Source organism: Rhinolophus hipposideros (genome assembly GCF_964194185.1).
Source record: "Rhinolophus hipposideros genome assembly, chromosome: 23".
NCBI classification, from domain to species: Eukaryota; Metazoa; Chordata; class Mammalia; order Chiroptera; family Rhinolophidae; genus Rhinolophus; species Rhinolophus hipposideros.
In genome coordinates, this window is record NC_138069.1 from 31,713,508 (window position 1) to 31,857,686 (window position 144,179).

The window sequence follows — 144,179 nt, forward strand, 5'->3', positions numbered from 1 at the left end:
GGATTCCTTTATTATACTTTTAATGTTCATGGAATCAGAAATGAGAACCCCTCTTTCATTTATGGTATGGGAAATGTATCTTCTGTCCTTTGTCCTTATTAGTTTGGTAAAAGGTTTATCCATTTCATTGATCATTTCAAAGTACCAGCCTTTGGTTTCATTTATTTTCTCTATTGTTTTCTTTTTTGATTTTATTGATTTCAGCATTAGTTTTTAATATCCCTTTTCTTCTATTTGCTTCAGGGTTAATTTTTTGTTTGTTTGTTTTTTGGTGTTCTAAGGTAAAGATTTAGATTATTGACTTCAGATCTTTCCTCTTTTCTGACATATGCATTTTGAGCTATAAATTTCCCTCTCAGAATTGCTTTCACTGCATTCTGCAACTTTAGATTAGTTGTATTTTTATTTTCATTTAGTTCAAAATACTGTGTTTCCCCGAAAATAAGACCTAACCGGAAAATAAGCCCTAGAATGATTTTTCAGGATGACGTCCCCTGAACATAAGCCCTAATGCATCTTTTGGAGCAAAATTAATATAAGACCCAGTTTTATTTTCGGGGAAACATGGTATGTATATTTTTTTCATTTCTCTTGGGAAGTCTTCTCTGACCCATGTGTTATTTAGTAGCATGTTGTTTAATTTCCAAACATTTGGGGGATTTTCCAGTTTTTTTAAAAATTAGTTTCCAGTTTAATTTCATTTTGGTCTGAGGACATACTTTATATGATACTATCTTTATAATCTGTTAATGTGTGTTGCATGGTCTGGTATTTTGATGAATATTCGTGGCAGTTAGAGAAGAAATACCTACCCAATTCTCTAGCCTCCCATTGGTTCTCATTTCCAGGCCTCCTCACCCCCTCCTATGTATATACAGCTTAGGAGGTGTGAGAAGCCAAGGAGGGTGCCTTTCCCAGCTCCTTCCCTGTTTCCTTCTCTCTGTGGCCAGTCCTCAACTCCAGCTCACATTCTCTGCTTGATGAGACCACTACTTACTACTTGAAACCTAATTTTCTGTACCACATTTTAGAATAGTGATTGACTAATAATAATAATAACGGAGGTGGGGGCTGTTGGTTGCTGACCCCTGTTTTACCACATGCTCTCAGGGTAAAAGACAAATTAAAAGTGGAGTTAACTCCTTTGCTTCCCTTCTCATAATAATCTTACCGGCCATCCAGAATATACACAAAGCAAACAAGTGATATTTTAAAATATCCTATTCAGCTCTTATAGTCTTTTGTTTTAACTGTGAGGTGGTCTGATGACAGCTACTCCATCTTTGTCAGAACCAGTCATCTTCTCTTCTTATTTCCACACAAATTTTATTGTTCAATTATTTTAAAAAGTATCACTGATATTATGATGCTAAATTGCCTCCACCACCTCAAAAGGCGATGTGAGACATAAAGCTTGAGGCAGTTGGAATGAAGGCAAATAAATAAATGGGGTGGGGGTAATCTTTATATATTGTTTGGCTTGGACCAAAGAAGGTATATTGTATTTCTGTCCCAAAAGTGAATGTGAATAGGAACTGTTTTTGCTTTTAGGCTTTTTAATTTGGTTAGAGTCGTTTCTCATTTGATTAAAACAAACTTTAGATATACTCTGATCCGAGAAATATATAAATATCTTAGAGCAATATCTAAATAATTTGGAGCTTGCTTGAAGTATAAAATTCTCAGAAGTATTTCCCATTCCATTAACATGTTTAATTAAGAGGTACTCAATTGATAGAGGCTGTTACATTCTCCTGATCTTTTTGTGTAAAAGACTCTGTATTTAAGAATACATAAAAAAGATGCCTTCTGAGAGTTTTGTGTTCTAGGACTTAAAAACTTGAGAAGAAAAAATACTTAATTGAGTTCTTAATTTAAAACTCAAATATCTTAGGATAAAAATTATTTTTCTTCAGAAGGGCATTTTCCAAACCCAAAGAAAAGAGATGCTGTGATACTTTTTCCTAAGTATCTAGAAAATATGGGGAATAAAACCCACAAAACTTGAGATAATACTTATGTTTCAAGGTCATTAAGGCATTTTGAATTCTGATTTAATTCAGCTCACATCCTTCTCTTGACTCTCAAGTGATGTTTGTGGATGTTAAAATAAAGCCAAGTCATTTGTATTTACCAGATTTGCATTTGTAAAATCACAAACCTATTGTAAGTAAATGTCCTTGATTTATCATTTACTTCCAGTGAACTCAATCCAATATGAAATAAAGAACACTAAATTAGTACAGACATTCCCTGGAGTAACTGCCTGAGGTATATTCATGCAGAAGAATGCTTTGAAATATTTCCAAAATATGGGTGATTAAATTGCCTCTGAGAAGAACGTATATAAAATCTCTCTAAGTATAGTGTCAACTCCTTATTTGTCACATAACTGCATTTCCCATTCTAAATATAAACTCTGACATGTAGAATTAAAGATTAAAGGACATCAAGGACAATTTTATTTGACTTTGGTTGCAACCGATGACCTATGGACAGATGAATTCACTTAGCTCTAGAGGAACCCCACAGATCCCTATTACAAATTCTAAGAGTCACCATGCAATGGAGTACTGAATACAATGTCAAACACTTACTATATGTGTTACTGTTTTAACTTTCCCGAAAGCTTATAAAGTGTTATCTCCATTTTGTAGCCAATGAAACTGAGAGCCAAGATGGTTAAGTGATCTGTTACAACTCTGAGAACTAGTCATTGTGAAGGCAATGTTTATCCCCAGTTTCTCTGGATCCAAAGCTAAGGATCTCAATGCCTCTGCCATTTTGCCTCCAAGCTAATATGACAGTTATGCAAACTTAGTTCAATAGGTTTTTTCACTAGCCAATCACATTATAAGCTTAGAAAGCATGAGACCTAAACTACCTCAAAGTAGTGTTCATTTTCCTTATTTTATTCACTCATCTGTTAACTCATTTAACAAATATTTATTGAATGCATTTCCTTGGACATTAGACATGTAAAACAAAACAGAGAAAGGCATTGCCTTGTGGTAATCACATTCTAATGAAGAAGACTGATAGTAAGCATAATAAAGACTAAAAATAAGTAATTTCCAATAGTGATAAATTCTATTAAAATTATTAAATACAACAGACATGGAATTAAATTTAGCTTGGGTAGTCAAGCGAGACCCTTTTTTTGCAGAATTAACATTGGAATTGATAAAACACATAACTCACTCTCAACATTTTGAAGCCTGAATTTCATACCTGTCAAGGCTTGAGTTTGGTTAATTCAAATTCAAATTTGCTCTCCATTTCTTTACTGTGGCTTCAGAGGAAGAGTTACTGAGCTCCTCAGATGGAGCTGCATCTTTCTATTGCTAATGTTCTTCTTTTTAATCATAGTTATTGCTTTATAGTAAGAACTTTTTTTTTTTTTTTGAAAAGAATAATTGGCTCTGGGATAGTATAACTTCAAAGAAAATGATTTTTTTTTCTTTTCCATTTCTTGTTCCTTACCATTTCAAAGGGCCCGTTCTCCCACTGTTAGTGTTGTTGAACATGGTTCTAATAGTGAGAGAGAAATGATCTGCTTAGTGGAAGGGGCGTGTGAAGTCGTGACATGGTTGTGAGTTTTTCTCCACTAATATGTTAGGATGAGCATTAGTCATCCAGGAGAATGGCAGAAATGTAGTCAGAATATTCAAGAGTCATTGGGGCACTATTGTTTAGTTGGTTTTCCTGAATTGAATAACTAACCACAGCTTATATGAACCAAACACTTCCCTAATGTTTACCTTATAATATGACAAAAAGAAATACAGGCTAAAATTTAAAAAAATAAAAAATATAAGAACACCATGAAATCCCTTTCACCATAATAACACACTATTATATTTATTGCATGATCACTTTACTAAGGTAACCTCTGAGTTAAATTTTTATTTGTAATGTTTCCCTATAGCATCTGCTAGCATCCAATAAAAACTCTGTATGGAAAAGAAGTTAGAAATGTGCCTTCCACTGGGGAAAATGGATTACTGATGAAAAGGGTTTTAAGAATATTGTTTGTTTGGAGGACAAGATATCCAACGCCTATTAAAACTCTGAAATAGTACTGCAAATGGTAATTGCATATTGTTTTGCTAATGCCAAGCTATGATTAAAAGAATATTTATATTCTTATTACCAGAAAGGTACAGTACATTTTTTATTTTGCTTCCCTTTAATTGAAGTGACATAATCTCTAAAGGCGAGAGTGGAGCCATCTGCTCTCTTTGCTTCCTTTAATTATTTTGTGTTAACTTCGAGAAGGTGTTATTGGAGATTTAGTGAAAAGAATTTCACTTCACTGGAGCTTAGACCTTATTGTGTAAGCATAGCCAAAGGTGAATTTTCTGTGGCTTGTGCATATGATTTGAAATAGCTATATTTCCAAAACAAAGTTCAAACTCTGTAGAAACAAGAGGTGACAGGTGCCACATACAATGCATGATTGTTGAAGGCAAGATTTGGTAACCAGAATTAATTTTCTGTTAACTCCTTTATCATGTCTGAATAATCATTACATCTCCCTCAGTTTTTGTTCCACAGATGTTCCATCCTCTGTTTCTCTAGCACCTTCTTTGTAAGGGCCATTAGAGATGGTTATTTGAAGAATAAATGTTTCCTGTTTTCTCCCATTTGCTGTCTCTTTGTAATGGTGTTAGTGATACTTTCTTCTCTAAGAGCCAGCTAAGAATCAAGCGTGATTTAATTTGCCTACCAAGTAATTTCAGTTCATTTATTCAATTACCTGAGATCCCCAGAATATTTCAATGTCCCATCAGCATTTATATGAAAATTCACCTTTGTTTCCCATGCCCCTCTCATCCCACAACACATGCATAAACATTGGAATGTTTCCAGTGGGGAACAGGTAAAGCACATAGCTTGATGTCCATAATCTAACAATTTGCTCAGGATTATCTATATATAGTCCTGAACATGTATCCCTCTGCCTCATAAAAAAAAGAAATATATATATGCACACATTCACAGATGGTGCTAAAGGTGAGACACTGTGAATCTCAACCCTGTATATATAGTGATGAATTCAGGTATTTACTTAAATAGTTTATTAGTGTGGGAAACAACGTTTTATTTTTCTGTGACTTCCAGTTATGGGACATTATGAATTTTCTTATTATTTAAATAAACTGAAATCAATACTTTCCGTAAACTTGCCACCCAAAACTAGCCTGATACTATAGCTCAAACACTATCAATGACAATGTAAATCACTGCAATGTGTTTTTGGATAATTGTTAGCATGTAACTTTAAATACTTTAAAATATACACCTTTTTTGACCTAACTATACTACAAACACCAGATATCAATCCCATGGAATCACAAAATCATATATATATATATATATATATATATACACACACACACACACACACACATATATATACATATATATGTATATATATACACATATATCATATATATGTGTATGTATGTATATATCATATATATACATACACATGTATACATTAATCATATATATGTATATGTATAAATATTCATTGTAATTTTACTTGTAAGTTACAAGGGTTTTTTTATTGCTTTTGTCTGAATGGCCCATGAGGGTGGTTGTGTAAATACTCACTTGCCCATTTTCCATCAATCAAATGAGGTCTTTCACCTGTACCAACTAGCATTAGGCAGAATGCATTGCATATACAACATTACATGGTATAGAATAACAAGATGGACCTATAAGTCTTTCAACAAGGAAAGATTATGTTGTATTTTGCTATGTTCTATGAACCTCTTAGAGTAAATCCTCTTTATGTAAATGAGGGAAATAGAGATGCTAAGAAAGGTAATGACTCACATAACACCTGCAGGTCTTTGGTTACACCACTAAGAAATTATGACTTGAGAGTCAGCATATTTTAGACTCCTTCTTCAACCACTAACTGTGTATATAGAAAATTTTGAAAACATATAGCAAATATGTATAAATTGAAACGTTGCTTAAGTAGACCTAGAATATAAAAATATTTTTAAATAAGAATTTATTTAGATTAGGATTAAGAATAATACCTATCATTTAGTAAAACACTCAATACGTGAAAGGAAGAAAAGGGGAAAGAAGGAAAGAAGGGAGGGAAGGAGGGACAGAGGAAGGATTACGCTTAATATACATTATTATAAAGTATACCAACATAATTGAATCACCAATTCATTTAAGAACATATCTATAGCTAAAAAGAGTTAAGAAAACTTTGCAAGTATCATCTTTTAAAGGTCATTTTAAATATATTTGAATGAAGAGGTGTTTAAAGCAAAAACAAAGAAATACCAATAGATTGTGATTTTCCTATGCTAGGTATACATGTTGGTTAACCTTGCATTTTCATTTCTCATTTTGTGTCTTTTGAGTTTTAGGGCATGCTTAGGGAGCAATAATAGCATACATCTCAATCATTATATAGTATACAATACATTCAAAAGTTATACATATATCATGGGAAGTTAGCTCCCTTGCACTCACAACTATTTATGTATGAATATTTTCTGAGGAATGTGTGTTGATGAATGTAAATGTTTTTTAAATGAGGGAATAAGGATTATGCACTTAATCACCGATTAGAAACTATAAAGATTATGTACTTCATCATGGCTTAGAGACTATAAAAGGGTAATCTTCATACTCCTTTAAAAGAATCATAAGTAGATACTATCAAATGTCTGTTGTGGTACTAGAATACATTGCTGGTAGGAGTGTAACTTTGAAAAATAACTTAGTAAATACCTGATACAGTTGAATTTACATATGTCTCCAGGCGCAACAATTACATTCCTAAGTACATGCCCTATATGGTCTCAATCCTTGTATACGTGTACCAGAAGAAACCTTGAAGAATGTTTGTAAAAAGAATAGTTTGTAATAATAATAATAGTTTGTAAAAATAATATCAATAAGAAGTGAATTATCCAAATAATCACCAACACTAGAAAAGGTAAATAATTCATGCTATATTAATTCAATAGACTATAGCAGAGAAAACAATTGTATCATAGATACATAAAACAATAGGATGATTCCTAAGATTTAAATTAAGTGCAAAGCAAAGAAGAATATACAGAATTTTCACATTAAGATATATTTGAAATGAAACAGACACATTTTAGGGATAGAAACATATACAGCAAAAGAAAAACAAAGAAACAAGAAATTCAATATAGTGGCTATTCTGAGGATGTAGAAAAGGAGCTGAGAAGAGAAGGAACTGGGTACACTGGGAACTTCAGGCTAAGGATAATAAGCTTTAAATTAAACTGAATGATGTGCCCACAGGGGATTACTGTATCTTTATCCTTTACATATATTTTATCAATATTCTTTTGTATCTACTAAATATTTCATTTAACGAATGATAGAAAATTGTGTAATATTTGCTTTAAAAAATAGGAACTTATTTGTATTATAAAAAACTGAAACTCCAATTAACATGCTAAAAGAGACAGAACAAAACAAACTACCACCTGTGATCCCTGGCATTAGCAGCTATCATTACCTATTTGCATAACGTGGTTGAGGTGAAGACTCAAACGTTGCGTATCTCTGGATCTTATCTCTGGCACATACGGCATTAAAGAAATAACTGGTAAGAACTAGAATTGCTATAATTTTGACTCTCACAGCAGCCAGGTTCTTAGCCAACTTTAAGTCTGCATTTTGTTTGGGGAAGGCGTTGTGTGTGCGTGTGCATGTGCACACGCTCAGACATGCACAACAGATATGCAAGGCACTGAAAACTGAAACCAGATCAACATTTCCATTCATTTGAGCAACAATTGTTCCTTTCAGGAGCTGTGAAATATGTTTGATGAATTGAATGGAACCTGGCTGATGATATATCACTATTACTACATTGCAAATTGTCCATCACGAGGGAAATCAAGGCTACCTCAGAAAGAGTTGTGGGACGTAGAAAGTAGTCAAGTCAACTCACACACGTTTCCCTTTCTGTAGTACAGGTCAAATATTTGCCTGAGGCCCACCCCTCTTCTTGAGCACCCCATGACTAGCCGAAGCTGGACGTTTAACCAATGCTCACTTTAACTACCACAAAGTCGATTCCAACTAACACAAGTTCTGCAAAATATGTTTTCACGGGCAAATCAGTTGGGGAAATAATCTGTCAAAGATAATAAATTTCTTTACTACAGAACATTTTTGATGAGGTAAACCAATAACCTGCATCTTGATGTTCCTGTAAGTAGGAGACATTGCACACGTTGTTCCACAGATTCATTTGATTATGTTGTTTTTTCCTCTTTGGAGGATGGTCTTATGAGATTAGTGATGTGTAGCAGACTGAGAAATGCTGCTAAAATTTACTCTATTAGAATCCATTATGGGGTTGGCAAAGTGGGCAGAGAAGCAAACTGACTATGCATATACTCTAAAGTGAAACTGAGTGAAACCGAAGTGAAACTGATTATACGTATACTCGAAAAATATTATAAAAAATATTTTATAAAACCACACTTCTTTATCTTTTAATATCTTAAGGTTCAATTAAGGGCTTCCTTTGCCTTAACTTTTTCCTGTTCATCCTGTCCTAACTCCCCCCCCCAATCTAGACTAGAAATTCATTAATTAAAATCAACCTGGCCTCTAGACTTAAAAATAAAAAAAAAATAAAAACAGAAATCTTTGGTTAGAGTCACCTTCTCTTTAATGAGGCCGAAGATTTTTCACTTTAAAATAGAAATGTGTCGCACTCAAGCTTCTCTGCAAATATCATATGACCCACATCCTATTTGGTTGTTTTTAGATTCTTAGTTCTCATAAAAGGATAAGACCAAAAGGTGAGAAAATCAGGTGGATGTTCTAAATGGAATGGAATAAAACACTATTTTACAGTCCATATAGAACTATGCTTTATTTAAGTGTGAAATTGAGATAAAAAAAAAAAAAAGAAAGAAAGAAAGAAGGAAGGAAACTTGTCATGCTGTTCTTATTACCTTATGGGTTTTCAGAACTTTTCAAAGTTATTTCACACCCAGCAATTTCCTCTGCAACTTACATCAAGGCCATGTATCTATAGGATTACCATTGTTGTTTCTATGTAATGATCAGAAATGTGTAAGACAGCACTTTTAGATAACTTGCATAAAGTCACAGGAGATAGTGTGACATTCATAAAATGAGAGGGTTGGATTAAATGTACATTAAGAGCAGATTCTCGATTTAACACCATTGATTCTATACTGCAATACTGTTCTTTCTAGTCAGTCACACTATATTCCAGTAACATCAAGGAAATATGGCACCAGTGACTACAACCAAGGCCATGTCTCAGGAAGAGTCCTCCTACTTGATACTAAGCACATGTGCCACCGTGATTTCTTTCTAAGTCAAGCCATTCATCTTTGGATCAAATGTGATAGTATATGCTGACTGACCTGGGGTTCATTTGTGCCCTATCTGCCTGGGCATGGGTAGATGGATAGCATAACCCCTTGGTCTACAAGAGATGGAATCCTGTCGGCTACTAATGCATAAAACAAACTAGCATTCAGATGCCGGAAAGATCAAATAAATTAAACAAACAAAAAAAGGCGAATAATAGAATACCTGGTTTCATTATTCATGGTCTATTGATTGGATAAGATTTACAATTTTGCAGAGCTGGAAAACTATCACTCAGAATGATCCCTTTGTATTTTGTCCACCATCAGTCCAAGTTTGAAGTCTATGAAGTCACCAGAAAATGAAGTTTGGTGGTAATGTCAGCTAGTGGGTGGGTGAACAACTGGCAATTATATTTGATAATGACTCTCAGCACTTCCACATTGGTTATTTGTGCAAACGAGCAAAGGATAATCAGGTGTTGAGATTAAAATATCAGCCAAAATGTAGAAGCATAGAGGGGAAGGATACATCCCCATTCCTCACCATGTGCTGAGACTGCACTGCAGAATGAGAATTTGAAGCAAATCTTGGATTGTAATACACACTTCTTAAAAAGATTAAGTGGCCACTGGCATTACTAAACTGTGGGATGGTAAATTCCAATGTTTCTATATGTTTATGTGTTACCTAAGCCTTTAAAACATTTCTTAGAGAATACCCTGATGATTATTCACATTATATACAACAGGAAACCATACCTCAGACAGGTTAAGTAAACTGAGATTTAAAAACTGAAAAGGGCAAATCCAGAGTTCTAATTCAAATGTTTCTGATTCCAGCACCCAGTATCTTAAGCACTAAGGCATGTGTCCCTTCGGAAGCATCACTCAATGTAGAAGAGGTGTTTCCTGGAACCCTGAAAAATATCGCTGTGATGCCTGCTATGTGGAAAACCAGTTTTGTATCACTCCAGCATCTACTGCACCATGAGGGATGAGTTTATCCATATGCAGATGTGAAATTCAGGATCCTGGGATTCTTTTCTACCTGTGAGATCTGAGGTAAGTCACATACCCTTGTCAGAACTCAGTTTCCCCATATATAATAGGAAGGTTGGAGCAGATGATCTTTAAGATCCCTTTCATATTAAACCCTGTTCAAAATCCCGTCAGAATTTTCTCTTTAAGCCTAAAATTTTAAAACTCTTTAAATACATGATTCTTTTAAAAATGGGATCACACTATAAATTAATAACAGACAGTAAGACTTTTCAATCTAAATTTTATAGATCTACCTTATTCATTTTAAATCTTGTATGGTATTCCATAGAACTCCATGGTATTCCATAATGCACTAAGTTTATTTAGTTATATATCTGTGTATTATAAAATCATAAATTGCACACCTTCCTAATTCTATTTACTTATATAGCAAAATATCATCAACATTTTCCATACCATTTAATTTTTTAATATAATCTTAATGAATTATATATATATATATATATTTCCCTGTTTTTAAGATTATCTTACCTCTTTCATCAAATGTAGATTGTGCAATTTCTATTTTCCTGTTACTTAACCTGTGTCTCAACAAAAATTAATATTTTAACTTCTGAAAAAAACCAACAGAGTATGGCATTTTACTGAAGAATAAGTCAAAGTTGTCGCTATATTTAATTATGTATTCATAAACTAAGTATAAATTTATGAAAACATAATTCATAAAAAAGCAGTCCCTTTAAGTAGCTACATGTCACATAGGCGTTTGAATTTTCCAGGAATTTTTCATTCATTTAAAGGTTGAGTCCTAGAGTCTAAAACAAAATGATAAATGATCAAATGGGTCCTCCTCAGGCAGCTGGAGATGACAAGGTTAATATCATCTGAAGGGAAATGAAAAATGTTTGAAAGCATGAATTTTTATGTTAGAAAAGAACATTTTGTTTTTCATTTTTCTCTGTTCATACTAAAAGCTTTATGCTAGCCTAGTTGAAATGACTAAAATAGCAATAAAACTTATAATCACTGCTTACATTTCTTTATACTTAAAGTATACAAAGTACTTTTTAAAAAGTAACCGAAATGAAACAGTTGTCAGTTCGGTAATTACCTGGGTAGAATCAAGATTCCAAGAAAGAAATAAAAGAATACTCTCTGAAAGGAAGAGTAGGAGTTTGAGAATGTCACCAATTCAATGGTTCAGACCAAGTTCTGTCATTAAACTAAACTCGTAGCCAACCTGAACTCCCTAATTGGATCCTGTGCCCCATACTTTGCAATAACAAGCACTCCTTTTTTTCTGCATCCCCAGTATCATATCTGATAAGTGCCATACTGCTGCATTGAATAAGTAAATGTCAGGACTCATTAAAAGGAAATCATACTTTGAAGACTGGATTGAACAAACAGGAAACAATCTCATATAGTGCAGAGTATTCAGTAAGATGAGCTGAAACTAATACTTTACAGTGACAATCTTTACCTTTGTGTTAAACTACAAATTGAAACTGTGTTCATGGGGGGTGGAGTTGGAGAAGATGAGGCCTAGCAGTCAGAAAAATCTGCATTTCCCATCCTGGCTCTGTTCTCAATCATCTGGGTAACTGGACCAGTCATTAAACCTCTCTGAGCTGAAATTCTCTTTTTTGTACAAAGAGGACCTCTGGTCGAATATTCTCTCAAGTGAATATCAGGTCTAACATTATGTTTTTCACTGAGTAATTAATTTGACATTCATGTAAATGTAGGGAGAGGAACAAAAGTATTAAAGTATCTAATTTCACAAGTATGACATTTTACTCAAGAATAAATCAAAGTTGTCCCTAGATTTAATTATGTATTCATAAATTAAGTATAAATTTATGAAAACATAATTCATAAAAAACAGTCCCTTTAAGTAGCTACATGTCACATAAGAGTTTGAATTTTCCAGGAATTTTTCAATGAACTATGAGAAATACCAACTCCACCCAAACAGCCATGTGTAATATCTTAGAATGTCAACAAATACTTCACCATCTTAAACCACTCTTCCAAAATGTACATATAGCATCTTGAAAGAAAACACCAGGCTGCCTTCCTCATGATTTTGTGTGGGGCTTGAGGACAAAAATCATGGCTCATTCATTCTTATATTCCCAGTACCCAGCACAGAGTCTGACACCTTAGTCAGTAATTAGCAGTATTTGTTCAATGAATGAATTGATAAACTGACTGGAAAACATACGGGGATGACTACTATTTTGGAGATTAACTTCCAAAGAATTTTCTATTAGAAATAGGATTCAAGCAAGTAGGAATAAACTACAAATAAGTGAAGTAAATAGTTGCCTTACTAATGTGAATTGAGGAGTTAACGACAAAGGAATTCTTTGTCAAGTCTACTGTCATAATGTTGGCTACCCATCATCACCATCCATCTCCAGAACTCATTTAATCTTGTAAAACTGAAACTTTATACCCACTAAATGATAACTTTCCATACCTCTCTCACCACTGTCCCTAAGCAATCACCCCACCACCTGTCTCTATAATTTTGACTTCTCTAAGTATCTCACACAATTGAAAGTATGCAGTGATTGTGTTTTTGTTGACTGGCTTATTTCACTTAGTATAATGTCCTCAAATTTCATCCATGTTTTTGCACATGTGAGAATTTCATGCCTTCATTCCTTTTAAGGCATTGCATGGTGTGTACTACATTTTGCTTACCCATTAATGGATGCTTGGGTTACTTTCACTTTTTAATTATTGTAAATTCTTTCCCTCATGTTAAGGCCCAGATTGGGAGTTCAAGAGAACCACTCAAAGAGAATGACATGAGTTCCATGGAGAATGTGGGGGACATAAGGATGTACACCAGGCTCAGAATTGTAACAGTCTAAAGGCAAGAGGCTATGACTAGAGCTTCCTGGTAACAGGAAGAGACTGGGTGCATAGGAAACATTGTGCACTTTCAGAGCTCTGTGTTCACCATGAGTCAGATGTAGCCCCCAGGAACGGGTTGGCTGTGGGCCATCTTGAAAGAATCCACATAAAGGACTTCTGATCAATACAAAGACACTGAGATCTGCATCGGGATACAAGAAACTGAGAGAGGTCGTCAAGAGGTCGTCACCACCACTCAGAGACACTGTCCACACCAGAAAACTTTTTCTGGTCACCTTTAGTGGGATCTCTTAGGAACTGTCAAAAGTGCCTCACAAGAGACAGTACTTACGTATCTAAGGTCCTGACCCCGAATTATAATGTACCAGACAAGTGGTATCAGTTTTCCTCCCAACCCTTGTTAAATAGCAGCTAGAGGGTATGTACGTGTGTGTGTTTGCATGTGTGTGTGTGGAGGTGTTTCTGTGTTAGCACCAGAATGAAGGAAGGTATGCCAAGAAAAAGCAGAAATGTCAGTTAGTTTCCCCCTTCCCTTTTCAGGTTTCTTATCCTGAGGTAAATTTTTTCTGTGCCACAGGAATGTTTTACATTGCAAAGTGTTTAGAGTTTTATGCTAAGTTGAATTGCACATGTTAATACTTGGTGAATATCTATTCATTTATTAGCTGACAGTGCCAGAAAAGCTGTGAGCTATGCCTGGGATTTCACGTGGGAGAAAGAAGAATGAGTCCATAGAGAGACTTGAAATGAATTTTTGTGAGAAAGGTCTTATAAGAATCAAGGTCTTAGACACACTGAATTGTTCGTTCTGGGAGACGCCTACGTGAAGGGGTCACTTGGCACTGGAGTTTTGTTTATGAAACACATAAGTGTGTTGGGAAAGGGCTGACTTTCTATTCCAGTAAAAGTGAGACTGGTAGAAAATCAAATCACAAAATTATAATCTCTTCAAAGGCAAGGAATATGTTTGATGCAACTTTGTTTAAATGATGTCTACATTGAGGCCTGGGAATTATTAGGTACTAATATATTTTGATGGCTGTTTTTTTAAATAATAGAAGAATGCATCATCATCATAATAGGTAATATTTTTAAATACTTAATATGGTCCTGAAATGTAAATTGTTTACATATATTAATTCATTTAATCCATACAGCTCTATGAGTTCAATATTATTATCAGGCCATACACTGATGAGAGAAATGTAAGCATCTTTATCAGCTATGACCCAGATATGATAGTAAAATTTCTGATAAGACTTACAAAGTGGATCAGTTTTGGTGCTGAAACCTCACTTTTTGACAAAGGCAGTAGAATGTTTTTTATATATTTTCCACAAAGTATAAAGAAGCTATGTTTTCTTTTAAGTGTTAGTTTGAGGTGCTGATATCAGTATTTATTCATCAGTATTTATTCCTCAATAAAATGGTTTGATGATTTTACACTGAAAGTCTTCCTACAGTTTGCTAGATCCATATTATATTTTCTAAGTTTTCACATTTGTTTTTTGCTGATGAAAACTGTGTCAAATAAATTGTGACAACTGCAATAATGATTTTATATATATTTGTGTTTTACCACAGTTAATTTTTTTAAAAAAATGAAATTAATCATTTAAGAATTGGTTTACCTTTCGACTGAATCACAAAAAAGGGAATTAATTTAAATATATTCCAGGAATATCATAAATGATCACTATAAGCATTTGCTATCATTTTCATTTGTCTTTATATTGCCCTGCAGTTTAAAAATCCTCTTTTATGGGTACTTGAAGGGATACTGAGGTCAATAGAGGGAGGGGATTCATACTATAATAGTTCCAGGCCTGTCTGTACTAACAGTCCCATCCACTAACATCGTCACATGAAATGACACTCCAAAGTCTAAAAGAAAGTCCCTGAGAGGCACATCATTAGCAATGAGACACATTAGGCTGGGAAAAGTCTGCTTCACCATGTCACGACTGCCTAGAACAACTGAGAATCATTACAAGATAGTTCACAATATTAATCAAGTTCTTATATCATCTGCTATATGAGTCAATGTTGAGAATACGATTTTCAGACCTTAGTTTTGACATAAAAAAAAAAAAAGAAAACAACTATACTCAGTGATTTCGGAAGAATGGCCAACATGGGACCCATGCACTGTTACTGCAAATGTGAACTAACCCAATGTTCTCTGGAAGATGTTTTATAAGATTCAAATATTCAGCAAACATATTAAGTGTCAGGCCCCCTTCTAGGGGCTGGGGAAAGTGCACAGGATAGGCAAGTAAAAGCCCTATTGTCATGGAGAACTGATGCTCTTTCATGTTGGCAGGAGCATGACAAGAGAATGAAAATGGAAGTGGAGATGCCCTTTGAGGTCCAGACTTCAGAACTCACACAGCTGTACATTCTACTGGACAAACAAAATCCTAAGGCCAGCCCCAATTCAAGCATGGAGAGACTCCCCGTCTAACTCTCGCTCATCTAGGATCTTGAGCAATGAGGTACTTTGACTCGCCCTTGAAATATAAGAGAGATTGAAATAACTAAGCCAAACTTTTCTTCAGTTTATTTTAATATGTAATAACATGGACATTGATCAGTTTAATGTCATGCTGTAATTAAAGGAGCTAACTTATTTGAAAGAGCTACAGAGAACTTTTCCCACCTTACTCACAAGGAAATGCTACTTGAATTATAGGTCCTTGAAGGCTAGAACTGAAAAGATCCATGATCACCTGTTTCATCCATCATTGTATTGATGAAAAAATAAGACCTAGAGAAATGTAGTAATTTCTCCAAAGGCACAGAGTTAATGACAAAGCGAAGATTTCTGACTCAGGCCCATATGCTCTTTTTTTACATCATGTCTCCTCTAAAGTTTTAGTATAGCTGATGATTAAGGGAGTAAGTTAATAACTGTGTTATTTACCACCACAATCATGTTATTGAGAAACTATTTACAATCATGCTTAAGAGTTCAGTTTCTTATATCAGATTGCCTGCGTTTAAAATCTTCCCTGCCATATACTATACAACGAACCCTCTGGATTATTTTAAGCAAGTAATTTAACCTCCCTAAACTTTAATCTTCCCACGTATAAAAACCTTTGTTTTAATAGCACCTGTTCTGTAGATTTTTTAATGAGGAACCAGTAAGACCTGTCACAGCACTGTGACTGTCACAGATTATGCTTATTGATGAGGATATTTATCAATAGAATTTTTATTAAGGTAAAATTAACATACAGTGAAATGTTCATACCATAAGTATATAATGTCATAAGTTTTATCAGTGTATAAGACTGTGTAATAACTTTCCTAATCAACATACAGAATATTTAATTCATCCTAGAAATGTCTCTTGTGCCTCAACCATCACAGGCAACCACTGTTCTGATTTTAATCACATAGATTTATTTTGCTGCCCTTGACAATCATATAAATGGTATCACCATGCAGTGTGTACTGGCTTTTGCCTAGCTTCTTTTGCTTAACATAATATTTTTTAAGATTCAACCAAGTTGTTGAAAGTGTGCATTTATGTATTTGTATATTACATATTTATATGTATGTATATATCTATATGAATAAATTATTTATAAGATTATTGTTGAATAATAATATGTTTTTCCATTTTCTAAATATACCCTGGAATTTGATTATCCACTTTCCCACTGATGATATTTAGATTGTTTCAAATTTGAATAACTCTTCTACAGAATTCTGTACAGGACTCTTTTGGGGGTATATATTTTTCTTTTTCTTTGATAATTATCTTGAAGTAGAACCAGCTGGTCATATGGTAAGTGAATGTTTAACATTGTAAGAAACTGCTAAAATGTCTTTCAAATAGTTTTTCCATTCTACATTCTCACCAGAAAAACGTATGAATTTTACTCTGTACCCTCAAAAAAATTTGGTATTGTCAGTTGTGTTCATTTTAGACATTATAGTGCATATAAAAAGATATCATCATAGTTTTAATTCACATTTCTTTAATGAATGCTAATGATGAGAAACTTGTGCTTATTAGATTCACATATAATTTTTGGATAATCTGTTTAAGTATTTTGACCACTTTTATTGAGTTGTTTGCATTTTCATGATTAAGATGTGGGATTTCTTTGTGTATACTGGATATAAGACATTTGTTTGATACTTTCATTGTGAATATTTTTTTTCTTCATGTGACTTGCCTTTTCATTTTTTTAGTAGAGTTTTTGATTAACAGAAGTTTCTGACTTTTATAAGTCCAATTTATTAATGTTATATTTTATCCCTAATACTTTTTATGCCTTTTCTAAGAAAGTTTCGCCTACCACAATGTCCTTAAGATATTCTGTTTCCTTCTTAAAATTCATAATTTTAGCTTTTACATGTGATATGAAATAAGAGGCAAAGGTTGGCTTTAGAAATAATTTACCCATTTGTTCCAACATCATTAGTTTAAAACAGTAATCTTTCCCCTTTGAAATGACTCACCTTTATTGAAAGGTAAATGGAAATATATATGTAGGACTCTTTAATTTATTCTTTTTTTCTAGCTCCAAAGCCAGAAACTTAGCTCATTGATTTTAACCTTTCTTCTTTTCAAGGTACTAGTTGCACATTTTCCTATAAGTACTGCTTTAGCTCCACAAAACAAATTTTAATATGCTGTATTTCCTTTTCTGTCTGTTCTGAAACTTTCTGTGTGGCTATGTCTTTGATCCACGTATTATTTAGAACTAAATTGTTTAATTTTCAGATTTGGGGGATTTTTCTATCTATTTTATATTATTGATTTCTGATTAAATTATGTTGTGGTCAGAGAATAAACACTGTAAGTTTTCAAAATTCTGAAATTTCTTGAGGCTTACTTGAGGAACAGTTAATAGGAATGTACATTTTGTACTTTGCAATTATTGGGTATAACATTCTACAAATGTTAAGTCAGAGAAATTTTAATATCTTCAACTACGATTGTGGGATTTGTCTATGTCTCCTGTTCTGTCAATTTTTGTTTCTATTTCTCTTGAGGTTCCATTGTTAGTTCTATTATTACTCTTCCATTTGTGTCTTCTTTCAGTCACCACTTTGCTCTCTGTGTCCTGTTTGTCCCATTATTTTACCCTTCAGTTCTGTATTTTCTGCTTTCGTTTGCATTTATGGAATGGTTTTACTATTTGATTTTAATTTCTGTAATGATTTTTAGTTATACATTGTATATGATTTTTAGGGTGCTTTAAGACTTGCCATATTCAACTTTAACTCATTAAACTCTATTTACAGTTGCTGTTATATCATTTCATAAAATACACAAGAAACTGCAACAGTGTAATTTTATTTAACTTCAACTCTGGAATTCTTTGGGCTATTATTGACATATATTTCATACATATATGTGTTCTAAATTTCAAAGTACACTGTCATAATTTTTGCATTTAAAAAGTGGGTGTCTTTTAAAGGAATAAAAATTACACACACACACACATACACGTATATATTTTGTTTTCTCACATATTAACCATTTTCAGCGCTCTTCACTCATTGTAGATCTTGGTTTCCATCTGGTATCACTTTCCAGCAGCCTGAAGAATTTTGTTTAGTATTATTTTTATCTCAGCCCTGCTGGTGACAAATTCTCTCAGCCTTCATTTATTTAAAAATGTCTTTGCTTTCATTTTTGAAGACTACTTACTGGATATAGAATTCTATGTGTATTTTTTTTTCCCCAGCTCTTTAAAGATGTCATCCACTGTTTCCTGGCACCAATTGTTTTAATAAGTCAACCATCATTGCAATATTAGCTTCTAGCAATTGTAATGTCTCATTTTACTCTGTATGCTTTCAAAATTTTTGTTTCATCTTTAGTTTTCAGATGTGTGACTATAAAGTTTTCATTGTGTTTATTCTGTGTGAGGTCCACTGAGTTTCAAAATTTTTCCCAAAGTTGTTAAAAAATATGTAATATTTTGGGGAAAATTTTTGGCCATTATTACTTTAAATACGGTTCTTCTTTATACACTACTTTATCAGGAGGCTTAATATTGTGTCACTGTTTCCAGTAACTCTTTTAATTTTTTTCAATATTTTCCTGCATGATTTTTACATTGGATAATTTTTGTTAATTTGTCTTCAAGTTTACTGATCTTTTGTTATTGCTATTCTACAATTGCCAATCTGCTATTAAAGCCCATGCACAAATTTTGCCTTTCAGGCATTCAAATGTTCAGTTCTGGAATTTTCTGTTTTGTTTTTTTGAAAATAGTTTTCATTTCTCTATGGAGACTCCATACTGTACACTTACTGACCACATAAACATGATGACCATTTTTTCCTTTAAGCCCTTGAATTATTTAAAACAATTAATGGAATGTCTTTATTTGGTAATTGCATCTCAGGTTTTATTCATTTATATTGACTGTTATTTTTTAATATGTGTCCTATATGCTGCACTTTGTATATCTCATAATTTTTTTACCATGTATCAGATATCTCATAATTATCAACATTCTGATTTTTAAAACTCCTCTGAAAGTTGATTTTTATTCTAAAAGGAGTTAAATCATTGACAAATCACCTTAATCTTGTGCAGGATTAAGGTTTAAACTGCTTTCAGGTTAGTTTCAGTTTTGCCCTTAGGCTTACAGCAAATCCTTAGTTCTAAAACAGAGAAGGGTTTCATGGTCCTCCTAGGGTTTTAAAGGAAAGTCTGAAGTGCTTATCAGGACTCCAACTTGATGGGATTCAAATTTCAAATTCAGTATCTCCTTCAGTTAGTGGCAGCTGAAATACTGGCTCAGCTTTTTCAGTCTTTCAGTTGTTGCTTTCTTCTGAGGCTTCTTGGTCTTTTCCTCTCTTTCCACTCAAAAACAAACATTTGAAGGAAGTTTGCATATGAATATGGTATCTTACCTCTTTGTTGTTCCTTTGTTTCTATGATTTCACTCTCAATTTCAGCTGCTCTGGGAGCAAGCACCACATTCTCCTCTAAAACCTCAAATCAATGAGATGTTCCCTTTTGCTAATTCTAGCCATCCTGCATTTATGGGTTTGAGGTTTTTCCTAGGATGTGGGACTTTTCATGCTAAAATCAGGTAAGTTCCAGGCAAACAGGGAAAATGTTGGTCATCTTTAAGTGTTCTTATGGGAAAATCCACATAATATTAGATCTCATTCAAATCTTAATCACTCTGTGTACCTTTGGTAACTTTTTAGTACTTCACATAGTTATTTAATGTTCTGTCCATCAATTATAATTGTTATCTGTAGAATGGTTAGCTTACTTCATAATTGCCAAACCAGAATCTAAGTAATATTATTTTAATTTCCCAAATGATAAGAGATCTGGTATCAACAACCAAACTAGTGAAAGTTTTGACCTCATAATTCACTTCTGGGTATTGTAAAAACAACAACAATAATAATAGTAATACAGTGTCAAATTAAAACTAAAACTTTTTTTTCTGAGAAAAATATCCTGCTAAACAATTCTCCAATAAATTGACAATGGCTTGTTTGGATAAAAGAATATAAATGATAGTTTTTTTTCTTTCAACTTTTTCATATTTTAGAAATTTTAATATAAATATATATTATTCACAATGAAAATGTAAACATCATCTTTATCAAATAGTGGTATTTAAATGTGTTACAAATATATCTTTTTTAAAATGGGTAAGAATAAATAAAAGATGATTACATAAGAAACTACTAGATTAGGTCTCTTACAAGTAACAGTGAATATAATATGTGTTGCTAAGTCTTAGAAAATATATTAAATTACTTTTTTCAGAGAGCAGCCACCAGGTGGGAAAAATCCACAGGGGCAAACCGAAGCTTACCAGCCAGGAGTAGCACAGTAGAAATTGTACTCAGATACTATAACTAATAAAATTTCCTTTATGGATTCTCTTAATATTCTGGGAGGTATTTCATTATTGAAACAGATTATAACCCACAGGAATCATTATGATAACTGATAAGGGATCAGTATATGAGTTATTACTTTCTGAATATGATAGTATTCATTCTCACAGTTTCAATGTTTGTCACTAAACACCAGGAAAAAAAGGCTTACTTTGGAAAATTGTAAATGTTCTAGATGACAGAAGATACAATTGTCACATAGATTTTTTTACATGGTAGGAAACAATATTTGCAACCAAACAGCCTGCATATCTGTTTGCCTTGGCCTCCTTTGTGTTTTAAAAATTAGGACATTTCTCATAATTTTCTTTCCATTTCCTCTAGAAACTCTGACTAAAACAGAACAGAGGCAACGCATTCAAATAGGGCACATATGGTCAGTCCAGTGTGTGTGGTTTCCACCACTTTACTGATTGACAACCAGCCCATTTCTTTCATTTATCTCACTTGTTTGGTTTTCATAGGCATTTGAGTATGTAAACTTTAGCCTACAAAAATATGACCGAATAGCTTCACTAAAAACAATTACACAGCTATAAACAACTTAGGTTTTGGGTTTTTTTGTTTTTCTTTTTTTGTAAAAAAAAAAAAAAAAAATGTAAATATAAGAGGAGCCAAAGTTCCTCACAGTGCAGCAAAGAACAAGAAAATTACAAAAAAGGGGGTTTACATTTGGACGTTCTCCTATTCAGTCAAAACAGAAAGAAGTCAGTTGACTGCAAGTTTTAATTTGATTTTTTCCTAAGGCCATAAAATAACGAAGGTAGAGTTCCAAAAGCATGTAGGTTTCCAGGTGTGTCAGGCCTTTTTTCCTTGCTAGTCAGAGTGTGTCTCCTCACCCTATGTCATTACAGAAGTAACAAGTAATTCTCTCTGCTATCCTTGAGTATATTTTAGGGTTGAAGGTAGAGTGTGGACCCCAAACATCTTGTCTCCTGGACTCCTTATTCATGTTTCCTACCTGTGAGACTCAGTTCTTATAGAAAAGGCACTGGCTTTGATATGACCTATTGCTATGTTCCAGAAGGGGTCCAGTTGGTTCTCTTCACCTGTACCTCTACCTGAATATCTTTGCTATGGTCTCAACTAGACCTTGAAACTCTCCTCCACATTCTTCTCCCTGATCAGTGAATGGGGTTTTCTCTGTGGTGGATGAACCAGGTTGGCATAGCGAGATATCTCCCATGCATCAGTATCCATGGTAACATTCTAGGCAAGAAGGAAGCATGCTCACACCAATTCATCCCAGAAATTTTCAGGATTGTCACGAAGCAGAACAACAACATAAAAATGTCAATACCACACAGCAAATAGAACTCCCTTTATAGTGTTAAATGTTCTCTGGATCCCCTCTTTTTGTCCAACTTCACTTCAAAAAGCATCCTTCTATTTTGTGGTCTATAGTCTATACTCATGCAGCTATCTTCATACAATTCTGTTCTTTAGCCTTCAAGTAGTTTGTGTCTACATTTTCACTGGGATAGAGAGCAGAAAAGGGAGGAGTGAATTCTGGGGAGCACAGGACTTCTCCATGTCCTTTAATTCTATCATTTTTCTTTTTCCTTCAGTCAAATAGAAAATCCATCAAATCTGCTTTCAAATGGGATGATTTACAGAGAAACACACATGCCTCCCCCACTCTCGGCTTCTCCTCCCCACCTCATGTAATCATGATTTCCAAGACTGCAGTTTTAAATAAGGTTTCTTGGCAGATCTGAGGAGACATACCTTCTGTCATTGGTAATATAGTTTATGGGCTTGCTAAAACATCTCTTGTCTCCTCGAAAGCCAGTCGTTGCACACTTGTGTGTGCAGTGAAGGGTTAAAGAGCGATGGAAAGACACCACGCATGTGTTAATTCATGCTGCAGCAGCGAGCATCACTTCCACTTTGACCTCATCGTTAATCTGCATGATAGTTGATCACACAGAGATTCTCGTGATTTTTCTTTTACACACACACACACACACACACACACACACACACACCTGCCCCCTCTAAAAAAAAATCAAAATAAAGCAAGCAAACAAAGCCACCACGATGGACCCAGGAGAGTGTGTGTGAGTGTGAGGGGCACGAGTATGTGTAGAGTGTGCCCGCCTTTCTCCCTTATTTGCCTCTGTGTGTCTCTCTCTGTACCCTCCCCCTGCCTCAGTTATATTATTCCCCCAGACTTGGAAGCCGCTCCTTGAGCTGACGCTTTGATGGTATCTGCAAGCATTTGTGCTGATCTTATTTCTGCCCCCTGAATATTAATTCCCGAAGCTGATAGCACTACATCTCCCCAGTGACGGGACCTACTAGAGGCAGGTGGGGGGAGCCACCATCAGATCATAAGCATAATAATAATACAAAGGGGAGGGATTCTTCTGCAACCAAGAGGCGAGAGGAGGAAAAAAAAAAGGCGATGAGTTCGCCAAATATATGGAGCACAGGAAGCTCAGTCTACTCGACTCCTGTATTTTCACAGAAAATGACGGTGTGGATCCTGCTCTTGCTGTCGCTCTACCCAGGGTAAGATGTGCTGTTTTCGGCTTCGTTTTGTTCCGGAGAGGAGGGGGAAGGAGTGGGGATGTGGCACTACGTAGACCACCCAGATTTAAAACACTCTTCTAGGATTTGGGGCTTTATAATTTAGGGGGATGTGAATATGTGGGGAGGAAGGAAAGAGGAAGGTCACTTTCATTTATTTATTAATTTATTGGATTTATTTGTTTTGCTTTAAAGTGGAAAAGCTAGCGTCATAAAGACTTTGCTTCTGGGGAGTAGCATTTTGATATTACTGCACAGTGATGTCTAGGTGGGCTGTGGTGATAAATGCAGGCGTTTTAGGCCATGTTGGAGCTGTTTTGGGTGGGGGTCTGGAGGAGAAAACTGCAAATGAGGCACTGGCACAAACCCCGGAGATGTGCGGATTTTTTTTGGCGGGGGAGGGGTTCTGTTCCTGTACATCAAAGTATTGCTTGCTCCTGCTCTTCCGCATTCTTAAGATCAATCAGCCAGGTTTTCTATCCAGCCCCATTGACCTAGCAGCAGTCTCTCAGATGGGCAAACATAGTTCAGCACCAGGGACAGCAATCCTGCTTGGGGCCAAATGCAAAAAGGCTTGTCTAACCAGAGGACATCTCTAAATTTACACAGGACATCCATGTAGTGCAGACAGAAGGCCGGCGGAGCCAAGGAGCAGTAATGACATCAGGGGACCCTGCTCTAATTGTCCCTACCCTCTTCTGGAGATTGGAGAGGGACTTTTGGGCATGGGCTAGAGAACCTAGTTTATAAATATATGGAAGAATATATGTCTGCAATAGAGCTGGCCTTGCTGCAGTGTTGAAAAATATGCTGAACCAGGGGAATGTGATGACAAAATTGTGAAGTATGCCTTGATGCCCTAGAGCCTTGCTGCACTAAATAGAAAAGATGGGAAGGGGTTGAGGATGGGGTCCCCCAAACCCCGAACAGGTGTGTACTCTGAAGTGTTTGCACCTAAATTTTCTTGAACTTTCTTGCACCAAAAGTATCAAAGGAATATCAACAGAACTACATATAGTTTACCATTTATCTGCTCACCTACATAGCTCTCCCCACCCAACACACATACCTCAGGATTTCCAGCAAGGACAGAGGCAGGATAGAGGAAGGCTATTTACATTACTTGCACTCTTCTATACTGTCATTTTGAAATAAGGCCCTATGTTTAGGGTAATTCTAAATTCCACCACCCCCCCCCTAAAAAAAAAAAGGAAAGAAGAACTAGCTGTAGAATATATTAAGCCATTGCTCTAAGGTTTTTGTGGAATTGACACTCTTATGTAGTAGTTGTAACAAAGGGAGATAAAAGTGATGGGGGTTAAACGGTGACTGTATTTTATTAAAAATATCTAGTTAACTTCTCTGATCCTTCATTCCCTAGGGGGGTAATAGTGAATGAAGATCACTGATAAAGAGACCAAGGCAAACTAAGGAGTGGAAGCTTCTCTCTGGAGTTTCTAAGCAGAGAGAGGGTCTGCTTAATTCTTCCAGTACTTTTCATACTTTCCTCCTTTACTATACAAATTTAGGGCATTTTCATTTAGACTGTAAGATTAAGTAGCTTTCTCAGAAGAGGAGAGGGTCTTTTACTAGAGATGGTTTATGAAGAAGTACGTTTTAGTGGAATTCTGGAAATACAATTTTCTATTCAAAGTTTGCACGCATATTTTTCTGCCTAATGTGTGCAGCTCTTAATTTGTTTCAGAGATTGGAGAGTTGATATTAATAGTTGCTCATGGACAGAGATTATTACGCTCATATACCTACCATTTATGCAACCTGTGGATTGAAATCTAGACAAGACATACAGAAATACGTTTTTTGGTCCTACTCACACCCATCTTAGTAAACGATTTTATAACTAAATAGATGAGAGCACTCTTATGCATTTTATCTATAATGGTCTTATTTTAACGAAAACTGTGTACTTTTATTATTATTCATAATAGTATCCTATTTAAGATGTTTTATTTTTGGCAACAGTCTCACATTTTCTTTTCCAATATCATACAAAATTAAAACTAGAAGTACGTTTTAGTTTCCCATTCTTAGCATAGTAGCCTAGATGAGCATTTCAAATAGCTCTAAATAAAGGGACTGATGTGTCACTTAAACTCTCCAATAAGAGGCTTTTTCACATTTTCTCAGTAATGATAGAGAATCGAGTCATTGCAGTTTGGTGCAGAGAATGTGATCAGAGTTTCAGTTTGCTGCAATCCCATAAAAAAGCCATTTGAATGGCTGAATAAGGCTAGATGTAAATAGAAGCTTTGATCTGAAGCTGATTGTAAAGAAGGACCATAAGTGACTGGAAAAATGTGGGTTGCTACAAGACAATTTGAAAGGGGCCTTTTGGGTAAATAGTGTCAATAGAACCACCTGGAAAGTTGAGGGGAAATTTCAAAGAAATTTAATTCACTTTTTCATTTATATAACTCCCAAGAATAAGTTTTTCCCTCTCATTAAATTGACTAAATTCATTAGTTTGTGTTTACACAAAAGTAAAACAGGGAGGAATGCAAAGATATTAAGAGCTAATATCTCTCATTATATGTGAATAGTTAATTTCTGAAACTCAAAATTATGTAAACTGTCACATATTTTGTACACAGTGCTGTCACAAGCATCACCTGGAGAACTTGTTAAAATGGAGATTCCTGGACCAGACACTGCAAGATTCAGAATCATTCATTGTCCGGGGTAGAGCCCAGGAATATTCATTTTCAACAAGTACCCTAGATTGCACATTGAAGAGAAGTGGTATATGCATTGCTAATTTCCAAAAGTTTATTCATCATTTTTAACGTTTATCAATGCTTTGACTATTAATATTTTTATTCAATGAAGCAGAATGAGTCACCTACAGAATTTTTATTTTGTATGTAAATCATTGAGTGTGTCACACAAACCATAAAGGGTGAGGAGCAGCTATAAAGAATTTTAATAAACCCACCTTAGGAGAAAACATTGGTTGGAAAATAAACAGAGACCTCTGTCATTAAAGGTATGTATGCACGAGTACATAATTATATTTATAAACTATATACACTCCATGTACAAATATTCATACATACAGGTCTTAAAATAAATTTCCTAATTTTATGAACTCTTTTGATGTAACTAAATTTCATCTCAGAGTAAAAATACCTTAAGAAAAAGAAAGAAACTGGGAAACAACAAAAAAATTATTTAGAGTAAATAGGAATAAGTGCTAGAAGATGTTTAATTTTGTTCTTAGAATAAAATTAAGATTTTATAGTATATGTAGAAAGAATTATTTTTCAAGGATAGACTGAGTAGAAGTGAATTGGATTAAACTTGATAATTTAACCCTTATTCTGAAATTCTAGCACTTGATTTTTAAAAACAAAATTGAGTTAAAGATTTGCAAAAATATTCTGTTCTTAACTGTTGCCCAAACAAAAATATTTCAAATGACTTTTCTTATGAGCTGCTAATTTTTTTTTAATCCCATAACTAATTTTTTTAGTGTTTAACTTTAACAGACTATGACCATGCATATTGAGGGATATTTTTATTCTTAACTATAAACATATTTCTTTACAGAATTAATCTTTACAAATAAGCTGGTTATTTTCTTTCTTTCCTAATGTTCCACCTAGTATTATCGAGAAATAAATATTTTTTCAGCATATTTAATTGCTTAATTGTACACATAACATTTCAAACTTTACCCTGATGCAAACATCTACCTGAAAAAAAAGAAAAGAAATACGTATCACCAAGTATTTCCCAGAATTCAGTTGCCCACCACCTTCCAGACAAAACATCTGGATTGTAGACAGGAATTTAAAAATTGGCTTTTAATGTAAATAACTAGTTACATAAATGTCTCTGATCTCTTAGACTCAGTTTAGAATAGGTAATCTTGAAATAATTAAATTACAGAATATTTACTCATAGAGGTCTCTGTTCTACACATTTTAAAAAGTGCTTTGTGCAACAATTTCTGCTCAATTTGAAATAGACTTAAGACTGACATTAGTGACGTTATCTTTGTTGTAAATATTATATTAAAAAGTCATTTCTACCTCTCACTGTCACGATTTCCTTGGCATTCCAAGACAGTCTTTCCACAATTTAAGTAGAAGTAGGTTTTACTGGAATGACAGACACTTTTGAAGGGGAGCAGAATTTGCCATCACAAAATATGCTTCTTTGGCATAAAGATTATGGCTGATCATTTTTAAGAGCAGACACAAGAGAAGCTCTGAAAACCAGTAGAAGTTACCCTTACGTAGGAGACATTTACATTTATAAGGGAAACCTCTATTTGCAAAGGTATTTCCCTCCCTGTTCCAGGAAGGGAAGGATGATTAAATCTAGAAACATATCACTGGAGAAGGCAGGGATTTAAATCTGCATAATAACCATCTTCAGTTTATTGTGCTTTGCCTGATAACCTCCTATGCTGTGCTCCCCTTACCCCTATCATCTTTTCTCTGTAGCTGGAAATGGTATTTAAGGTGGTGGCTGGGGCCCTTCTCGGAAGTTACTCAGTTTTCCTGAGTATCTCCGAGTATGCAGAAGGTATACGTACTATTAAATTTATGTTTGCTTTTCTCCTGTTAATCTGTCTAAGGCTATCTATCCTTAGACACCCTTAGTGCAAAATGAAAAGTATAGTCACCCTTTTTCTTTCTAAAGGTAAGAAAATAATTGGATTGTTTCGAGATGTAAAAGGCCTCTTCAGTTTGCTTTACTGGGAGGGTTATTTACTATTCATTTCTTTCTTATTCTAGGGAATAAATACCCTTTAAAAGGAAATAAAAAGCTTCTTTTAAGTTACACATTAGGGTAAAAATGAAATTTAACTTCAAATCATATCAATCCCTATAGTATTATGAGTGCAAAATATGGTAATAATTCTGTATCATTATAAAACTCATTGTATAACTCTGTAGATAAAGTGCCATGTAAATGCTAAATAAGTAGCACTGATATTACACTCTCCACCCATTCATAAAACCATATGAATACAAATAACATTATCGTGGGGAGAACAAGGAATGATTTTTAAGAAAAGATCCTTTGTAATCATTGAAACCCTGCCATGAGCTCAAGTTTAGTTGTAGAACCAACGTTTATGTAATGAGACAAATATATACTAAGTTCTGCAATTATTTGGATATGTTTCAATAAAATGGCCCAAACAAACTGAATATAACTTGTCAATATAATCTTCGGAGGAAGGAATAAATGACTGACTCTTACTTATATTCTTTTTGGCAGGTTATCAGTCCCTTCTTATAAATTTCTTTTGAAAACACATTTGAAGTACATAATTGAGGAAAACAACTCTAGATACAAAAAGTATCTTGGTATATATAGTATTTCAGCTAGCTCAGTGCTAGGAACTGAATATATAATTATGAGGCAGCAGAAGCCACTATGTCTGCCATCATGGAGTTAGAAATCTCATGGGGTAGCAATTATCAAAGAGGTGCACAAAAAAGTATTAAATTTTAACTCAGGTAAATGCTATACAAGAAAGTCACATGAGAGATTATAATCGCTCTCTAGCATGGTGAAAGCATAGGGCAGAAAAACTGAGATCAACAAATAAGCTAAAACTAATTAATCTACGATTATCTATTTGGTTAGTTTTAATATTCCAACTTTCTTTTCTTGGTCATAATAATTTTTGCTGGATTTGTTGCCTTCAATTGGGGAGGTTTTCATGTGAAAATGAAGGGTATTTTTTTGAGGAAGAAAAATTTGGAGAAGACATTTTTTTTAATGTTCTGAAAACCATTTTTTTTGTTTTTGTTTTTTATTTTTTTTGAAAACTATTTTTGTTTGCTATTTAAAAAATTAGCTACATAATAAATGATCAAATTAAATAAAGAACATGGTTATGTTAAAATATGACGCTATTTTAACATAGACTAAATTTACAAGTCAATAGCCAATTGATGCCATTTTTTTCTCCACTTATGGCCTATCCTATAGGTTTTCAAGTTATATGCATAAAAATGATCTATTTCCCCACCATCACCTGCACCTGATTAATGTTCATATTCTCTGAGTCTTTGTCAATCCAATATAAGTAGTCAAATACAGTGAGATAGTGAATAAAAAAAGACCTCCTTAAATATACATACCAGTTGTCAGCTTCAATTAATTTCACAAATACTAAAGCATGAAAACCTGGATATAATAAGATCAAGAAATACAGTGAAAATTTTGGAGCTTTTTTTAATTAAATGCAAAATGATTGGTGTAGGGCCTATTAAAAAAGTACAGAACGAGATTTTAGTGCCTCGGTGATTTTTAATATTGATACATTATAATCTTTGTATGGATGACAGTATGGACGCTAGTAATTGTATGTTAATAAATTACTAACTGCTTTTTAAATCTATTTTATCTACTTTTTTCCAGTATCCCCCTTCATCTAGTTCCTTTCAAATAACCATCATTCTAAAAGCAAGGTGTACATACTATCCACATGTACATATACACAAATCTGCAACTTCTAGATGTTTAATTAAAAACTCTAGGTCTTCTGGTTTTGCTTTATTATGTTTTATTTATTATTGACTTGTAGAAGTATTTTATGAGTTTTAACTAAATATCCTTTTTCAGATATATGTAGTGAAAATATATTTCTTTACAGTTTTTTGGTTTGGTTATATGGATGGATGGATAGATAGATAGACACAAAACATTTAATAATAAAGTTTGCCATTTTTTCCATTATGGTTAGTGCTTTTTTTTCTATCCTCTCTAAGATATTTTTGCCTCCCATAAGTTCAGAAAGATATTTTCATGTATTTTTAAGAAGCTTTTTCATTTAGTTCTATGATCCATCTCACATTATTTTTTAAATTAATGTTATAAACTGATATTCATTTCTTCATGCATTCATCCAATTTTTTGAAAATATTTACCTTTCTCCATTGACATTTCTCAGTAACTTTGTCAAAATGTTATTAGCACATATGTCCAGGTCTATTTCTGAAATTTGGTCTATTCCATTCCATGGGTCTACTTGTCTATGCTTATGTAAGCACTATATGACTGGGATCATTATAGCTTTATCATAAACCTTAGGTAATTAGGAAATTAGGTAATAAATATGAAACAAATTCATATATGTTCTTCTCTTGCAAGACTAATTTGTCTATTTAAAGTCTTTCATATCCTTCTATATTTTATAAAAGTTGCCAATTTATACTAAGTCAAAATAAAAAGAAAATGTCCCGTTGCCTCTTTATTGAAATGGTGTTGAATACATAGATCAATTTAGAAAGTACTGACATTTTGAAAGTCTTCAGTCTTTCAATCCATAAACATGGTTTATCTCTCCATCTGTTCTGGGTTCCTTTAATGCTTTTTACTACCTTACTGTATACTTCAGTGTAGGTATCTTAAGTTTATTCTTAATTATTCTGTATGTCTTATTCTATTTTAAATTGTATATTTTAAAATTTATTTTCCAAATGTTTATCACTATTATATTGGAAAGTAATTTATTTTGTATGTTAATTTTATATTCTGTGATATTAGTTCTAGTAATTATTCTAATAATTTTTGTAGATTATGTTTTTTATATATAATATTGTCATCTATAAATACAGTTTCACTTCAGAATGACTTCTTAAAACATAAATGTGATTATGTATGTTGTTATATTAAAGTTTTGTGATAACTCCCTTTTGCCCTTAAGATCTAATTGTCTTACCTAGAGTTGTAGGCAATACAGTCATATATTTATTGTGGAAAATGGAGACATTTTTATAGTGAATGAGGGCACAATTATTAATAATTAGGTCAGGACCACAGGTGCCAACTGGAACTTTCCCAGGCAAACTGGGCATATGATCACTCAATATGGTCCTTCATGGTCTGCTCCCGGAGAAACTCTCCAGCATCAGCTCCTGCCCCTCCATCAGACACAAGTGAACTGCCATGCTCTATATTTCATTAGATTCCTTTAAACACCGGTCTTAGTTTCCTACCTCCTTTCCATGTACCATTTTCCGAGCCTATTCCCTTTCTCCCATTTTCTTTTGAAACTTTTAGTCTTTAATACAGAATTTTCATCTGAGAGACCTTTTAGGATTGAAGAGGTAGTTTTATTATCAATCTTTTCTATGTCATGATTAAAAGGAGAGGTCATAGAGAATTGATATTTAGGTAAGCTAATTGTTTTTGAAAGCATGAAAAAATATTCAATACGAAAATTGACTCTGCCTAGATTCAAAAAGTTTTTTTTTCCAGTCATATCACATGTGGCCTCACCCAAAATCTTTTACATAATAAACAGCAAATAAAGTCAACTCGGTGCAATAAAACCAAGGACGTGTTGACATTTAAAAACATCTTGAAATATCCATCACAGTTGACTATGATTTTCCAGGTACCCTTGTGGTCCCCAGGCCATAAACAGAGTTTCCAAGGTCATTTTTGTAGATCTGCTGCAATTTGTATTTTGCAGATCAATTTCTGTGATGAATGAGCATCAAATTAAACTCTGTAGAAAATCACGTGAGGAGGGATTTTGTCATTCAGTTTTATTCTCCTTGATTTCAGACTCTAAGTAACCTGCCAAGCAGATTCTTAAACTGATATAAAAAAAATCACATGCACAGAAAGCAGAAGACTGGAGACAGGAGTTGCACATTCTGATTTAGGTGATCTGAATGGTGTCCTTCTTAATTCTTATTCATTTTATGAATCACATTTTGTTTAATTCCTGCCTACTATATTCTTGGCACTGTGCCAGATGCTGAAGATATCACACTGAAGAAAGCATATATAGTCCTTGCATTTGTGGAACTTACATTCTAGAATAAAGATGTGCTTTTAAAAACATAACACTATATTACACATAATGTTATAATAGTATAATAGCATAATATAATAGCATATTTATATATTATAACCATATTTCATATCTTTACTTACTGACAATGTTCTACCTTTAAACTGATTCATTTCACTTATTGCCTCAGATTTAAGGAAATTGTGTAACCAGATAGACATTTTACACTCAACCATTGTTTCAACCCATGAGTCCTCATGATTCTGTCCTTTTTCTCCTTGAAATAACCTAACATGGATATCATTTCTCTCTTGTTGAGCTCTAAACTGTGATGTTAAATGTAGACTAAAAAAGAAATGGAAGGAGGACAAGTTTCTTCCTTCTTGGTTCCTATCTTCCTGCCATAAATAAATATTTATTGAGTTCCTAATACTTGTTTTGTACTGTACTGGGGTTGGAGATAAAAAGGTGAGAAAAAATGGGCATGTGGTCTGGGGACAAGCAGACAGCAAACAAACAAATTTCAAAATATGACAAATGTTGAAGAAATAAGTAAAAAGTGTGGTGCCATGAAGAAAACATTTACTTTAGATAGGATGGTCAGGAAAGATCAATCTTGAGTAATGGATAAGAAGTTGAGACTACAGGAGGATGAAAAAGATTCAGCCATGGAAAAACTGAAGGGAAGGACTTTTTTCGTCATGAGTAACAGTACCTGCAGGAACCGTGAAAGGAGTATGAATCTGTGTGATTTACGAAAATACTTCACATAATAATACCAGTGGTTTTATTCTTAAGGAAGAAGTGTGCCTCTGCGTTTGGGAAACGGTGAGGGTTACAATTTACCTATCTATTTTCAATTGCTTGGCAATTAACCTAATTGTTGACTTTTAGCTTCCTTAAGAGTTGCATATTGTTGCTCTACAAAATCATAGCAGGGTCAATGATTAGTTATTGATTCATCTATTACGTCAATTATTTCAAAAATAATACTCATTTTATGGCATCATTATAAAATGATTGCACAATATTTAACTCATGTGTTTAAACACATCGTGTTTTTTGTTTTGTATTGTTTTTTTAAGATAAATATTTTGCATCTAAGAAATGACAAAGAAGATCTTTAAATGCCAAATTACTAAATATGATTTGTGGTCAGTTATTTGAATGACTCATTAAAAAATTTTAACAGTTTCTCATAGAGAGCATTAACGAAAGTACACTTAAAATACGTTATTAAACTTACTCTTATGTATATAGCAAGATCATCTAAAGCCTGAAAGAGATACAAAAATCTATATACTAAATTCAAAAGAAACCAGAGTACCATTTCATTAATAACATTTTCTTTCTCACCAGGAGATTTTAAAATGTTTAGACTCAATTACCTCATACTTCAGTTATCAAGAAATTTCACAAAAGTATCACATCAATGAGTATTTTGAAAAAAAAACACAGTGATTTATTTTTTTGGAATAATAGCTTTGTTTTTGTTTTATTTTTAAGTTTGCATATAGCAAGACTGACCTTTATTGGTGTGCCAGTGTGTGAATTTAAATACACATGGAAATTTTTGTAATACAGCATCCCAAATCAAGAGTCGGAGCAGTGCTCTCTTTCTCCCCATCTCTGCCACCCATTTGTCGTCACCCCCTCCTCCCCCACACACTCCTGGCAACAAGCGGTGTGTTATTTATTAGTGCAGTTTTTCTTTTCTTCTTTTCAAGCATGTCATGTAAGTAGAATCATATAGTTCACTCTGTATAGTGCCTTTGAGGTTCATCTAAGTTACAGAGGTTAGTTAAGCAGATTAAAAGAGGTTCAACATTATTAGCCATTAGGTAAGTGTAAATTAAAATCACAGTTTGATACCACTATGTACCTATCGAAATGAGTAAAATGAAAACAATACTGGCAAGACCAAGTGTTGACAAGGATGGGGAACACTTGGAACTTTCATACATTGCTAATGAGAATGTAAAAAATGAAGAACAATTTGGGGATTTTGTATAAGATCAAAAACATACCTAAGATACTCATTTTCAACACATTTTGAATATATTTGAATTTGGCACACTTTAATATATATCTGCAGATATGTAGATGCTGCCTGCAATAGAATCAGCCTCTATTTTCATACACTTGCTCTCAGTGACCTTTACATTATTCTAAATTGGGGATAGTTTAACCTTTCTTTCATAGACCATGAGAAAGTACACATAATTCTCTTCACCTCCACCTGTGGCCTCCTTGTAAATAAGTGAACAATTTTTCATGCTTATATTTATTACCTTTATAGGCATTACCTTCTATTTTTCCAGACGAGGGAACCAAAAGTATTATTAGTTCCCCCAAATGCTTTTATGTTCTAGAGAAAAATACTATTATTACCACAGAAGTTGAGATTTGGAAGTAAACACAAAGGAACATTGATAGAAATAACCCTAATATCAAGTTGAAGGTGCTAGGAGACAGAGGTTAATCATATTCCTCCATGAGACAGTGTTTTTACTACTGCCTTGCATTGTTATTTAAGTATTGCATTTTTCTAGCTGTTCAGGTATTTGTCTCCTCAAATAGATGAGAGGTGTTTTGATATCAGCATTGTGCTTTGCACTTCTTTCTATCTGCTACTGTGCCTTGCACAATAAAAAACATACTGATTAACTGAAGGGTCAAGAAATCGAAATCTATAAGGCATTGTTTCCCAAACTCAGTCACCTTTATGGTTTTTGTCACATCTAAATGACACCTGGTTATTTTTTAGCATAATCGTTTTCATGAAATCAGTATTTTTTAATGTAATTATTTTATTTAATACACTTAATAAACATAACAAGATCTGGAAAATTAGTTTCCCTTTTTCTAACATAAGAGGACTACAGAGTAAATACAGTGAAACAAGAAACCATATTATCAGGTTTTAATGACATTATAGCCAACAGAATTGCTGGGCTTCATGCTGCTCTCCTTAGAAAATAGATTAGTAAATTGAAAACATGGTTAAAGACAAGTTACAAATAGCATAAGACATTGTCCTTAATATAACTGGATGTGCTGAAAAAATATTGAAAAGGGAAAAAACGTCTAATTATATGTTTCCATGTCCATGTGTGACCTTCACAATTGTCTTGGATACCAGGGGTAGGTGTCCTAGGCTTTGGGAAACACTAACATGGGGTGATCTTAATGGGACGTCAATACTGACAGCAGTCATGTGATGTATATACAAGAGGAAGTTCATTTTAATTAGCTACAACTGTTATATATAGATGCAAACTTACAGAGAGTGAGTTTTACCAAGTTAATTTTCATAAACACGAAATCTATAAAAATAGCCCCTACTGTCATTAATTCATTCAATATTTTGAAACATATTCATATGGTGTCTTGTCAAGTGCCAGACACTTGTAAAGTTTTGGAAAATGACACTGTTGAAGACGGAAACATTTTTGTCCTTAGTGATTTAATGCTCAGCTTTTAACTCTCATACCTAAGGCTAATTTTCTCAGTGCTTTTTGTTGTTGGTAAAATGTACAAAAAGTACATAAAACATGGCTCAATGAATGATCACAAACAGAAATAAAAACCCATATAACTACCAACCATGTCTGGAAATAAAATATTGACAACACCCCAGAAAACGTCCTCGTTTGCCTCTCAGCTTACCTTTCTCTCCTCTCAAGGTGACCACTGTTCTGATTTTGAGTTCCACAGTTAAATTTTGTCTGTTATTAAATTTTATATAAACGGAAACATACTGTGTGTGTGAGTGTGTGTGTGTGTGTGTGTGTGTATGTGTGTGTGTGTGTGTATGGGTATGTGTAGCATCTTTTGCTCCAATTTTTATATTTCAGATTCATTTTGCAGCACATAGCTTTAGTTCACTAATTTGTAGTACATAATATCTCCTTATATGAATATCCCATATTTCATCTATCCATTCTCATGTTGATTTGGGTTCTATTCATGTCTAGTACCAATAATGCAGCTATGAACACTGTTGTACGGGTTTTTGAGTAGACATATGCATGTATATCTCTTTGAAATAAAAATCTAGGGATGTCTTTTCTGGCTTATAGCATACACAGGTTCTCATCATGAGCAGATAATGCCAAAATGTCCCTCCAGCGGTGTATGAGTCTTAGGTCCACATTCTCCCACTTTTATTTAAGAAAAGTTAAAACAAACAAACAATACAAACAGAACTACGATAAGGGAGCGAAACCGGAGAAAATGGACTTCAGCGGTAATCCTAATATTAATATATGATCTGGCATTTATGGCTTTTTCCTGTTTATGCCCCTTTCCCCAGTGAGTATTGTGATTGTCTTCTCCACATTTTCTCTCCTCACTTTCCCAATTGCCCCACTTTTCATTTGGTATCTGTGAAGCCCACATGCTTTTTGGAAAGCTGATTCCATCTTTGATACTAGTGGTGGGACATAACTAGGCTAAAATAATGAATAGAGTCCCATTCTGTAGTCATAGATATTGGTTTCATATGTATGAATTCTTATGTAGTTGGGCTAATGACAGGCAAAATGAGACTTTTTGGGGACTTTTAGAAAAGTAGACATCTCATCTTTTTTAGAGAACTTCTGGAAGAGATTATCTCTGTTTTCATGGATGGAAATACGAAGGCATAGAGGTTAGGAATTGTTGCCAGCATCTTGTGACCACACGGTCAGGCCATCTTGGATTGAAGCTGAGCATGGATGATAGAAGGGTGGGATAGAAAAAAATCTGAGTTTTTTCACTTAGCATGAGACCCTTTGGGTCCATCCATGTTGTCACAAATGGTAAGATTTCATTCTTTTTTTTTTTTATGGATTTCATTCTTTTTTTTGTGGTACATTGTATATATGTACCACATCTTCTTATTGAGCTCAGGCATAAACTAATTTATTGTCCTAAAGGGAAATGAACTTGAGCAATCATTTATTTTGAATTGTCTTATTTTTTAATGAATGTACAGCAGCAGAATCTTTCACCCCAATTCCTGCTTCACATAACCTTGCAGCATAGTGGTTAAACATTTGGATTTGGCAAACTGACATGACTACTGATAAATATCACTGTTTTCCTTCATCTGCAAAATGGGGATTATGATAGGAATATCAGTGTTTTAAGAATTAAGTGAGACAGAGAAAGACAAATACTGTATGATTTAACTTATATGTGGATTCTAAAGAACAAATAAATGAATATATCAGAAACAGACTTATACATACAGAGAATACACAGATGGTTGTCAGATGGGAGGGTGTTGGTGGTAGGGTGAAAAATGTGAAGGGATTAAAAAGTACAAATTGATAGTTACAACATAGTCATGGGGATGTAAAGTACAGCATAGGGAATATAGTCAATAATACTGTAATAAACATGTACGGTGCCAGGTGGTTACTAGACTTACTGGGTGATAACTTTGTAAATTATACAATGTCTCACCACTATGCTGCACACCTGAAACTGACATAAATTAATGTTGATTGTCAACTGTAATTGAAAAAAAAATCTGAGTTTTTAAATAGATAATTGGGAAATTGAATCAAAGCATCGTGAAGCTTATTGTACCTTCGGCTGTATAATTATACATTCCAGTACCTCTCAACTTAGCTTGAATGTTCTGATACTTGCAATAAAATTCATCTTAGCTAAAAAAAAAACCCACATCTTTATTTGAGATGGGTCATTGGTGATTGCTAATAAAATAAACAGCTTGTGTTTTACATATTGGGAGATATAGTTCTGATAATTGACTCAGTCAAACACACTTCCCAATAGCTGTTAACCTATTATCAAAAAATTGAACTAGGTGCGAGCTAAGGAAGTCACTACAAGCAGGGCAATTCACTACGCGACTCGATATTTAGGGATTTACTTCTCTGCCTTCACTCTATCCTCTTTGCATGTACACACTCCTCTGTACACACCTGTGCACAGAACACCCCTCCCAATGGGTTCTGTGCAGATCCCTTACATGTTCTTCCTGGGAGGTACAGCATCCCCTCGGCCACTAAGGACACTGTATGAAAGAGCACCCGGTGCCCTAATGCTCCTGTTCACTGGACGACACCACAATGTCCCTCTACAACTCCCTGTGAGCCTGGACAGGACAGAGCACGTTTTCTCCCATGATCAGAAGCGGAATTCCCTATGCTCTTTGAGGCTATCTACTCATGTACCATAGCTGCTCCTACGCTTTCTACCAAAGTCCACCTTTTGCTGTGGCTGAAGGACATTCTGTGACATGAACTACCTTATGCGTGTGCCTTACCCCTGCAGCATGCATTGCTTTCCAAGCCAAGAAATTGTTTAAGTGAGGCAGTTTATCACATCCATGAAGTTAAATTGTGAGCTTTGCTTTTATTCCACAGTGTGGGGAGATTAAATCATCCGTATCTACAATGGTCAGTTTATGAAATTTGAGTGTTATTAACTTTGTGCTGAAGGTGCTATACTTTTATTGAGCTAAGGCATAAACGAATTTATTGTCCTAAGGGAAAATGAACTTGAGCAAGCATTTATTTTGGATGGCCCTATTTTTTGATGAATGTATGGTGGCAGATTCTTTGGCCCCAATGCCTGTAACATTTGGTTTTGGAAAACTGAAGTGACTATTGGTAAACACCGTTGTTTTTACTTCATCTGTAAAATGGGGATAATTATAGGAATATCAGTGTTTTAAGGAATAAGTGGGAAAATGCACATGAAGTCCTACAAGGACTTCACTAGAATATAGTGAATATTTATCAGCAGTCATTGTTGGTTTTAGTATCTATCTGAGGAAAACTAGTTAACAACAACAACAAAAAAAGTGACTCCACAAATCTTACTTAACCATGCACTCATGGAATGTAGTCTAGCAATGGAGACAGATACTAAGAAAACCAATAAATACACAATACGACAATGCTAAGGAACAATTAAGGGATTGGTTAGAACATATAAAGGTGGGGGTGGGTGACAAAGGTAGATAAATAGTAAAAGATGGCCTCTATACGAAGGTGATATTTGTGTTGAAAATTGAAAGGTCAAAGGAATAAGCTATGACAAACACTGTTTAAGGAGATGGAGAAAAGAAAAGATGTAGGCAGCAAGAATAATATATGCAAAGGTATTTACTGGAGTTTGGCCAGGTTTCTGGAACTCAACAAACTCTCAGGTCACATGATAATGTAAGGAACAACACATTCTTCTGTTATTGATGCTTTAGGAGTATGAGAGTCTCACTGAGTTTTATAGCCTGATGAGAATTTAGGGTAGCAGGGGATCCCTATGAATGTAATAAAAGGAAGGAAGAGATTTCATACTACATAGTGGAGATTCACAATACAGGTAATATTAGCAGCAGAAGATCCAATGCACAGGAATATTCAATAAAAATGTTTCATAAGGTTTAATTTTGCTGATATATATGTCTTAGAGATTTATTTTGACATATAAAACTCTACATTTGACTCATTACACAAATAAAACAAAAGTAGGCCATAACTTGTACCAACAAAATATTAATGAAACTAATGTTTTGAAAGAATGACACCCTAGTCATTAAAAATATTTCAAGTATAAAAATAAATGAGTTTTTGTTTATTCAACTATTTACCTACCTATGCCGGAAAAAGAAAAGTGTAGACTCGGTCTTAATGATGCCAAACACCAATGGATTGGAAGATACCTGAATGAATTGTTTTTATATCTCATCCAAATGTTTGTGGTTGTACGACCCGGGGAGAGTAAAATGACTAGATTTCCCTCTCCCCACAAAACTTAGAGCTTTCCTGAATGTATGGAAATCAAATTGAAAATACCTGGATTAAAATGTAAAGTTCCATAAACTGCATGATTACTCTTCAATGGCAAATATCCAGAATATGTACCAAAATTCAAATATTTAGAATCTTCTATATTATTGACAGCAACCTCTCATTAAACTATGTCTATCCAGTATTTGTTTTGTGTTCTAAGTTACTTTTTTACTAAATAGAATCAACTTTTTTTCAGATTTTAAACATGAACTCATTACGTGTTTGTATTTGTGCATAAATTTAAATCATGCATGAAACTGTAACAATGAAAATAAAAAGTAAGAATCTAACTGACAACATGGAGATTCAGAATTAGGAGATCTAAAGTAGGAACCTGGGAATCTGTATATTTAAAAGAGTTCAGCCCCGCAATGCATGCGCGCGTGAGGAGCACCATTGGTTTAAACATTTGATGACAGATTCTCAAATTTTAATATACATATGAATCACCTGATCTTATTAATGATTCTCATTCAGGAATTCGGGTAGGGCCCAAGGGTCTACATTTCTAGCAATTTCCCAGGAGATGAAAATTTTGCTAGTCCAAAGCTCTGAGTCAGATGGCTTCCTATTTTCTGAAAGCTTTCAAAGATGAAAACTTAACATTTTCTGGTACTGTATTTCAGAAATTAACACTCAGACTACAAAAACTGAGTCCATTATGATAAGTAAATTTAAGAGTTATTTTTATTTCAGTTCTTTCCCTTTTTAAGATTATCTTTTAAACTAAAGGGCCCAAGAAGGAGTAATCACTTTTAAAGGCTGTTTATTCAGATAGGTGCCTTGAGCTTCAAGTTCGAAGTGCACTTGCTCTTAGTTCACTCAACTGTTAAATCGATTTTCTTGAATCTTTACCCATCAGTTTCTACCCTGGCATTCTCATGCAGTTCATGATTGTACAGAATGCCTTATTTAATGGTCAGACTTCATTATCTCTGGATTGTTCACTTATAAATGTGGATGTTCTTGACTTCAAAGATTTCTAGAGAAAGAAACAGCCTCCATTGAATTAGAGAGATTCTTTTTAAAAAAACAAATCTGGAAACAATCCCAGCTTATGTATTCTCCCTATTAATTTAAACCCCAGTGGGAAAACTATAGAGAATAAAAACTTCATTTATCTATAATATAGGGGCTCATTATTTTCCTTCCTGGAAAACATCTGTTTTTAGTTATTCTCAACCCATATTAGATAAAAACCTGGAAAACCATCTATAGAATCAGGTTTTAGTTACATTGGTTGGAAGTATAATATATCTAGCAATGGTCACTTTTTGTCATTAATTATAATAAACCTTTTTTCAATGCTATTTGTCAGGCACTATGCTAGGCACTTAATAAGTAATAACTTTACCTTACACAAAAATGCAATATGAATACTAGTGTTAACCTTATTTTAAAACGAGGACTTAGAAGTTTAGCAAGTTTAAATAACATGCCCAAGGTTACAAAATAGTGACAAAGGCAAGAAGATGTAAATGCAGAAATCAGACCTGGTAATTTCTAACTCTCAAGTATATACTCTTAATTTCTCTATTCCTTCTTACCTCTCTGTGGCTAAGGACTCATCCTGAAGTATTAAGAAAATCTGTCCTTGACACTTTTATATGAAACAATCAATTTGATTATCGTTCTGGCATCCAATACGTGATGATGCAAAGAGAATTATTGGTACAATTCTGGAAAATAGCAATCCTTCTAAGCAAGTCCCTTACCTTTTCATTTAATGTATTTATCCTCATAGTTCACCAAATAACAGTAATGACCGTAATACAGCACCATCAAGCTTGGATCATTTCTTTGTTAGTATGAGGAAGTGCTACAAACAAGCAACAATATAAATCAACATCCCTTGTAGAAACTTTAAAAGGGTGCATATTTCTGTAGAGAGAGAGGGAGAGAAAGAGAAAGAGAGAGTAAGGGGGGAGGGCCGGGGAGGGGAGAGAGAGAAAAAAAAAAAGGGGGAGAGAACAGGAAGGTATTTTTTTTTTTTTTGAAAAGGCCCTTTGAACAAATTAAACAGTAGTGAAATTCCATTACGGTAATATCCAATGGGCCAAACACATTCTTTTCTCAATGATTTATTAGAAGGATTTGAAAAGCTCTTAGTTTGAAAGTATTTTTCATTGTTTTTTTCTTCTTAAACTAGTAAGATTTAGATCACGGGATTAGAGTCCTTCTATTAGGCAGAGTTCACAGTGCTCTGGAGCAATAATGCATTGAGGAGCAAGAGGACTTTCTCCAGCAGAGAACTGGTCTCTGGCTATCCTGAGGCCTTTCTCCTTGAGGGCTCACTGAAGCTTTGTCCAACCATCGTACCCTCTATGGGTAAGCTATGAAATTCCCATGCTGTTTCAAGTTCCTATGCTAACTAAAGTGCGACATGGAAGACACTGGCTATGTTAGTTTTTATGCAGATGTATGGCTCAGTTTATATAACGTTTCCTTTTCATAAAGCTTTAAAGTAATATAAAAAGGGATTATTTGCTTACTAAGTTGATTCATATAAGTGATTACTCTTCATCTCCCTTATTCATCTTCAAACCAGATTAATCACTTAATCAGCTTTCTTCTGCCATATTTAATCATCTATCTATGTATTTTATCTAGCTATCTATCTTATCTATCTAATCTATCTATCTATCTATCTATCTATCTATCTATCTATCTATCTATCATCATCTACTGTGTTTCCCAGAAAATAAGACCTAACCGGAAAATAAGCCCTAGCATGATTTTTCAGTATGACATCCCCTGAATATAAGCCCCAATGCATCTTTTGGAGCAAAACTTAATATAAGACCTGGTCTTATTTTCGGGGAAACATGGTATCATCTCTCTATCTATCATCTATCTATTTATCTATCTATCTATCTATCTATCTATCTATCTATCTATCTATCCATCCACCCATCTATCTTCAAGTTACATATATAAAAAACATAGCGAGATATATGACTGAGTATGACTGAAGAAAACTGATAAATATGGTTTGAGAAATACATACATATATATATATAAGAAATATGATGTATAAATTCATTCAGGGCAATGTGGCAATGATGTTATTTCTGACAGGATCCATTCTATACCATATATTTAGGAAAATAAACTGAAGATGGGGATGGGGATGGGAAATTTTATATTTTGTGTTTGTAATTTGTTTTCACTATACACCACAGAAATAACCAGTATTCACTAAATGCTGATGAAAATGGCAGCTTTTGCAAGGTTTTGCATTACCTCTAGATCTGGAAAATATAATTATCTTGTATGGGGGTAGGGCATGGAATTGGGGCAGGGGAGAGACATGCTACAGGCAGCCCAACATCCTTCCAAAGTCAGCCTTAGCTTCCAGCCCAAATGTGGGGGTTTTCTGACAGGTTTGGGCATAGAAAACTGAATCGCAGGACATCATGTGGCTTTTTGATCACTGAAAATAGGTAATTTCATTTCTATCATTGTAGTACACCAACCAATAGAACGAGTTTCCAGCTTAGGAACTTTTGCTGTAGTAAAGAGTGGTTTAAAGCCTACCACTACATTTTACTTCATAGTACCAGGTTCTTAACAATCAAAGATAAATGAACCACCCTTGCCTTCAGTGCAAGTGAGGGGAAAAAAATACACATACACACACCCTGCGGGAAGAAAAGGCAGCAAGACTGAGCTCTCCTTAGTAGTTCAAGTGAGGGAGGAGCAGCTCATCTGGCAGTGTGTGGGAGTGAATCTAATTATCAGTCTCTTACTTTCATTAATAGGTTGGAGCAAGTTAACTTCTCACAGGAAAAAGCAGTAGACATTATGCCTGAATTCATGGACTACGTTATGATCATTTAAGTATCACTTTCACACACACACACAAAATAGTTATTTTATATGTCCTTCCTGAAGCTGGGCATGTGAGCAAGAAGAAATATCAACTATGAAAAAGGCCAAATAACTGGCAAAGCATGGTATATACTTCTAGACGGGAGGGCAAGGCATCCTGGGAAACTGGAGAGTACACTTCTGTCAATACTAATGTACATCTGTGCAGTTGTACATTAAGTATCCGCTAAGGAGACTAACCCTCAGGGGAGAATTTTCACTGTAACTCATTTTCACCCATTCCTGTAATCTGGTTTAACTTCTCTCTTCCCGCCAGGAGTCTGGGGGTAAGACTAACTTGAATGTAGTCTATATATTTGATGGTCAATATGTTTGTTTTCTCAGCCTCACTAGCCAAAAATCTGATGATGATTATGAGGATTACGCTTCCAACAAAACATGGGTCTTGACACCGAAAGTTCCTGAGGGTGATGTCACTGTTATCTTAAACAACCTCCTGGAAGGCTATGACAATAAACTTCGACCTGATATAGGAGGTATGTGACCGTGTTCTGTAGTGCGGTGTCGCTAGCATGTCAGACACATGACCACCATGTTAAAGGCAAACATGCGCATATTTAAACAACCAGAACCATTTAAATGACAGTTTCATTACATAGTGTAAAAATGAAGGATGTATACATCCTTGGGGAGGGCGGGGCATTGGTAAGTGAAGAAAGATAAGGAAATGAAGATGAGTTTTCAAGTGAGACTTGAGAGCTAGAAAGTCAAATTTTCCTAGATATCCCCAAAGGCTGTAGAAGAAAAGTGACAACTTCTTTATGAAGTAACATCAAAAAACAAACAAGCAAATAACGGTAAAGAAAGGATATACTGGTTATCTAGTGCCATGTAAATAATAACCACAAAATCTCACCACAGTGGCGTATAATAAAACAGGCATTTACACAGCACTGGGCTGGGGATGGTCTTACTTAATGTAAGTCCGGATGGGGCTGCTCATTTAGACAAGCTGTACTCTCATTCTGCTTCCGGAACCAGCAGACTAGCTAAGAGTAGTCTTCTCGTGATAACAGCAAAGAGCAAGAGAGAAAGTAGAAGCTCATAAGGCTCCATGTTTGGGATTAAAACTCGCACACTCACTTTTGTCCATATATTATTGGCCAAAGCAATTCAGATGGCCAAGCCCAAAGCTCAGAGGCAGAGAAGTGGCCTCACTGAGGTGACAGCAAGCGTGTAGACGCAAGGAAAAGTGAAGAATTCAATCCACCACAGAGAAGCGGAGCATGGCATGTGCAAGGACAGTGGATAAAGATGAGACACATGTTCTTGTTGAATCGAAGCCCAGAATGATATTATGAATCCTTGTTCATTAAATGTTAAATGAAAATGGAGCACAGGCGTTTGGTCATGGGTGTAATACTACATGATTTTTAACATCAGTCCTCTTTGACAAATAGGTATGGACTGGGTTTCCATATGGTTTCCTCATATCATTTGATGAGTCACAGAATCCATTCAGTCACTGAGGAAGATTGATTATGTGTAGGCTGGAGGTACATGAGGATAAAATGATCACAGGAGGAATCAACAGGTGCAGTGGTTCAAAAACAATTCATAATACTTGTTGCTCTTTATATCTACTTCATGTTTCTAAAGCATATTTTTACTAGGTCACTAAATTGTTTGTTTTTTCCTAGATGGGTCAAGTTAGGTTATAATACCCAAGTAGATATAAAAGCTTGAAGGAAAAATGGTAAAGTTCAGGATATTTGAGAGAAGGAAGAAGAAAATCTGAGTTTTTTTCTTAGGTGTTCATTTTTACATAGTCTTGAAAGGATAATCAGTTTCAAAACTCTACTATGCTTCGTTACTGGGTTGACATGCTTAAATGGAGCTATTTCTTTGAAAACAAAGTTATTTAAATGTAGCACATTGGTCACTGGAACCAAATTAGTTGTAAATAAGTCACTTCTAATGCAGCAAAATAAATCTGTATCTAGAATAACAAAGATTAAAATATTATAATATTGTGCTTCTCCATATGCACATATCTCTATGGTTCTCTTTACAGTGAAACCAACATTAATTCACACAGACATGTATGTGAATAGCATTGGTCCAGTGAATGCTATTAATATGGTAAGTATATTAATTTCCTAATAGTCTATTTTATTAACGTATTAGAGAGGATATGAAGTATGATGAAAATAGCCAGAAATATGCCAACGAAAAAATTCAGAAGGGAGAGAGAATCTTTCAGATCCTTTTATCCTCTTTTGCAATATGAAGATAATTTTTAATGATTTGATATGAGAACTAAATGTGATTATTTGTATAAAATTAATTGGTGTAAAATGCTGTACTTTTAAAATTCAATGATAATTGCTTACTTGGTAAGTACTGCTTATTACAAAAGAAAATATAGTGCTTCACTACATTTTAGAATGTTGATGGTGTGAAGAGGGCATAGTTTGCCTCAAATCAGAATTGTTTCTCAGAGGAAATAATGGTGAGATATAATATTAATAAATGTACCTTTTTCTTGCATAGCACTTTCTATCCAAATCTCAAATAAGAAATTGGATTAGAGGCTATAACAGGATAGAGCAGAGTAGAACATATAACGTAACATAACACAACATAACATAACACAACACAACACAACACAACATACCATAACAACATGAGACTAAAACTTTAAAATAGTGTTTACCAAGCTACCAATAAGAACACTTAATATTGAGTCAGAGAAATGAGAAACTTAAATTGCTCTCACTTTGGGTGATGAAAAAGTATAAAAGGCTACCTGCATAGTCCATGCAAATAAGATTGCATGTTTAAATATTAAACAAATGCCAACATGTTCCTTCTTTGCAACTGAAATTCTCAGATTATTTAGCATTCTGATGCACACTGTAAATTTCTGAGATGAAGAAGCTAAATATGTAGTTTATTTAAGCATATAACATTTAATTTCAGGAATACGAGTCCCCAGAACTATGGTCCAAGGATCACAGTCTATGAAATGCTTGTTTAAAGAATCTTTAAGCTTTCATTATTTATTTTTTGTTTGTTTGTTTGTTTGTTTGTTTATGTGTGTGGGTGATCTGTCAAAGTATGCATCAGAAATTATTTAATTATTCTATTTACTGGCACATCACTAATTAGTTGACAAATAATTTCATAAGATAGGTTCCCTCCTCATAAATTGCAGACTGCAAATGTGGAACTAAATGGTGACCGAAATGGCATGGCTTACCCCAGTGGAAATATAGTCAATTACAATGAGACATGACAGCCAGAGGTGCAAGGAAATAACATAGAAAAATACAACTTAGGCAAAGAAATAATATTACAGTCTGATCTTGACAGGCTGTGTATTCTTGGGCAAATAAACAGTCTTCCCATCTTTCTGTGTTCTTCCTCGTAAAATGGCGGTGGGTTAAAGAGACTGGATTACGAAGTGTGGATGACTCCCTTCCCCCAGCTCTCGTATTCTAACACTTGAGTTTTCTTTTCCCTTTAATTTTCTCATTTATAGGCATAATTAAAATCAAGATATAAAATAACACTAAATAATAGATAAATCTTAGTTAAACTAGAACTCGGGTGTTCTGACTCCAGGCCTAATGGTCTCAATTCACATCACACTTCTCTTTGATTAAAACTGATCACTTGCCACGTTAGTGATACATACTTGAGTGTGATCATTACAGAGTAATTTGTCATCACAGCACTAGGAGACTATATTTTGTGATAGAGATTAGCACAATATTAAAAATTATTTTGAATTGGTTCATTTCTTCTTGTTTAGAGAAAAAGACAACTATAATAGTTCTTTTTTTTAAGGTTACCTTATACACTGTATTAGTGTTTACTATTTGACATACACAGCGCAAAACACTTTACTATATTACATTTTTCTATCTGCATACTACCTAACAAGATAGGTTCTTTAGGGTCCCCATTTTATTACGAGGTATCGTAGCGTCCAGAGGTCCAGTTTAGGACTGTTTTGAATTTTGTGGACTTTCATTCTAGAGCAGTGGTCCTGAAACTGTGTGATTGTTTTCCTTAAGACATTGAGCAACGTCTAGAAGTATTTTTTAATTGTCACACCTTGGAGGGTGGGGTTCGTATTTGTGCTAATTGTATGCAGTGGGTAGAGGCTAGGAATGCTACTAAGCATCTTAAAATATACGACAGCCCCCACAATAAAGAATTAGCTAGCTCAGAATAATATGAGAAGCTCTGCTCTACACACACCAAAGGAAAACAATTGTATCAGGGCTATGATCTTCTGCCAGAATTAATTTAGACTGGTCTGTTTTGTCATAAAAATATCAACTGGTCTACAAAAGATGAGTCTTAGCAAAGTTTTTGCTTTCTTTGTCACTCTTCAAAGTCAAAGTAGTTTTGCTTCATATTGGTAATGAGAACAAAAATGATAAATACAACCAAATGTTCTACAGTATAATACTATCTATTAAAAATGTTCTATTTCATGTTTTTCTTTAAAACAGGAATATACGATTGATATATTTTTTGCCCAAACATGGTATGACAGACGTCTGAAATTTAACAGTACAATTAAAGTTCTACGATTGAATAGCAACATGGTGGGGAAAATCTGGATTCCAGACACGTTTTTCAGAAATTCAAAAAAGGCTGATGCACACTGGATAACCACTCCCAATAGGATGCTGAGAATTTGGAATGATGGTCGAGTGCTCTATACCTTAAGGTATTCTTTTTGGGGAAAAAAGGAGTAACAGCTGGGAATAAAACAAATATCAACCACACTGTCTCACGACAAGAGAAAGAAAGGTCAAGCCTATATCAGTGTTGGCATGTCTAATCAAAATAGTATGTGACACTACAAAATTTGTTTTTCTTTCTGTTATCAATGAGTTATTTCAAAGGACTGATCATAGGTAGAATTTATTTTCTATGACTAATTTGAGAACTCTGTTTTCTCACAAGGACATGAAACTTTCCTTGCTTTTGTAAGATTGCCTGATCTTTGCATCAATTTTCGATTTGTGTGTGTATCCTGCTACTTTAAATGTGAAAGCTGAAACACAGTCATCGTTGGGACCACCATTTGTTAGCTTGGAAATGCCTCTGTTTCCAAGGAAACCATTGCAAAAGGAGAATTTTTGATGCAGAAGTCTCCTGCATCCTTTCTCTTTTTAGTTGCACAATGGCAAGTAACTAGAGTGAATTCCACCTCCCAATACCCACTCCCCACTACATTGATAGGCTGTTTGACTTATTGGCTATTTTGGAAGCAGACATCGTTTGGGAAAGTTTTGAACCATTTTCTTTTTCCTTAACTTAAATATTAAGTAACATTTGGAAGGTTTTCTACTTAAATTCCTTTATATCCTTATCTTAGCAATTCATACTTACATGCATTTACATAAATATTTTTATGCTGATGTTTCTCATTGGTGAGATTATATTATTAAACAACATAATAGATACATACAGAGGCTTAAAAATCAGACAAACCTGGCTATAATTCTTAGCTTTATATTATACTATCTGTATACATTAGGGTAAATCTCCAGAATTTCTACATACAGGACTTGGTGTCAGCTATCTGGTAGCAGGGGTCTTGGTGCCAGAAGACATATCTCAAAACTTTATTTGTATAGTAAGTTGTAAGCTTGATGTTTTTACTTGGTTACATTTTTATTTACAGGAATTAGGTGGGAACTGATGGAGATTACTGGGAAAGAAGGCACCACCATCCTCACGACACACCTCCACCCCCCAACTAAGCAAACTCTTATATTTCATTTATTCAGTTTCTATAAAATACAGACAATGATTCTTGTCTTACAGAGCTGTTATAAGGACTAAATTGGGTCATATATAAGCGCTTAACATAAAGCCTGGTATATAAGAAGCACAGCAGATATTAATTTGTGTATTTTTTAGTAAAAGATATGAATATGACTCTTCTACATCTTAATATCCTGGAACTAATTCATGTTAAATGCCCTTGTCATATTTTAGGCCTTGTGTAATATCCAGTATATAAAATAAAATATTTTAAAATGGCTTCAAAACTTTATATTAGTTAAACAGAGTTATATATGTTGCTAGGAAAAATGGCCACAATTATAAAAGAAACTCACTGCGTATATTTTGAATTCATCATGGGTCTTATTAAACCAGAGATAAGGTATGACTGAAATTAGAATTTAGTGGAAATCAGTTTGTCTGATAAATCAGAGCTCAGTGCAGCTTCTGAAACGTTAAGTCAGTCACACTATCACAAGTCCCCTTATCATTCTCATAACATTATAGTCATATTTTCACTTCTATCAATTTGCAGAATCACTACACAATATTTCATTATGAAAACCACCTCAAATATCACTCATAAAATTCAATCAAAGTTTGAATGAGTTGCCAATCTATATTGAGAGACGATTTTATTCTTGTTCGTATCTATAAGGAGTTATGAATGTGTGTGTACATATAGATATGTATGTATGTATTTATCTTTGTTTCTGCAATCAACATATATTATTTTCAATTTTAATAATTCCAGATTAATTTGGAGAAATAATACCAAAACTATTGAATTTAATTATAATTTCACTTATGAATAAAACTAATCTTTTCCTTGGAAGCGTGTGTAATTATTAAGTAAAAATGATTAAAACCTCTAGTTTTGGAGACAGACAATCTTGGGTTCAGATCTCAACTGTGCCACTAGCTTTGTGACTTTTTGCAAGTTCAAGTACAATCAAGCCATAAAAAAACTTACTAAATGAGAGAATAATTCACCTTAACAGTATGATGTAAACAATTAACAGCTGCATGATTATTCGTTATGTTTTAAGATCAGTAATTACTCTACTATACCATAGAAAAATAAAATCTACCCAATTAAATATTATGCCAAATTGTGAAATATTTTAAAATAAACAAATGTTCATAAAATAACTTTATGACTTCAAGATTGATATCATTGTAAGAAATATAGCAAACAAACACGAAATTTTAAAAATCATCAACTCATCACCAGTACAATTTTAGAATATTCAAACTTCTCCAGAGGTGGACAAAACATCTGGAACTCCTTTAAATTTTCTCCCTTATAGAGTCTCAGCCCACACTGAGATCCAGAAAACCTGTATGATTAATAAGCACTCCAGATGTAAACTATCTTAGACTCATTGGCAAATATTTTTCTAGTATGTCTGTGTATGTATATTTAAAATTTTTTGTTTGCCATTAGATATTTTTCTATTCTATTAAATCCTATTTAATTACTTCACAGTGTTCCATTATAAGAGTGCATAATACTCCATTGTGAAACAGGTATTTTTCAAATCACATACAGTAATTTAAAGCTAACAGCTAAGAAGTACTTACAAACAGAAGTTCTGCTTTAATTAGCAGATAAGATCTGAGAAATACCAACATTCATTTACATGCAAACAGTAAATGAGTTTAAGTTCTTAAAACAGTTTGTTCTATTAAGAAAGTTAAACATATTCACTTAGCAATCTCATGTGTGCAATTACTTTGCCAAAATAATTACGTGATCATAACTTTTGGATAAATGGATTTGAGGTCAATAAGAACCTACTGTTTGGTCTGTTAAAATAAATGGACTACAATAAGTCTTAAAACAATTTTCTCTTGGAGTTGGTGGATTTCTTCAGTAAGAATCACCTTGTGTTATCAATAAGAATGTGAGATACACTATCCAGAAATAAAGAAGAATGGTCATTAGAAATTGTGTTAATGTACATTTTTTAAAACTGTCTGAAATCTTTCTATTTCCATTTCACGTCTTTCTATTTAGGCTGACTATCGATGCTGAGTGCCAATTACAGTTGCACAATTTCCCAATGGATGAACACTCTTGCCCCTTGGAGTTCTCCAGTTGTAAGTAATTCTCATTCTATGTTTTGTATTCCCCTCTCACCAATCATCTAATTGCAATGTTAGTTAATTGGAAGATTCACAGAAAATGCAAAATGGCATCAAGCAGTGTTGCTGATTTTAAAGATGTTGACAGTTTCTTTGATCATAACCAGCTTGTCCCTAGTAGAATGATTCTTGCAAAAAGGGACCTAATTTATCAGGAATTATAAATAAGTTTCACTGAGGTGTAAACTCTTAATAAATTGGCAGTGGTTGCCTGGAACCCTTTGTTGAGAAGAATTGTGGAGCCAGGTGGGGACTAAGTAGAAAGGGTTAATGGTGAATTATACATCCCCCACTTCCACCACCACCCCATGGGCCCAGGAGAAAAGAGAAGCAGTGTATTTGCTACTTATTTTCTCCCTTACCTTTCAGGATGCACAGAGATCCAACAGTACTGTTTGCTCATTCCAGTTTGTGTATAACTGTTAAAGATAACAAAACTGAAAATTACCTCCTCATCCTCCTGGAGTTGTAGCAATATCTGGAACTAGTTATCCACCAGTGACTAAAAGACTGATTTGGGATTTTGTATGGGTAGAGTTCAAATCCCAACTCCATCAGTATAGATTTGAGCAAATTACTAAATTTCTCAGTGAATCCTCATTCCCAGGTATCCAGCAGAGATTATAAGACCTGTCTCACTACAATATTGTTTTGTTGATATAATACATGCGAAATGCTTGGTATGCAACTTCACACACAAGATTCAATAAAGAGCTCTATTATTTTTATTCTTATCATCAGATAATAAAGTAAAAAGATCCATGATGACCCTAACAAAAATTATGATAAGATTAAGATTTAGTAACCTTCACAAATATTTCCTGTCTGAATCAAAAACAAGCCTGATTTCCCCCAAATGTTTGCCTCACTACTTGTTCAGCAAACATGTCAGGTTGCTCACCTCCTCCTTATTTTTGGTCTGCCAACTGTGCAGATCAGGCAGAATGTCACAAACTGATTGTGAACTTTAAGTTTTTATTTTTATAAATACAATTTCCCATTCAAGAAGTAAGGATGACTTTTAAGAGCCAACTAAATCATAACCATACTTAAAAGAAGAAAAAAAAAAACGATGACAGAAGCAAACATTTTTTCATCATTACATCAATTCCAGAGGGAATTAGAGGAACAGTGTCAGTATATATCATATATATTTAGAAAAGTTTATATTATAAAGACTATTCACATGTTGTACTTCATCCAAGAATGGAATAGTTTTTAAGTGAAAGCTTCCTCAAACTTTAGGAAACTGGACTTACTTTCTTTTAATTTTCCAATCGGGACCACTCTTCTCTCGAGTCACTAAAGTTTAAAAACGGGTGACTTCTGTGACATTTGACTGACAACTGTCTTCTGAACCCAAACACAACTTAATATTACTTATTTCTATTTAAAAAAAAATAAATTCCCCAATACATTTTCCGTGGGAAGTTCCCCAATATCATTATTCTTTTCCTTAGTTTCTACCACAACCTGCCCCCCCACACCCCTACTCCATAGCAATCTGGGGATCCAGCTTTCTCTTTTCTTTCTTAATTTATAAACACATAGTAGAAAAAGAGTTGGATCAAAATCAAAGAAATGGAGAAAATATAAGGCATTTTATACTAAGTAATCAATCAGCCTTCATAATCAATACTTATCTTTATATAGCATTATTGGTAGACACACATTTGAGATGATTTCTTGTTTTTTCTTTAAAGTACCTATCTATCTATCTATCTATCTATCTATCTATCTATCTATCTATCTATCTATCTATCATCTATCTATCTATCTTCTATCTATCTATCTATCTATCTATCTATCTATCTATCTATCTATCTATCATCTATCTATCTTTACTTAAGTTTGTTCTACAGTTTACTTAATAATGTTTATCCATTAAATAGATATACACTGACCATCGATTTCATGAAGTAAGTACTATCATCATATCAATAAAGAAAAAAATAATTTAGAAAAAATAATTCAGACACCTGTCCAGGGTATCAGGGCTAGGAATTGTCCTGCTAATCACTGCATCATCAACCTCTTTCTGTTCTTTTGGCTGACAAAAGTGTCCCTTCAGAATCTACAAAGTGCTCATTGGTACCTCCCCTTGGCATTTCCACTTACTGCTTTTCATTGTAGCTTTCTGTGTATATTAAAATGAAGTCCCAACAAATTGAGAAAGTAGAGAGAATAATGTAAATAGTTGAGGTTATTTTTTCAACCATCTCCCACTCCAAGTGCATGCTCTGGGGAGGAATTTGAGTCTGCTCTTCTCCCAATATTTTCTGTTTCTCCGTGACTCTCAAAATCTTGCCCTGGTTGACTCCCCTTCACCATGAAACAATGTCTTGCATATGTACTGTTTATTACATACCAGCCACTTTTTGTATCTTACCCCAATCTATAAAGTGTGCATATATTATATATGAAACCATGTATATAGTATACCTTCTACACAACTTAGTGACTTTCAATGGTAATTCTGACCTCATGATTTTTTAAATCTAACTTCCAGTTAAGAAGTGATATCACTGTATTTATTTTCTCTACTATGATGCTCTTTAGTCCAGGATCCTCACTAAGTCATAACTCTCAGTACCTTCCGCAGTGTCTTATTCCTGGAAGGTGATAAATGAATATATATAATAAGTACTTTCCATCTCATGGCAGATGGCTATCCACGTGAAGAAATTATCTATCAATGGAAACGCAGTTCTGTTGAAGTGGGTGACACCAGATCTTGGAGGCTTTATCAATTTTCATTTGTTGGCTTGAGAAATACCACTGAAGTAGTGAAGACAACTTCTGGTAAGATGCCCTTGAAAAGAAGTTTGAGTGACTCTTCCAGAATTAAAATTCTGGTATATATGATTCAGAAGGCTTTTCAATACCAGTCTACAAATGATATTCAGAAAATTAAATAATGTGTTTCAATTTGCTAGAGAAAATTATCATTGGTCTTCTAGCGTAATAGATAAACATAAATGGATGCTATCAAGTGGAAGCAAATTGGATTCTAATTGAATTAGTAAATTATTTGCTTAATTTCTTTAAGCAAAAAAGAGTAGCAATCATTTAAAAAGAAGAAAATATTTATTAGGTATAATGTTTCTTTTAGGAAATATGTTTCATAATAGATGGGAACAGAAGCATTTAAAGTAATCACACAGAAAAAAATAAACTTTTCACAAATGCAGAAAAGTGACTGGAGTGGATATGGACTAATTCTCTGTTCAGTACCTTAATATTTGAACTGACTCCATCACTAGATAAGGGACTGCACTGTGGTATCAAACAGGCCTGGCTTCAAATCCCAACTCCATCAGTTACCAGCTGTAGATATTGAGACAATTACTGAATCTCTCAGGGGATCAGCTTTCTCAGATAACCAATGCGGACAAAAAGATCTGCATCATAGGCATACAGTGTATAGGGAAAAAATAAAATAAAATAAAATGCTTAGAATGGTATGTGGCACTTAGTGAACAACAATAAATAGTAGCTTTATTAATATTAATTATAATCATCAAGTGTGCATGATACCTAGTGTGGTCAGGATTTCAGATTTTTCAAGAGAAGTTAAAAATCTACATTTTTATATTAAAAATCATGATTTTAATGGTATTAATTTATTGGGAAACAGCAACAACACAACAACATTTGGGGCAAGTTAAACATAGTTTCAGACTATATCTGTCTCATGAATGGACAGCATGAACCTTTTGCAATGATGAATATATTACTCTAGCTACTCCTTTTTAAATTACATAAATTTACATATGTCCCAATTTCAACTACAAGCATCGTGTTCTCATAGCTTGACATCTATTAAGATGTGTTTTTCCATGAGTTAAGCTGTCTTCTGTTGATTTACTCACGCATACCTGATTTATTTCCCCCTGGAATTTATACGACATATTTTTCTATTGACTAATTTCGAATGAAGGCCTTCATCTTTTGTACAGAGAAAAGCAAATTTAAGACCTACACAAAGATGGAAACCTAATATTTTACCTTCATAAACAGCATCCTCTAAGTCAAAGTGCTATCTGGCCCTGACATTATTTTTGGCATTTGCACATTTCTCCTAAAGACTCTTTTATTTTGCAAAAAGAATCTGAGAAAAGGTCAAAGAAATGCTAAAATATATTTTTGAAAAGTAGCCTTCTGCTCCCTTATTCACTGGAAATCCTGACTATTAAGTACTAGAATGGTCTTTCATTTGGTGCCAGAAAAGATTCAGGATTGCCTTAGAACTGAAGTCTTCCACCTGTGAAAGGTAGAACGTGTGTAAAAACCATCTCCAAGTCTGCATGCTTCCAGAATGAGACATTAGACATTAACTTGTTGTTCAAATTTCTATAATTATTCTAGCACCCTAAAACAGAACCTACAAATTCATGACTAGCTGATCTTTTGTTTAGTCATTTGAGCCCAGAATAGCATTAAAACAAAATTGTGGTGAGGGAAAGGTTGGCTTTATATCATGGGGCCTCAAATCATCCCCTTCCCAATGTCTCATATTGAGAATGATCTAGAGAATTAACTGTCTATTAAGAGATACTTACAGAAAAAAAAAATAGCTACTTACATAAAGTACGGCAAGAAAAATTACCATGACGCCACAAAGCTATTAATCTTCCTAGGGAATTCAAAGCAAATGTGCATTGATATCAGATTTGATATTGAGTAGCATTATTTAATTGATGGCATCAACTTCTTGTGAATTTTAATATGGTAGCTAACTTTCACATTGGTTTTCCTGTCCACTCCCTGCTCTTGCTGGTTTGTGTTTTGTGTACAGTACTATTTCAATTGCCTCTGTAAAGAGAAGGGCTGAACTAAAACTTAACATCAATACTAAGAGGCAGTATGGTTCTTGTGATGGTTGATTTTGCAGCAAATGGAAGTTTCTGCATTGGCTTTTGTTTGATTTCTGACGCCATTCTTATCATCAAGCATAGCTCCATAACGAGTTAATATCTACAAAGAAGTTATATTAACAACTTTCTTGGGACATTATAAGAAGATAAAATTTATAGTGCTTTTGAATCTTAGCCATTATTACAGTGTGGTTTTTCTCTTAGACTTATAGTAAGTGAATTTAAATTTCTTTAAATTGTATTTAGTTAAATGATTTTTTAAAGAAAATTTCATGTTAGGACCATAACTGAAATATCAGAAGTGTTAGATATAAATGGAAGTGTATATAAAAATATCATAAAGAACCAATGTTTTTAAATTTTAAGTGCATATATTATGTTCCCCAGACTCTGAGTATATTGAAAAAGAGAGAAAGAGAGGTATTAGAGAGAGAGGAAAGTACAGCCAGCACCTAAGTAAAACATTCCCTTGATGTAAACAGAAGGATAGAGGGAGTATTCCACAGGAAAGAATTTCCTACCGTGGAATTCAATGCTCTTTGATAACCCTTGCTTCCACCATTTGAGTCATCTTCTTACCACCAGCTGGATCAGTATCACACTTGAGAAAAATATTGCCCCTGTGGCAGACTGACAAAACTTGAAGAATACCTTTAATCCATAGTCAATACATCAAAACAGATTCTGGACCCATGATTTCTCCTCCAAACCATCATGTCTTCCTGATTGTTCTATATCTGGTAATAGCACCATCATTATCCCAGTGAGCCTGGCATGAACACTCAAAAGTCACGTCTCTGCCTCCCACATTTAATGAATCATGAAGGCACTTATGCCTCTGAAATATCTTGTGTAACTGTCCTCTTTTCAGTTGCCATCATCACTGTCCTAGTTCACGATTTTGTCTGTTGTCATCTGGATTGTGTTGGTAGCCTATTAAGTCATGTCCCTGCTGTCAGCTTCTCTCTTACACAATCTGTCCTTTACCCATTAATCATAAAAGCTAGCACTTACTGAGCACCAACTACATGCACCATAGTAAACACATTACACAAATGACCTATTTTCATTCTCATAACCATAGTCATAGTTACTATCATCTATACCGAGGGTATCATGTGGATGAGGAAACTGAGACTTCTAGAGGTTCATTTATGTACTTTCAGGGATCAGTTATGAGAGCTGGGATATAAATTCAAGTGGCTTGCTCACAGACTCAGGTCCCTAATCACTACACTAGGTTATTTCCACGGTGGCCGATGTGTCTTCCTGAAGAAGCACAACTCCCATCATGTCTCAAGAATTCAGTAGGTTCAATTGAGCACAAGCTATTGTTCCTAATATGTAAGCCCCTGGTCTCAGGAACTTTCCAGCTTTGTTTTCTATAATTTCCTGCTTGTGCTAGAACTAATCTGTTACATTTTCCTGAATATAACCAGCCAATCCCTTACGCATGTTGAATCTCGGTCTCCTTTCGTTTTTGAATAGCTTCTGCACTCATCCCCACTTTCTGTGATGACTTTTAGGCTTAAATAAGCAACAGTTCCTTAAGGAGGACTTTACTGACCTTACCACCAAAATAACTTCAAACAGTTTTTAAGAGTGTGCACTCTTGATGCCAGGCAGCTCACATTTGAATACTGGCTTATATAAATTATTTAATACATCTAAGCTCAATAGCACCGACATTGCAGGGTTGCTTTGAATATTATGTAAGAACTCCATTTAAATCACTTAAAATTACCTGGCACATAGAAAGGACTCAGTAAATGGAAGGTATGATCATTATTATTATTATTATTCATCGTTATTATTTCATTAATTCCCCTTGCAGCATTCTCAACCATGTTATGAAAATACAATTTCTGACTTTTGTTGCACTCGTTTTATTCCTCCTTTTCTGACTCTTCAGACCAATTAATCAGAAACTTCACAACAGAAGGCTTCTTACAATCATCTTTGTATCTGTGATGGTATTAGTATGGTGGCTTACTTAGAATTGTTAATTAGTAGGTAATTTTAGAATTGATTACTTGTGACAATTATATTGATAAAACTGTACATTTTCCCTCAGTTTAATAAGCACTGCATAATTCTATTAAATATATTCTCCATTACTCAGTGTTTATTCTAAAGTAGAAGCTTCTGTTCTTTCTGGTGATGTTCCGATTGCCAGGTCATTAAATTATCTACATGAATTTTAGTATCAAACAGAACTTTGTTACTTCATGTTCTCATTCTGAAATGTCGCTAGAAAAGTGGGCAAATGAGAGGAACTTACACTCTCGGGGTCTAAATGCCATCATTCTGTGTTAAAAACAATATATCTCATCCTTCCTATATAAAATACCATTAAAACTTCCATATTGTCTTTAGCAATGGAAACACATTCGTGTTTCATGAAATATCTTCATTTTTTTTTTTTTGGCAAACACATGTACATTAACTATTACTTACTTTCTTTTTATCTTGAACATCTTTTTGGCTTAGATTCTATGTTCTAGTTATATTTTCCTGATTTCCATTACAAGAAATGCATAAACATTAAAATCAAAAGTCCACGTACTACTAACTTCATCTTACTTTCTAACAGTGACAAGCAGACCATGGTTTTAGAAAAGCCTGCTCCATGGATGAAGTCCCGTTCATTACTTGATTTCCAAAATATGTATAATCCACCCTATGTCTTTAAATCTTGCCCACCATTCTCCCACCCTGTCCTTTATCTTCCCTAAGGTTTTCTGAGCAGGTTACACCTATTTCCGGTCTTTGTGCCCTAGTTTTTTTATGAAATACCAAGCTCAAATCCAACCTTATCTGCCTATTGCAGTGTATATGTACTAGTCAAATAATTCTCCAAATAGAAAAAGGAAAAAAAAGCTCCCACCTTCTAGGTTGTATTTTAATAAAGACGACTTTTACTCATCATTGAGGTGAACTATTTTGAGGTAAGAAAAAAGCAAATTTTAAAAAAAGATACAAGTTAACAGTAATTTTTTCACTGAAGAGGTTGAAAAAACAACAAAATTTTAGAAACCCAAATGATAAGAGAGAAATAAACACCTCCAGCGACAATCCTACAGTTTCTCATTACTTTTGAGTCACAGTAAGTTGTGGGCCCATTTTAGTCAATAATAAACTTCTCAAACTACTTGAAGAAACATAAGATCTGAAAGTAAATCAGTGGACGACTGTGCAGTAATAGATTTTTATTTTTTTAAGCCTCAATTCATACAATTTAACTTTGGTTTCAGCAGAGAAAAAATATATAAATTAATGTAAAGAGAGCTGGGCCACGAACAGCCATGGGGAAGCCATTTGGGATGAAAGTTTCTTATTTATAAAATAAAGCATTTGACTAGATGTTTCTTTCGAGTTCTTGTCCTTAGAGATATCCATAACATCTGATGTAACAGAGGTTATAGAATAGATGTCCTAATGCAGAAGCAACTTTCTTTATAAATTAGTGTTTTCCTAGAATGTTTTCCTTCATTAAGTTTTTGACATGTTTTTAAAGCAAGTCAAATGTGAAAAGTCCTTTAGGTTTTTAATTTAGGGGTAATAACACACTCCATCTAATTATCTATTTTGTTATTAGTGATGTGTCTTTCTCTCGCTCTCTCTCTCTCTCTCTCTCTCTCTCTCTCTCTCTCTCTATATATATATATATATATATATATATATATATAATATATAAACCAACATTTTTAGTTGTTATTTTCTTTCAGTTGCAATACTTCAACATCATATATTGCATTTAAAAACCTCACATTGAAATTTTATATTTCAAGGTGGCTCTGACACATAATGGGGAGAGGTAGAAAGAGGTTACATAAAGTCACATGAAATGGAAGGAAAATTGTTTGGTGTCAAGGTGACACATTTCATTTCCACATACATTCCATTGGCAAGAGCTAGTTGCATGTTTCCAGGGAGATGAAATGGGGCTGGGAAGTATAGCTCCTTTGTATGCTAGGAAGTGGCAACGGGTTTTATGACTTTCTAGCATTTCTGTAACATGCATATCCTTGTATTTCTCACAACAAACCTCTGAGAAAGATACTGTCTTTCCATCTGACAGATGAAGCAACTTCAATTTAGAGGGGCTAAGTAATTTGTTCAAGGATGCTCAATAAAGCAGTTATTTATATAGATCCCAAATTATTATCCTACTGTTTCTCTGAAACATATTAGATAAAGAGATAATTAAAAGGTATCCCTAAGCTTGATAATAGGTCATTTTACAGAGGTAATGAAATGAAGTAATAGCACTTAATGTGATAATCATATACATGCATCAACAAAATGTTAACCTGCAGGAATAGCAATTATATTTACACGTAGCAATAATATCAAGTGAGAAACAATTTAGCAATGATATCCTTACATTTTTCAGAAATATATTTACTGCTTATGAGATAATACCGGACAATCAGCTGTAATGCAACTTCTAGAGCAAAAATTAATATCAGACCCGGTCTTATATTGTAGTAAAATAAGACCGGGTCTGATACTAATTTTTGTTCCAAAAGATGCATTAGAGCTGATTGTCCGGCCAGGTCTTACTTTGGGGGAAATATGGTATTATTCATTTGCTAAGTGGACCTACGAGTTATAATCCAAATCTGGCCTTAATTAAGAAACTGTTGGATGCAATCTATTTGTATGAATTTGTTCCTTGCATAAAAATCTCATCAGTAAGAAAACATAATAAAAGGTTTGCATAACTACTATTTACAGTAATTCTGAGGATCACTATGTTATTTTGGCAGTCTATCAAACCCAACCAGGTCAAAATAATATTAATTTTTATCCAAGTTTTTGGTGTTTCCTATGTCATTTGAAAATCCTATTTTGCTACATTTAAGACATGTTCATCATTGTGACTGATACAACTAACAGAGCTCTCCTGTCCCCAGCTGCTGCCCCAAATAAATGTAAAACATTAATTTTTAAAAATATAGATATGTGAGTGAGATGATGGACACTGAACCTATAGTCTGTATACTCAAACTAATTGAAGGTTCCTTTCACTCTATTTAGTGCAACTGAATAGTTTCTTCATTTTACTTTTACATTTTCAGAAAATGATGTTATTCACCATTGCTGATATGCAAATTTAAGCATGTCAGAGACTGAAATGAGCAACAAATAGCAATGAGGAAAATAATGTGTGTGTGTGTGTTTTAAGTTATCTTTCTTTTCTTTAAAAGAAGGGTTTTATAAGGATCACAGCACACTACAGTGCATAATAGCCCAGACAAGAATTTTCTGGGGCTACAAGCTAGGGCTGACCAGAATTTATCTACCATTCTCACCTGCCACTCCTATAAGCTATTTCATTTAGCAAACCAACTCATCCATTCAAGAAGGGCAGAAAAGCCCAAGGGAAAGAGAATTTATAAATATGTTAAACCTGACTTAGTGTATTATTTTTATTTACTTTTATATATGGGTGTCTCTGCTGTTCAACAAACTGACACTGCTTCACATTTAACATATAAACCACATCATAAATGTCCAAGTTTTCACATTTGTCTTCCAATATATCCACCACCACGTTAGCTACTCTTTGCTATTAATATAAATCGCCTTTCAGAGTAATGACAAAAAGAAATACTAAAAACTAATGCTTTTTTTTAATTACAGTTTTTCTCCCATCCCCACCACAAACCTAAATGCTTTGCCCACACATGTTTCTCTAGGTCTTATTTTGGGGGATGTATCTTTATTTATGAATACTGAAGTACAATAAGTGACATTGCTGATAATATGAAAGCTCCAATTTAAACAACTGTGTTTACTGGAATAGTTTCCAAGCATAATACCTAAGTGCTTGTACTCATATAATGTACAGCACCATGCACTTTGGTTTTCATCCTTGTATCCCTTGTTCACTGGTAAGTGGTGAAGAGCTATGTAGTATAAAAGATAGTGTGTAATTCATGAGCTGTGTAATAGCTGCTTGTTAAAGAGATACTGGAATGATGGACACCAATTGTAACCACCTAATGATTACATTTTCTTAGTTGATTTCTTGTTACCAGGATCAGTGACTGAGAGTAAAATTAGATTGATAGGAAAATAAAACGTTTGGGCTAAATCTTGACGATCAAACTGCATTGTCACTTTGCTTATAGAGAGATTACTCTGAAGAGGTAAAGTCAGTGGTTATAAATTGGTAACCAATTGTATAACTTCAGCCTAGAGCATGGGTTATTAGACAAGGAAATAATTAAATTTTATTTATTGTAGTCAATGTTGATAAACTTAGAAATTTCATATGAAAGTCTTAAGCATCTTTCTATCTTCAACACCTAGGTCTTCCTTTACATTGAAAACGATTGGGTAGAGCTGAATTCTCACTTGTCCCCATAGGTGAGCCACAATCTCCAGTTTACCAAAGTCCCTACTACTCCGTGTTGTATTTTTAAGACTATATGTCTTTCTTCTTCAGTTACTGTTTCTTTATTTTGAAAAAAAAAAAAAATTATGTGCCTCTCTATCTCTATTTAAAATCATGGAAAATGAAAGATAATGAGAACACATATGTGTCTGTGGAAATGAATATAGCTTACCTTTAATAGACAAAAGGGATTTTTATCACAAAGCGACACTCTAAGAAGTGAAAGTGAAAAATATTACACAACCAATGTTTGCCTGAGGAAAGTCAGTTACAGAGAAGTGCCAGAACCTGGCCAACCTTGGTCTCACTTGCTTTTTAAATTCTACAGTTGGGTTTTGTTTATCATAATTATTTAGTACATACAGTTGAAATCAATTTTAGGTTCATTCAGTTTATCTCTGTGATCCACATTCATGGAAGACGGACTTTAAAGATAAAGCTCTGAAGTTTCATATATGGATATCAGATCACCTAGTCTTCTTTGTATTTTCCTTTCTTTTCACGTCACACTAAGCAGCTAAAAGCTTTGTTGCAATTTTCCTTCACAAAACTGATATAGCAGTCTTGCATAGCCAATTAACACCTTTTCCTGTTGTACTTTTCTGAAGATGAATACAGTTTACGTTCTGCAATAAAGCCCTGTTCTTTTACTTAATTTTTATTTATTTATTTTTTTCATGAAATGAGACAGCTGGATATAGAGCAAAAAACTGTGATTCCTATTTAAGAGTTCCTTTGTGGTTGTGCTACCTCGAGCCCGTCATTTTCTCTTTTAGCTCTCAATGTTTTCACCTCAAAATAAAAAGTCAGACTAGACTGAAATTGAAGGTACTTTTTACCCCTAAAATGCTGTGCTGTATGTCCTGATATTTAGCAGGTCTGTCATAAAGCAAACTTGCGGTGAAGTGGATATTTGGGTTTTCCATGTCCCCATGCGTTCCTAACAAAATTTTTCTCATTTTCTTATTCTATAAAACTCAAAAATTAACATATCCACTTTATCCATCATGTATAGAAAACTTTGGAGTCAACTGTGAGGGCAAGACACCCAGGGAATTGCCCTAGAGATGGTTGGTAAGTTAGTTAAGGTCTGAAAAAATGAACTTGGCACAGGAAAAACAGGTTCACTTTGGCTGTGAGGAGCGAGGGTGGATGCTCACTGAATTTCCTGTGAATGAGAAATTGAGGGAGTGTGGAGACAGGACAATGGCTATGGCTTGGCTTTCTGAGAGGAGAAAGAACAGACACTCAATATCCTCAAACAGCTACTTGCAATCAAGAGTGCATAGTATGACCTTAATTAATTATTTTACTTTTAACACCTTAGTTATATAAATTTGGTACAATGCTGTGAATTGGCAGTCCATTAAAATAGGACTGATACTACCACCTCTACAATAATTAGAATATGATGTACTAGCATTTGTAAGCCATATATATACATATACACATATATACATATATATACACATACATATATATATACACATATATACACACATACATATGTAATGTCAATATCATCTCCTTCACTTTTCACAGTAATTCTGTTATGTGATACTCATTTGCCAGGTGAGATTATCATGCACAACCGATGTTGTAGAAATATGTCCAGAGATGGTAAGGACCTTGTTCAAAATCAGAGTACGTTACTAAACAGACACTGTGTTTCCTGACTAACAGACTGATTTTCTAATCCAGTGATGATGAATGCCAGGGCTGTTTCTGAATTCATGTTTGTAGAAAGGCTTGTTTTCAGCCATTTTTCTTTATCTGGTGTGTAATTTGTTTTCTCTTTATTGTTAGGGCATCTATCTATCTATCTATCTATCTATCTATCTATCTATCTATCTATCTATCATCTATCTATCTATCTATCCATCCATCCTCTATCTAAAGCCAATTGCATACAAGTGTGGCAGAATCAGACTGTATTGGTCAGTTTAAGCTAGACAGCTATGGCAGCAAATAGCTCTCAAATCTCAGAGATTTAAAACTAAAATAACTTAAAATCATCATATTGCATGTATTGTCCTTCCCTCTGTGCTTTTTCATTCTGTGGCTTGCCATTCTCATGGCCAAAGGGGGAAAGAATAAAAGAATAAAACGATTCTTAAGGTTTCTGGCTTGATAGGCATGAGTCACGTGGCTCACCTGGGGAAACCCAACGTCCATGGGTGGGATGCATGTTTTGCTTTATAAAAGGGCCACCAGGGAAGGATTCTGGAGGTAAGAAAGAGACAGAAAATATTCTGAACTCCAAATCATAACCAAAATTCACCATTAGTAGAATACTTTATGCTATACATGATCTGTGTACTTGGCCATGCAAGTAAGTGTCAGGCTAAGTCACTCCCAGCAAAGAAAAGGAATGACTTACTCTCCAAGAGAAGAGACCCTCGGCATAAAAATTTCTCTCACTGTGAGAATTATCTTCTTGAAAAGAGACTGTTTGGGGTCAAGCCTGCGTCACTTTGTTGATGACCTAGAGCCATGGGTTCCTATCTATGCAACATTGGCTTCAAAAAGAGCTGGTGAGAAGAAATGATATTAACATGATAATGATTGTAGGGTGATGGGAACTGTCATATTTTATAAACATGAAAGATGTTCCCTGCTGTACTGCTGGGACAGCTTTATTAATTACAACAAAAACCAAGTCCATAAATATTAGTCCCGTACTAAATTCAATTTTACAGATATTAGGCAGTGGTAACTTCTAAGAAACAATAAACCAGAATCACCCTCTTGTCAGGAGGAGGAAGTAATTGAACATGATTTAATAAAGAATGGCCACAAAATAATGAAAAGGTCAGGCTGTCTTGATTGCTGTTACAAAAAAAAAAAGAAAAAAAGAAAAGAAGTCCTGAATATCTCTACTAGTACTGTGTAAGAAAAAGAGTATAGAGTAGTTTCAAGTAAAACTTAAGTGTTTTATTTAATCTTAACAATGAGCTGTAATTTTAACCCTTCCCTCTACAAAAAATTCTTAAAATTAATTCTGTTTGTCTGTTTTATAGATGAAGTACGTAAAGTGTAGTATTACCAATAGTTTAACACATTTTCTTGTGGCCAGTTATTAGCAGAACCAGAACTAATTAACAAGCATCTATGTCCCCAAACCATTGTTCCTTGGTCACTACCTAAGACTGATCTAATATAAAAAGGAATTTCCATTTCATTGGCTAACACTGAATAAGTGAGTACTAGGAGATTTTTTTGGTCCTAGAAATCTGCCACTATTAATCTATACACAGATAGATGATGATGATGATGATGGTGGTGGTGGTGTTAAAATCATCTTTCATTGGGCATTGCATGTACTATGTCAGGAACTGTGCTAAGCACTTTAAAAGATTCTCGCAAACCTGCAACAACTTTAGAAGGTAGATCATATTTTTATTTCCATGATCACATAGCTTGTAAGTGGCAGAGACAAGATTTGAACATGTAGTCTCAAAGAGGGCCACAGTATATTTGCAGAAAGTAGTGATTTCTTTTTTATTAAGAAAAAGTCTATTCATATGAACAGGAGCGTGTGTGTGTGTGTGTGTGTGTGTGTGTGTGTGTGTGTGTGTGTGTGTGTGTGATATGTAATAAAGATAAAGAACACGTTTTCAAGGTACCTCATGTCACTTGCACACCGTAACAACCTAATATGTTTTGTTATTCAAGTTGATGGCAATATTCAGAGAGCTGGTAATTGACAGTAACCTGATATGCCCCGTTTCTTTTTTACAAAGATATGAATACGAAAGTAAAAAGAGTGTCTTGAACAAGGCTAGTTGAAATGGTTCCTATTACTAGAAGTATCATCTATGACTGAAACGAACACTTTGGATAAAAGTACATGGGTACTGTATTAGTAAAACATCACTTTTAATAAAATTTGTAAGGAGAGGATACTGGGCTAGCAGTGAGATCTGTCCTTAAAGTCTTAGCTAAACTTATTAATAGGTGTACACACCTGGGCAAGCCATTTAATCTATCAGACCTCACCTCGCTTATCTGTCAAACAGAAGAATTATAATTGCCCTGCCAGGGTTTCTACGAGACTTAAACAAGGTAAGTATTTGAAAATGCTTAAGAAATTGTGAGTAGCTTTGGAAATAGATGACAACGTGATCATAATTTAATTGTATCTTTCCCTCTTTCTCATCCTTTTCTCTAACCCTTGAGGGGGAAAAAAGAAAGAAAATGTTTCAGTATGAAAATTCTAGGCATATTTAATGATGCTGAAAAAAGGGATTTATAATTTATAAAATGTTTATAGAAGGTAGTGACTGATGCAGTGATCTACTCCTGCTTGCTTTGTAACCTTCCATTTGGAGTAATGAAGGGGAAAAAAGCTGAACTGTGCCCCAAAAGGGCAGAAGTGTGCGTGGGAGTGCTCTTTTAATAGGTGTCCTGTAAAATGGCTTTGGAAGAAAAGTGCTTGAGGATTTGGGGAAGAAGTATTAAGTTGGCTTGTTGACTGACATGACTAACTTGGAGTTGTGCCCTCTCTCTGTCTCTGTCTCTGTCTATCTCTCTCTCTCTCTCTCTCTCTCTATCTCTCTCTCACACACACACACACACACACACACACACACACTTGCTAGATGCATCATAGGAGTTCATTATTTTCTATACCACTCTACTAACCATACTGTATGCCATAGTTATATAATAAAGACAAAACCGCACAAATCAAAGAGACCTTGGACTTGCCAAGTCAACTTCCCTTCTTTCTGAGATTACAAAAATGAAATCCAAAGAAGTGAAATGGCTTACCTAAAGTTTCCCAGCTAGTTTCACAGTCAATGAAGCACCTAATAATTGTGTGTTTTTTTTTAGATCTCATTCCAGCAGACCTTTCCCAAACCTCCCTGTTAAGTTCTGTAACTCAGAAGCTTACTTGGGCAGGTCCTCTCTCTTGCTTCAGGGATTGAGATAAAATAGAATAAAGAGGGAAAGAATGAGTGAGTTAAGACAAAAATCTATGTCTACTTCTGTGTTTGCTAGATTTTGGCATTCAATGCTTTCTGGGGAATACATGGCACGTGGCTTAGCATTTTTAAGTGTTTGTAAATATATTAATTAGAATATATCATGGAGTGGTGCAAGACACATTTTGGTAAGAGTCCTAACACCCAGGTTCCACTCTCAGGCCTTCCTCTTACTTGCCACATTAACTTGATCAACGTATTTTATCCCTTTGGGGTTCGGTTTCTCATGAGAAGGGATATATGACAGTAGCAGGTATCTTTTCTCAGAGAGGTGTGGAGAGAGCCAAATGAGATAGCGGCTGTGAAAATGCTTTATAACATTTTGGGACCATACCACATATGCAAGGCATCACCGTCATTGCTTTAATAATTATCTATAAAGCTCTCTGTAGATTTGAAGTTCTAAAGTCATGCCTTGGAGTTAAGACTTAGGAAGTATCTTTGTGCCAGTAAGGAAACTGAGACAAAAAAAAAAAATCATTTATCACAGCACCAGAAGGAGGAAGTCTGGGAGTATGACTCAGGTGCCTGAATCTCACTCTTGGGTTCCTGTGATCAGATTTGTCATCAGCACTTAATGAGGATAACAGACTGATAACAAGCCAGGGTGTTATTAAAACAAGACAAAAGTCAAAATTCCTTTTTTTATATACTTTTGGGGCGGGGGGACTGCTATTAAAATCTTAAACCTAAATGTGGAAAGGAAAAGATGGAGAAAGTTATACTCAGAGGAAGACAGAGGAATGGAATTTGGATGCCCCCCTAGGATTAATACATTTTCATCTTTTAAAGCCAATAAGGGACACATAGCGTTGGACAGTTTTGAAATTGCTAAGGGTTTGTGAGAGCTGAGCAGGCTAAATTCAGTCCTTTAACTTTTCTGGGAATCAAAAGTGAAACTTTTGGTAACCACTAAACTATTGTCTGTGTCTATGAGTTTTTGTTTCTCATTTGTTTGTCTTGTTCTTTTGTTGTTTTTGGTTTATATACCACATATCAGTGAAATCATAGGGTTCTCTGCTTTTTCTGTCTGACTTATTTCGCTTAGCATTAGGGGGGTGGGGGGAGGGAGATGAGGGTAAGGGGGATGAAATATATGGTGATGGAAGGAGAGGTGACTCTGGGTGGTGAACAGACAATGGGATTTATAGATGATATAATACAGAATTGTACACCTGAAATTATGTAATTTCATTAACAATTGTCACCCCAATAAATAAATTTAAAAAGAAAGTGAAACTTTTAGATGAGGAATTCAGGAGAGAAAACATTATGAAATTAGAATTCATGTAGTATTTTAGAGACAAGTTTTAAGACAATCATCCTCTCCTTTTAATACATTCAGCACAGTCTCCTGCCTCCAAATCAGGATACAAGGAAAATGATAAAACTCTGCATAAGTGCCGGCCTCTGTTCTGGTTGGGACCGAGAAGCAAATGCTTATTTCTTCTTGAAAACCGATAGCCTTGTTGAACCTTTCTCCCAGGATAATTGTTGTCTATTTTAACACATCACAGTTATCCCATATTGTAATAATTAATGACATGATGTATTTATTGAAAACATACTATAGGTAACAAACTGCCCGTGGCAATTTCTGCACAGTATCTCCTTTAATCCCCATAAACCTCCAAGAGGATAGATTACTACCCTCCTTTCAGAGATAAGAAAACTGTAACTCAAGGAAATTAGGTACCTAGCCCAAGCCCTGACATCCAGTAAGAGAAATAGAGCATTTGAAATCAGATGGAACCAGCCACAAATCCCAGGCTCTTAAACATTCTGCTCTGTAGGATTCCTCATGAGGATGCCTTTGGTGAGAGATAGGGAATGAAAAGAAAAAACAATCCTGCAGTTAAATTTTTCTTTAAAACCACTGTAAACTGACACTAACATGCCTAGGAGGCACGCACCAAAATATTATTAGTTTTTGCCAGAGACATGTGCTTTAGTTTCTCAATCTTGTTCCCTTACCATGTGTTACTAATGAAAAGAAAAATTTTAAAGGTCATCTGACAGGCACCTGAATATTTTAAAGGTCATCTGACAGGCACCTGGTACCTGAAAGTACTAGGCATGAAAGTTCCAGGCTTCCTTTTCTCTTAAAGACTTATTTACTGTTGCATTTCACCAACGCTTACAATAGTCATAAACTCAATATAGATTAGGGATTCGTGCAAATTAGTGGGTAAACCCACTTAAAACTTCCAGGGTAGAAAACATACTGGTTTCTTCATTGGTTTCTTTTAACTGGCTTAGGATTCTCATTGTTATTAAAAACGATGTACCTCACTTTGTTAAAAAAAAAAACTAAAGAAAAACATTTTTTGCTATTGATATGAGTACTAATATGATTTAATTCTCTCAATTACCCCATGCAGTAGGTATCAACATGGCCATTTTACAAATGAAAAACTAGAGGCTCAGAATGGATAAGTAACTCACCCAAGGGGAAGAGCCAAGATTCAGACTTAGTTCAGACTGCAAAGTCTGCCTGGATGCATTTGTGCAATGCTACTTACTACACTCTACTGAGAATGGCCAATAGCTCTCGTTAGCTCCTCTCTTTGGGGTCAACTGAGTTCACTTCATTTGGTTATTTATTCAGGGCCTCCTATATTTCAAGCACCATTAATAGGTCTCAAGGCGATACATTGGACCTGGGTCTTGTGCACAGTCCAATGGAATAACAATGAGGAGTATCTAACTGAATTTTAAATAATTTTCACATGAATCTCTATGTGACAAGCCTAATGAAGCATCACACACAAAAATCCATACCCTTCACTACAGCAGAGCACATTAAGGCATACATGCTTCAATAGCATGTAATCCTCATTTTTTCTTTTCTTTTTCCTGAATGAGGAAACCATTCTCCTAAAAATATCTCAAATTCTTAAATACCTTAGTATATCCTTGGAATGTAATTTGAAAGTATTGGGTACAGTCTCCAGTTGAAGAGCTATTGTACTTCTTCATTGTGACTGTTCCAGGGGCTTATTTTACCCAGTTGCCTAGCTCCACCCACCCCTCTTTCTGGCAGTGGAAATGGTGCCCCAGGCCTGCAATGCCAAGTGCCACCCAGACAGAAGTTGATGGGAGAGAGGTGTCTGCAGAGACCAACTGTCAGCCCAGCACTCTGAGCACTGGAGTTCGCCGGGGAAGTCTTTGCTAAAATGTCCACTAACGTGATGCTGCCACAGCCGTGCCAGCCTAATGCTGAGTGAGATGCTGTATGGTTTCTAGTTCCCTTCTCCTCTTCTTTACATTCAATTTGTGGTCCATGAAAGTACCAGGCATGAGCTTTGCATCCAGAGAAATCTGATCTGTCTGTAGCTCTAGATAGGATAGGCGTTTGACATTAGAGCTAATCTTTCAATCCACCCATGGTCCCTCAGGAGTCCTCTCTGTGGCCTAAAAGAATAGATCATGGTCCAGGAGGGACATGAGCTTTCCTTGAGACCCATCACTCTAGGATTGAAATTTCTCATCTAACATGACACTATACCTACGAGGATTCTCTGTACCATGGTGAAGTTAGGAAGTTGCTGTCAGTATTCCAACACTGTCGCTTTTCTTTGAATAATGTTTCTTCCTAGCCTAAGGGGCAGCCTTGGGAGAATTCTGGATGAGGATTCAGAAACCCCACTCTCTGGTGCCATGTCTGCAAGATGCATGGACTTGGGCAAATTGCTGAGCTACTTTCCATGCCTATAAATAAGGATTGAAATATTCTATTCAGCCAACCATATAAAATCTTTATATTAAATGAGATTAAAAGATGTGAAAATGGCTTTGTAATTGCAAAGCGCTGTATAACTCTATAGGATCATTTATACACCATTATGCAAGGAAACTCGCCAGTTTATATGAAGAATGCCCATTAAAACTTGGTACGAAATCCAACATTGCTTTCATGAACCTAGCTATTCTTCAGTTAGTTACTTTGTTCATTATTCATTCCGTATTCCCTAAGCATAAATAAAACACAAAATATAAAATATAAAATAAAAAACATAAAAACAAAATAAAAAAACATAAAATAAAACATTGTAACAAGGGATATTAGGTTAAAAGTTATATGAAGCATGGATCTCACTTTCAAGAAACTTAAGGACTAATTATTTTAGTTATTTATTCAAATAATTATAACACTGTAGAAGCACTTTGTACTCCCCTTATTTAATTCACTTCAAACTAGTGTACATAGCTACCCTTTCCATTACCTCTGTGGAAAGTACTGACTGATGTCCACGGCAATTTGAACACTTAAGACTCATGGGTTACTCTAGTACATGTTTATGTAATTCTGTTGAATTTAACATTTACCCAGAATCAGGTGAATTTCTGCCCAGATCTGTTTATAAATGTTGAATTATTTTAATGATGTATTAAATATTACCCAAAATCTTATATTTAGATGTGGGCTAACTGTAAATTATTACAAAATATTAAAACAATTTTACCCTTGATATTTTTCAAGTGGATGAAGTGAGATGTGATTTAAGTATGAAAGGTGACACTGTGATAAGAAGTGGGCAGAGTCTTATTCAAAGAAAATGAGCCTTGAATTTATTTCTTATAATGGTGGATAAAAGATATAGTTTCAAGGTGTTTATGTTAACATGAATTTTAAAACATTGTATAAATCCTATTTATTAACACGATGAAGGATCACTTAAAATTAACTGACCTACCCACAAGCTCTCTATATTTGATGAGAGGGCTTCTCCTTTCTAAGACCGAACACAGATAAAATGCCACCAAAGGACGTAACTTCACTGTTAATCTCCCTAGCAGCTAGCATAAGACCTGCTAGATGCTCCATAAATATCTGTTGCAGAATTGAAGGAAGATAGCTGAAAGAAAGAATTGTGGACTCAGAAGCTTTTGCCTGAATTTTGAAAATTGGAGAAGTTAGGTTTGCCAGAGATGCAGACAGAGCAGAAAAAAGACCGGCGTGTCCCCTTGAGAGCAAGAGACTGTTGTCTCATGTAATGTAAGGTTTGTAGGCATATCTCAGAAAATGTTTCAGAATTCTGGGCTTGCACTTCTCGCAATTGTTGGCCTTCAACAGAGAGTGAGAATATCAATTTCCGTTTTTGCTGAAAGATCTCAGTTTGGCAGTTGAATGCCTATGCCTGTAAAATGTGGAAGGGCTGAAATAAAAGAGTCACAGAGAAAGTATGCATACATGTATAGATAAATTGAAGCTTTCATTAGCTTTGCCATGTCTTAGTGTTACTGGAGGCAAAAGTCAGGTTTTAAAAAGTTCTTAACTTTAAATTACAAAAAGAAGCATAACAGAATTTGTGGAATCGAATGAGTTTGAAATATATCTTTCCTTATTCCACTAGCCTAGAGCTTGAACTATTTGGCCGACTTTATAAAGTGCACCCCTACACACACACACACACACACACACACTAACACATATGTTTATTTTAAAATCTGACCAAATATGTACTTACATGCTTTGAAGTAATTTTGACTAATTCAGAATTAAAAGAAACTGGCATTGATTAAAATGAAGCAGAAGTTGAATATTTAAGTGTGAATATTTAAGAAGATGATTGTTATCACAATCTGGATTATGGGACAGTGGCAATCACGTGACCCTGCTTACCTTGGAAGGGAGGGATGAGTGATTTTCTACCACAGTTCTGAAAGAGAGATGAAGGCAAGTATGTGTGAACTGCTCGAAGGACCGTACGAGTGCGGAACAACTGGTAAAACGCTTAGGAATTAATGACAAGAGATTTTAAACTTGTCCTTACGTTGCCATTGAAGCACATTATTCTGTCTTAGGTTGTTTGAGAATGAGAGGATATTTGAGCAAAGGCAGTACAGTGCAGATTGTCACAGAGTCGGGTCAGCCATGTTCTTAGTCTGGCTCTGCCATGAACTCGCTGTCCTTGAACAAATTACTTTAACCCTCTGGGCCTCAGTTTCCTCACCTTTAATTTGGGTTCAATATGACTTTTTTTCATAGGACTATCGTGAAAATAACAACAACAAACCATATATAAAAGTGAATACAATGCCAGGCAAATATTGTGTTCCCTAAACTATAACTATTAAAAGTCCCTCATGTCTTCTCCATATTATGAAATCTCAAGCATTGGCATTGATTTAAAAACTAAAGTTTGCATTTCATTGTTGTAAAAATAACATGACTTGGTCTCAACTCATTTGGCAGAGAAAACTGACCTGAAAAGACATGGAGTTTGTTATAGACTTTATTCTATTCAGTATGAATATTCATGTATTTTCCACATGCGTAGTGTTACTATTTTAAACTTTTTGTTTTTTTAAATGGCTTCAGAAACACATCAATCCCCAAGAGGTGGAGGATAAAGGATTTTATGTCTTTACTTAAATCTTTGCAATTGATCCAGACGATTGTGTTATCCACTCATGTCACTCATTAAAATGACTTATAAAGACAATTGATTTTTTTCCCCTTTACAATAATGAAAAGGGCTTTGAAATAAAAAGAGGAAGTATTGGAATCACTCAGCTGTTGCTCCATTCCAAAGCCTTGTTACCTGGTCCCCTATCCCTTTGATTTTTTTTAGAGCATGAGTTCTCAAAATATGTTATGACTATTTCAGCATCACTTCTGTTCCTTATTCAAAATGTAGATTTCCAGAGCACACCCCAATCTGTAGAATTAGAATCTCCAGAAGTATGGCCTTAGAGTCAGCATCTAAACAGGATCCCGAGGTGATTCCCAGGCATAATCGTTTGAGAAGGGCTGCCGCAAATGTGAAGGCTAAGCTGGCCTTTTTATTTCCTCTTGCATTAGTGACTAAGTCTCACCCCATCAACTTTCTTCCCATATGACATTATGTAATGCATTCCGTATTCCTGCTTCCAGGGGTATCATTTGAAGTTCCTTTTATTTTATCTGATATACTTGTCAGTTCTCTAGCATACTTAGCTCTACCTTTCTTATTATTGATGGTTCTCCCCACCCCGGGCTTTCTAAGCAGCGGTCTTGGAACAACTCTTGGGAAATGAAAGTGAATTAACCTTCTTCAGAAAATTAATCCAGAGAGAACAAGGAATAGTAAGGAAACTCTTGTTCTCATTTTAGAAATGGCAGGAATGTAACAAAAAATGTAGTTTTTTCTTACTATAACATCTGACAAAAGTTATTAAAAGGTGTGTGGTGACACAGTGGTCTCTATGGTCAAATAATATATAAAGCTTCAAATGTTTCAAAGGTAAACATCTAAGTAGATGTTGTTTTGTTTCCTTAGACTCATTAACTTCCAAAGGCCCTGGTTCTTCAAACATGGGGGAAACATGGCTCAGGAGCTGGACAAATTGAAGTTTAAATCACAAACCCACAATTAACCAGTTTAGTGACTTATTCATGTTATCTGTCTTAAATGGACATTTCTTCATCTATAAAATGAAAAACTAATATGGATAAGTAATGGATAAATAATCCAAGTTTACTGGGATTAAATGAATAATGTAGAGAGCAAAATACCATGCTTGTCATTTTGCAGTTTATGTAACAGAAGACTATCTTCAACCCATTCTAGAACTGCATTCTTTTGTTAGGAAAATATCAGCAGATGAGAGAAAAATCAACATGCACTTGGCAGTATCGTCATACACAGTACAAGTGGAAGGTACTAGCCCTGAGAAAACTAAATTGTTTGCTGAACTACCTATGGATAACTTCTGTGGGTGTCAGTGACAATGTAAATGGTAAAGCCGAGATAAATATGAACTTAGAGGTATGAAATTGTTCATCCAACCGGCTATTTATACACTCTGCTGGACCCCTTAAATTCAACATTCACAAGTGCTGGAATAAGCTTGGTACTCCCTTCTCTGGTTTATTGCGTCCCTCTGTGTGTATACTGGGAGTGGCTTTAATTCTGGCTAGCTCTAATCTTGATTTGGGGCCAGAGATCCAGCTAGAGATCTTTCATTCCTAGCTCCTCTTAAATATTTGCAACAGCAATGAAATAAAACTGAAATACTGCTCTGCAAAATATCTCAAGAGATCTTACAAGTCACCTAGAAAAGGCATTTCTTAAACATAAGAACAGTCTTTACATAGGCACGACACATTGTTCTCTGTTTTGCGATGGAGGGACAAGTGTGTATATTTGCACCTAAGCATATGAAAAATAGCACATGAGACAAGATTTCTCAGCTTGGATCATGCTATTATTATTATTTTTTTTACTGTAGCACATCTGTGTACAACAGTTCAAATAATTAAATCAGAAAAGATACAACCTTGGGATAAATATGCTGTATCCAGAGATGTCATAGGCTCGCACTTTCTGGCAGAAAAACAACTAGAGAAATCTATCGCCTGTATTTTTTTTCCCTTATTTTTCTCTCTCTCTCTTAGAACTTATATCTCTCTCTCTTTCTAGAACTTATATCTGTTGGCTTCCAGTTGAATGTTTTGGCCAACTATGTTTGGTGCTGGAATCCTTTTTAACTCTCTGGATGTTCAACGGTATCTTCCTGTCGCCCCACATATATATTTTCTGTAGTGAGTGTCTGCTTTTACACATCATTTTAAATTGTGTTATGAAGGCCTAAAATAATCCATGGGTATCTGGGTTCTAGTGACCAAGCCATTTCCCACCCAGACTGTGGGTAACAGGAGCCCTGAGGCGGCCTCAGTGTAAACATGCGCAGCAGCTACACTTGACGTCCTGACACACAGGTGTGTTGGGAACCTGCATGCCATTCTGGAAAGTTAGGATCCCCATATTTCTAGACACTATGCATTAATTACCTCAGTTACTAAAGTGAGAGGATGCCTGGATCGTCTCAGGAACAGCAAGAAGTTCCGTTTGGCTGGGAGTAAGGATCAAGCACAAGAAAATCAGGGATTAACCAGGGTTCTTAAACCAGAAGGGAGAGACCGTGACACAGAAGAGAGCTGAGTGTAGATATGAAGTAACTGATGTTCCATGGAGTTAAGTAACTCATGTAGAGTTACATGTCCCATAAGGACTAGAGTTAGGGTGCAGATCCACGTCTGACCCCGCAGCCTCCACTGTTTGCATTGCATGAACATGATCAGAGCGCAGAGTTACTCTGGGCAAGCAGGACAGGCGGAGGCCTTGTGGGAAGTTAGTCAGGCTGAAAAGGAGACCGCTGGTCACACAGGACAGAGCATCGAGAGTTAGAGCAGAGAAACGGGAAACGTGAGAAATAAATGCAGCCTTTATCATACTTTTACTTGGATTCTCAGAATGAAGCAGAAAATGGGAAAACCTTACTTCCTTCTAACTGCCCATCCAGTTTCCAGAATGCTCTTCCTTTCCTGGCGATTAAAGAACATGGCTACTTGCCAAGCCTAGTATCTCTTCTATTGAGCTATCCCAAGTTCTCATCCTTGGCTGAGATACAGTGAGGAGGTGTATTGATTTCAGCTCAGATTTTCATCTGGGTCATTCAACCTACATTCAGCAAGTGGCACTCTTTTACTCCTGGAGGCGGAGAGACACTGTCAGTGTCTCCCTGGAGGACAGTTGACTAAGTGTGGTGAGACTGTTGGCATCCCTTCCCTTGTCTGGGTTTGTTTTACATAACACCAATCACAGCTCTTCAAGGAACGATGCTAGAAACTGCCCCGCTCCCCTCCTCATGACGTGTGAGAAGGAAACATCAGCACTTGCAAAAAATGCTGCTGCTCCAAGCTCAGTTCTCAGCAGGCAGATAATCAATTGTCCCCAATGCCCAGCTCCTCTCTCTCTCCTACTCTCCCTCTTACGCCACAAGACACATGGTGACCCATGACAGATGAAACTGATAGCTTCCAGATCTCTGGGATGGGGGTTCAGGAGTGAGAAACCCCTCCTAGGACTCAGTTTCCTCAGTTCTAAGATGAAAGAATTGAGCAAGTTGATACCAAAAATTGCATATTTCTACAATTGTGTTATTATTTCAATGACATGAACCAACAACATCTGTACAATGCTTTTAATGGAAAATTACTAAGATAAAATTCCAAATTAAGAACCTAGCTACTGGAATGCTATATTTTATTATCTGATATTGATTAATTGTAGGTATACAATTTTAAGTCTCTGAGTTTCAATTACAGCTAGGTGTAATTGATTAGGTGATTTTTTAAATTCCCTATAATTCTAAATAGTCTATACGATACGCTCTTTTCCTAGTAACATATATTTTATTTATTCTAAAATGATAATGATTAAAGGAATAATTTTAGAACTAAGAACAAAGAGTCTGTTTATATTCTATTATTTATGTATCGGTGTCTTTTCTTAGTAAGAACAATGGCTAAACTATACAGAGAGCAATGAGAGTTTGTAGGGAATGTTTTTGTTGCTAGAATTTTCTTTGCTCCTTTACAAAAGATGAGCTACATGTGAGCTTGGTGAATTTGAGATCAGGGTAGACTACAGATTATCCATCAAAGCTGACACATGGGTAACAGGAAAAACAAGGATACTCTTTGTTTTCAGAACACAAGTCGAAAAATATTACCAAAAGTATCTTCCTATCACTGAAAAAAATTAAAGATACTGATATTTAACTTAAAGCAGCCATATATATATATATATATTTATATATATATATATATATACACACACACACACACACACACACATATATATATAAATTTATTAAATTGGTTAGGGTGAAATTGGTTAGTAAAATTATATAGGTTTCAAGTGTATAATTCTCTAATACATCATCTGTATATTGCATTATGTGCAGCTATATTCAATTCTATAACATCCTATAACTTGTAAGACAGTTTTTACAGTTTTCCCAGTAGTACCACTATGTCACCAAATCCAGTATGTTGCTAAGAAATTGGTTGAGGTGATGGAGCTATATATTAATGTCAATAAATTCTATATATTAATGTCGATAAATTCTATGATGGAGCTATATATTAATGTCAATAAATTCTATATATTAATATCAATAAATTCTATGATGGAGCTATATATTAATGTCAATAAATTCTACATCCTATAGAAACTCTTTGAAAAGAGATTTTTCCCCCCCTGAAAGGAACACTATAGAGGGGAAGAAAGGGACTTCAATTTGCTCACTATTAAACATCAGATTACAAGTAAGGTACATTTTCATTGATGCCAAAGTCAAATCCTCCTTGAGAAATCTCCCTTGATCAACTGGCTAAGAAGTTGTTGCCTCAAGTCTGAGAGAACAATACTAATTTAGCAAATAACATAGCTCTTTAAAATTAAGGATTATCATGATTTTCTATCTCATTCATCGCAAATGATAAGAACAGTTACTCCATAGCAAGGGTCGGTTACCTTTGAAGTTTATTCAGGAACTCAAGCATGGGAAAGGAGAGAGAAAATCTAAATCTTGAATGCATAAAACCATAGTTCCACTTTACAACTCATAGTTTAGTTATTTAAAGGACAGTATTAATGAAAATAATAAAGCACTCAGAGGTAAACTGAGAGACATAGCTTCTGGTACGGGCTCTATGGTGTGAACCATGACCTTTGGCAAGCTCCTGTACTGCTCAGAACTCTACTTTCTTACTCATAAAACAAAGAAACGGGACGGATCTCTAAATTCTTTCATCTCTGACACGTAGGATCAAAATCCAAATTCTAATTCAGCGATAAAAACACTGTAAACTCCCTATATAATTTATCCAAGGACAGTTTCAGTTTTGATGAGCAAAGCATTACACCATTGTTCTTGATGCTGATTAGATATGGAACACCATCTGTGAAAATAAAGCAAGTGCCAACTCAAAAAAAATAAAAAGGATTTAGAGGGCTTTTGATAATCTCTCATATCAATCCTGCAACAGCAGAAGCCAGACATGAGGCAGATATGACAAACATTGGTTCACATGACCATTTTTTCAAAGCAGTTGCTCCCAGAGCCCCATTTTGCTCAAAAACACAATCCTCATCTTCCCTGTGGGCAGAGAATACTGGACATCAACCCCCTGATCTAGACTGTCCTTTATAAAATGACGGAGATGCAACACTCCAGGGGGCAAACAGGTTGATACCAGAATTCATGCTTTGACATATACATTGAAAAGCAACAGAGCCTTGAGATTTGAATGCCAAATGTAACAAGAAAATGAATGTGGTTGCCTGCTTTTCTCAAGATCTATTATCTCATTGAATTAATTCAATCATATAAAAAAGAAACAGAGAGAGAGAGAGAGAGAGAGAGAGAGAGAGAGAGAGAGAGAGAGAGAGAGAGACAGAGAGACCCAGAAAGGAAAAGGAATTTACCCAAGATCATACAAGATCACAGCCAGGTACAAATCAGAACCCAGATCTGCTGACTTGAGTCCAGTGCTTTCCTCATCAACAAACAAAGTTTTCTTTATTCAGAGAAGATGAGCTTTTTTAGAACCAACTCTCTGCAGTATGATGTAATTTATAAATATTTTTTATAATGATAATGATTTTTGACAGACATCTTAAAAATTACCTTGAGTATCACAAAATGCAAAACTTCCTGGGTGAGAGAATTCTAGCAGGGAAAGACTACAACAAAAATACTTAAAATTGAGTGCTTGGGCATAGAGCACAGAGCAAGTGAGGCTAAGTTTTTAAGCCTATAATTTTGCAGATATCCCCAGGAGTGATTTCACATCTCAGGAACATTTTGTGATCTGACCTTTTGCAACCATGGCCTGCAATTGACTGAATTTAAACGTTCTTTTTCCAGCTGCTTTCAAAGCCATTTTAGAAAGCTTGGTATTCTGGTAACATTGGTTTCTCAAGCTCTGTAAAGTCTTTTCTTTAAGAAAATGTCAATGCCTGGGTTAGATTAACCAGATCTGGCTTCAAACACAAAATTATGCCAGGCCCATCGAAAGAGTGAAAAACAACAAGAAAATAACGTGTTCCTTCCAACTAACATGCTTATGTCTCCAGAAGAGGTTTCTGTCTTTTTCTTTTAGTATTAGTTTCAGGTGTATAAAACAACATATTAATCAGACATTTACACCCCTCACAAAGCAATAACTCCAACAGAGTCTACCACCCGTCTGACACTGTACATAGCTAATACAATACAATTCCTTATGCTGTAGTTTATCCATGACTATATATATATTTAATTATAGTTGGCATTCAATATTATTTTATATTAGTTTCAGGTGTACAGTGTAGTGGTTAGGTATTTATATAATTTATGAAGTGATTCCCCAATAAGTCTAATACCCATCTGACACTACGCATCCTTTTTACAATAATATTGACTATATTCCCCATACTGTATTTTATATCCCTAAGACTACTTTGGGAATACCAATTTGTACTTTGTGATCTCTTCACCTTTTCACCCATCCCCTAATCCCCCTCTGATTTTGTTTTGTTCTCTGTATCTAAGAGTCTATACCTGTTTTTTTATTCATTTATTTTGTTCTTTAGATTCCACATTTAAGTGAGATCATAAGATATTTGTCTTTCTCAGTCTGACTTATTTCACTTAGCATAATACCCTCTGGGTCCATCCTTGTTCTTGCAAATGGTAAGATTTCATTCTTTTTTATGATTGAGTAATATGCCATTGTGTAAATGTATCACATATTCTTTACCCATTCATCTCTTGATGGATACTTAGCTTGCTTCCATATCTTGGCTATTATAAACAGTTCTTCAGTGAACAAGGGGTGCATATGTCTTGTCGAATTAGTGTTTTGGATTTCTTTGTTTAGGCACCCAGAAGTGGGATTGCTGGGTCATAAGGTAAATTTCAGTCCTGACAAGATGTGCACAAAGAACAGAACTACACACTCTTGGTAGGGATATACACTAGTGTAAAATTTTCAGAAAATAATCTGAAAGTATATAAAAAACATATTTTACTCCTAGATATCTGGAATGAGCACTGCAGGGAAAAAAAGTTATTTTAAAAATATTGCCTTTCAACTGGCATCAAACTTTCCTCAAGGTTTTTTTTTTTTTGTTTTGTTTTTTGCATTTGGCTGTTAGAAATGGGGGATGAAGGATACAGGAAAGGGCAGCAGAAAAAGCTAAGCACAATTTACTTCAACCAAAGGAGGAGAGTTTCCAGGAGGTTCTGGAACAAACTGCACCATCTTGAGGCAAGAGCAGCCATTGTTCATACTCTGTAGGCTGAGGTCGGGTGGCCTTAATCACCTAGTTAAGATGGTTCCATTTAGGTCAAAGGCAACTTTCCATAAAAGTGGGCTGTTAGCAGCCAACCCTTGTACCACCTGGCAAATGGGTGCATGAGCTCAGACAAGGTCATGGGGAGGAGTGGATATTAACAACGTCCACAGCTAGGACTGTGGTGTCAGATTGGCTGGGTCCAAAAATACTCGTCCTGTCACTAACTGGCTGTGTGATTTGGAGAATGTTTCTTAGCTCTCTTAGTAGCAACTTTCTTACTAGAATTCACCTCATAGGACTATTGTGAACACAAAAAGAGTTAATGCGTATAATGTGCTTGCTATAATTCCCGACTCATAGTGAAAGTTCCATTAATATCAATTACGACAAAGTAGTGTAATCTTTGTAATGTAATTAATACCATTCTGTTACGTTTAAGCATAGGAGAAATGTTACTAAACATTCAAAAGAGAACTAAAGTTAAAAAGAGTCTTAGAATTTATCCATATCAACCAATTCTATCCTCTTAAAGATTAAGCAGTTGAGATTCATCAAAAAAGGTGAGTATTTTATCTTAGGAGACAAAGCTATCTAGTGGCCGACCCAAGACCCCTGCCTCCCAAACCAGGGCTCCTCCTGGAGTTAAACAGCCTTTTCATTTTGAGCCAGGATTTAGGATCACAGACATGAAGCAAAACAGTGGAAAGTTAAGTAATTACTGAATGTGATTAATATAGAAAGCTGATTTGGGTAACTGGGATCCCTGTTTGGAAAAAAAAAAAAATCCTTCCATTTCTTCTTGAACCTTATATAATACACTTATCACTTTTAGGAGGATGGAAACTCATTTGTCTGGAACACCAGCCTGTCTGACTCAACAAACTAGAGTTTTTCTCTTAGAGAATAGCTTTAGACAAAAGGAAGCTTAATATTTACATCCAGAGACTAGTGGTTTCTCTAGGTTTATTAATATATCAGTTCTCTGCACTCCTTTACTGAAAAAAAAACAACAACAAAAAAAACGGTATTAGTTACTAGCTTCTGTGCCTTCCTTGCCCTCTGAAAAAACCACCACAGATTCTTACCTCAATGTGGCCTTTTGTAATACAATTCATTATTTTGAGCCCGTCATCAAATTCCAACAATGCAGCTAACAAATTCACCAGGGATTTATATAAGTAAAACAACTCTGGCTCAGAAATCTAAAGTTGAAGATACAAATGAATGTATTTTCCACGTTGATCCACCCAAAGGGAATGCAATTTCCCAGCATAATTAAAGCTAACTCCCACAAACATCTGACTAGATACTAAAAGATGTTTTTATATAAGTGCAGAGTACTTCATGGTTACAGAAATTATACAGGATCCAGTCCGAGGATTCAAGAATCAGTGACATGAACAAGGTGGAAAGACTTGGATAAGTTATTTAAATTCTCCCAGTAAAATAGGGATATCATACCTATTGCTAAGGCTGTTGTGAAAATCACATTTGCTAATGGTAGGGAAAGAGTTTTGTAATCTTTCAGAGATAATGTGTAAAGGAGGTGGTACTTGCAGCCTCCTAAGGACAGTTGTTTTGCAAAACAGCTTCATGACATTAGTAGATAAGTTTAGTATATTTTAGCCTTTGTTAACGGGTTACCTGTAACAGTCAGGAATAACAGTAAAGCAGTCAAGTCTTCTTGTTTATATGAACATCAGTGTATCCATGAACACTATTAATATCATTTTAATATAGTTCACTGATTCTTGTCACAAAAATGATCTATTTTCTGTTCAACTTGCACTCTGAAGTACAGACTACATATCAGCATGGCTTGGTAGTCAAAGGCAACAAAATATCCTTTTGTGTGTGGTTACTCCTGGCTTAGAGTATTATTGTGATAGCAGCAGATCTCCTAATTTACCTCTTTCGGAAGTCCCATTTCAGGAGAAATTTTAAAATGTCAATTCATATTCCATTCTTAGCTCTCATGACTCTAAGTTGTTTACTGGGAATATTTTCAACAGCTCAGAATAGAAATACCAGTAAGGAGCACATACAATAATACAGTTCTATCTGTTTCTGTCCACTTCAATAAGAAAATTTGACTGGTGTAATAGAAGTATCAGTGGACATCTGAGCTATCCTAGGAAAGATGGTAGTCATTTACCTCTAGTCAACCATAGGTAAGTGCTAGCTGAGGAAGCATTTTATGCTCCTTGGAATAAGAGATTCAAACTGACTTGTTACAGTTGAAATCCCAAGGCCACAGGGAAGGAGTCAGTATGTTGTATATTTTGCCATTCTGGCATAGAAATAATGAGACTGCAGTTCACAGAAGAAATGGATAGAAATCCTATTTATGACCTGCAGAAAGAAGCAAGATTTCCCAATAGGAAAAGCGTGTTCCATAGGTCTGTAAAGACTCCCCAGAACATGGAATCTTTCGCCATGGGCAGCCACAGTCCCTCTTGCCTTATATTTTCCTGACACATTAAACAGGAATTCCACTCTGCCGTCCTCCTCCTTTATTTATTCTGTGTTAATGGTTGGTAAAATTGGGACACTTCACCACTTAGGTGTTTTCTTATTGGATGGATCTAATAATTTCTTACATCTGTTACGCATTTGGTAAGCCCTCTTGAGTCAAGGCATGGATTAATTTTTAGAAGTTAATCTACAAGTTTGTCTCATTCAGTCTCTCCTTTAGGTACTCAATAAGTACCAGCCAGCTATTCTAAGCAAGTATGTTGGCCTTAAACAGTTACCTGTCCTTCCGATTGTTAATATCAAAGGTTAGATGTGGATGAGAAAGAGTCAGAATCCCATATGTGACTACAGACTTATCTTCCAAACCAATACTATTAGCAATAACGATGATATTTGAACTCTATCTGTTGAATTTATGAATGTGTCTCACAAATGGTTCCAAAACCAGGAAGAGAGAAATGCTATTTAATGGTTATAATTCAAAACCCAGAAACCTCTGGCTCAACATGACTAATCTTCAGAGAAATGAAAATAAAAACCACAATGAGCTAGCACGTCACCCCTCTCAGAATGGCTATCATCAATAAATCAACAAACAAGTGTTAGTGAGGATGTGGAGAAAAGCGAACCCTTGTTCACTGTTGGTGGGATAGCAAATTGGTGCAGCCACTACGGAAAACAGTATGTAAATTACTAAAAAAATGAAAAATAGAACTACCTTATGACACAGCAATCCTTGCAAGAATTGTGGACTCCAGCTCTGCTTCTAGGGAATGGAACTTGAAGCAGCCCTGTTTGTCACCACAATTCTATGCTCTCTTTCTTCAGTGGGCATGTCAGAGGGAGTCTTTAAAAGATAAATTTAGTCTGGAAAAAAATGTTAAATTATACTTTTTATTTTTCGTCAAATTTTCCCCAGTTGCTGTCTTATTCTTTTTCAATATATGAGCTTAAACAATCAACAGATGAAATAAAAATGGTACAGTTTTGAGATGAAAACACATGTATTTGACTTGACCTGAAAGACCTCAATGGTTCTGTTTCAGCAGCCAAGGCCTTTGTTCTCTTCTCTCACTAATTGGATCTGGCTGAGAAGCTGAAATCACCAATCAATTCTTTAATAAGCATAACACTGTCACTCTGATGTAGCTGGTTTCCCTTCTGTTTTCTTCTTAGTAAGCAGTTAAGATTGCTAACAGCTCACTGTGATCTTATATTCACATTGCCAGAGTTCAGCAAGGTATCCAGTAAAAATATTTCCAGAAGCAATACTTTCTAAAGTAAAAGTTTAATAGTTTAAAAGCCCACGTTGATCTCCACCTTGGTCTTAAATGCTTTTGGTGTACAGTTCACCCAGGGTTTTCTTCATGGCCTTCTGAGCTAAGTTATTTATTCATTTAACAAATAACTGTTGAACTCCTTCTCTATATCAGACAGTGTATTAGGTGCCCAGAGTAAAATCAGTGAGCAAAGTAGGCTAATTATAATCTAGAGTGTAGTACCATATTCACACCAATTATATACCTTCCATTATGGCCAGCTCTATGATAGTCTTAGGTGCTGTGAGATCTTACTGAGGACACTGGATCTAATAAGGGCTTTCCTGATGATGGGATCAACTAATTGATATCTAAGAAATAACAGAGTTAATAAAGTAAAAAGGAGAATATTAGACTTTGAGCTAAGGGCATCAGCATGTGAAAAGATCCTAAGGCAGGACGTGACCAGGGCAGAGAAAGAAGAACTCTAAGAGCCCCAGTTGGAGTGTGAAGAAATACTATGTAAGATGTGGCTGGAGATGCAGTCAGAGAAAAGCACATATAAAGTTTTACAGGAAAAGCTAAAGAATTTTAGTGTGCCCTGATATCAATGGGCAATTATGGAAGGGTTTGAGGTGTGTATATGTGTGTGACATGATCAGAGCAGCAGAGAGTATTTCAGAAACCTGAGGTAATATATGGCATATGAAAACAAAACAATGATCGAGATCCCTGGGGAGAGAAGAAAGTAAATCCAGTTGGGTGAACATCAAACGGGGAGATTATAAGTGGTATGAGACACGGCTGGGATGGTCCAGTATGCATCAGGGCAGAATGGATTAGAATCATGTGTGAAGCAGTACTGATTTTTATACCAAAGAACTTGAAGGGAATGGGCAGAAAGTCACCCTAGAAAGATTAATTTAGAGCATCATTGCCCGACTGAGCTTTCCATGATGAAGTAACTTTTCTATAATCTGTACTAACACTATAGAGTAGTCACTCACCACATGTATTTACTGAACACTTGAAATGCAGCTTGATCAATGAAGGATTATTTCATTTTAAGTATTATTTATATTTAAGTTATTTCATTTTAACTTTTAAGATAGCTACCGTCTGAGTACAGTCTAGTCACACTATAGAATAAGTGTGTGGATAGTGTGGTTGTAGGAGCAGGTGGTTACAAAAGGAGTGGGAAGAAGAGTGAGGGATCTGGGAGAGATATGATGCCAGGAAGAATAAAAGACAGAAACACTATGGAAGCGTGAAATGAAAATATTTAATTTACTTTGTCTAAGGCCTAGAGAACATGGGTAATGAGAGAAAGATCTAGATAAAATTCGAATGACAGACAGCCTTGCATGCCAGGCTAAGGAGTTTGAACTTTCTTTGTAGAGGAGCACAGATTTCTAAGGTGGGTGAAGACTGGCATCATTTAATCAGAACTTCCAGAAATGTGCTTGCCAGAAACGTCATCTAATCATTGTATGAAAGATACATGAGCATGTGTGTGTTTTATGAGAGCCCATGTGCCACTGGTTAGTGATGCTATATCCATGTCTTTCTTAGCCTTTGAGGGCAAGGATTACAGTGTTAGCTTTATCTTCCCCTTTCTTCACATCACTGGACAAATGTTGACGTAGTTCCAGTATAGTTAATGACAGCCTGAGCCACCACCAGGAATGCTAGGCAGTGATATGGGGGTGGCATGCATACAAGTTAGCAACTGATTAAACAAGAAAGTCTTGTCTCCCCCACAAGGTTCTAGATTCCTAATTTCAGGGACTGGGATTCTGTCCAAAGACTTGGTGTTCTATTCCTTCTTTTGGGCACATAACAAACCTTGAGGAAAGCTTGATGCCAACTGAAAGGCAATATTTTTTAAAAACCTTATTTTCCCCCCTGTGGTATTTATCCCAGATATCTAGGAGTAAAATATGTTTTTATATACGTTCAGATTATTTTCTGAAAAGTCTCCACCAGAGTGTACCCCTACCAAGAGTGTGTAGTTCTGCTTTCCGTCCATATCTTGTCAGGACTGAAAATTACGTCTATTTCCCCACCCCCACCAATTTGATAGGCTAATAACAAACTATTATTATTTCACTTTGGATTTATCTGATGACTACTGAAGTTGAGATTCTTTTCATACATTTAGTATCCATGAATGGCCCATATATTTTAGCCTAGTTTAAAAGGTGGGTTTCTTTCCTCAATAATTAATGAGAATTCTTTATGTATCCATGATATTAGCCTTTGACTTCTTATTTATTTTGGAAGTACTTTATTCAAGCGTGGTATTTTGCCTTTTAAAATTATTTACAACACAATATTTATGATATAGATGTTCTAAGTTTTAGATGATAAACCTGCAATTTTTTTCCTGTGTAGCTTCCATGTTTTATGTGAGCTTGACAAAGCCTTGTCCACACTCTATATTATAAAAAGTATTTTCCAATATTTTTTCCTTGTGTAGTATTTATATTCACACTTAAATTTGGATCATTGGTCGCTCTTAGATTTATTTTTGTGTATTAGGTGAGGTACAGGTCTAATTTCAGAAAACAACTTCCATAAATGAAAATGCAACCAATTGACTACTCTGCCTGGCTGCAGTCACAATAGGTTCTGCCTCAGATTCAACAGTTGAATCAGCAGTGATAAAGGCAGATGTAGTGCACTGTCTCAGATCACTCTGTTTATCTGATTTGTAGTCAGAGAAAAAGTAATCTTGCTTCCATATAATCCATTTAATTTAGAATCAGTTGTGAGGTTCCACAGGTCTTAATCTCTATGTTTCCTAATACAGTACTCTAATTATGCTTTCAGAGTTAACCTAGAGAAAAACATATACTCTATTCATTATATTCAAGGGGAGTAAGAATCATAAGAGAGGAACAAAGTGAAGTCTTAGCTTCTCACCACCCTGACAAAGTGATTAGGATGTTTAGAGATAACATATGCAAACCATTCAGCCCAATGTCTACATATAGTAGGGCCACATTACTGGCAAATAATTATTTTTATTACTTCAGATGTTCAATAGAGGGGAAAACTTCTCTATCTTGGCATATTTAAGTTTTTAAGGGAGATAGTTTCATCAATGAAATAAGGGCCTCAACACTCTAATAAATCTGAATTTTAAAGCTTTCATATAATTTAATTACACTAAAGAAAGAATCACTGGAGTTCATTGTTCACTGATATTGATGGTCTTCTTCTGAAACTAGATACAAGAAGCTTACAAAAAATAAAGAAAGAATGGACATTTATGAGTGTTATTCAAATTATATGTCTTCTCTCCTCAATCAAAGCCTGGGTCTATTATAGTCTAACTTAGGACAAAAGCAGGGACCAGACTAATTTACAAAATGCTATAACTTTAGATATTTATGTTTGAATAAGTCACTAGAATAAATGTGAAGGGGCTGAAACAGCCATCCTTGACTGGGTTGACATTTAAACCTTTGGGCTGGGAGAATCACTGATGCGGCACCTTCATGGGATTTGATTTTATAGGCTCCTCCGCCTAACAGTTTTTAAAAATATGAAAAGTGACGTGGCCCTAGAGACAAGACAGGCATCAGGCTGTCACTGCAAAGCTGCTTTGCTTTTAAATGGCCTGTTCCCAAGTTTGAATCTGTAATCTAGTGGTAGAAAAGCTTAGGAGCTCCTAGCAAAGATGGAGAATGCTCAGAAGCTATTACCTTAACATAGAAATCCATAGATAAATAGGCAAGAGGAGTTTAGATTCTCACCTAAAGGGAAGAGGAGAATGGAATCAAGATAATTATCTTGTTAACTTGAGGCGAAATTCAAGTTCACCTTTGAGAGAGTCAGATCATTGATGCCAAAGTGTAGATCCTCATTCATTTACAAACAGAAGATACCAAAATTGTCTAGATTTAAAATACTATAATTTGTAAAGTTTCATTTAACACGTTTAAAATATGCACAAAACTCTAAGGGACTTGGAAAATAGACAGCAAAAGGACCCCGTGAGTATTATTATTTTAAAAGAAAACCTCTTTCTTAGTTTTTTCCTAGCTTGCATTTATCTCTGGTATTCAGATAAAAGAAAGGGGGGTGAGGGGATGGACATTAATATGGATCATTTCAAATCAAATATCTTTAGTCCACAATCATCGCTTGTGTATATTATATTCTAAATTAGAACAAAAGCAGGGACCAAACTAATTTATAAAATGCTTTGACTTTTAATAGCTGAAGTCCAGATGAATCAACACAAAGAAGCATAACGTCAGGGAAGTAATCAAAATCTAGTTATCGTCAATAAGAAATTCGTACCTTTACATTTTAAGAGATAATCCCTAAATAACTTCTGCTTATTGATCTCTGAGAGGGAACTGATGTTCCAATGAAAGCTAAATTCCCACTAGGTGACTAGTGTCTGGGTCATTGTCACTGCCTTAACCCAGGTCTGACTCAGACAAGTAATAGTCCATTAAACCACCAAAGGGCAGTGTTAGGAGGTACTCCTAACCTCATTTAGGAAATACTGCCAAGGAGAGTCTTGACTCCCTCAAAGAGGAGACGATGAGGGTTTTCTGTCTCAATAGCTTGGAAAGGTGTGTTGTAAAGCTCGAGAGTGGGAGGAAGAACTGGACTGAGTAGGAATAACTCATCCTGCTAAGTCAATCTCTGCGTGAGGCTTCTAAAGTATCTTATTTTCAAATCAGATCTAAATCAGCCAAGTAAGTTGAGAAACATGGGCATGAAGCCAAAGAAATAAAATGAAACGCATGATTGGGATTTCATTCTCCATGCCTTCAGGACAAATTATAATTTAGTAAAGAAAAAAGAAGCAATATTGGAAAACTGGTCTCTCATGTGTTCACCTCATACTGCAAGAGCAGATAAAGTCTTTGAAACTGATATTTTTCTAAGAGTATAAAGAAAACATAAATACATAGTAACTGGGATATGTCTCCATAGCATATTTTCTAAATTCAAAATTTAAATTCCCTATAATTTTACTTGGAATCACATAAAATGAAGGCTATGGAATTTTAAAAGCAACACATGGATTCTGATTTTATATATATATATATGTATATAAGACACTTCAACTTGTGTCCCATTACATTGTTGCCATGCATGGCTATATGGTTATTCTTTGATTCTTTTATTATTCTACTCTTTGAATTATTTATATAAACTCTTTTTTCCCCACATACATTGTAGAACATAGCTTCTTGTTTTTTTGGTCTTTTTTCTTTAAGTTTAAATTTATAAATGTATTCATTCATTTGATTGCTTATTCAACTAATGTCACTGAATACCTATTTAGAATCAAGCAGGGTGTTGATTACTGGTTGTGCAGTTATGGTCTAAAAGAGGCACCAATTGTGGACTCACGCAGATGAAGTCTAATAGGGGAGACATATTACAAAATAACCACATGAATGAGAAATTACAAATTGAAGTAACAGCTATGAAGGAAAAACCATATGCTTCAATAAAAACAAGAGAAAAAACATGTCTTCACATAGGAATTTCATTATAAACTGAGTAAACTAGTCATTGACTCGCGTCAAGCACCAGGTAGTCTTCTCTCTGGTTTGTATGGAGACAGGAACTGAGAATACAATGAGTGTTTCAAATCTTAGGATTCATTTTAAGGAAGAGAAACCCCGTGTACAAACACTGTTCCTCTCACTTCCCAGCAAACAAAAACATTTATAGTGTGTATATTAAGTAGGCAGAAAAGGCACCATCAAAAATCACTTAAAGGAAGAAAATCTGATCCGTATGCTGAAAAATGTTTCCTTCTGTCTAGTAGTCACGTTGCCTTTAAAAGGATCAGACTTCAGTTTAGGTTGGATTTTGCCTATTTTTATTTTTATAACCCAAGTGGGAGGAAGATAGTATCGAACCTACCCGTCTAGAACTCTCACTTTAAATGTGTGAATATGAACGTTGAATATACGCTTTAGTTCAAATGCTTTCCCATTTCTGAGAAGGGGGTTGCATGATGTTATCTTTGCTCTGTTCCAGGAGATTACGTGGTCATGTCAGTCTACTTTGACCTGAGCAGAAGAATGGGGTACTTCACCATCCAGACCTACATCCCCTGCACACTCATTGTTGTTCTATCCTGGGTGTCTTTCTGGATCAACAAGGATGCAGTTCCAGCCAGAACTTCTTTAGGTGAGACACGTTTCTCTGTGTTATAGTGTGCCCAGGTAAGTACGCAAGGCAAGTCATGTTTATTCTGCTTTCTAAACTGATTTGTTTGTAATTCAGTCAAAAATTACATTAAAATGGCATTTGCTTCTTTTTAAAGAAAACTGGCATATTAAAAAACAAACAAAAATAAACAACAGTGTTCAGTTTCCTAACCCTATTTTCCTTAATTACCTCAATAGGCTGTTTTTTTTAGTAAATTGTGTTAATACATTTAAGTTAACAAGAACAACAAAAAACCTCTAATTTCAACAGATATTTTTCTTTGTTTTGGTCTCTGGGCAGTAATATGATAGAGCTACTCTTGCCAGCTCATGAGAGCTGATCGTTTATCCTTTTCCAAAGATTTGTCTAGAAATGTCACATTGGCAGCCTGACATGAGCCACAGTGAAAGTAGTAACACCATGAAAACTGGCAAATGCTAAACATCACAGCCTTCATTTTTTTCTAGAGTCCACTGTTACACATTTATCAGCATACCACTGGCTATTAATTAATTCCAAAATACACAATGACATTTGAAGCCCTATATACATATTACTTTGCTTTTTATAGAAGGGTCACTAAAAAGATTATGTGGGAAAAAACAATTACCGTGAAATTTTGGGAACCCTTCCCGACTCTTTTAAGATTATTTACAGTTTGCTGAATCTATTGTATATGGTGATATTTATCTCATATTTTCACATAAGACTTCTGACAAAATGACCTGTACCAGGCTCCTAAAACTGAAGACAAAAGTGATTACTGGGGGGTACGGGGGATAGGACAACATTTATATATCTTTCTTCTTCCAAACCTAATTTAGTCTCCCATTTGTTTCAAAATAGTTATTTTGATTTTTTTGTTGTTGTTATAGGTAGTACTTTATGTTACAAGTCCTATTCAACAATTATAATAACTTGTCTAAAGCTACATGCTAAAACAAACCAAAACTATGTTGAGCCTATTACTTTAGGAGGATTAATTGTCACTGTGAGCAGAATGTGTTGCATTAGATGCTCTATGACTGTCTCTCACATTAGCATGTATATGTCTTTTTCATTCCCAGTATGGTTCCTGACACATAGCTGGTAGCTCAATGATTATTCAAATATTGTATGCACTTATGAATGGATAGAATATATGCCTTGGTGCATTCCAGTTTATCCATCCCACAAATATTTTAAGGGAAAGAGTTCAAATCCATTTCTTAAAGTCCAAACTCCTGATGGTCAAAATCCCTCGTAGAGCCACTCTGATAGCTCATTTCAAGCACTGATTAAATGAGTGCTCACTGGCAAATGGCCGTGATGGAAAAAGAGATCGAGGTAAGTGAACTGAGGAATAAGGAATGAGGAGTGAGGGAGAGACCCCCGAACAAATTGCAGGTATGTGCTCCTATTTGCTGATCGCTGAAGACAAGTCAAGCATGTTCTATATAGTCCCCAGGCCTTTTCTACTTTTCACAACAACAGCATGTAGAAGCAGTTGTAATGATTATAAAAATTATCACATTTTTTGTAGAGTTAGGAAAGCAGAGGTGCTGCAAGGTTAAATAACATTTGTGAGGCAATAAATGTTTGTGGGGGTAGTGAATGGATTCCAATCATGCTTCCTTTCCTATTATGAGGTTGCGTATCAAGTCACATAAAAAGTTTAGTCCCAGCAGTGTCTCAGTTACTTGATTTGGTCACATGATCCATTTTACTGTGCCTCTCTTCAGGTATCACCACTGTCCTGACAATGACTACCCTCAGCACCATCGCCCGGAAGTCACTTCCCAAGGTTTCCTATGTCACAGCAATGGATCTCTTTGTGTCTGTCTGCTTCATATTTGTCTTCTCTGCTTTGGTGGAGTATGGCACCCTGCATTATTTTGTCAGCAACCGGAAACCAAGCAAGGACAAAGACAAAAAGAAGAAAAACCCTGTATGTATCATTTCCCATGGAGACCATTTGTATATATGTACTTTTTTTTTTTTTTTTTTTTTTTTTGCAGAAAGACCACCTGCTTTTGTTTCGGGTTAGTCTTGCTTAGCCTATCTGCAGGTTAAGCCTCAATACCTTTGGGTTCCAAGACGAAAAATGAACGTGTGACTTTGACCAGGTTATACGGATTTGTTATGGTCATTAGTTAGTGAAGAGAGACCTGATTCACTTAGTTAGGCTCTTACTCTATTCATTTCATGGGGAGTGCAACCATTGCTGAGAAATGCATTCGTTTTCTAGCTGCTATTAGTCTAGGTTTCGGTGATTTTCATCTTTCTGACCCTTTATTGTAATATTGTTAAATTATTGATATTTTGAGTTAAAATTTTCATCCAAAGCTTTCCACTAGGAAGCGACAAGATTCTTGAAATTTCAAGAATCACCACACTTTTGCAAATAATTGTGTGTGTATATATGTATATGTGCGTATGTGTGTGTTTGTGTGTGTGTGTGTGTGTGTGTGTGTGTGTGTGCTGCCCCCAGAGGACTTGTACTGGTTTCATACTCAAAATGTATCTTTTTGTTTCAAAAGAAATGGTTCATCTATTGCTTGGGCAACTTATTTAGCGTCCCCATGTCATCATTTTCTCATATATAAAATGAGTATTGCAAAAAACACGTGTCTCATGGGGCTGTGAGAAATAAATGTGGTGACAGAGGTAAAAAGCATTACATAGCACCTTATGTGAGTCTTTACCACTAACAGCTGCTGAGGATGGTAGGCGTTGAAGATTTACACAGTTATCAACTGGGATTGATTTCAGTGATTTGGAAACAGGGAGGATGATGTCACCTTGCCACCAAACTTTAAAGAGAGATGATGAAGCACAAATTTGAATGGTGAAAGCAATTGTCATTTATTGTTAATGTTGAAGAGAGCATGTAGCTACCCATTCACCATCCTAAACACAGTGTCTGGCTCAGAGAAGGCTCCAGGAAGGTTAAGGTCCATTCCCTTCTAAGACAGGGGCAAAGGAATCCACCCAACATATGGCCGTTCCAGTCTCCTGTTTAAGGACCATGAGGGCTATGATAGTGGCTAGCTATCTGACCCACAGACTTGGGGGGCTTGAATTATACCAAGGGGATCTAGATGATTCTAGCTTGTAACCTGATGGATCTCCAGAAATCCCAGTGAAATTCCATAAACGGCATGTTTATTTGAATATAAGAATTTATAACAGGAAGAGAAAGAAGTATCGTTAGTCTTCATGATTAATACAAAATAACTGCTTATCTTAAATTTCCCAAATATCCACTATGCTTTGTGCAGTATTTTCCTTTCCTGTCTGTTCTGCCTTTCCCTGCCTTTGCATTTTTTTCTATCCTTTAGTTTCCTTATTGTGTTGTTTTTAGTTTTCTCCCCCTCCTTCACTTTCCATTACATGTTCCTCCAAGAAGATGGTTCTGTTGATACTCAGCATTATCACCTGGCAGCAGTAACAAGGGTATGAAGACTGGCTTTCAACCAAGTCTGAAGAGTCCTCTGGAAAAAGCCCTTTGTCCCTCTCTTAATAGCTAGGTCACTGCAGAGTGGATTTCAGAAATAGAAACTCTTGAATTCTTTAATGCAGAGTCTTGAAGATGGCAGAAGAAGACAGGAGGAAGAAATGGGATTAAAGAAACTGAAAAAACAAAATGACCTAGGAATTTCATGCATTTCCCCCTTTAAGCCAATTAGATGATTTATCAGAACGAGCAAGAACCTAAGGCATAAATGAGAGTCTGAATTTTCGTTTCCCATTTAACATGGCCTTTGGTTCATTATGACTGGATTCACCTATTAAGGATTTCTTGATGGTAATTAGAAAATAGAGTCACAGTATTTCTATACAGAGAAATCAAGAAATACAGGAAGATTCCTCACAAAGGAACAACACTGGTTTTTGCAATTAGGTAACTGAATTAATTTATTGAAGATTTCACTAGCAATCACCAAATTCCCTTTTCCAACTTCAGGCGTATACTTTGTTCCAAGTTCAGTACTTTTGTGTTTCTAATTTCAGTTCATTTCACTTACTATGTTTTCAAAATGTATTTTTAATTTATCTTATTTTGTCTCTCTCTTTTTTTAAATTTTTTCCCTTATTTTAATAAAAACATGCAATTCTCTTTTCTGTCTACAAACCCAAAGCTTCTTCGGATGTTTTCCTTCAAGGTATAAAGTTTTTGGAATGGAAATTCACTGCATGCAACTGCTGAATTTAAGTATTAATGCTTACATGGTGTTTTATTTGTTTGTTTTTATGAATAGATATTTAAGCATTCTACTAGAGATGACACAGTTAAGATGAAGCAAGTTCTGATATATTTCTAGAATTGATTCAGCAACCCTACACTAATTCAGAGGTTTTGACCTGGTCAAAACAGGTCAAAAAGCTATAAAGCTATAAGCTCTATGAGATGCCATTAGTAAAGAGACAGCCTCTTTAAACATCAAAGCTAAAATTTACCCTCTCTTCTCAGATAAAAATGGAACCCAATTTCACTACCCACATCTGCAATATACCATATATACCACCCATGCCCTCAAAATGTAATTCTGTAAAACCTAATTCAAAATATGATGGGTTTTAGATAAGTAAATTGAATAACCTCCATTTATCTAAAATCTACCAGTCAGTTCTGTAAAAATAATACTCTCTTTGAAATGCTTTAAGTTGAAACACCCATCCCTTCCTTCTAGGGTGAACCAGAAGCCTTTTGGCTCTATCATACAATATTAGAAGATTTTTATTCCCAGTTGAATTGTCATAGCTGATTCAGAGACTCTAGGATTTGTATTTATATTATCCCCAAACTATCTCTCATGCACATTACATTAAATAGACAGACCATTGAGTCTTATAGCAATTTTATAATTGGTCTGAAGGTGAAAATTAGATTAGCATTCAGTAAATTGGTACAAGTTTCTTCTCAAACGCAAAAAAAAAAGTTTGAAAGGTAGTAACATTTTTTTCTGAATTTTCACTCACATGTAAACACTGCTGATATTCTAAAGCTTCTAGATACATACCATTGTGCTATATAAACTAAGGAAACTTCTATGTTTATTTATGTTTTACCATTTTATATTAAAAGCATTTAATATATTTGCATAGTATAATGGAGCTTACTATATGCCTATAGGTAAGCATGACACAAAATTTGATTTCAAAATTGATGCATTTTTATTTCTTTGTTCTACTCACATGCAACACCATTAAATACCTCCATGTAACCAATCTCACATCTAATCTTTACTAGAACAAGATTCCATGTAGTTGTTTGATTTAAATCTTTAAACTTGGAGTTCTTTTCGGTGTTTAATCTTCTTGCTCTAGCTATTAGCTTCATGGTATTATTTTCAGCTGCACTGCTTAAGCTCAAAATTTGAAATCTGCAAATGTGCTATCCTTCTAAGTTCCATTTTCCCATTGTAGATCACAATGTCATAGCAATTTCCTGAGTACTCATTTTCAGATTCATCATTCACATTGGTCACATCGTGGAGAAACAGTCTAGGGTTTGTCAAGTACAATGAACTCTGATCCCTCCTTTTCCCTACCCTTGTCTCAGGCCCCTACTATTGATATCCGCCCAAGATCAGCAACCATTCAAATGAACAACGCCACGCACCTTCAAGAGAGAGATGAAGAATACGGTTATGAGTGTCTGGATGGCAAGGACTGTGCCAGTTTTTTCTGCTGTTTTGAAGATTGCCGAACAGGAGCTTGGAGACATGGGAGGATACATATCCGTATTGCCAAAATGGACTCCTACGCACGGATCTTTTTCCCCACTGCCTTCTGTTTGTTCAATCTGGTTTATTGGGTCTCCTACCTTTACCTGTAAAGAGCTATGGGTTTTATTGATATGGGTCTTGTTCACTAAATCTCATAGAAAGAACATGTCCTTCCTAAATCCGCTTCAATAATCTCGTGTGTGGTTTATAATCATCTGAATCTGTTTCTATGTTCTAACCTGGTAAACTGTGTTTAATGTCACTGTTTGTGCCCAACTCTTCTTTGCTAAGTGTAACTTGAACTACAATGTTTCTGTGTTGCAAACCTGCAAGGCAAAGTGAAATTAGAGCAAGAACACTGAAATCAACTAAGACATTTTCCAGCTGCAGCAATTGCAATAGTAAAAGCTATGACTATTTACAGTCGTGGTGTCTGTACTCCATTCAAAATACAATTAGATGCAAAAGGTCCAAAGCTATACCATATGTTCATTTGGAGTCAAATTGTGATAAATTTGATCCCAACAGAGTATCTCCCTCATTTGAGACAAATCATACCTCACTTTCATTATAAGAACCTAGGCAAGAAATCTATTACACTTCCATCCCAAGCTAGGGAGAAAATTTTCCTCCATATCACGTGTACAATGTTGTAAATATTTCAAACATAGAATGCTTCAAGTTTAATGCATGCATCTCTTTAGAGCCAAAATCAATGGACTGGAGTTAACATTGCAGTACCATCTTTTATTCTGTGTCTTTAGGTTACAAAAGAATCATGAATGTAATCATAAAGGTTTGGGTTTGGAATTGGATGGAAGAATTTTCACAGCCATCTTCTTTATGCATGAAGATTGAAACAGCTTATTTTTTTCCCCTTGTGTGACACATTAAAAAATATAGACTGAATATTCGACATTTGCCACCTCTAAATATTCCCAATTTCATAAAGTATAAAGTAACTATATGTGCTTGCCACTATTTTTCTTCTTTTTAGGATGATAGATCTTAATAGAACTTACTCTCCATCTCAATACCTGCTTCTAATGATCATGAGTGCCTTGTGGACAGAATCCTCATCATTCCCTCTTTGGGTCCTCAGCACCTTGTGTAGTGTCTAGCACATACTTGATGCTCAATAACTATGGTTTGAAGTGAAGTGTCTCCCCCCTCCCCCCCAGGTTTCTGGTGACTCACTCTGTGCTGGTCTAGAACCAGCGATTCATCTTTTCATATAGGCATGGTCACGTGATACTTGATATTGTAGAAATAAACAGAAGGATCTAAAGAACTTTGGCAATTTAGATTCCTTATCAAAAACTAAGTTTAGCCAATGCCCATGCTCCTTTAAAAATGATATTTATGTCCTACATTTGTATACAAAAATGAGTCTACTAGGGAATAATTAGAGTTTGTGTATTATTTTTCTAGGTTTGGGGATGAGTCAGCCTCAACCCTCCACAAATGCGCTTGAGAACATATGACAGGCATAAGCAAGATTCACACTTGCCTAGTGTTCAGAATATCCTATGCTCTGTGAAAAGAAAAAAATTACACTGAAGATTAAATTTAAAAACTGAATTAAAAAAATAACGACTTACTAAGAGGCTCGAGCCTGTGATTGTGGCCTCGTTATACCATATTCTAAACACATGAAGCAGGTGTCTCAGACTTCAACACATAATGAATTGGGCTCCATCTTCATGTACTCGTCCTGAATTCTTATTTTTCTAAAATAGCACCCTTTGTCAGTTCTTCTTTATGGCAATCATTACTCTAAGTCAGAATTTAATCACAGCTGGTAAAACTTTATAGATAACCTAAGAAGAGTAGAAGAAAGAGTGACTTTGTTAATATAAATCTACATAAAGCTATCACCAAGTCATCTGGATGAATCTTGAAACACAGTTAGCTGTCAATTTGACAAACCTTTAATATACCAGTGCTCTAGTACATAACCTCAAACACATGTAAATAGAATTAATTATTTTCTTGTTTTGAGTTGTTAACATATTCAATGTTGCCTCTTTGGGAGAGTTGTTGGCAAATTTTCAATGGTAAGAAACATGTTATTATTGTCAACCTGAAATGTATTCTATGGTGGGGATACTCCAAAAAGCTAGCTTTCCAATGTGTGCATAGCATTGACAATATGAATATATATTATGTATAATCTAATACTTAATTATCAGCTGCTCCCTGTCTATGTATTTGAAAACCTTTTCGCAAAGGGAATTGCCTACTATGTGGACTTTTACAATAAAAACGCTGCATTCTAACCCACGGTAGCATGCCAGTGGTCTGGCTGGACTTGTTTGTCTTAATGATTGTGACTTCTTTCCTGTCTCATTCCCCAACCTGCTTTCCTTCATGTGAGCTTTAAGTGTGAGCAGTGTGATCATGTTTTACATCATGATGCTCCTCACTTAAAAATAATTCATAGATGTATCTGGGGTGTAGAGTGGAGACAGAGGCAGAAATGCCAAGAAGTCATTAAGCTCAAGCCACTGTATCTCAAAACGTGTAGTGTGGTTACGAATACAGACATTGGTGTCAGACACAGTCGGGGTCCCAAAGCCTGATTTACCACTTGCTGGACAATTTTCAATTCAGCCTTAATAAGCCCCCATTTGCCAGCTATAAATTAGGTATAATAATGCTATCTCATGTAGTGACCCTCAAAAAATGGTTGAAGGCTCCCTCCCTCAATTCTAGTGCCTTCGGGGCTCTGCTGCCATCCACCTCCCTTGATCAGAATCCAGCGCTAGTCATGGCATTTCATTTTCACAGAGTATTTGCACGTCAGACTTTCTTTAAACTATAGACTGAACATCCAAGTCTACTGTTGAAAAAAATCTCACACATTAGATTCATTGTTTCTAAGGCCAAAGAACCCTTTTCTGCACCCCTAAAACTGAAAAACATAGGAAGCCATGCTCCAGAAACTGCCATATTTTCTTGAAGTCCTCTGAAATTCTCAAAAGAATAAAATAGCTTAATCTTTTATAAACACAGCTGCCCTAGCCTTCCTCTGCCTGTCATTCTCTTGGCCCTTCATGGAGTCCTGCAACCAATTTAAACACGTGTTTCCCACCTTTCAGTCATGTAAAAGAAACAGTCTTCACCTAGGTCTTGTCTGCCATCTATATCTAGCTGAGTGGATATTCATTGTATGGCCTACATCCCTTTTCTTGAAGTCTCAATCTTATTCTGACAGGTAGCAACGATGTTTGCCTGTGTTGAAGCTCAAATTAATCAAACGAAACAGTCTGGGAATTATGTCAAAAATTGTGATCTCTTTGCTTTGTCACTATGGATGTTTGATATAATGTGTAGGAGGAAGCAAGAATGACGTAGACCAACAGCACGAATATATACATACACAAACACACACACACACACACACACACACACACACACATACATTTTTAAAGCTAGTTGAGTTTTCAAAGATCACACAGAGAGTTGATGGCAAACCTGGAAGAGTCATCTGAGCATTGCTCTTTCTACTGAACCTCACAGTGTTTAAGGATTTGGAAGTAAACTTTTGAAACACTTTACCATTTTGTTAATGCTTTAGGATCTGCCAAACTCGAAGATGCCTATTTTCTCTGATCTTGACCTCACTTTAATTATTTTAATTGAAGTGAGACAGAAATTTTAGAATACCTAGCCACAGAGATAAGTGGATGGGTTTTGCATTTTTAATTCTCTATTTAATATAAAAAATGAGTCAATATTTAATGTTACCCACCGCTTTCAGAATTCTGTTAGAAAGAAGAGATCTCCAATCATTTGAAAAATTGCAGACCCACAGCTGGCCTTTGTCCCTCAGGGATTGGGGCACTAGACAACCATGGAGTTTCTTATGACTAGTCTACAGGTTCATTCTTTCTACTATATCAGAAAAATGGTGGGAGTTAACTATTATTCTGAGGTTAGAAATTACAAGCCAATTATAAAACCCACTTGATTTATAACTTTCTTTTTGATTTGTAACTTTCTTTCGCCATATATGGGATTATAAAGTTTTCCTTTATTATTGTTTGTATAACAAAATGAAAAAGCAGAGGCTTCTGCTCCAGATTACCTAGGTTCAAATCCTGCACTGTTATCCAACTTTTCTCTGCCTCAGTTTCCTCATCTGCAAAACAGATATAATAATGGTTCATAACTCATAGTTTTATTGTGAGGAGTAACTAAGTTAATGCTAAGGAATGATTGGATGTTAGTAATTTTCCTCAGCACAGATAAGAAATGTCATAAAAGAAAGGGTACAAGGATTATAGTCTACCTTTCTTAAGGATAATTATCAGTTATGAAATGACCTACAACATTTTTCCACTTTGCAGTACAATAAACATCTTTATTGACATCATACCATACTTGTAAAATTCATGTACATAAAGAAAATCATAGAGCTAAGTATTGATAAGTAGCTATTTCCAAGTGGAATACTGTACAATTGAAATCACTATATTAAAAATATAGAAATGCCCTAACTGGATTGCTAAATAAACAAACATAAGTAACACTATCAATAAATATGGAGTTTCATTTTAATACAGTATTTTTAATAATATAACTAAGCCAATAAATTCTTTTATAGCTAAGTTTACAAAATCCTTAATGAAATGAATGAGGATTTTCAATCATTATTGAGGACTCTTCTCATAAAAAAATAAAAACAAAGAAACCCCCCCTAAAAAACAAACAAACAAAAAAAAAACAATGTCAATGGGCCAGGGATAGAGAATTCAAGTCACATCTGGGGATTTTCCTAAATATTCCTATATTGGGAGACTCAGTGTCTCATATGTAAAAGAAGGTATTTGGTCCCTCTCTTTTTGGCATATTTTAGTTTTATCACTCTGCTGTTTATTATTGTATGATATTATTGATTACCACCTAACATTCAGACTCTCCTGAACTCTGTCATATGTTCACACAGTTTTCTTCACTCATTTGTCCTCTCCTCTCCTTGAGTCTTATCCACAAGAGTGCCATATTTTTAGGATGTCTTTCTCTGCTCAACACACCGAACAGTCACTCACTAATTAAAGATTCTACTGGTCCATGAAAACTTTCCCATTTGACTAAAGTACAATAGGCTATTTTCTTTTATCTCTTCCAGTACTTGATGTGATTTTTGAGGACCTTAATCCTAATGTTTACCTCCACTAAGTACTTACATTCATGCAATCCTCTTAGTACACACATTTTGGATGAACAATTCTGTGCAAGAATATGATATAAATAATTCACTATTCATCTGCACCTTAAATGAGGTTGTTTATCTTATATCTCCTGGTTTTATAAATTTGCCTCATAAGTTTTTTTTTTCTTCTGTTACTTGTATTTTTTATGGGTCTGGAACTAAGTTTCCAATCAAAGAAGTTTTGATAAGCACCTATAAATTCAATTCAGCATAAAGCTTTCTGTAAACACATATTGGAAGTCTCACATAGGGCTTTATAAGTGCAGGAAGAAATATATTTTAGGGCATTCTCTGCTCCAAAATACCCATAATATGGCAGAGGAGTGAGATAAGAACACAAGTAACTATAACGGAGCTGAACAAATAGTTACAGGTAGAAAAACATATACATCATTCCAACTGTGGATGAAACCAGAAAAAATTTTGTCATACAAAGCATTCCACCATATGTGAAGAGGTCCCATTACAGCTTTAAAACTTTCTTTATGACTATTAATGACAATCTTGAAGAAAAATTTAAAATTTGAAAAAGCACAAAGAAAAAAATATTATCCTTCATCCACTAGCCAGAGTTAACCACTGAAAGCATCATTTACCTTTTTTCCTTTTATTTTTTCTTTTATTGTACATTTAGATAGATAAATAGATACATAGGAAGGAAGGAAGGGAGGGAGGGAGGGAGGGAGGGAGGGAGGGAGGGAGGGAGGGAGTGAGAGAGAGAGAGAGAGAGAGAGAGAGAGAGAGAGAGAGAGAGAGAGAGAAAGAGAGAAAGAAAGAAAGAAAGAAAGAAAGAAAGAAAGAAAGAAAGAAAGAAAGAAAGAAAGAAAGAAAGAAAGAAAGAAAGAAAGAAAGAAAGAAAAAAGAAAGAAAGAAAGAGAAAGAAGATAGAGGTATAGGTATAAATATAGACATAGATCTGTTTAGTAGGCTGATTTTTCAAACAATTATGCATGTGTGAATGTCCATATTAACAAACATTTTCTGGCATTCTATTATATCATAAAGTTGTACCATAATTTATTTAGCAGTCCCTATGCTTAAAATTGCCATTATTTCTTAATTTTGTTGTTATAAATAATGCTATAATGAATATTTGTATATGTCTGAGGCATCATGCATATTTCCCACTTTTTCCATAGAACAAATCTCTAAAAGTGGCTTTGCTGAATAAAAAAGTATGAGCATTTAACGGAGTCCTGGCAGAAATCAGATGGTACACTCAAAGGGATAAATGAAGAAAAATTAGTGAAGGGGTTATTTACAAAGATGTGGGCAAGCTTATGGTCCACCAATAAAAGTACCGTAGGTCTAGCAAAAGTGGAAAGCTATTATAATCTGAATCAACTTCTTATTACCATGGTACCAAATTACCACAAACTTCATGACTTTGAACTGCAAAATGCATGATCATATCTTAAAGTTGGAAGTCTCACGCGCTAAAATTAAAGTGTCCTCTAAGCTGACTTCCTTCTGGAGGTGCTAAGGTAGAATGTGCTATTTGCTTTTTCCAGGTTCTAGAGACATGTATTCCTTTGCTAGGGACCCTCTTCCATCTTCAAAGTCAGCATTGCATCAGTCTAACCCAATTCCTTCATCATATCTCTAGCTCTGACCTCTTGCCTCCCACATATAAAGACACTTGTGACTACGTTGGGTACACCTACACGATCCAGAAGAATCCACTCACCTCCAGATTTTTAATTTAATCATATCTGCAAGATCTGTTTTACTAAATAAGGTGCCATACTCACAGAAAATAAGGATTAGAACATGGACATCTGTAAGGGCCATTATTCTGCCTACCTCCCCAATCTCATCCGGAAAGTACATGAAGCAACAGCAGTGAGGGGGCCTAAGAAAGGCTGTAAAGCAGAGGCCACCCATCAAGTGTTGTGTCTTTAGACAGATGATATAGCCACTGCAAAACAGTGGTCAGGCAGGGAGGGCAGATGAGAATAAGTACCTAGGATTCTCTCTTCTTCTACCCAAAGCATCCGATTGGTCAAACCAAATGGAAGGTAGAGGACAAGAGCCAGATAATGTGGCCTAAAGAGGTCAACCTCATGGGGCATACTGCATGGGAAGGAAAGGTAGAGAACAGATCTAGAGAAAAAGATGGACATTATCCAGAAAATTTCTCCCAAAATTAGCACATTTAGCGCATATCTGAGACTCTTTATTTGGACCCTTTCCATCATAACTCTCTGATGATACAGATAAAACTTAGGTCTTTTTAATTGATTCCTATTCCTTGAAAAAAGTAGTCTATAAAATAAATTACACAGGAATAGAGAGACCTATATATTTTATACTGTGTCAACATGAACAACTTTCCAATTGGCTTTATAACGGTCAAGCAAATGCCTTCAGAAAACTGCTGTCCGGGAGTTAATGTGGGTTAATAGCCAGGGCCCTCTGGCGAGCCCCATGCAAGGGTGCCAAGTCAGTCAGTGATTTGCAGTCCAAAGCAGCCTAGAGGAAAGGGTGGACTTTCTGAGCCAATATTTCGCATCAGTTATTGCTCAGTTTAAAAAGAGATAGGGCTTCTGAGTCAGTGGGAACCCAAGGGTACAATTCTATACTGACTTCAAGAATAAAAATAGCAAAGCCAGAGTCCCATTTCTATAAACAAAAGGACTATAGGGACAATTAAAACTTAATTGGCACAACTTAACCTACAGTGACTATAGCTGAACCATTTGGAGAACGGATCAGCTCAGTAGACACTCTGAACACAGCATCCACCAGAATAGACTATGGCTCCCTCATTGAACAACCTCCACTCCCTTGGAAGTAACAGGAGGAACTACGTCCTCATTAGAAACAGACCTGAACCCTGTAGAACACAAGAGTATGACAATTTGCCTTAAATGTAGTTCCTTTTCTTTTCTAACCCTCTAGTGACTCTTTCTCCTCTTTCACTTTCTTTTAAGAATAAAACAAAACAAAACAAAACAAACAACTGGATGCCTTTGTAAGGTAATGAAGATGTGATTGAATTCAAAAATTATATTGAGCACCAACCATATGCCAAGCACTGCACTAAGCTTTGGGGATGTGGTTAAAAACTATTGATACAGGACTTGTCCTTACTGAGTTTACAATAAAATGCCAAAGAAAAGTATTAGGTTTGAAATTCGGTAGGTGGTGAGAATTATTCATGTCTAAGTAAAGATGTGATCACAAACACCTTACACCTCCCCCAACACTGCATACATGGGGAGGTTTCCTTAAGCTGGTAGTCTTCCATTAATTTTAATATATTTATATCTTATAAACAGAAAAGCCTAGAAAGTGGTGGATCATGGGGTATCCCTAGAATGATATATTTTTCACGCAAATAAAGCACTGGAATATAACTACTCATGACACTTGTAAGAGACAATAAGAAATATTTTATTCAAGAGGGACTGGGGGTTTTGCAGTAGGGGAGAGGGATTGGGCTCAACTACAAATACAGGACAAATGAGGATTTAGAGCACAGGAGCACGGTAGGTGTCTGTGCATGACAAAGTACAAGAGGAGACATCGAGGCTCGGGGGATTTTTGCCAAACTGATTAAACAGGATTTTGGTTGAAACTGAGCAATGCAAAGACGGACACAGCTGTCCAAAGGTGGAGAGCAGTTGACCAAAGGGCTCAGAGGAATCTGATTCAAGTATGGGGAAGGAGAGAATCTTTGTCAATATCTAACAGAGTGTAGAATATGTTTTTCTGTCCTAGTCTTTTCTGGCATATATATGAGGTTATATATAAGCAATATGCCTTTCTTCTGAACACATAATGGTTTTCAGGCTTGTTGATGTTCACCTAGGAACTAAGCAACAGAGAATCGTGAAGTGCTCTGAAAGTCATTTGATATGGAGTCATTGACCTCCCCAGTTTGCACTGGAGAATTGTTAAAGATTATTCAAATAAAAATTAAGTGGAAAAAAATAAGCTGGGGCTTTCAAATTTGTACTGATGTAAGAAATTATTTTACAATACAAACTAATAAACATGCACAACACAAAATACAATGGCAAAAAAGTATCAAATTTGAAATTCAGTAGGTAGTGAGGATTATTCAGTTGCAGAGATCTGATCACAAAATCCTCCCCCTTCCCCAAATATGCAAAATGAATACATGATGTGTATCATGCATATACATAACGTCTTGTAAAACTTCTTATAACTTTCTTGTAAAGCTGTAAGATCCTTAAAAGTGGTGGCTACAGTTTTCACCTCTGAATCTTTATTACCTAGCAAAGTCCTTTCCCATATTGGACACTTGAGATATGGAGAGTTTTCAAAACAAAATCTGTAAAACAAATGCCACTTATTATTATTTGTAAAATTTTTACTTAAAATACTCATGATGGTTTTGATTTTTAAAACAGGTTATTCAGAATGCATACATATGTATTATATATATTACACATATATTATATATATACATATATATATACTTATATGTGTGTGTGTGTGTGTGTGTGTGTGTATATATATATATATATATATATATATATATATATAATCTCCCAAGGCGCTCCTCCCAGAACCCCTTCCTCAGAAAAAGACACTAACATGAATAAAATGAAAAGTCATCTTCAGATGTTAAGACCAACATCAAAACCAATATCTACTAACAAACACAATGAAGTTTCAGAAAACATATTGAGGTTTGTTGTTCACTAATTATCCATGGATGACAACCAATAGACTCAATTAATTTGGGGGGATTTAAGAAAAATACATATTTAAATTAGATTTTGCCAGGCAGAATCTGTCCAACAAAGGGCAAGAGTAGAAATACTTTTTCTGATCAATTAGCTATTATTTATAATTTCCTCATGAAACCAGTTCTGTGTTCTTTTTTTTCTATGTGTACATCGTGTTCTAATATCTAAACAGATGCAGGAAAATAAAAAGACAATTATTTTATGGTTATTCTGTATAACTTCTACATCCTTTAAGGGACTATTTTGACTAATGCACTTTATGTAAAATATAATAAATAGGTCAACTTTATGTCTCCTGAGTGATTGACAATAAGAGCAAGACCAATAGCAAGTTAGAGTAAATAGGACATGGGAGAAAGGATGCAGATATTTACATTTTTTTATTAATCCACTAATGTTAGGAATAATCTAACTAGAATTCTGAACATAATAATTCTGCCATACTGTGATCTGATTTTTCGTTACTAAAATTTACATGTGGGCCTGCCAGTTAGCTCAGTTGGTTAGAGCTCCGTGCTCTTAACAACAAGGTTGCCGGTTCCATCCCCACATGGGCCAGTGAGCTGTGCCCCTCCACAACTAGATTGAAGACAACTACTTGACTTGGAACTGATGGGTCATGGAAAAACACACTTAAAAATAAATAAAAGTTTTTTAAAAAACTTACATGAGCCTTCATATTACCACTTGCAATAATTTAAGTACTTATATTTATATTTACTCATATATATTTAATATAAAATACTCCACAATTTTTTTCAAAATGTTCTGCTGTTTATGACATAAAGCTTAATCACAGTATGCTGCTCATAGCTGGTAAGCAATAAATGTCTGTTTTAGTGATAATTATAATAATAAAAAAATATATACCAAAAAGATGTGTCTCTATGTTTTGATACATATTCTTATATAGTTTACTTCATACACATTGATATTTTAGATCTTTGCATATTCCCAGATTATTCTCTTTTTCCCCTAACAAATTAACCTTTATAACGCTGTGTTATATAATTCATAAAAATATTTTATAAACACTAGATTACGTTAAAATCAAGACCTTTTTTTCCAAAAGACACATTTAAGAAAGCAACCTACAGAGGAGCTGGAAGTTATCTGCAATACATATGTGTGACAAAGTACTCATTAGAATTCTATAACAACTCATCCAGTACATCAGTAAGAAAATGACAATTGAATAGAAAAATGAGCAAAAAGTGAACAGGCTCTTCACACATAAGGATACCCAAATAGTTTTATATAGTCAGTCATCACTGGAGTATAAACCCCATGCCATGTAAGTACACAACCCCATGCCATGTAAGTACACAACTTCTAAAATTGCTTCTAATAAAAAAACAAAAGAGAAAATTTCAAGTGTTGGCTAGCAAAACACATGCTCTGGTTGTGGAAGTGTAAATTGCACAACACTTTGGAAACCTGTTGAAAGAATCTACTAAAGATAAACTCTACATACGATTCCGCTCCTAAAAGCATCAACATGTTCACCGAAATAAAAATGGTTACAACACTACTCATCCGTGCTCTGTTTTTTTTAACTTTATATCTTGAAACCACTCAAATACCTATCAACTGCATAATGGATTTAAAAAAAGCTGTGGTTATCTCTCATTATGGATGGGGGGAGGGGGGTCGACAGTGTGAGGGATATAAATGATAAACATCTAAGTATTACTTTGTTTTGTGCACCTGAAACTAATAAAAAAATATATAAAAAATCAATAAATACTTCAAATTAAAAAAAAGCTGTGGTGTATTTTCACAATAGCATACTCTGCACTGTAGAATTTACAGCAATCAGATCAACTACAAGTAACAATATGAATGAATCTACATCTACAACAGAGAGCAACATGACAAACTCAAAATAGAACATCTGTACGATTCAACTTATATAAAATTCAAAAAGAATCAAAACTAACCTATGATGCAGAAGGAGAATTCTTACAAGTATGTGTGGAGCGGTGGAGGGGTGGGGGGTGGAGAGGATTCCTGAGCACAAGAGAGGCTTCTAGGACACTGAGGATACAGATTCATGATCTGAATTCTAGGGATAAGAGTAGATCATTTTGTGAAAATTATTTTATCACTGTGCTTTTCACCACTTCACCACTGTATTTCTTTTTCAATAAAAATTTCAAAAATACTGAAAGGATTATATTTACACATACATATTTTCTATATTCCTTTATACCTATCTACAAACACTATCAATCTACCATAAAAATCAAATACGCACTTTGCCTGTGAAGCCATGGGGGGCCGACATAAAGGATGTTGATAGAAAAGCAAATCAATTGTATTCTAGCTCTATGTTTACAACTAACCAGCACACTGACCTCAGGGGGGGTAAAAATAAACAGCAGGCTCCGAATTTCCTGAGGCATTGGGACAACATTAAGCCCAGATTTACGTTTTTTATATCTTATATAAACGATGTATGCAATTTCACATAAACATCCCAAGTACTAATGCTGTCTTTGAAAAAGAAGGAAAAGAATGGATATAGTTGGTGGAATATCAGTAGACCCATTGCTATGTTTAGTTAGGTTTCTAACAGTTCATTTTACAAAATGCATCTCTTTGGTTGGTCACAAGTTTTAACTTTGCAAATGCAAGTAGAAGAAATTAAAATAGTATTCAAGTAGTTGGAAAATACACACACACACACACACACACACACACACACACACACACATATATATTCATATCCATATGGTAGTCTTAATTTCTTAGTTGAAGAGAATCATGACCCATCACCAAATGAGGAAATCCTTAGTGCTGTTTACCTTGATGTGTATATACATTTGCCAATAGAAACTTCAGTACATTAGAATCAATTGCTGTTGTGACAGGTGATCTGAAATCACTGTTTTCTCTATTTGTAGTCTCAGTACCCATGGGCTTGTTTCCTCTGACCAGGGTCGCATGGCCCTCTAGTTGAGTGCCATAACCTCAGTGGCTTTGAAAGTCAGCTCTCCAAAAGAGTTCTCCAATGAAAATCAAGTTTTTTGCCACCCACTTGAGAATGAGCTACAAAAGTCATTCCTGTTCAAAGCAAATCATGACCTGAAACTTCTCTGGGATCCTAACCCTGGGCTCCCCAAAGTAAATTTTAAGTATGCCACCTAGTATATTTTAAATCAGAAAATCATAAAGACAACTTCTAAATTCGGTAGATAGATTAGATAGATGGATGAATAGAAAGACAGCTAGCTAGGCAGAAAGACAGACATGAGAAAAAAATGCTAATGATATTTATGCTGTTTGGAGCATTAGAGATTACTGGTGCTTTTCTCAAAAATCACCTGTTTTCTAAAATCCTCAACTGTGCACATGAATTAATAATCAGAGAAGGGGTACATTGTTAAATGAGAAAAATGTTATGATAAAAATCTGGATTTTTTAAAGAACATTGTATGTGGCCAGTATATGAAAGAGCTTTCCCAGAGAACCAGAAATTCTACCTAGAAAATCACTACCAGCAAAGCAGAAACCAGTGGTACATACACACATACACAATTAACTTAAAAAAATTTTTAATGTCAAATATTCTAAAAACCATAAATAGAGCACATTGACTTTTTGCTGTTGTTTCAAGACACCACTGTCCTTTCCTGCAAGCCTTTCCTGTTTCAGATGGCATTTCAGGAAGCTATTTGAAAATTCAGCCTCTCCCACACCCATACCTCCACTTTCAATTCCATTTGTTTTTTTAATATAGAAAATGTTCATGGGGAGCATTGGAATAATAGATCTGGAGACTGGACTTTGCTTTACATTTCTCTTCTTAGAGAAGTTCAGGTGGCAATAGTCAATCTATGTTCCACCATCCCACAGTGTGATTTTAAATGTTTCTGAAATGACTGGGCTCCCAAACTGGGTCATGGTGGCCCTCCTCCAATTAGTCACAGCCTCTCTGCTGTGAGGCTGATGAAAGAAATTTCCAACATTCTTCTTCACTGAGATGGACTAGTTAAGGATGATTAAATAGCATGCTTTGCTCTCCATAGGGCCCACACAGAGATCATAAAGTGCCATGTTTCAAGAGGACACCATGGAAGGTGCATATTGATGTGGTTTTTTTAAGATAAGAAAATATCACAGCTTACAAGAACCTTAAAGATCATTTATGTCATTCAGTGAGAACTTTATTCAATTATTCATTCATTCAAAATATTTATTAAGCTTACGCAGTGCTAGAAAGATGCTCCATACTAAGGATAAAATTTTAAACTAATTTCTTTCTTTTTTGGAAAAAAAAATCACTTCTTTATAATAAATATTTTTGATTATCTCCTCTATACCAGACACTGAGTCATTAGGTGTAGAACAGGAAACAAGGCTGTAGCAAATGCTATGATGAACCATATCTACTGTCCACTTCCAGTGTACACAACTAGCCTAACTAACCTTTAGCTACCAGCTCCTACATTTCTTTTACCAGGGGCTTTTGTGTCATTAGAGTCAATTTTGCCGTCTACACAGCAGGATAGAAATGTCAGAGAATCAATCCCCTCTCCTCCAGTCACCTGTCCTCCCCTTAGGTGCCCTAACAAGAAACTGGTAAAAGCTGGTAGTAGGGTAATTAACTGCACAGGATTGTCTGGCACTGAAAGATTACCCAGTGCTAAAACTATAACTTTCAGTGCAACCAGGATAGTGCGTGAATATGCTAACCTCAATTCTAGGGTAGGTTAACTGTGAGGCACAGATTTTACACTGGTGCTCAGGGGGGCCCTCGCTTGAACTTTTCACTGACTACGTTCTCTTCCCTGTCTCACTTCCTCACGCTGCCTCCATTGTTTCTGAGATCACCTTCAAAATTACTTGCACTTGAATCCTTCCCCCAAGCTCTGCTTCTGGTGAAAATGAAACTTAAATAAAGTTATGATGCCTACCCTTAACGGGACATAAAGCGTAGTGACAGCGTCAGGCAAGCAAATGGGTAATGATGATGCAGGGTGATGAATTCTATGATCAGGAATTGACTATGTACTCTTGGTGGGAACGAGAAGGCTCACAAGAAGCTCCATCTAAGCTGAACTTGGAAAGATGAGGTGCAGTTAACTCACTGAAGAGGGGAAGAAAAATACAACTTTTTGTCAAGAGGAAAAAAAATTAAACCTTAGAACCGAAATAAAGCACAGATTATTCAGGGATCTACAAATAGTGTCTGTCCAATGATTGGAGCCTAGAATGAAGTGAGTAGTTTGGGTAGAAAAAGCCATAGATAGATTTAAGAGAGGCCAGGTCAAAAATGACCTTGTACATCCTGGTAAGGAGTTTGGACATTATCTTGAGGGCCGTAGAATGGCATTGACAGGCTTTAAGTAAGCAAGGAAATGACATGATGAGACTTGACTTCAGAAAAAATCATTCAAACTCCATTGTGAAAAATGGATTGGAGCGGCCATGACCGAAAACAGGGACATTACGGTAGTTACATAGATTCAGGGGAGGGCTAATGGTGTTTTGAATAGTGGGAATAGGTAGAAAGGGCTGTGTTTTTAAGGAAGTAGAAGTGATTTATTAGATATGGTCTGTAAAAGTCCAGTTTCTTGCTTTTGTAAATTGATTCAGAATGGAAAATCGTTGCATTAGTAAATTAAATGCAAGGTTTCAATTTAGGACCTGTGGGATTTGAGTTTTTGTGGAGAAGCCCTTGCATATTATCATGAGAAGTGGCATAAAACATAGTTAACATTGTGAGATTAGGAAGCAAATAGGTATTAATGCATCTGGAGTTTAGTTGCCTGTGTTAAGTAACTTCTTAAATATTTCTAAATCTCAGTTTACTCATCTTAAAATGGGGACAATATTTGGACCTATTTTATAAGGTTGAGGTAATACATGAAAATGGGTTAAGGAGAGAGGCTGGACCACAGTTATTTCTCATTATCATGATGCTTACATTTACCAGCAGTATCACCATCCATGTTGTGATACTCAGCAGATACTTGGATACTTAGATTGGGGCCAAAGAGAGAGAGACAGACTGAAAATATAATCTAAATTATGTTGATGTAAGAAATGCCCAAGCTTATAAAGAATTTTTATAGGATTTTATTTGAACCAACTGACAATAAGTGCAGGGAAGCAAGATCTCAAATGCTCGCAAGAATAACATTTTTTGCAGTTTCATGTATGCATTTGGAATTACAAAGGGGATTTAAGGAAGATTACGTGAAGGTGGGAGAAAGCAAGGTGGGGGTTGGATTATAGGATAGTTAACAAGATTATGTGTTCCCTTGAGGATGGTTAGTTTATTTCAAAGGCATGTTAACCCAGATGCTCAAAAACAATGGACAGGGCTTTCTTTTTCATCCACAATTATTAGTATGTAAAATATCCATGAAGATGGATAAGATGACGAAGGGGAAGTGTTTAGAATGAAAGAGGGAGAGAGAGAGAGAGAGAGAGAGAGAGAGAGAGAGAGAGAGAGAGAGAACGTAACTGAGGAAAACAAAAGGAAATTCCAATAAGGAGGCTATGAAGAACATAGCAGAAGGGTGTGGTGTCACAGCACCCCCTCCCATTTCCTCTAAAATAGAGTGCAATGCAAGGAGAAGTTAATGAACAGATCAAACTCTGCACAAAGAGTAACTAAAACTAGGATTGAGAAGTCTCCACTGAATTTAGTAGCAAAGAAGTCAATGGTGATTTTTATCTACAACAATTTCAGCTTAGTGGAGGTGGCAGAAGTCAGACTGTAGTTGTCTGAAGCACAAATGGAAGGTAAAAAAAAAAAAAAGAAGACAGCAATTGTAGACAACTCCTTTTAGACACTTGGCATTGAAGGAAAGAAGAGAGATAAAACAATAACTCCAGGGGTTCTAAAAGAAGTGAAGGAAAATTTTTATCTTTTCAAGATGGGAGAGAATTTCCCAGTTGAAGTACTGTTGGGAAAGGGTCCTAGAGAAGAAAAGGTTGAAGATAAAGAAAATAAGCTGCATCACTAATGATCCAGACTCTTAAGGAGACTGACTACAAGGGGCTCCTGTGTGTAGGTGAGTTAATATCATGACTCAAGAAGGAGTAAGAAAATTGGTGCAGATGTGATGAGATGTGAAGCTAGAATTTGAATGTTCAAAGGACTGAGGCTATGAGTGATCCATACAGATGCTGATGAAACTGAGAACTTCTTTAGGACTTAGGGTAGGGAGCAGGGCTGTAAGTCAGAGGCTTAACTTTCCAGTAAATGACGGGGAGCCCTAGGAAGACCTGTAAATGTCACCAATGGATAGAGGTAAAGAGTTATGCTTCTCAAATAAGTGGTTTTTTATTTTATTTTTATAGAGTTTAGCAAGGGATAATTGCCTAGGATGATTTTCAGAATTAAATATATACGTATAAATATATACATATATATATATATATATATATATATATATATATATATATATATATATATATATTTTTGAAGATACACACACACACACACATATATAGCACATTAGTTTTTGTTTTTAATTAACATTTTAGAACGCTTTCAATCAACAAATTTGCCAACCCAAATCAATACCAATACTGTTAATACTATAGTCTGTTGGGATGCTATAACCAAACACCATAGACTAGGTGTCTTATAAAATACTGAAATTTATTTCTCATAGTGTTAGAGACTGGGAAATCCAAGACCAAGGTGCCAGCATTGTCTGTTGAGGGCCCTCTTCCTGATTCATAGCTGGCCATCTTTTCACTGTATCCTCTCATGGCAGAAGGGGCCAGGATACTCCCTGAAACTGCCAAAATAAGGGCATTCATCCCAGTCACGCGGGCTCCATCCTCCTGACCTAGTCACCTCCTCAATGTCCCGTCTCCTAATACTATCACCTTGGGGATTAGATTTCAACACAGTATGAATTTTGAGGGGACACAAACACTAGTCTAGAGCAGTCAATCATCTGCTTCTCAGCTAGAATTCTACCAAGGGTGAAACTATAACAGAGAAAGCGACATTTGTTGCACTACAAGTACGTGTCTTGGGGATGTCTAAATTGTTCTCGGTATTCTATAAGCGCTCTGCTAGGATATGCATTACCTGATGTTGTTAGTTTTCAGACAGGGAAATTATACACCACAGGTCATTTGTGCAGAAGTTTATGGACACTCTAGAATGTTAGTGGATGATGGATTGCAGAGATTCTGTAAATCCTCTGAACATATACACATTTTTTTATTTCCAACTCAAAATATTAAAGGAGAACCTGCAGTGTATTCAGTTTGAAAGAAATGCTGTGTGGTCAGTTTCATCCTATTTTCAGTTTTCTTTTACTGACATTTCTCTCCAAAGTAGCTGCATCAATTTAGACTCCATCAGTGCAAATATGAGAGAACAATGTTTTTCATATTCCTGCTGATACATACTACTTTGAAACATTTAATACTTTTTCTACTGTGTTGGATGTAAAATTGTGCTGTTTTGTTTTCAATTGCATTTTCCATTACATTCATGAGGTTCAAAATTTTTTCTTTGCAAACATTCAGATTTATTTTGTGAATTGACTATTCATATCTTCTGTATATTTTTGTTCCCATCTTTCCTTCTTTTTTAAAAAAAATTTTATTTTTTGGTCTTATTCATGTTTAGTTGTTTATTTTGTTGTTTGCATATTTAGCTTTTGTTAACGGAGTGTTAATGTTGTATCTTCTTTCAGTCTACCCAATATTTTTTAAACTTTATGATTGCTAAGGCATACAGAAGTTTTTTAATTCACTGTAGTTGTTTATGTACTTATCCGTCAGAAAGTCTTTGCTAAATAGTGATTAACAATTATATTTATATATTTTATTGTAATATTTGTGAAATGCTAATTGTTTTTATATTAATGCAATTATTCCAGTTTGAATTTACTTTTATATGATTATGGTAGGATCTAATTTATTTCATATGCTTGATGACTTAACCCAACATAAATTATTCACTAATAAGTTATTTACCATACTGAAGTACACGCTACTTCTGTCATATAAGTTTATCTATCTATCTATCTATCTATCTATCTATCTATCTATCTATCTATCATCTCTCTGTCTATCATTTTCCAGAAGTCTCTATTCCAATCAATTTATTTATTGGCCTATTGCAACATAACACAATGTCCACACAAGTTTTAAAGGATATGTAAAATTATATATGTTCTTTATTTTTAATTTAACCATATATCCAATAATTTTACATATCTGTTACTATTAAATCAGAACATATTAATTGAATTAGAGAAACAAACCTAAGAATATTGCTATTTTTCTGATAGTTTCCTGGCTTAATTGTCTGTTTTCCTAGCTTTTCAAGCTGTAATGAATGAACTATATTGCCTAGCATTATAAACTACTACAAATTTAATCCACTGGGTTAAATTTGTAGAAATTAACAAATTTCTCCTTGTAAAATCCCAGTTTACACTACCGACTTTTTTAATGGATTGTTGTGAGTTTCTTCACTTATTCAACTATTTTGCACCATTGGTACATGATTTCCAAAAAAATGACTGTTAAAAGATATGGCATACTGTAGCTGCTAGTGACAATTTACCCAAAGGTGTTAAGAAAGAGGTATACAGATTAAATTTTCCAGCTGTGTGGAATCTGGTTCTATTATTTTTCCTTCAGTTCATTATAGTGCTTTTCTTGTCAAGAGAGTTTTTCATGTAGATTCTTAACTAATGGAAAAACAGAAAACTACATACATAAATTTCCATTTAATAAAAGTTCAAAATTAATCACTAGATTTTGAAAATTAGTTTGAATGTTAATGCTTCCTCAGTGATGGATAGGCAGACCTAATTTGGAAACCTACCTGTTATTCTTGCCATGTTTCTATTCTACGGCATTAAAGTAGAACTAAGAACATTCTATAATTGTTGAGTCCTGCTATGTACTGTTAATCTTTTTATAAATATTTAATTTTCTTTGCTGATATCTTTATAATTTATGTTTATGAAAGCATCATCCGAAATGCTTTCATAAGGGATTTTGAATTTGTCCATGCCACTTTGCAGTAAGAAATGAGACTTTCAGCCAATGCATTAGTCTCTTCTGACTTCCTATCTCAACTTCTTAATAACATCTCAAAAGAAGTTTTATTATCCCCACTTTATAGGAGGAAACCTACAAGATGTTCTTATTATTCCACAGATAACATGGACTGCCCCCCCCAAAAAAAATTTGGTTTGGATATTGCGGCTGATAAGAGACACGTGCACCAAGATGGCATGAAAAGTTTCATTACTCCCACAATAATTCTGAGGAGAGGACAGATAGGTCCAAAGTGAAAGCAAGAAAAGATTAGCTTAATCATGACTAGGTGATGAGGCCACAGTATGTGAGTTACCAGGCACAGGCCAGGGATTGTGTGATTTGAAGAACTCTCCCTGCCTCTAAAGGAGAGAACACCTAAGATTTCCTGTCAGATTTCCCGAATGTGGGGCAGAAACCAAAGCTGCTTAAAACCTCTCAGCAGTCATACATCAAAAACAGCGTTAGGCTCTTTATCACAAAACCAAAATCTATGCATTTGTCCGAACACAATATACATGGAGAGTGCCATGATACTTTGCTGAGTGTGTGTTACTTCTATGGTTAAAAAGTCTAAAAATAATCAATTAACATGCCAGAGAAACTTGCATTTGCAAGCATGCTGGGGATATTCAGGGTCCCTTTCTTATCTCTTCCTGAGATCTTACTCATAAGGCCATCAAATTCAAAGTGGCCACATGCCAACTAAAAGTGAAGACTATATAGCAGGACATAATTCTAACTCACAAAACTAATTTTTTTAAATCTTTTTTTCCCACTTTATTATGACTGAGACAACTGGACAAATCTTCATGGAACTTCAGCTTCCATGGGTACATTTTTAGATGGCAGAGTATGTTGTGATGCTATTATTCATTATTATGGTCAACCCACATTTGGAACGTTAACCAACTGTCACTGTCTCAGTTACAGCTCAGTCCTCTTATACAGAAAGGATTGCAGCCATCAATCCAACTCTCGTACACACTCATAAACAGAAAAAAAGTCATTATTTATGGATTATTAATCTAATTATTATCAATCTTATAGAACTTAGTAAAGGGAAACTTATACATTTGTGCCATCTAACTCTCTGACAACCGAGAAAAATGCAATAGAATCTTATCTAAACCAGAAGGTTCTAGAAAGCATAAAAGCAAAAGAAACTATATAACTCCACTGTTTGTATAAACGCAGAGAACATTAGTCAAATCTAGCGGCGGTTTTTCTAGAGGTTTGAGTAGGTTCTTACCTCATAAGATTAATGTTAGAATTTAAACATGTAATTTTCATGTTGTACTTGGCACAATGTATGGAACTTGGTAAATACGTTGCTACCACCAATACTACTGATACCAACTCTAACATTATTAGGCACACACAGTTTTTAAATTTGAAATAAAAATCACATTGGTAGAATATTACTAACTAAACTACAGGCCTTATTAGAATCCCATCAGTTTGTTCAACAATGTCTAGTTCTGTATTTGGCTTGGCTTCAAATTCACACCCGTCACTTCCCAGAGTGATTGATCAGAACTCATTACATGACCGTATCCTGTTAACAGATTAAGAGAGCGCATGGATATTTTGTGAGAACAAATAATCTCTGCTTACTATTTTCTTTAGACAGTTATGTGACCAAATTAAATTTACCTTTCCAGAGAGTCCAGGGACACATTTAGCCAGAAGACTGATTTCAACCATCTCGGCAAAGAGGGTGTTGCCATTTGTGGGGAATCACCTATTTTAGCTTCCCCTACTATTGAAAGTGTCAATACAGATCAAGACTTTGTGAACGGGTTGCTAGTCAAAGCCCATTTGTAACATTTGCCCAATCAGTCCGGTAGCCCCTAGCAAAGTACATGTCTATGCCCCCCAACTCCAAAAATAGTTATGGAGCTATCCAATTGACTACATAGAAAATTCATAGATGACCATGTCGCTGAAATGACCTTTCTTTAAAATGAACTTGTATGAAATGTTTGACTGCTTTGTGGCTCATTCTACTCCTCTGCTAAGAGAAACAATAATGTCACCTAGGGTGGATGCAAGGATTATATGAAATAATGTACATAAAGCAGATAGAAGACTTGAGCCCTAATACACAGTCAAGAAATGAGAAATGCTAATAGTGTTATTGTGACAATGGTTTTCATGTACCACCAATTAAGTAAATTATTCAGTAACGTGCTTCTCTGGCCTTTAGTCTTTTTAAGGTTGAGTGTTAAACACGGTTAGAAGAGTCAGTTTAAATATCATTATTAATATAACATTTGAAATTGCACTTTAAGGTGTTTTGTAAACTCCAACATAACCAACTGGGTGAATGTAATCTATTCCCTTGAGAAAATTAGATTCAAAGAGAAATTTTAAAAGTTCAGTATTCGATTCCCTATGAGTATTACATCTCTTTATGCTACTTTCCGTTGGCTTTCCAACTCAACCCCCCCTACCCTCCATGACAAATAGATTGTGTTTGTTTCTATAATATGTCTTCTCACAACATCCACAGAGAACCGGAAAACTGATATTTTTAATAAAGGCTTTTTCTGCTCCCCAGAAGTTGGGCTAAAAGAAAGGGAGAATCTATCAGAGTTGCCAAAAGAGAAATATTTGGTGATAAATTATCTATCTGAGCATGTACAAGGGACATACAAGATATTCTGAAACTGTCACCATGAATGTGAGCATGATTAGAATAAAGTTGCTGTACGTCAGGGTCTTGCTTAAATAAAAGTGACAAGTTCTGACAGATTTTCGGCCTGGTATGGATGAATGCCTGAGCAAGCAGCATTGAGAGGATTTCTGAAATAGCTTTTTTGTCAAGAAAACCTTAAAAAGTCAAAGTTTCTCTGCTTCATACTTTCTGTCGACCCCACTTTGGAAATGAAAGCCTATTTTTCCAGAAGCTACACTTTTCACAGATTCCCATGGTGTGGTCTTTCTCCCACGGTCACGTTCAGCTGGACTTGGTCGTTGATCCGCTGTGGGTGAAATGACACTATGGTTTCCAAAACTACATGGCAAGCTAGAGGAATTAGATAACATATATTTTTTAAACGATCATAGATGGGCTGAATTCTGGGAGGGCAGGGAGTCAGGATCAGAGCTCTGCCTCCGGCAGTAACTCACTGTCCCTTACTCTTCCCCTTGCCAGGTCCAGGAACAGTTCTATTCTGCCTCAGTTAGTATTGTTGAAGTATATGTCCCAATACCCGATGGCTAAGTGTGTCTCTATGAAGTCCCTGGTGGGAACTGAGATGGATTTAAGAGTCCATAGAGACCGGTTTTCGTTTTCTTGGATGGTTTCACTAACATTCATGCAATCCAAAAATATGATTTGATGGATTTCCAGTCCTTTATTTGTTCATTATAGCCTTTCCCAAGTGATGTTTTTTGAAAGGAAACAATATTGTACCCAGGAAGAAACAGAAACCAGACATTTTCCCCGATTAAATACTTGTTAAAGCTTTAGCTCCTGTTTTTACAGACGGGAAACTAAATTTATTAAATAAGAAAAGAATATCCCCTCTTTTTTCTTTTTCAATATGTTTCTCTCTGTTTCTGTTATGTGAAAACATTCAAAGTAGAAATTAGTATTTCATTGAAGTGTCCTCACAAATATTGCACATGGATTGATCAAGCAAAATTGTACTTTCCGGGATTTAAAGAAAAGTCTAGCTAAGACTCACACTACTACTACTCCCATGTTATGATTGCATAGCACTTCACAGTTTATAAACAACTTTGCATATGTGGTGTCTCAGTTTCATGAAAAACCAAGGGAGAGGTAAACTAGTATTAATCCTTCCATTGTATATATAAATGGAAACACATGGATGTTTGGTGTGAACTAAAGTCACTTAAAGATATTTTAGAACAGGTTAGGAGAGAAAGAGAGAGAGAGAGAGAGAGAGAGAGAGAGAGAGAGAGAGAGAGAGATTGAAACCACATTTCACAGCAGGTACCTGATGGAGTCCACACCAGAACCCAGACTTCTGAAGCCACACAGCTGACTCTCAAAATGACTGCAGAGCTCCTATTTGAAATAAGAGGAAGAAACTGGGAAGATTTTTTAGGTGTGGTGAGTCATAGCACTGTGGAAAATTTTGAGCCTTAAAACTCGCATTCTTCTTGGAACTTCTCTATTTTCTGGGATACGAGTCCTTTTTGACCACAGTCAAAAGCATTACAAAATATTAAAAACAAATTAGTTAGAAACATTTTGTCCAAATCAGTCTGTGAATTTATCCCAGTGATTCTCAAAACTGACAAAGCATCAGCATCAGCTGAAGAGTTCTCTAAAACATTAAATGATGGTGAGGAAGGAGCCATGCGCCAGGCTGACTCGAGGGCTGGGGAGCGGGGCCAGTAATTTGCGGAAGTTGTTGGTCTGAGATCTGAAGGGCGGACTGTCCCATGGTCTGTTCTGTTAGTTTCTCTACTCCTTGAGTTCTCTTCTGGCTTTGGCCACCGACACTGCCTCTCTATACGTGTGTGTGCCTTGCCCTCTGGTGCCTTCATACTGGCCCTTACTTAAGATGACCTCTTATTTTATCTAAATTTGGACACTTTGGAGAGGGAAAGAGGCACCAGTAATAACTACACTGGGATTATCGGGGTAAACAAGCAGAGATCTATGGCAACTGCTGAAATGACTACTATACATTCTATAACGAAATAACTAGACTTTATAGAATTTACATACTAACTGTATACTTGGTAAACAGTGTTAAATGTTTCATCTTGAAGTTATACTTAAAGCCTGCCCTCAATGGGAGGCTGTGTCCACATAACGGCAACCACTGGACTGATATGGTAGCCAAACAACTGTGCAGTTCTTTCATCTGTATTTTGTAATACTCACTGTGACTTCTAAAGGTGACAACCAATATTTTCCACATTCTGCATTTTGGACTGTTATGTATATTCAGTATGGGTTGCAGGGTGTGTATGTGTGCAAGTGTGTATGTGCACATACACAGGGAGATTCTGTCAGGTGTTGAGCCACTCTTAGCCCTGACTTGTGAGAGCAAAAGTGTCCCCAAATATTGCAAAACAGTCCATGTGGAGAGAGGCAAAATTACTTCAAGTGGGAACCACTGATTTAGATGGTTAAGAGGCAAATGAATATTGCCAGCAATGCAAAGACACCATCAGTAATCCAAATGATCTCTCTATCCCAATCAGTGGACTGAGGCCAGAAATCTGGTGATTTAGTCCCTATTTAGTCACTAACAACTATGTCTGAATCAATGCTCAATGTATTTCATGCCATTGTACTAGGTCTGCAAAGCCTGCTTTCTACCTTCAACAAGCATACAATCAAGTGGGGAAAGATAGACATTGAAGTTATAATCAGACAAGTAAATATGTAATTATAAATTATGGAAACCTTATGAAAGAAAATTCAGTCTGTTATAAAAGGGTAAGATATGGGATTACATCAATGATATTTAAAACTTGGGAGGCTCCAGGTCTCCCTACTCACACACAATTTATCCCTGACTGTGGTGAGTTGGAGTGAAGAACTGAGCCTCTCCATTCCTGCTCAAAATCACCCAGGCTGTTCAAGACTTTCTCAGTCCGTTTTGTTTGTTTTTATTTTTAAAAGCACATCCCACCCTCTACCTTGGCTTCTGTAGAGTCAACAAAAAGTCACACGTTTTAAAAAAAATGCCATATATAACTGTCAAAGGTAAGTGGTGAAAGGGGGCAGCTCTCTTTTTCTTGAGCTTAGAGAAAAAACTTTAAATTTTTGCCATTGAGTATGATGCCAGTTGTGGGTTTCCATATATGGTCTTTTTATGTGGAAAGAGTTTTCTTCTATTCCTAGTTTGTTGAGTGCTTTTTATCATAAAAGCGTGTCAAATTATTTCATATGCTTTTTCTGCACCAATTGAGATAATCATGTTATCTTCAATCTGTTAATGTGGTGTTTTATCTTGATTGATTTTCATATATTGAAACATTCTTGCATTTCAGGAATAACTTCCACTGGGTCATGGTATATTATACACGTATATTCAACACAATACTGGAAGTCCTAGCTGGAGAAATCAGACAAGAAAAAGAAATAAAAGGCATTCAAATTGAAAAGTAAAAGTAAAATATCTGTTTGCAGAGACACGATTGTTCATGAGGGGAACCCTAAAGATTCCACAAAAAAAGAAATATTAAGTGAATTCCACAAAGCTGCAGGATACAAACAACACACAAAAATCAGTTGTATTTCTATACTGCATATTGTTAAATTTTTTTCACTAGTATTTTATTGAGGATTTTTGCATCCACATTCATAGAGGATATTGATCTATAGTTTTCTGGGGGTGTCTTTCTGGTCTGGTTTCAGTTTTAGGGTAAGGCTGTATTCATAAACTGAGTTTGGAAGTATTCTTTCCCTTTCAAATTTTTGAAAGAGTTTGAGGAGGATTGATGTTATTAGTTTTTTCAATGTTTGGTAGAATTCACTTGCAAAGCCATCTGGACTTTGTTGGGAGGTTTTTGATTTCTGGTTCATTCAACTTACTGGTTATAGATCTGTTTAGATTTTGTATTTCTTCATGATTTAGTCTTAGTAGGTTGTGTGTTTGTAGGAATTTGTCCATTTCATCTAGGTTGCCCAATTTGTTGGTATATAATTTTTCATAGTCTACTTTTATAATAAACATTTATATCTGTAAAATCAATAGTAATCACCCCTCTTTCATTTCTGATTTTAGTTATGTTAATTCTCTCCCTCTCTTTTTCTTAGTTCCTCTAGGCAAAGGTTTGTCAATTTTTGTGATCTTTTCAAATATCCAACTTGGGGTTTGTTGATTTTCCTCTATTGCTTTTTCATTCTATTTTATTTATCTCTGCTCTTATCTTTATTTTGTTCTTTCTGCTAGCTTTGGGTTCAATTTCTGCTAGCTTTGGGTTCAATTCTTTTTAGTCACTTTTAAGATGTAAAGTTACTACATTTTTTTTAAATGTAGCATTTATAGCTACAAATTTCCGATTTGCCACTGCGTCTGTTGCAGTGGTATTTTTGTTTTTATTTATCCCAAGATATTTTTTATTTTACCTTGTAATTTATTATTTGACCCAATGGTTGTATAAGAGTATATTGTTTAATTTTCACATTATTTGAGGATTTTCCAGTTTTCCTTCTGCTATTGACTTCCATTTTCATTCCATTAAGATGTGAAAAATACTCTGTATAATTTTAATCTTTTAAAACTTTTTAAGATTTATTTTATGGCCTAACATGTGGTCTATACCAGAGAATGTTCCATGTTCACGCAAAAAAGTTTTTATTCTGCTATTGTTAAAGGGTTCTGCATATATCTGTTAGGCCTATTTTGTCTATCACGTTGTTTAAATATTCTATCTCCTATTAATCTTCTGCTGGATGTTCTATCCACTATTGAAAGTGGGGTACTGAAGTCTACTTTTAATATTGTAGAGTGCAGATATAATTTTATATGGCCTCCTGTTTCTTCTCAGAATTGGTGGCAAGACTTGGAAACAAGCATATGTGAGGGGCCAGAGAAACAAAGTTGTAGAATTATGAACTTTATCTTATAAATTTTTAAAAGTTATTATTTCTTTTCTTTTCTTCTTTGCTGTCTCAGCATCCCATAAGTTGGATGTAAGCACTCCACCCAGGTTATCAGGTGTACCAGTGCGATAAAGTCGGTTCTGGCCATAAGTTTCTCTTCCTATCTTCACTTGGTCTTGACTTCGTAACATCTAAACATACCAGTGAAATCTCCTCATGACTTTTCTTGTGTACTCCACTCTGAACTCAATAAAGGCACTTCGCTACTCACAGGTCCTTGATCTCTGCTCTCCACCTGATTGGTTGAGCTGGCTCCCTTCTCTCTCCTCCTATGTGACCCACCTCTTGGCATGCAGTGATTCTATTTCTTTATGACCTGTTAGTATAACAAACTTTGTTTTCCCGAGCCTTTCCTGCATCCTCTCCGGTGGCCACAAAAGACTATTACTTAAAAGAATATAGAAGACCTTCCTGGACCCAAAATGACAATAGCTAACCAAACACACCATTGTACGGCAGGAGAATCTGACACATATAAGAATTTGAAATCTAGTCTAAAGTAACACAGTGACTGATAGCAGAGTTGGATCTAAAATGTAGATGATTTTATGTTTCCCCTTTATACCAGTCTGGTAAATTCCTAGAATCATGAATTATGAAATACTCACCTGTTTGATCTTGACTCAGTGGAAAAGAGATAAGTAAAGAATTAGACGATGTCTGCCAAAGGCATCATTGGAGGCGGGCAATACATACCCATGTGCTTTTGGTCCAGAATACAAAGGTCTTGTGATTCAAAAGCCAGGGTTTTCTACTAAGCAAGTGACTCTAAAATGTGGTACATGTTCCAATAGTTCTACATGAGCTGATTTTTAGATAGTATACTCATTTTAAACATTTTTCATCAACAAATACAAATATTTTACTTTAAGAAGTTTTAGGGAAATATATAACTAGTATTTAAAATAACAGTGAATAAAACTTAAAAAAATGTGTGCATAGTGATTTATTTAAGAGAGGTACTTAGTAATTTGATAATATTGAGCAGTATTATACAATTTTTAAGAGCTTAAACTCTGGGGTCAGACTCTAGTATTAACTCTGGCTCTGCCACTTAACTTCTTTGGGCATAGGACTGACTATCACTTAAAAGAATACAGAACACTTTTTTGGATAAAATGAGGATAATAATATAAAATAAGGATAATAATATTTATGTATAAAATAAGGATAATAACTACCTATAGGGATATTGGAGGATTAAAATTGTTAATACAAATAAATGCTCAGAATATGGCAGGTACTGTGTAAGTATTAGTGTTGACGTGTTGCAGTATTGATAATACATACAAAAATTATGAAGTTTTTATACAAACAAATGAAGTTTGAGAGAAACCTAAGCCAAGCCTATTACTGTGTGAAGGAAATCTACAGAGTAAGCAGTATAGCAAAAATAATGTGATGATGGACTATGATGGAGTTGATCACCAAAGATTAAGTTTTCACAATACCAATGGCATTTTTCACAGAACTAGAACAAATAATCTTAAAATTTACATGGAACCATAAAAGACCCCAAATAGCCATAGCAATCTCGAGAAAGAAGAACAAAGTTGGAGGTATCATGCTATCTGATATTAAACTATACTACAAAGCTATCGTAATCAAAACAGCATTGTATTGGCATAAAAACAGACACATAGATCAATGCAAGAGCACAGAGGGCCCAGAAATAAACCCATGCCTGTTGGTCATTTAATCTATGACAAAGGAAGAAATAATATACAGTGGGGTAAAGGTAGTCTGTTTAATAAATAGTGCTGGGAAAATTGGACAGAAACATGCAAAAAAATGAAACTGGACCATCTTCTTGCACCATGTATAAGAATAAATTCAAAATGGATTAAAGACTTAAATGTAAGACCCGAAACCATTACAATCCTGGGAGAGAACATAGGCAGTAAACTCTCTGACTTTGCTCTTAGCAATATTTTTTTCTGATATAATAAACATTATAAGCATTATAAAATAAACAAATGGGATTATACCAAACTAAAAAGTTTTGCACAGCAAAGGAAACCATAAACAAAACAGAAAGACAGTTTACTGAATGGGACAAGATATTTGCCAATGATACATTTGATAGGGGTTAATATCCAAAATTTATAAAGAACTCATAAAAAAATAAAAGGGGGTAATGGAAATAAAGAGATTAATAGAATGCACAACATGGTTAACAGTAGGGGTTTAATTAACATAAAGGAGATGGAGATAGAGGAGGAGGAAGAGGAAGAAAAGTAGAAGAAATAGCTATAACAATCTGAGAACAGAATCCAGAAGAATTAAATGCCTTGTAAGCCATTTATGAGTGACAGGTGGGGGGAAAGAAACATATTCCATTCCTGAATATCATGACACTGTTAATGGATGGGTCCTTAACGACATAAGCAATCATGCTAACTAAAAGTCAAAAAAACAATTACCCAACCCATCCTTGGTTTTGTGATATCGCAGATATTTTAATCATATGCTTCATAATTAAATAAACGTTGTCAACACTATGTGCTGAACATTGTGTCAGGCTTTGAGGAGACACCAGTGAAAAATTATCATGTCCCCTACAGAGTTCACAGGATGATGGATTCCAGAGAATTTATTAAATTAATTCTCCTGAAAAAACACATTAAAAAAACCTACAAATCATTTATTGGGTTATTTTTCAGGAAGAAGGAGGGTATCTTTAAATCTAGTTATTACTGACCTTAACACTTTTTCAAAAGATAAATTTAATGGCAATGTCTAACTTAAATTATAATCAATACGTATTTATTTGGCACTTAAAAAGGAAGTTTCCAATAAAAATAAATCAGCATTTATATTAACTGTCATCATTACCGAGTTATATCAACCACACTACTGACCCAGTTTCCCTCTCTACAATTTCTTTGCCACATCTCCCACTGCATTATCCTCCATCCTATGTTTAAGTTTATTGCAAGAGTAAGTCCCAGACAGCAGGCATGCCTCCTAAATATATTTAGCTTTTATTGCCAGTTCTTATTAGTGCTAATTTTTTTTTTCAGCAGATACCCAAATGTTCTTCTAACTCAGCAATAATTTCCAGTTCCTTAACTCCTTCTGGGCAACCAACCAAAGATTCCTAAATCATTTCTCAGCCAGTTGTACCCATGACTGCCTCAGACATCATGGATATTTAGGGTGTTTGGGCTCATTTTCTCATTTGCTTTCAGCAAAATGTTTATCCATAAAGATATATGCACCCTTATGTTCATCGCAGCATTGTTCACAATAGCCAAGACACCCTAAGTGTCTTTCTAGGGATGATTGGATAAAGATGTGTTACATACATACTCATACAATGGACTACTACGCAGCCACAAAAAGATGAAATACTGCCATTTGTGACAACATGGATGGATCTTGAGAGTATCATATAAGTGAAATAAGTCAGATGGAAAAGGACAAGAGCCATATGATTTCACTCATATGTGGGATGTAAAACAGAAAGCCACAAACCAACCAAACAAACAAATTCATACACAGACAATAGTATGGTGGTGACCAGAGGGGAAGGAGGATAGACGGAGGATGAAGAGGGTAGAAGGGGTCAAATATATGGTGATGGAAGGAAAGTAGACTTTGGGTGGTGAGTACACAATGCAGTATACATATGTATTATAGAATTGTATACCTTAAACGTATATGTTATTAACCAATGGTGCCATAATAAATTGAATTTAAAATGATTCTATTTTATCAAAACAAGATGGGGAAAAAAAGTTTAACACAACCCCTGCTGCAGATTTTCCAGCTATGTAGTGTCATCTTGGGTCCCTGCAGAGAAACTTTCTTGCTGACTGCTACTCATCTCCCATCCTATTGCCACTCTAATTGCACTGGGGCACCACCCACAAGGATGGCTTCTTGCATACTCTGTATTATGAAAGGAAGAGACATTTCTGCTAAGATAAGTGAAGACACATTAAAATTAATGTCAGCTTTCTTCCTTTAAACCTCAATCTCCTATGCTACACTTAGCTGGAGGAACATGGGTAGCATTGATCATCGTCATTAGTTCTATTTTTATGACTGTGATGAAGCTGAATTCTCAATCAGATAACCTAATATCCTGGAGATAGTAAAATAGTGAGAAGCAATTAGCTGGTTTTCATCATTATTCTTGCTTTTAGATCTCTGAGTCCTGACCTCTTATTAGACTAAACCGTTAAATAGCAGGACATCTGTCTTTTGGGTAACAATTACGCGTCTATATTGCTTGCACAGGTATTAGGACCTCTCAGTTGTATGAGGTCCCTTTCTAGCACTCTAGAGGCAGTTAAGATTATGGAAAATGCCTAGGCTTTGAGCTCAGATGCTCCAAGTTCAAAACGTAGTACTATGGCTCCCAATCTTTATGCCTTGAATTGAGTTATTAACCTCCTTAATTCCAGCTTTCTTTATTGAGGAAACTGAAATAAAACTACCAACTTAAAGTTATAAGAAAAAAATGAAACAAACATGTATAATGTTAGGCCCATACTTTGATTATTACATTTTAGTTATTGATGATATTTCTTTGCATTTTTATTCATTCATTCAAAAAGGTTTTATAAAAATGCGGTCACTAGTCAGGTATGATTATTTAACTTTAAGAGCAGGAGTATTTTTTGTTATATTGGTATCATACAATACCTACTTTGGCTCTAATAAATGTTTTAAATATGAATATAGCATTATTATAATATCTATTGTCTTAGAGAACACTACTTAAATTGCAAGTCTTTTCTAGGGTGTTTTTTTAAAGCTAGAAATTTTTAGAAGGCATGGGATTATCACAGTTTATAGTGTAGCAGACTCAAGAGGTATCTAACATTCATGGAAGAGGGTATTTCATTTACCCACTCTGTTCCTATGTGACCTGACAAATTACATGATGCTATGATTCTGCTGCTTCCAATATTTCATCTATAATCTTAATTCATAATTCATTCATCAATGTATTACACAATTGTATTACACAATGTTCATGTTTTCCTTCATTGCACTCATATATTAATGTATTTTTAAAGCATTCCTTAGGTACATAAGAACTTACCTATATCATCAGATGATTTCAAGGTCCAAATAATAAGCTGTTTCTTCAAACAAATTATCTAAAGACAAAATATTATTGTTCTTAGAACACAGGCTATTTTGCTGTCACCTGAAGTGAATTAAATAATAGGAAGAGATTTTACAAATGCATGCCAGAATGAACTGTTGAGCTGCTGAAAGAACTTCCACTAAGGATTAAATACATTTTAATATATTGTGTAGAGATTGGAAAATAAAATATGTCCCCAGTGAAATATTAATGTAGGAAAAAATCTAGGAGCCTGATATACTTTTTGGAATAGTAACCGAATTATAAATATATAAATCATTCAACCTTGATACTTTTGCTCTTACTTCAACAATAGCTCAATGAACTATATTCATGATACTGGCTTTGAACCCTCAACACAAAGGCATCACATTAAACATAGGCATGTTTAATATTTGATAATTATACAAGTCATGGGGCATCTGAGAGACGATTTCATAGAGAGTTGGGGTGCTCCATAATCCCCATTGCATCTAACTTGGAAAGCAATCCATTAGTTCCAGCATAGCCTTGCTGTACTAGCTGTGACTTATTAAGTAGAAGGAACCTCTTGCAATTAGTTTCTGAATTATTCAAACAAAGCTGTTCAATCACCAGAAGCTGCATAGTGTTACTAATTTTTGAGATCTGGTCATGTGCATATTAGTCAGTGTTCCATCAAGAAACAGATGGCATATTCAAATTAGGATAACTCAAGGGAGTTTAATAAAGGGACTATTTACCAAGATGTAGCCAGGTCAACACCAGGGCTATGTCCACCCCTGATGGGTGAGTGGACAGAGCATGTATAGATACTCCTAAAGAGAGTCATGTGGAGATGGCCACCTGGAGATTGGACCTTTGGTTAAAGGATGAAGCCAGGCCAAGGAGAAACCACAGAGCCAGGAGAATAGATTCTCTCTCTCTTTCTAGTTGTCAAGGCAATGGAAGAGAGCAAGGGATCCACAAAAGTCAGCCTTTGGGAGGCAGAGAGCAGGCCTACAGGGAAAGATGACCCGCATGCAGGGCATAATAAAGCTATCCAGCACAGTGAAGTTCATGAATCAAAAAGGGGACCTATTCACATGCATACACATCATTATTTCCCACCCTTCCATTCTACAATGCTTATGAAATTCTTTACAAAAAGTTTTATGAAGGAGTTGCAATTATTAAATAATTACGTGTGTGCACACGCATGTGTATGTGTGTGTTTATGTGTGGTGAGGGGGGTTCTATTATGCCTTTCTAATTCTCCTGAGTCTACATTACAGGCATCTTAGCTGACCTGTTCATCACTACCAGGGACATCACTGGATGAACTGAGTCAATTTTAATCTCCTCTTCTGTAGAATTATCATGTCAGAGCAAAAATACTGTTGACCTCGCCAACCAATAAAATTAACCACCAGGAACTGTTTTATAGCTCTATAAAACTGATCGAGCACAGCTGGTATTGTTGCTAGATATTATATATTCACAATCTATGTTTGAAGACTAAAGTCAGGCAATTTTAAATGCAGACATTCAATGGTTGAAGAATAATAGGTGCCAAGAAAAACACTAGGACTACAGCCAGAAACAATTTTCTAGTGGATAACTCTGAGATTCTAAATTTGATCTTCATCCATTGGTTCCTAGTTCAATTTCAGGGTACATAGTGCCAGTCCCACATTAAATGGCCAATTACAGATTTCAACAAACAGGTCAGATGCTCTGCCTTTGGTTCTAGGAGATACTAACCACAGGACCTGACTTTCAATGGGTATTCTGGCTATTGAAATAGAAAGTGGCCAACATTTCCCATTGCCCACACTGAGTAATTAGTCCCTGTCCAGGCCATAAGCTGAGTTCAGTGTACTCTCTCTGATGTATAATAAAAACAAAATAAAATTTAATTATTGTTATTATAGAGCAGATTTTTATTTTGCCCCTCTCTTTACGTACCCTGTTCTACTATTCTTATATCTTTACCATATCTTGTCTTCTTTCTATCATGATAAAATAAGTAAAGCTTATCTTAGAGCAGAGGTATCCTCTTTATTTTCTTGGGGAGTCTTTTGAGTTCTTGATTACTAAATTCCAATGTGGGAGGGAGATTTCCCCACACACACACCACCAAGCAATTTTTAGACGCCAGCTAAATGCCTGAGAGATATACTCAATTTAGACACTATGTACCCAGAGATTGCATCAGATTCCATAGATTAAATGGTCAATCTTATAAGATTGTATCCCCCCTCTCCTGATCTCCAGTTCAGATGCCAGTTGCAAGTCCAGGCTGTTACCTGTACTTTTGACCAATCAGGTACTCAGATGTTCCCACTATCCTCTTCTGGGATTCAACTAATTTGCTAGAGCAACTGGCAGAACTCAGAGAAACATAGTACTTAATAGAATACCTTTCTGTTATAAAAGGGTGCCAGATGGAAGATATACATAGGGTAAGGTATGGGGAAAGGGTGGGTAACTTGCATACTTTCTCCAGGTGCACCACTTTTCCCAAATCTCCATGTGTTCACCAACCCAGAAGCTTTCCCAACCCTGCCCTTTTGGGATATTATGGAGCTTCATTACAAAACCATGGCTGATTAAATCACTAGCCATTGGTGATTGAACTCAAATCTCTACCTTTTCTCCTCTCTGAAGGTCAGGGGGTATAACTGAACGTTTCCACCCCTGATCACATGGGTAGTTCTGGTAACCAGATTCCATCCTTAGGTGCTTTTCAAAAGTCACCTTATTAACACACAAAAAGCCTTTATGGATTTCAAAGGTTGAAGATCAACATAATTATTCAATATATCATATGATGCATCAACATTATTTGCTAATAAGTCTAGCATTGCTCAACTGTAATTAAATCTTGTAGATGCTTAGAAAAAATATTGGAAAGCTGTAATGTTGTTTATGAGAAGACTTATGAAGATTCTCAGGATCGCCTTTAAAACTAACAAGATTAATTATATGAAATGAAGTGTAATTATCCTCCATTCCTTTTTTTTTTTTTTAGTGTATTCTGTTATAGTAAATTGTGATTGTCATAATGTTAAATAAAACCCTGTTTTAAAATGTTTCTTTGGATTTTGGCCAAGCATAGCCTTGTAGTAAATTAAAGATATATATGTATATACCTTTACCAACAGGACTTGTCATTATTTTCTCGACACCTTCCTCCTCCTTTTTCCCTCTTTCTCTGCCTTTCCCTCACCTTTTCCCTCTCTTCCTCACCAAAAAAAGCAATTCTCTTAAAAGCTTTGCAGTAATTGCTTTCTCAGGATTCTGAAATTAGTATGCCCCTCCCCATTTATTTAGCTCTTTGAAAGTAATCAGGATTTCTTTTTTTTTTTTTTAAGGTTGTGATTTTCTAGGCACAATTTTTTTTTAATTTTTTTAAATTTTTTTAAATTTTTTTTTTAATTTATTAGTTTCAGGTGTACAAGACAAGGTAATACTTAGACGTTCATCATTTATATCCCTCACACTGTGAACCCTCCTCCCCCCATCCACTATCCCTCCGACCTCACACTGAGCCATCACATTATATATATAAAATAATAGTTGGCATTCATTAACATTTAGCTTCTGGTGTACAATGCCATGATCAGGCATCCACAGTATCCCTGAGGTGGTCTCCCAAATAGGACGCATGTCCATCGGATACCCAACAAAATCTTTACAACATTATTGAATACGTTCCCCAAATTAATTTTCAAAAAACCAGTACCATATTATCTCACTTATATGAGGAATCTAATCAGGATTTCTTTACACAACAAAGGACGTCTGAAATCTCACCCTTTGTAGCCTGGTACCCTGTAGCCACAAATGCAAAAGATTTGGAAAAGTTGTTGGGCTCAATTTTGTAACAAAGGTCCTGGTTAAAGAGTATGTAATGAACAAACCCTTTTCATGGCAACCTCTTACTTTTTAAATGAAGGCATAAAGCTGTTTTCTCTATAGTACCCTTGTGGCTAAGTCTCTTTTCCCAGCACTCCCAGAGCAGGGTCAATACAGCATTTTCAATGTCTCCTGTCCGCCAAAAGAGCCCTTTTTCATGGCAAGAGCCCCAGAGTTGTAGAGAAACTGAGAAGGCTACATTTTTTAAATGCATAGTTTAAAACTCTATTGTGTTTAAGTTGGTGATTCTTTCTTAACATTGAAAATGAAATGGAGAAGGGTTTGATTCAATAGTCATGGTGTACTGATGACCCCAAGAAAACAGTCCCACCCATATCAAGTGAAAGCTTGTAGTTAAAGGGACCACCACTCACTTCTTCTGCTCGCTGAGATTGTTAAATTAGGAAAGGAGATATTCAAGGATGAATACCCAAATAGGAATTAGAGTTTCACTTGATTGATTTAGAATTGTACTCCCTAACTCACTAAACACAGGGATTCTGAATGTTGGAGAAGGTGGCTTGAGCATGAAGTTGAAATGAGGCTTCCTCCATTCCCCTCATGAATTTAAAACTGTTTTATCCGGAGAAGACTCAGATTTATAACATTACACTTTGAATAATTGGCTTCACTGAGCATTATCAATTATTTTATACTGTCATTTACTTAATCTTGAAGTTTTACATTCATTTTTCAGACAGCTGTGTATGCACATGTGTGATTTCCATCATAAAGGATGTGTAACAGAGACAGTTTTTTTTTTTGTTTATTTGTTTATCCCTAAGATTTCTTCAAATAAACACACACAGGCTTTACACACACACACACAATTGTATGTAGATGACAGACTAGTATAGACTTCTTGAGTTACAACTTTTCCCTCAAATCTGCCAACATCATTGCATTGCCTTCTGGTGTTTCATGCTACAGAGGAAAAGTTTGAGAGAGCTCTTAAACTATATGGGGTCATATCTAGGTCTGAATTTTTCTGAGTAAAATTTTTGCTCTGTATAGTCAAATTTTCCTCTCAGTGTAATATTAATTATTATTAATATTATTATTTCATTGTGTATTTCTTCTCCTCTGTGCATACTTTCCAACACTGCCCCCATCCCAAATCAAGTACTCCTCATACATAAAAACTGGAGCTCCTGTATCTATTAATGTCTTTCAACTATCTTATCTTGTGGATCTTAAACATTTTAATTCTATACTTGCTTGGCTTTATGTTCTTTTGTGAGTTAGTAATTGTGCTAGTCATCAAATGTGTTTTTCTAATTTTAGATTTTCCCTCATTTCACATCCACTTGCTATAATTTTAAACATTAGACATCGTTTATAATCCCCTTTTGTTTTTGTACAAAATGTTTTCTTCTGATACTTCAGAGTTTTGTTCTTTTTGTGGGTTGTAATAAATATTTTGCATAAACTCCATGTTTTTCTTCTATAGTAGAATCTGACAGTAAGTTCTACTCAGTCATACTGAACTGAACTATGAACAGTAGCTATTGAAGCCCATCGGAAACAGGTTTTGTGCTTGTTACAGCATCTGCTTTGAGACAAACCACTGCCATATTATTTATTCATTCATTCAATAAAAATTGCATTTCTACTAGGCCCTGGACATGGGCAATGGAAATATAACTGAGAACCAAGTAGGGTGCTTTGTTTGGCTACCTGCCCCACGAAAAAAAGAGAAGAAATCCAAAGGACCAACACATCTCACAGGTATAATAATGCCAACATTATTAGCACCGAAAATTCTCTCCCTGCTCGGTCGTGATATTCTTCGAAAATCCAAAGCAGAGAGGAGAGGTCAGCCACCCATTCCACCCATAGAACAGGATGTAGTTTTACTTCCCACCAGGATTCTCATTGCTATAGTGGCCCTTTATCATTGCATTCTAGAGCCTGATGCTTGCCAGGCTGTACCCCACCCCCACCCCCACCCTGAAATCAAAGTTTATTAAAAGGTTACAAGTAGGTAAAGGACAAAAGAGACTTATCACTTTATAAGTTCATGGTATTATGTCTTCAAGCAGCCAGGTGGAAGAGACAGCTCCCCTGTTTTCTGGAAACTGCTAACACAACAAAGTACCCCCTGAGCTAATTGTGCTTATAGGAAGTTACCTTACCTTTTATCAGCTAAACAAAATACCAGCAGCAGAAACATGAGCACCTTAGTGATCTCTGGGAAGAAAAGCCTTTTCTCATGGCTAACAGAGTAAGCAAGTTGCGTTTTTAAGGGACTTAACGCCCACTACTGCTACAAATTATCTCTACTGCTGCTAAAACTTCAGATTCAAGTTTAACAATTATTTTCTGAGTGCTTATTATATTCTAGGCACTGTGCTAACGGCTTGCACCTTACTGATTTTGTTAACTGATACAAAAATTCTACAAGATAACACCAAATCTCTTCTTACTACAGTTAAGAAAACTAAGGCTCAGAATGGTGAAGGCATTTGCCCAACATCATAGAGAATGAGAATTAGGATGTGAGTGTATTCTCCTAATGTAAATCCCCTAACAAGCCCAACTCAAAAGAAGTAAGAAGAATGATAACCTTATTTAACTTTGATGTATTATTGTATGCATACTCTACAGAATCCATTCATGAACTGATTTGATAGTCTGAACAATCATCATCTTTGGCATTCTGTATATTTTAGCAATACTTTATACTTTACAGGAAGTTTTCAAATACATTGGCTTATTTAAGCATTGAAACTATTCATTAAGAAAAGCAGGGAAAAGATAATTAATTCCATGCTACAGAGAAAGAAGCTAAAGTTTAAAAAATTGAAGGGTCTAACACTAAGTTTCCTCAAATAGCTAGGCTCTGGGCTCTCTCTTATACTGTGTTTCCCCGAAAATAAGATGAAGCTGGACCATCAGCTCTAATGTGTCTTTTAGAGCAAAAATTAATATCATACCCGGTCTTATTTTCAGGAAATATGGTATACGACCCGGTCTTATTTTGGGGGAAACATGGTAGAGCTCAGAAATTATGCAGTTTCTAGGATGTAGCCTGGAATGTGTCTAAATAAAAAACGGAGTAATTCCATACATGGGGGAAAGGGAAAATGCTGCTTGGAAATGTGCTGAGTGAATCTCTCTGGGATAACCAATAATAATTACAGGAACAGTATCATTGTGGTTTGGGTGGAATGAGAAAGGAAAAATCATTTTTTCATGTTAGAGTAAGATTTTCCCTATTCAGAAAGGACCCCAGGAGGATGAGAATTTCTCAACAAGGTTCCAGACAGTGAATAGGCAAATAACTTCCTCCTAATTTGATTTAGGTCATGAAAAATGAAGCAAGTGAGAGGAATTTATGTCGGGAGCACATATTCAGTTATTTCATTGAATAAGCAGAAGAAATTCTGGGCGTTAAAGATTTATCAGAATTTTCTGATGCATACAGAACCCGCCTAAAGTCTGAAAATTTGAAAATACTGGCTGGAATTGAGCAATTGCAAAACACAGAATTTTGGAGTCGAAAGGCCCTTCAGAAGTTATCCATTCCAACACTGTAATATTCCTGAGATATGACGGTCCAGCTTCTGCTTGAATCTCTTTGATTGGAATAAACCCATTCAGCTCAGGTAGGTTCTTACAGTGCTGAGATAGAGGTTACTTTTAGAAATTCATTTGTTTGTTTTAAATTGTGTCCAGAGTTCTCCATTACCTCTCAGAAGTCTCACTGAATAAATATAATCAATTTTACTCATTAAGAACCTCAAGCATTTAGAGATACTTAAATCATTCTGGGACTTTTCTTCTTTAAACTAAATACGCTATTCTATTAACTTTTTCCCAAGATACACAGTTCTGATCCCTCTATATCAAAGTCCTTTGCTTTTTTGTTTTTGTTTTTGTCTTTGTTTGGTGTTTTTTGCCTTTTAACTTATTAACACTCTATTTAAAGTCCTATTTATGTGTTCTGATCAGGATAGGAACATAAGATAATCACTAGATAAACCCATTAGGCAGAAGAAGGATTTTCAGGTAACTGTGAACTCCGTCTGCTCTAATGTGTAGAACTCATTTATCCAATGAACTTACTTGTAAGTTGTAAGTTATTAGGGTTGCCCCAATTATAGCCTATAATAATTTATTTAATTGGTAATTTCCTATTTCAGCGTTTCACCCCCAAAATAGAAATGCTGTGTATTGCATTTCTTCCCTTCTCTTTGGCCCACTTCTTACTCACATTTGTATCTTTTCTCTGAAAGAATTCTTTCTGACATGAAATTACTCTAAGATGATGATTTGGAAAAATCAACCCTAAGCCCTAATAGGAACCTACTGGTTTGCTTTGCACTCTGGTACAAGTCCTCAAATAATGTTTTGTTCAAGTTGTTTTGTTATAAAGTTAATTGTTATAAAGAGATGCCATAAGAACTTAATTTTTATCTATATCAATTAGCTTATGGGAAACTTGGTTTTGTTATATGTCATTTTGCTCAAAGTCACAGAATCTATCAGCAACATCAAGTAAGAACTTACTGTACTTTGTCTCATTGATGGAGAAACTGACCTAAGATGGTTCCCTGCCATGTGGAACTGACCTAAAATGGTGGCCTGAGCAGAGAGAGAGAGAAGTTCCCAGCCTAAGCCCCAGCCCACTTCTGCATAGCCCCCTCCAAGCCACACCCCAATTCAATCTCCAGATGACACCTACCGGTTCCCCAACTCAAAGAAATTCCCAACCTATAAAAACCTGCTCAAAACCTTGCTAGGGGCTCAGTCTTTTGGGAAGGATCCCACTGAGCCCGTCAGGGAAATAAAGCTGACTCTCCTAACTCTCTGTGTGCCGCTTGGGTTCTTTGCAGTCCTGGTATCCGTGACATCATTTTCTCTCTTTTTCTTTCTTTCTTTTTTTTTTTTTTTAATGCCATTTACCATCACTGCTTGACCTCTTATACTCAGGAATAAAAGTATATTCTATATTCTATAATAGAGTAAGCCATTCATTCAGCCAAGAAATACTATTAATTTTCTACTACTATGTACAAGGCAGCACACTGGACATTGGAAATCAGTGGAGATACCTAATCACAGACTTCAATACAAGACGTGAATTTTTAATTAAAACATTAAATAAACAGAGCCAGTGTTTATTATACATTTAGTATATGTCAACACTAGCATTTTCATGCCTTATATAAATTTATTCTCATAAAGCTTCATGAATTTAATATTGTTATCTTAACATTACAGATGAAGAATCTAATGCTTAAAGTGATTTTTTCTCACTAGTTTTTATCAGCTAGTTTGTAGAGGATTCATAAAATAAATCTAAGATTATCCAATGTCAAAGCCCACTACCTTCCAACCAGAATATAGTAAATATATTGCATTATTTGGGATAGCATTCCAGCAGCCATCGTTACATCTCCCTCTTAGCCTCGTCAGTTTTAAATTTTTTTCAATTATTTGAGTCCATTTAAGGAAAAAGCACATTTTATTTTAGGGAAATACAGTTTATCCTGCTCAGAGGTGTCTATCCAGGTAATTGCCCATTTACCAGCTAATGACAGGGATATTTGTCAGTATTCCAGGCAGTCAGATACCTCTGATTTGAAGTTATTTAAAATAGATTTTGAATTTCATTGAACAAATAATGCACTACTTCATAAAGCATTAATGACCGTCAAGGGAATTCATGAGCACAATTGAGTGAAATACAACAGCAGTTTAAAACACCGTAAAAAAAGTAGAAACAAAAGATACTGTGTTGCATCTCTAAAACTAATATTCTGGGGGAATTGATTTGGTAATTGCTTCCTTACCTGCTGAAGTATAAAGGTGCTGTGCACAAAGCAATGCATTACAGTGTATTCTCTTTTTAGATTGGATCCTCTAAATGCAAGGTAATTGCAGAAGTTGTGCAAATGGTTGGAAGGAAGTGATTCAAGGGGCGCAGAAGAAACTGCTGCAGCCTTGGAAGTAAGCTGTAGGGGATTAGTGCCAGGGAGTCATTTAGAAATAAACTGTTGAGGAAGTAATTAACTTCCCTTGGAAGAATGAAAAAGCTTCACTATCTAGTACTAAGAAATACTCCTGAGTGGACCCTTAGAAGAGTCCGGTGACTCCATCACTTTAGTCATTTCGACAGACAGGAGTACTACCCTACATGCTTTTGTTAATTACCTGAGCTCCTCCCTAGGAACTGTGTTTTGTTTTCCTTTTAATAGTACTTGCATTAAAAGATATACTTTCCAAAAAAAGAGTATAATCATATCGATATATAAAAAACACATGTCAAAGCTCGTATTTAGCTAATTAATTAAGGAGAGAACCAGTAATATGTTACTTAGAGTCTCAAAGAAAAATGTGAATGGAAGGTGACTCTATTGGCCCATCAGGAATGCTGAAATAAATGGGCTTACATTGATGCAGAATTGGCAAAACTGGTCATTCCTGATAGAGATTCCATCAACTGAATTTGGAAAAACTTGACACTGCAATGGACAAAAGTCTTTCCATAATTATCGGTTTCCTACAACCGAGAGACCTGTAAAATAGTTTAAAAATGAAAAGCAGATTTAACCTGGCGGGGGACTAATAGGACACTCAGAAATCTTGTTGGTCCATTCAGAGACTTTCACAATGTTTCCCCATATAAGAATCTTATTTTAAATGAAGCGTATCATTTTATAAAAATGTCTTCATGTAACACTCACACACACACACACACACACACACACACACACACACACACACAGTGTGCCAAAAAAATGTATACACATTTTAAGAAAGGAAAACTATATTAAAATTGTAATACTCAATATATACCTATAACAAAAGATAAATACAAGTCATGTTTGACTTCTGCAACTACAAGAGGTGCTCAAAGTGGTTACCATCCATGGGAAGGAATGGAAGAGGCAGACAGAGTAAATATGGTTGGCATTGGCTAGTTTGAATAGCTTCAGGGGACTCTAGGGCATAAGGACTGTCCTTAGTCGTCTGGTACCTGGTGCTGGGGTGGCTAAGATGGATAGTGGCACAAAGTGGGAGAGCTCCTAGAAAATGTGGTTGAGGCTGTGGGCTTCAGATAGTTGGTGTACATTACCAAAGCGAGCTCTTCAGTGAGATAAGAATTGGCTCACCCTGAAAAGGGGTATTCTCTGCGGGGTCAGCAAAGCCCTTGGTGTCAAAGCATCAGAATACAGAAGGTAAAAGACATGGTTAACACACACACACACACATACTTTTTTTCTTTATGCCCAATACCAAAAGTTGTTAGCACTACAAGCAGAGATGAAAATGATTTAAATGATAAAGAAGAAAATGAAGAGTGATAGCATCACAAATGAAATTGGAAAAAAAAAAGCTTCAGAAACCTCAGTACTCCTTTCCTGCTTCTTATAAGATGAATAAGATGGACAAGTTGAGCAAGCTGTGATTCCAGAGGGAAAATATATATAAAAACAACAACTATTCAGGGTTTACTTATCATGAGTCAGGCACGACACTTAGGGCCTTTGTGTGTCGGTATTTTATTTGATCTTTCCAGCAACTCTTAACAGTTTTAGGACAGTGAGGCTTAGAGAGTTTAAGTAATTTCCCCAAATTTACATAGCAGGGAAATGATAGAGGTGGGATTTATGCTGAGATATGATGGTCTCTAGAGTTGATGCTGTTAATGATTAAGAAACACTTTATTTATACATTCATATATGTGTGTGTGTATCCATATACCACAGAACTGTTTATTTGAGGGAAGAGAAAAGACCTGTAAACACATTATTCAAATTATCTACAGTAAGATTTTAATTTTCTAGAAGGGTTTATAAATGGAGTGTGGGAATTAGATTATAAGAGTATTGAAGAGATAACTGTCTTTCTTTAAATAATTATGATTGAAAATCTTCATAAACCATATAGTCTTATCATAATGAAATTCTTCTAAGGAATCTAATGCTGTCTTTGCTGATTAAATACCTCCGCAAGCCTTATTGTCATCACTATGAACATGAGTTGGAACTGGATCATCCTGAAAAATACTAGGTGTGAATTTAAATGAACTGACTTTCCACATTCATCATGAAAATTGTATCTGTTGTTGCAGCTATGCTAACACACACACACAATGTGTATATATATTATATATTATCATATATAATAATATATATAATATTATATACATTATATATATATAATTTGAGGTACTATATCTCAAAATTGATATAAATAAAACATTGTTTGATATATAAACATATTTATACAGAGGGTGCTAAAAAATGTATACACATTTTAAGAAAGGAAAAATAAAACTGGGACAGAAACTACGAGCCATCTAGGCTATTGCTTTGTGGAAAGGAGGAACTCTGTTTCATTTCAGGGATTTTATTGGCAATTGAGTTTTCTAGTTCTGTATCGTCAACTTCTCCCTTTCTATATTCAACTCTTATCCTAAATATTAAATGTGCAAAGAGATTTTCTCTGCCTCTTAAATATAAGAAGCAATCTAATAACTCATTATTATAATATAACCCCATTTCAATTCTTGGCTTGACACTCCATTTTATCTGATATTTTGTTTGTGTTTATTTATTTATCATCCATCTCTCCCCATTTTCTAGAATGGCAGCTCCATGAAACGAGGAACCTTATAGCTCATTGTTTTCGTGCCTGTCTCAGCCTGTGGATAACAAATGTTGTGGCTGGACCCGCCCATGGGTTCATGATTCTTATTATGACTGCAAGACATCTTTCAGCAAAATCCACCACGAAACTTTGGAAGAAAAAGTTATTTTTTTTATTCCTTACAGGTCTTGGAAATTACATGGCACACCTGCGGCAGACAGCGAGGTAGTGGGGGCTGGGAAAGAACAAATGAGTATGTAGGCCTGGGAGTTTGCTTTTATTGGGGTCAAGGGTAGGGGCGTAGGAGTTCATGGACTCACTCTTTAATGGTGAATTTAAAGTGTAAGAGTGGGAATTTAAAGCTTTGGAAGAGCTAAAACAAGTGGCTCAAGTGCTCAGTAATGGAAGCCTTAAAAACAAACGGGGGGGGGGGGGCGGGGTGGTATATGGCCTGGCTCTTTAGTCACAGGTGGCTGACAATGTGTTTGTTCAAGATAGCCAACTTTAAGTGGATGCCCCTTTGAAGAGGATACAATCAAAGCTTAAGTCAGGTATTTGCTTTACAAAAAAGAGAAGTCCCAACTGTCAGGGCCTACACTACACTCATGTACACCATGGGATCCCAAGTACACGTAACTTTACCTGGAACATAGTAGGTACTCCAATAAGCATGTTTTGCTGAATGTGTATAAAAATGATTTTTAAAAGCATGAGCCAAACGATTATACAGCCACAGGGAAGAAGACACAGGAAGAGCAGTCTGCTGACTGCTGTTTCCCCTTAACGTTTTGTAATTCTATGCCTTAAGATTTCCTTATGTCCTTAGTTTTGTTTGGCTTCAGTTTCTTCCAATCAAAGGATGCCTGAACAACCACCTG

General features: G+C 35.3%; 1 protein-coding gene across 2 annotated transcripts; it reads left to right on the top strand.

The window, feature by feature from the left end:
- The first annotated feature begins 23,369 nt into the window (after positions 1-23,369).
- Positions 23,370-100,417, top strand: GABRG2 (gamma-aminobutyric acid type A receptor subunit gamma2). 2 transcript variants are annotated; one of them, XM_081036112.1, is made up of 10 exons: positions 23,370-23,693; positions 44,529-44,680; positions 46,219-46,286; positions 48,671-48,891; positions 51,979-52,061; positions 54,771-54,908; positions 92,250-92,402; positions 94,145-94,350; positions 96,545-96,568; positions 97,969-100,417. In XM_081036112.1, exons 1-10 carry the CDS (start codon positions 23,587-23,589, stop codon positions 98,242-98,244), a joined length of 1,428 nt encoding a protein of 475 aa, XP_080892238.1. In that variant the 5' UTR covers positions 23,370-23,586; the 3' UTR covers positions 98,245-100,417. The 2 variants fall into 2 exon arrangements, with proteins under 2 accessions (XP_080892238.1, XP_080892237.1); XM_081036111.1 differs by lacking the exon at positions 96,545-96,568 and having other exon boundaries at positions 23,458-23,693.
- The last annotated feature ends 43,762 nt before the right edge of the window (positions 100,418-144,179 follow it).

What these genes read in the sequence shown, in the direction of transcription:
- GABRG2 (XM_081036112.1), top strand. Translation starts at nt 23,587, where the DNA reads ATGAGTTCGCCAAATATATGGAGCACAGGAAGCTCAGTCTACTCGACT. An exon ending in CGAGTGCTCTATACCTTAAG is followed by an intron (nt 48,892 to 51,978) that starts GTATTCTTTTTG and finishes CTTTCTATTTAG; the next exon opens with GCTGACTATCGATGCTGAGT. An exon ending in AGTAGTGAAGACAACTTCTG is followed by an intron (nt 54,909 to 92,249) that starts GTAAGATGCCCT and finishes GCTCTGTTCCAG; the next exon opens with GAGATTACGTGGTCATGTCA.